Consider the following 144,179-nt stretch of genomic DNA (forward strand, 5'->3'; position numbering starts at 1 on the left):
GTTCTGAATTCTGGGGGCTCACACCCATCTACTACATTATCTGTACTCAGAGTTATCCCTGTGTTATCTGTGGTGTTACATAGGACTGCAGGTGACATCTACTACATTATCTGTACTCAGAGAGTTATCACTGTGTTATCTGTGGTGTTACATAGGACTGCAGGTGATATCTACTACATTATCTGTACTCAGAGAGCTATCACTGTGTTATCTGTGGTGTTACATAGGACTGCAGGTGACAACTACTACATTATCTGTACTTAGAGCTATCCCTGTGTTATCTGTGGTGTTACATAGGACTGCAGGTGACATCTACTACATTATCTGTACTCAGAGAGTTATCACTGTGTTATCTCTGGTATTACATAGGACTGCAGGTGACATCTACTACATTATCTGTACTCAGAGAGTTATCACTGTGTTATCTGTGGTGTTACATAGGACTGCAGGTGACATCTACTACATTATCTGTACTCAGAGAGTTATCACTGTGTTATCTGTGGTGTTACATAGGACTGCAGGTAACATCTACTACATTATCTGTACTCAGAGAGTTATCACTGTGTTATCTGTGGTGTTACATAGGACTGCAGGTGACAACTACTACATTATCTGTACTCAGAGAGTCATCACTGTGTTATCTGTGCTGTTACATAGGACTGCAAGTGACATCTACTACATTATCTGTACTCAGAGAGTCATCACTGTGTTATCTGTGGTGTTACATAGGACTGCAAGTGACATCTACTACATTATCTGTACTCAGAGAGTTATCACTGTGTTATCTGTGGTGTTACATAGGACTGCAGGTGACATCTACTACATTATCTGTACTCAGAGAGTCATCACTGTGTTATCTGTGCAGTTACATAGGACTGCAGGTGATATCTACTACATGATCTGTAAAAAGAGGCGTGGCCACAGGTTGGGGGGGGGGGGCTTAATACTTTGCTTGCCCCGGGTGCTGGTAACCCACGCTATGCCACTGTGTAGAGTCACTGTGTAGATGGTGGATCTTAATCTTGATTTAAAGGTAATATTTTTGTATTTGGATGCAAAGCAGCAGACATTCTAGCATGGTTGTTGCACTATTAGTATGTGCATAATGCAACTGTGCGGATTTCTCTTTGACTGAAATGAATTAAAAAATATTTGAGATGTTTTTTTTATTTTTTATTCAGGATGAATTGATCTTCTAATCTCTAGTTTGTATATATTGCCTTGTGCTTCATAGATCAATTTTCCCCTAGTTTTTCCCCAAGTTTTTGGTGGTAGCCTCAAACCTTTTTCATAATAAGATTTTCCCCTGGTGGTAGCCTCAAACTGTTCAGTCAATGCTTTTTCATAACAAGGTCTAAAGGCAAAAGATACAAATTCCTCGACACTTCTTTCAGTAAAATATCCAAATCCTTCATTTATAGATACATAGCAGCGCAAGACAAACTGTGCAGCACGCGGCCAAAGGCGGTTTCGTGTCCTCTGCCGCTTTCTCAGCGCTGCTTTGTTCTACTGAGCACCTCCCAGATATGTGGATCACCTGTGAAGCTGTGCACAATCCTGTAGTGATTCCTAGCCTTTCTTCTATTATATGCTTTTTCATATTAAGATTTGTATTTATTGCTGCGCTTGCGTCTCTACATAATGCAAGCTAGTCTCCTTTCCAAAATGAAAGGAGAACTGAGTGTCGCACACCAGGAACCCAGTTCTTTTAGGGTAACTACCCTTTAACAGAGCTGAGCAAAGAAAGGTGACGCGAGAAAGAAAGTGGACAAACAGTGAACCGAAACCAAATACAAAAGAAATAAATGAAATGGCTGAGGTTGCTAGATGTTAATATTATGCGCGGCTTACTTCTGCACATGTGTCACATGACGCCTAGATCACATGATCTGATCACATGATTGTACGAGGAGGGTGAGGCAGATGGTTTGAGTTTGCATCTACATATTACTTTGTGTCCACCTTACCCAACCTTGGATACAATTCTGTAATGTTATAAATATTGGATTTTCCGGCTTGCTTTGGCGCTCTCCTCGTACTTGTCTTTGTCTCGACCAATTGACTTACCTGTTTATTTAATTGTTTTTATCAACTTTAATAAAGATACATTTTTGGATATACTTTTGTGTCATTTTTCATACGTTGAGTGCCTGGGGGTTTTTCCCACTTAGGAGGAACTACCAGCAAGAGATGCGGACATTCAAAAATCTCAGAGTTCTGCTACCGCAGTGACGGTGGAGGCCATCAATCTGGGAGCCTACCTAAACTATGTCATGGACCCAGTCAGAAGATAGAGAGATGAACCTTTGTTCTGTAGATCATTGGGACCCTGGGAGATTTACTAAGTTGTTGAAAATGGCAGCCATAAGAGCATTTTCTGAGAAGTTTACAGCTTCGCCTCCAAATCAATAAGCACATTTGTATTTTTGCACTTGCAATCCAAGTATGCTATTATTTTAGTGAAAGGGCACTGAAGTGTAGTAAACCTTCATCATAATTTCACCAGCCTCGGCCCTTAGGTAACATTTCATTAAGTATAGTTAGTAGTCCTTGACATTTTGTCTCTTACAATGAGGTAAAAAGCCAAAGCACATGCTTTCCTGCAGGAGAAATGTGAGCGCCGGAGCCTATTAACACATAAAAAAGTCACTTAATGGGAAATTTTGCAGAAAATATGAATGCATTTGTAGCAGGAAGATGGGGCTAACATAACCTGATCACAAGAGGGTAATAAGGCACAAATAGGGATCAGCAAGGTGAGCGCACTGCCCGGGTGATGGATGGCGGTCACTGCGGCACTTCCCTCCGACAACCTTATAATTTAATTACAGCAAATAACTATGCATCTACCAGATTCACTAACCCTTTCACTGCCAGGCACAATTATGTTCTATTTGTTTGTTTAGTTTTCATCTAAACTGATCTGTTTTGTAATCTGAACAAATGCTAATATTCTGTACTGTAATGTTATATTAGTTAGATTTTGTTATATTACTTTTCATTACTATTTATTACTTTTCTTAATTGATTTTTATCTATTTGCCCATTTTTTAAACTTTACTTCAATATTAATTTATGGATTTCTCTATGTTTTGTTTTGTTTTTTATACTCGTGTCACCGATATCTGAGAGTTTATCATCTCCAGGGAAGAAAACATAATCAAATATCTATCTATCTATCTATCTATCTATCTATCTATCTATCTATCTATCTATCTATCTATTATCTATCTATCTATCTATCTATCTATTATCTATCTATCTATCTCCTATCTATCTATCTATCTATCTATCTATCTATCTATCTATCTATCTATCTATCTATTATCTATCTATCTATTATCTATCTATCTATTATCTATTATCTATCTATCAATAACCTATCTATTATCTATCTATTATCTCTCTCTCTCTCTATCATCTATCTATCTATCTATCTATTATCTATCTATCTATTATCTATCTATCTATTATCTATCTATCTATCTATCTATCTATCTATTATCTATCTATCTATCTATCTCATATCTATCTATCCATCAATATTCTATCAGTTGAATACCTTCAATGGGGTCAGACTATATGATTGCTTTGGGGCCCTGCACTGAACTCTTATTTTCTCTTCCCTATATATAAACACTGAATTTTCATGCAGCCACCACTAGGGGGAGCTCAGTGCAAACAGATTATTACAGCTTGTAATTTAGTCAATGGTAACTGTACAGCTTCCTATGCACTGAGCTCCCCCTAGTGGTGGCTGCATGACAATTCAGTGTTTATACAATGGTACCTCACTTGTGTCATTTGAAATTTATTCCCAGTTCTACAAGGAGTCATTATAATGCAGCAACTATTGGAACGAGAAGCCGAGATGTCAGAAGAGACAGCAGCGTGCTCTAAAGATGCTGTTATGGCATTATGGTCTGATCGGAGCATGCATCGCGGGGAGTGTGCATTCAAGGGTTAACATGTTGACGCCATTTAACCATTGAGCCTTGGGACCCTGCACTTACTAATACTTATATGATAAAGTGTCAGAGAGAAGAAAATTCATCTGTATCTTTTCCTACAAGACTTACTTCTTATTAGCTACTGCTTAAAGGGGCTCTCCCGACCTTGACTGAAATTAACCCTCCAGTGAGAAAATCGGAAATCCAGCATCATCGCAATAAATCACCAGTAATTTCTCGTCTCCTCTCTTTTTTTGTAACTAGATTTTTTCTTGTCTAAAATTAGTTTCCACTTGGAAACCATGAGCAAGTAGGCCATGTGTTCTTGCTGGATCTTACCATTCTGACCACTTTGACTCTTGCACACATCAGATCATTAACACAGGATCATCCGCATTATCTGCATGGAGCTGTGTGCTCCGCTTCAGATTATTCTTCCTGCACCAAACTTTGGAGAAATCATTTTAAAAGATGCAGAAGGTTGTCAGTATGATGTGCAGAGGGTTGTCAGTACGATGTGCAGAGGGTTGTCAGTATGATGTGCAGAGGGTTGTCAGTACGATGTGCAGAGGGTTGTCAGTACGATGTGCAGAGGGTTGTCAGTACGATGTGCAGAGGGTTGTCAGTAAGATGTGCAGAGGGTTGTCAGTACGATGTGCAGAGGGTTGTCAGTACGATGTGCAGAGGGTTGTCAGTATGATGTGCAGAGGGTTGTCAGTATGATGTGCAGAGGGTTGTCAGTATGATGTGCAGAGGGTTGTCAGTATGATGTGCAGGGGGTTGTCAGTATGATGTGCAGAGGGTTGTCAGTACGATGTGCAAAGGGTTGTCAGTATGATGTGCAGAGGGTTGTCAGTATGATGTGCAGAGGGTTGTCAGTATGATGTGCAGAGGGTTGTCAGTATGATGTGCAGAGGGTTGTCAGTATGATGTGCAGAGGGTTGTCAGTACGATGTGCAGGGGGTTGTCAGTATGATGTGCAGGGGGTTGTCAGTATGATGTGCAGAGGGTTGTCAGTATGATGTGCAGAGGGTTGTCAGTACAATGTGCAGAGGGTTGTCAGTATGATGTGCAGAGGGTTGTCAGTATGATGTGCAAAGGGTTGTCAGTACGATGTGCAGAGGGTTGTCAGTACGATGTGCAGAGGGTTGTCAGTACGATGTGCAGAGGTTTGTCAGTATGATGTGCAGAGGGTTGTCAGTACAATGTGCAAAGGGTTGTCAGTATGATGTGCAGAGGGTTGTCAGTACGATGTGCAGAGGGTTGTCAGTATGATGTGCAGGGGGTTGTCAGTATGATGTGCAGAGGGTTGTCAGTACGATGTGCAGAGGGTTGTCAGTATGATGTGCAGAGGGTTGTCAGTACGATGTGCAGAGGGTTGTCAGTATGATGTGCAGAGGGTTGTCAGTATGATGTGCAGAGGGTTGTCAGTATGATGTGCAGGGGGTTGTCAGTATGATGTGCAGAGGGTTGTCAGTATGATGTGCAGAGGATTGTCAGTACGATGTGCAGGGGGTTGTCAGTACGATGTGCAGAGGGTTGTCAGTATGATGTGCAGAGGGTTGTCAGTATGATGTGCAGGGGGTTGTCAGTATGATGTGCAGAGGGTTGTCAGTACGATGTGCAGAGGGTTGTCAGTATGATGTGCAGGGGGTTGTCAGTATGATGTGCAGAGGGTTGTCAGTATGATGTGCAGAGGATTGTCAGTACGATGTGCAGGGGGTTGTCAGTATGATGTGACGGGGCGGGCAGAACAGGAAGTCGTTGTGGTGCGGCCTCAGCCAATAGCTGCAGAGCAGGAAGTGATGTCAGAGAAGAGGTCTGGTTTTGACAGCTTCTCCGGTCAGTCCTGTACATTGCTGCTATTTTTTAATTCATCTTGTTATTATTGTCTGTTATTCTTGTTATGTATTTCATCTTATAATTATTACATGACTATTACTGTGTAGTTGTGTATTATGGTTAGTGTCACCCTTTAATAACTAATTCTGACTCTAGTAAGTCAATCTATGATCTTAGTGGAGTTCTCGTTTCCACTAGAGATCAGCCAAGTAGTTAAAAATTTGGATGCTCCACTGAATTGAAAAAAATAAATAAAATCCGCTTTTTGACGATTTACTTTGCCACGAAGCGCATTTCTTTGTAAGTAGCGAGTGCAATGACAGGGAGTGGTGATTGAGCTGCCCTTCGTCATTGTACCCATCAAATGCCGTGTTCATACATGATGGCGGCATCTGATATTAAGAACAGAGTGTAAAATAAAAAAATATAAAAAAAATAATACTTACCGGAGTCGTTTGCTCGCGAAGGGCCGGCCGCCGCCATCTTGCTTGAAAGTCTGGCATGAAATATCGCGCGGGCAAAGATGACGTCATCACGCCGGCCAGCATGATGAAGTCATACATCACCGACAATGGATTTCGGCTGATATCTTCAAACAAGATGGCGGCAGCCGGCCCTTTGCGAGCAAATGGATCAGGTAAGTGTCATTTACTTATTTAATTTTATTTTTTACACGATTTCAGGAAAAGTCGATTTGCTACCGCGAAGCATGAGGAAATTCGGCTTTGCGCAAATCTAATTTATCCGGAAATTCAGATTCGCTCAGCACTAGTTTACGTGTATGCATCTTAAAGGGGAACGTCAAAAACATTTGTAGAAGGCTGTGAATCTTCTGAATAAAAATAAATAAATAAATAAAATGAAGCCTTACTCTTCAATCCCCCTCCATTCCAGTGGTGGTCACAGCAGTTCCCATGACTGCGGTGATGACATCATGAACTACTCCATGTGATTGCTCCAGCCAATCGTGATACAGTGGTGATGTCACCAACTACCTCACATGACCTCCAGTCCAGTGATCGGCTGCAGCAGTCGTTGATGACATCATTGCTGTAGCGCTGAAACAAAGACCACCTGAACCACCGGAGAAGTGGCGTTAGAGTGCTGTGGAATTGGGCGGGGGGTAAGGCTTAGCTCTTTTTTTTTAGAGCCTTATGAACATTTTTTGGGGTCCTAGAAAACCCCTTAAACCCAAAAAGGGCTTTAGACATTTTGGATGGCGTTCTCCTTTAAGGTTTATCACAAATTCTTTGGTAGAACAGAAAAAAGAAAAGGAAGAGCGTTAATTACTCCACGTATCACAAGGTTGTTATAAGGGTATCCAAACTTCCCGATCCTTTGATTTGAGCTTCTTCCTTTGCAGATTTCACAGCCGAACATCCTTCAAATGCTGGAGAAGTTTCTGATCAAAGCAAACGACAATTAATATTATATTGGTGGAATGTTATAACATGACCTTAAATAATAGATGAATCTATTTCCAAGCTCCAGTGATTAAACTCCCTTCCTATGCGGGCGTGCGCTGCGGCCGGCGCTGATTGATGCCCTTGTACACATCAGGAAGGACAGAATCGCTCAGATGTTGATTTTGCACCCAGCAGTGATCCACAATGCACTTGGCAGGTTAGTGAAAAGCAATTTTTCCACGATCTCCTACTACCAGCTGAGCTAGGATGATTGAGGGTTAAGGGGTCACTCTTAGTGACCTCTGTGTGGTCAATCCTTTCAAGTTTAAGACTTCCCACCAAAGTTCCAAGCAAAGGGGCAGTCTCCACTATTTATAGTGAATTTTTGCAGATTCCAAATGTAACTTTAACTATTAATGCAATAATGATACTTTATAACTTACATCCTTGTGTCATTCTCAGTGGAGACTTTGTAATATTCTTGGTCTGGGTGACAACTACCAAAGACAGCCATTAAAGTGCCACATGTGGTTGCCACCCGGCTTTCCACAGACCTTGAATAGCATGTGAATTCTTTCCGCAATGCCAGTGTTACTTGTCTCTCTTCTATCTTCCCATGTATCTATAATTCTGTTATTCATAGCGTAATCAGGGATCCGCTACCTCTGGCGGTTTGGAAACTACAACTCCCAGAATCCTCCTTTCGCTTCTATGAGATAGATAAACCATAAAGCACTGAATGAACAGAGCCATAGTGCGTGGACGTTTGGGACAAAGTACTAAAGCATGTCTAAAGGATGTGTCTGGCATGGCAGCTCACCAGCGCACCCTCATTGAACTGACTTGGGCTGGGCTTCAATACCAGACACAACCCGTGGACGGTTCTGGTGCTGGATCCCACCAGCAGTCTAATGCCTATGAGGACTACTGTGGTAGAGACTTCGATGTGGTGAAAAGGATCCAACATGATGGACTTAAAGAGGTTGTGTCCTCTCACTAGGATATGCCACCTATGGGACCCATCGCTATCTCTAGAACAGAGTCTACAAAGTAAAAGAGACTAGCCGTGCCCTCCATTCATTTTTACAGGATGCGCTATGTGGGCTCTTCTTGCTGATTTTCGTAATTCCCATAGAAATGAATGGAGGGCAGCTACACATGCGCAGTCCGTTCTCCTTCACTTTGCTGGCTCCGTTTTAGAAGTATTGACTGGAACCTGCACCTATCACACATTGGTGGCATAACCTAGTGACAGGCCACCAATATGTGAGATGGGCCAACCCCTTTGGGTCAGAGTCTACAGTTTCCCATAAGATATTTGGTGCCAAGGTTTGTTTGTGTCCTCCCATGAAAATGTATATTTATAAGGGAGTCGATGATCTGCCTGATATAACATTTTCTATGGAGACATACACAAGGGGTACTCACCGCAATAATCCAGGGTTGACTAATCCCCCTACTAGTCCAAGTAGTGGAACCGAGTAGAATCTAGGCTTCTCCTTGGGCAAAAATTCTGTATCTAAACATATTGGCAAAGGTAGAATGGTTTGTTTGTCCCTGATTCTAGGGCGTGCCCTCCTCTAGTTAAGCCTCTGTGGTGGACAATATCTTTAAATTTTTTCCTGAAGCAAATAACTTTTTTCTTCATTGACATGAAGCTGGTTGTCAGTCTCACTTAATGTGATGTCAATCTGAGAGTGGTTGGACCCTGAGAAGGTGAAGGTCATGGGCACCTTACCATCCATCATGGTCATGCTTTACTTGAGCTGGGTTCATACATTGCTCCTGAGTAGGGATGAGCGAACCCGAACTGCAAAGTGTTCGTATCGAACTCTTGGAGTTCGGGTACCCGGGTTTGGTCTTTGGGTGATTTTTATTATTTTCCGTTATAACATGGTGATAGCGGAAAACAATAGCATTGTTAAGACAGAATGCAAAAGAATATGGCCATTTAAGGGTAAAGAAAAACAACTCACCTTATCCACCACATGGGAGAGCATGGTGACGTCATCGCAGGTCCTCTGGCAGGTCCTGCTGAAAGAAGGTAGAAGATACTGCGGCAGCACGATCAAGTGGATGAGGTGAGTTGTTTTTGTTTTACCCCTAAATGGTCATATTATTTTGCATCCTGTCTTAAGAATGCTATTATTCTCCGCTATCACCATGTTATAACGGAAAATAATAAAGTGAAGTTTGGGTCCCCATTGACCTAAAAGGGGTTCGGGGTCAAGTTCGAGTCCTGAACCCAAACTTTGACCTGAAGTTCGGCCAAACCCGGCGAACCCAAACTTACTCCTTAGTATTATCCTGTACTTTGAGTTTAGTAAGTGTTGTACCCGACTGAGGGGTAAGTGCAGGGTCCTATCAAAATGCTGCCCCCTCTGAAAAGTACAATGTGCTACCTGAAATAGATGGTGCACCCTTCACTAGGGGCCATGGCCCTTTGGCACAGTCTGAAAACCTGACTAGTCAGAAGACCCCTGAGAACGTTGCTAGTCCAAGCTCCAAGTCCACCTGCATCCAGCATTGTGAACGCTTTCTAATACTACGCATCATCATCTTTAAAAGCCAACACCAATCGGTCGGCAAGTAAATGATGTTCTATTTAAAGGATTAAACACACAGCAGCGGAGACCTTCTCACCTTTCCCGTCAGCAGTCCTGTCCTACTTAACCCATGTCACCAAACACAATTACAGTGACTAAGATTGTCAGGATTTAGCACTAATTCCTGCCGTCCTGGAAGTCCAGAACCAGGCGGCATCGCCCCGATGACAGCTCGGTGTGGTAATAGGTATCTTATCAAAATTGTTCTACAAGGCGACACAGAAAGAAACGCGTGAGCAATTAAACCTGCCAGTAAGTATATGTGATGGGCGGAAACTGGGCATTAGATAGTTAACAAGAGAAACACATAGAATGAGATGATTACTTCAAGATGTAGAATGTGTCCCCAGCGTGGAGCAAGTAGAAGAATAGGCGCCGGCTATGGGGGAGCTCCAGGAAATAATTGCTCTTGTGCTTTACATTGTGGTGAAGCCGTTGGAGCTGCGGAGGTAGAAATCACAATCGGACACCAACATCTTATGGCCCATTGTCCATGGAGCCGCCTAGGATAAGATGTACCCGCAAATACTACTATAATTACTTTTCTGTTTTCCCTTCAGAGTATCAAGTCTGGAGGAGAGCTTCTACTTAAAGGGGATGCCCCATGAAAAATATTCTACATATTTCAAACCAACATCTAGAACTGAATACTTTTGTAATTGCATTTAGCTAAAAATGTAGCAAAGCTATTGACTTATTCAATAAAATGTAGTATAGTGCCACCTACTGTTTCTCTTCTTTATTTCTCTGTCCACCTCAGTAATATTGCGGAGGTGGTCACACATGCTCAGTCCCATCCTTTATCTGCCACCAGCCCTGTCTACTGTGAGAAACTGTGACACTTATAGGGAATGAGCTGAAGCTGAATGGACACCCCCCCTGAGATGTGATAGGGAGAGAGATGCTTCAGAAAGGACACCCCCTGAGCTGTGATAGAAAAGCCACACCCTCTGAGCTGTGATAGGGAGAGAGATGCTGCGGAAAGGACACCCCTGAGCTGTGATAGGGAGAGAGATGCTGCAGAAAGGACACCCCTGAGCTGTGATAGAAAAGACACACCCTCTGAGCTGTGATAGGGAGAAAGATGCTGCAGAAAGGACACCCCCTGAGCTGTGATGGAAAAGACACACCTTCTGAGCTGTGATAGGGAGAGAGATGCTGCAGAAAGGACACCCCCTGAGCTGTGATAGAAAAGACACACCCTCTGAGCTGTGATAGGGAGAGAGATGCTGCAGAAAGAGCAACCCCCCGAGCTGTTATAAGGAGAGAACTACAGCAGAAAATACATACCCCCTGAGCTGTGATCGGGAAAAAAGCTACGACAGAAAGGACACTCCCCCTGAGCTGTGATTGGGAGAGAGATGCTGCAGAAATGACACCCCCTGAGCTGTGATAGGGTGAGAGATGCTGCAGAAATGACACCCCCTGAGCTGTGATGGAAAAGACACACTCTCTGAGCTGTGATAGGGAGAGAGATGCTGCAGAAAGAGAGCACCCCCCTGAGCTGTTATAAGGAGAGAACTGCAGCAGAAAATACATACCCCCTGAGCTGTGACAGGGAAAGAGCTACAACAGAAAGGACACTCTCCCTGAGCTGTGATAGGGAGAGCTGCAGGACATGTCCCCTATGCTGCCAGCCTGAAATATATTTACTGTAACAGAGCAGCTGAAGCAATGAATGGGGGGAGATCTCTGGATCTCTAAATAAATATTCTCTCAGATCCCCTGCCTCTGGCCCAACACTAACCAGGTCTCTGCTTCATATATTAACACAAAGGAAATGGCAGTAGATGCCTACTCAGCCAATCACTGGCTGAAGAGCGTCACCATTCTGACCAATAATTGGCCATTTCCTATGTACCAATCGAGAAATGGGAATGGGAGGTATCGATCAACACTGCAGGGTACTGGACTTTATACCAAATTTTAAAAAAAAGCATGAAATACCCCTTGTATATATACAGTACATATTATGTAATGAAGTTGGGCAACCACTGAGGTACAAGTAATAGGTAAAAGCTCCAAAGTCCACAGCTTTCTGCTTCTTCTAGAGGCTCCTTGGGAGTTAAATGTTTAACACTAACCTTTGAAGTCATCTACAGGTGCTTTGTATTCAGCACATTTAGCTCCTCAGTTTTTGTATTGACCTGATAGCTTCTTGAGAGGTTCTTCATATTCTGAACGAGAAGCTTGTATGATTCTACTCATGGAACCAGTCGAAAAGAAAAATGAAAGTCCAATAGAAACGTGCACCACCAGCCATGATATATTCACTCTCAGTAACTTGAAACATTTTTAAGTGAGAAAGAACCTATGTTACCACCTGATCTCTCTACCAATCTAGAATCTCTTCATTTGTGTCACCTTCCAAAGTGACATACACTGGGTATGTCATTCCACTAAAGTAAGTTCATCAAACACCAGAACTACTATTAAAAAGAGTTCGAAAAGGCGATGTCACTCTTGACAGTGACGAGAATGTCTCTGACATCTTCACTTGAAAGGCAAACAAGAAATAGAGAAGGCCGAGTCAGATCTCTGAGCGAGATAACAAGCTCTAATGTAATTCACCGATAGAGAACTTTTTACCACTGTCAGATTTGATAATTATGGTGACCTCATGTCTACATTCATTACGAAGGGTCAGAAACTCTTCCATCACTTAAATACGTTGAGCTTATCACTTCCCCTAAAACTGAGTCTTAACTGTTCCCACAGAGTAAATGATATTTTAATAGCATGTGCTTCATTCATCCTACGTTCCTCATGTCAGTAGAAGTCAAAAGCAGCAGATAAGGGACAGAACGCGTGAGAACATAAGAACGACTGTTTTATTGCCTTCCCTCTATGGATGTTACAGAAAATTAACCATCAATTTGATAATAAACTGGACACAGCTTGCTGGAGATAGAAATTGACATAATGACGGGCAGGTCAGGTATTCATTTAGGCTGAAGAGTTCTTCAAGGACATCTTGACCTTCCGCACTTTTATAATAACCTCAGTAAAATCAATGATCTATCAAGTTCTTCAAGGATTTAATGTAATTGTTCATTTTATATTCTGGGGCAGGATCTGCAACTTGTGTCAAAGAAATTAATCATATAATGGATTTAATTAAGAAAGTCTTGGCAAAACAGAGTCATATCAGGTGTTGGGTGGACGTAGGGTGGTCTAGGCTTCAACTTCAAGACTATTTTATGAATCCAGTACCTTACTTTTGGGTGGGTTCTTCATTCTTTGGTCCAGGCATGGCTTAGGTTTTCCACACATATGATTTTTGGGCAGTGTTTAGTACCAATTGAATAAAATCTTAAAACTGTTTTTATGGTTCCACCATTCTTGATTCAGTACTTGTCCAGAATTGCTCCTGAAAGGCTCCTGGAATGTGCATTTGGCTAGAAAGCTTGACGTGGAGAAAAAGGAATTTGTGAATGAGTCTGAATATTCAACCAATGTCCTCTATTTGACATAAGATGGCCGTTCACCTTCAGTGGTTGTTAGCCACACACTTATTGGGCAGCTTTTTCTCCTGACTTCCCAATCCACATGCATGCTCAGGTTGGCCGAGAGTACATGTGGTATAAACAGGGAGACGGGACTAAGCCACTACCAGATACTCCTGACGGTGGCTAATCTTCTTTAAGAATACTGGACCGAGCTTGTTGAAATTACTTTTCCCAAAATTAGCTCAACGAACATTGGCCGAACATCAAATCCACATTAGACTGTATTTTAACAGAACGTCCTAGACCTAGAGCCATTGAAATCCAGAAGAGTAGAGGTCTATAAGAGCTAATAATGACCATATCGCTATATGTCCTTCAGGCAGTGTTAACAATGGTGCATAGGATACTGGAACTACCGTGCGGTGCAATCTGCAAATATACCCTCCATTCAGAATCTCGTTATACAAATTATAAATATATGTAGGGAAATCCTGTCCAGGAAGTGTATATGTGGAGCTGTTATTTCAGCACTGTATGTCAGTATTAGTTGAGCACCACATGTTAGTTTTATGTTAGCGTTATTTCAGCAATGTACAGTACAGACCAAAAGTTTGGACACACCTTCTCATTCAAAGAGTTTTCTTTATTTTTATGACTATGAAGGCATCAAAACTATGAATTAACACATGTGGAATTATATACATAACAAACAAGTGTGAAACAATTGAGAATATGTCATATTCTAGGTTCTTCAAAGTAGCCACATTTTGCTTTGATTACTGCTTTGCACACTCTTGGCATTCTCTTGATGAGCTTCAAGAGGTAGTCCCCTGAAATGGTCTTCCAACAGTCTTGAAGGAGTTCCCAGAGATGCTTAGCACTTGTTGGCCCTTTTGCCTTCACTCTGCGGTCCAGCTCACCCCAAACCATCTCGATTGGGTTCAGGTCCGGTGACTGTGGAGGCCAGGTCATCTGGCGCAGCACCCCATCACTCTCCTTCATGGTCAAATAGCCCTTACTTTCAAAGTTTTCCCAATTTTTCGGATGACTGACTGACCTTCACTTCTAAAAGTAATGATGGCCACTCGTTTTTCTTTACTTAGCTGCTTTTTTCTTGCCATAATACAAATTCTAACAGTCTATTCAGTAGGACTATCAGCTGTGTATCCACCTGACTTCTCCTCAACGCCACTGATGGTCCCAACCCCATTTATAAGGCAAGAAATCCCACTTATTAAACCTGACAGGGCACACCTGTGAAGTGAAGACCATTTCAGGGGACTACCTCTTGAAGCTCATCAAGAGAATGGCAAGAGTGTGCAAAGCAGTAATCAAAGCAAAAGGTGGCTACTTTGAAGAACCTAGAATATGACCTATTTTCAGTTGTTTCACACTTGTTTGTTATGTATATAATTCCACATGTGTTAATTCATAGTTTTGATGCCTTCATAGTCATGAAAATAAAGAAAACTCTTTGAATGAGGTGTGTCCAAACTTTTGGTCTGTACTGTATGTATTACTTGAGCACTGTATATTAGTTTTACTTGAGCACTGTGTTAGTATTCCTTGAGTACTATATCTTAGTATTTATTGAGCACTGTATGTTAGTATTACTTGAGTACTATATCTTAGTATTCCTTGAGCACTGTATGTTAGTATTACTTGAGAACTGTGTGCTAGTATTATTTGAGCACTGTATGTATTACTTGAGCACTGTATCTTATTAATAACTTAGCACTGTATGTAAATATTACTTGAGCACCACATGTTAGTATTACTTGAAAACTGTACTGTATGTATTACTTGAGCACTGCATCTTATCATTACTTGACCACTGTATGTTAGTATTATTTGATCATTGTATGTTAGTATTACTTGCACACTGTATGGGCTCTTTCACATGAGCAGATGCCGTGCGGGTATTCCACTGCGTGAAAGAGAGCCAAGCCCCGCTCCGGAGAGCAGAGACACGGAGCAGTAACATGACTGATAATGCTCTTTGCCTCTCTGGGATCTTTTTACTACAAAATCATGGTGACAACTTTATCTCACTGTGATTTTGTAGTAAAAAGATCACAGAGAGGCGCAGAGCATCATCAGTCATGTTACTGCTCTGTGTCTCTGCTGTCCGGAGCGGGGCTTGGCTCTCTTTCATGCAGCGGATTAACCGCACGGCATCCGCTTAGGTGAAAGAGCCCTATGTTAGTATTATTTGAGCACTGTATGTTAGTGTTACTTGAGCACTGTATGTTATTATTACTTGAGCACTGCATGTTATTACTTGAGTACTGTATATTATTGTTACTTACGCACTGAATGTATTACTTGAGCACTGTATATTATTATTATTATTATTATTATTATTATTATTGAGCACCGTATGTTAGTATTACTTGAGCACTGTATGTTAGTATTACTTGAGCACTGTATATTATTATTATTGAACACTGTATGTTAGTATTACTTGAGCACTGTATGTTAGTATTTCTTGAGCACTGTATGTTATTATTACTTGAGTACTGTATGTTATTACTTGAGCACTGTATGCTATTATTACTTGAGCACTGTATGTTAGTATTTCTTGAGCACTGTATGTTAGTATTATTGGAGCACTGTATGTTAGTATTACTTGAGCACTGTATGTTATTATTACTCGAGTACTGTATATTATTACTTGCTCGCTGAATGTATTATTTGATCACTGTATGTTAGTATTACTTGAGCACTGTATATTATTATTATTGAACACTGTATGTTAGTATTACTTGAGCACTGTATGTTAGTATTATGAGCACTGTATGTTATTATTTAAGCACTGTATGTTATTATTACTCGAGTACTGTATATTATTACTTGCTCACTGAATGTATTATTTGATCACTGTATGTTAGTATTACTTGAGCACTGTATGTTAGTATTACTTGAGCACTGTATGTTATTATTACTCAAGTACTGTATATTATTACTTGCTCACTGAATGTATTATTTGATCACTGTATGTTAGTATTACTTGAGCACTGTATGTTATTATTTAAGCACTGTATGTTATTATTACTCGAGTACTGTATATTATTACTTGCTCACTGAATGTATTATTTTATCACTGTTATTATTACTTGAGCGCTGTCTGTTATTATTACTTGAGCACTGTATGCTAGTATTACTTGAGCACAGTATGTTAGTTGACGGTCAGTATTTAATTAGGCGTTCTGTGGCACTGTTACTTAGGCACTATATGGCATATTATTCTGCTGTATATGGCGGTGTCTTGTATACCTAGGTAACTGTATTGAAGGGTTATTTGACCAGTTTACGGCACTGTTATGTATGACACTGATATATGGGCACTGTATGGTAACGGTAGCTAAATGATAATATAACTGGAGGTCCAGGACAGGGCCATCATTCAATCTAATGATCTCTGACCTATGGCTCTGGGTCCTGCAGCTGCTGGGAGTAGTAGTTTCATGAGAGCTTAAGAGTCAGCACAACCCCAACCTAATCTACCCTGTAATTCTCCCCGGATCTGGTACAGTGCTCGTGTTGTAGCATTCCTCTAGTACAGTACACATTCTTACTGCCCCATGTTCCCTGCATTACTACGGGCTCCGGACTCAATCAGCAATTCATCCTTCACCTATGAACAGATTAAGAAATAACGGATCCCAGAAATGTGTGAAGAAAAAAATAAACAAAACAGAAATTCATCTCGCCCTCCTTGAGTAACAAGGATTCAGGACTACGGGGGATTACAAATGCCAAATCTAATTATCACAGCAACAGTTCCTGAAGCTAATTAAAAATAATATAGGAGTGCATCGATTACAGGAAGAGCTGACTCAGCAAAGCCCGGCCGCTGCCAGCCGATCGCCTATTGGGAATTTCCAAAGTTCAATAACTTTGTAAGTCAACGCGCTGCAAAATTATGAATAGGGCAGGCGGTCTATATCCCGCATGCTACTGCATAAGGCGCCGTTATCTGGTTAATAAGCAGCAAATCAATGCGTGTGTCTTAGCAAGTACCTGGACGGGTATTGACTGGCTGGATGACTGCTGGACCCTTTGCAGCTTTGCCGTCAAGGGACTCATTTAGATTCCTTCACAGAAGTTCACATCCTAGATAAAGTTGACGTTACCCCGGCAGAGGCTTTGCCTTGATTTACATTTAGTGGCTAAAGTTAAAATTGACTTTGGATTTTCGATAAAAGAAAATACTGTCAGTCCTTACTACATGGACCTCGGGGGATTAAAAAGATGTTCGCTCTGATGAACCCAAGTAGCCCACTGAATAGAGGTTGCATCTTCTGGAAATATATTGAATGGGAAATTAAAATGGCCCAAAAAAAGAAAAAGTCCTCTTCATGTGGAAGCGAGGATGGTCCCTCGGGGGCCGTCCCCCAGTTCTTTATAGATCTTTAATGACATGCAAATCGGCATCTCTTTCTTTCTATCTCTTACAGCTCTGCTAGTAAAGGTTTAATCTTCACTGCAGTATCGGCATTCTATTCACGAATCGACGAGCTCAGTCTGAGCAGACCCAGTCAGATAGCGCTGCAGAGCTGACAATTAGGAGAAGTAATACAGGAAAATAACGGAAATGGGCCCTACAGTAAGAAGTGCTTAGTAATACAGGACCCTCTGGGGTGGCATTTGAAGTCCTTATGGTCCATTTTATGTCCTCCTAGGGTCCTCGGGGTAGAGCAGGAGCATTTCTAAACTTAAGGTTACATGCACACGAACGTTAAAAATGGCAACTGTTTAACTCCTTACTGACCAAGCTTTTTTCTTCCTTTTTTCATTGTTGCCTTCCAAGAGCTATAACTTTTTATAATTTTCTAACTATGTGGCTGAATGAGGGCTTGTTGTAGTTTTTGATGGGAAAAAAAACAGCAATACTGCCACAGAGTTTTTACATTATAAATTTTGCGGTGTTCATTTTCTGGTATGAATAACACAATATCTTTATTCTCTGGGGAAGTTTTTTTTTAAGTTTTACTACTTTTTTGAAATAACCCCCCCCCCCTTTCTTTTTTTTATTTAAAAGGAAGAAAATCTCTTTGCATCGCCGCATCCCAAGACCCATAACTTTTAAATTTTTCTTTCAAAAAAGGCTTGATTTTTGCAGAATGACTTGTAGTTTTCATTGGTATCAATTGGGGAAAAATCCGCCTTTTTGAACACTTGGTATTAAGTTTTTTTTCTTTGGTGATTAAGAATAAATTAGCATTTCTGCCAATTTTTTTTTACGGCGTTCACCATAGGGGATAATTTACATGATATTTGTGTGGTGTGGGTCATTACGGACATGGTGATACCAAGCATGTGTGGGAGCTGACCAGCCTTTACACACATTGGCACCCCACGATCACATTTAAGGGGGTGCCGATGGGAGACCGAGGAAGTCCGCTCCCTCTGTCACTGCTTAAATGCAGCGAGCTCCATTGCCAGTGACATGTAAGGGGTTAAACAGCCCGGATCGGCATTCCCACTGGTCCGGGCTGTCAGAGCAGGAGCACAGCACTCATGTAAGAGCCTTAGACTGGGCCGCTGTAAAAAAATGGTGGCCCAGCCCAAAGCCCCTTAGTGACTGCCATAAAAAAGGCGTATGGGTGGTCACTAAGGGGTTAAATAGCAGCCAGTCACACAGCCATTTTTAGCACCAATTAAAGTCTATGGGGCTATTCACATGGCTATTTTTTAGCGGCCGTCAAAAAATAGGCCAGACGGACCCCATTGAAATCAATGGAATAATTTTTAATGGACGCTTAGACAGGAGTGAACCCATCTAATGGCCATTAAAAATGGGTATGCTAGTTCAATATGGCCTTTTAAGGGTTAAAAAAAAAAGTCACTCACCTCATCCACTTGCACGTGCAGAGGCAGTTGTTCCTTACTTGATTGTGAAGGACCTGCGCTCAGCGTGATGACATCATCACATGAGCATGCTAGGAGTGTGCAGTGACATCATCACGCTTGAGGGCCACTATGGGGGACATTATTACTGTTGGGGGCCATTATAGGGGACATTATGTATACTGCTGGGGGCCACTATGGGCCACATTATTACTGCAGGGGTTGGGATTTTAATTAAAAAAGCCAATGAAATTCATAGATTTTTAACGGCGATTTTTAATGGGTATGAAAAAACGGACAGACGGACAGGAAATGGAGGCCCAAATGGTTCAAAAAATGAAAAAAATGACAGTCGTGTGCATGTAGTGTGATGTCACATCACAAAAGCTATTGAAAGCCATTGCAAAAATCAATTAAAAGTGTCTTCCCATTGTTTACCTAACTTATTAAGAATCAGGATAAGGATTGCTACATCTGTAGCATATTGTCTTCCTAATGAGTAGAATACCGGTGTGATGTCACCCAAGGGGGCATGATGTCTGTAAGAAATTCTGCGACATTTTGTGACTGCGACGCGACAATGGTATAAAATGTAGCCCATATCATGCACGACTTACTCTATTGACTTCAATGTTAGTCACACGGGATCCTCCTAAGACATGGTGGTTATTTGGCTGTTTTCACAGCCAAGTCCCAGCTCTAAAGTCGTCTGCAACTGTTGCGCAACACTTGTCGCTGCGTAGCCCTGGTCTAAGCCGATTGAAAATTGAGACCTGCAGTAATTAGTAGTGTTGAGCGAATCGAAGTCCACAAAGTCCAGGGAAAATGTAATTTGCCACGAAGCCAAATTTTCTAGTTCTTCGTGGTAGGGAGTCGATTTTCCCTGAATGGTGGTAAAAAATAAAAAAAAATCATACTTACCTCATTTATTTGATCGCAACAAGCCAACCGCTGACATCTTGACTGAAGATCTCGTATGACATCACCCCGCCGGGTCGTCCGAGGCTTCGTGCTAGATCTTCAATCAAGATGGCAGTGGGCGGATGGATGAAGTAAGTATGATTTAATTAATTTATTATTTATTTTTCACTGTGTTATTGCTGTCAAATGCCGCAATCAGCTATGAACGCGGCATCTGAGGGGTACAGTGACGGGGAACTGCACAATCGACCCACTATTTGGGTAGTGAAATGCGCTTCGTGACAACAAACCAAAAGGTTTTTGCAAAATTTGGCAAAGCAGCTGAATCGAATTTTAAAATACTTTGCTCATTGCTAGTAATAAGCTGTAATCTGTGCTGAACACTTCAGTGTTCAGTTTTGCTGCAGCGCCACCACAGGTGAAAGAAAGCATTACACATTGTCCATTGCCATCAATGGGTTGTCTGTGTAGTGCAGGACAGGGCAAGTCCTCCAGAACAAGCCAAAAGCCGAGGACCCCCTCTATTATTTCCATAATCAGGTCAATTCAAATGGGGTTTCATTTGACAGTGCCTTTAAATTGGAGGCACACAGAGGTACATTATAGTCCCATAAAATGCAATGGTGGCCATATAACAGGTCTGTACCATATTGATCTGTAATAAAGCTGTCCTCATGAATCCTACTGACATTGGGATAGACGCATAACAATTTACAGTAGTACAGACATATCCCATAGCCGGTATCACTCAATACGTCACGCCTGGCTTATTGACTGGGTAATGTTAATGGAGGGGGGAAAGGGGGACTTCATAGATCTTAGTTGATGTCCTGGAAGATGAAAAATGTAAGACAATTTCCATGCATCCAACAATCTTGTCAGGATCATGCAGAAGAAAGCGAATCAAAGCCATCTGAAGGTTGTGAAGGCGCCGTCATGGAACTAATAGGAACATAAATGGCAACTGACCTTTACTTCATGGTTCACGTGACCTAATAAAGAAAATTACAAGCAAACAATGTCTCATTGTCGGGAGAAGGCCACCTATTCCATCTGACAAAAGGCCAAAACAGCCAACTTTGAGACCTATTCACAGAAGGATTCAACTGTCCGCATGCAGCAAATTTTCAATTTGTGTCATTTTTCAAGAAAATGGGCAAGAAAGGAGGTTGTTTCACTCCAGAGCATCTGCATCAAGATGATAAACGGCCATTGAGGATTCAGATCTCTGTGATACGGGCTGATGGGACCAGGGTGGAACGTTCGATGTACGTGTGCACTGTTCATCAATCCTTAGAGCAGGCGCTCTGGTTTTCTGAAGATGGCATTTAATTTGTAATTTTGGGCAGCATTATAAAAAAAATTAGATCAATAAAATACAAAACTAATAGATAAGACACAAAGTGCCCTGATATCCCCCATAACCAATGTGATAAAGCAATGACATAAACCATCTCTCTCAGTCTCTTGTGCGGAATGGGAGGGATCACTCTTTAATTTTGCAACATCGTTTAACAGACAGATATAGGTGGCAACAAGGTAAGAAATCTATCATATTATTACATTGTTGCCATCTTTATTTATCTATTCAATTCTGTAGCAAATTGAAAGATTAATTCTACACCTTCCGAAATGTGAGACATCTAGAGAGGCGCTTGGAATGTATATATTGCGTTTAATTTGGAATTTTGTTTCTAACATTGGAAATATGAATATTATTGATTATTCTGAATGACAATTATAAAAGTCCCATATTTGAGGTGACTACCAATCAGGTGTCCACCATGCTGCTTGTACCCATGACCTACCCATAGTGGGCGATTCCTCAAACCGGGAGGGAGCTGGAGCCATCAGAGCTAGGATGAGTGCTTCAGTTTTGGATAATGGGGGTCATTTATTAAACAGAAATACGTCTATATTCGGCGTATTTCTGCTGCAGATTGTGGCGCAGAGGTCCTTTGCGCCACAATCTGCGACTTTTCCACACTCATGCCAGGTCTTAAGAAGGGGGCGGGCTGGCATTTTCTATGCCTTGTGTCTTACATTTAGAAGCGCCGGTCGATCCGCTGAAGTTAGGTAGAGACCGGTGTCTCAAAAACGCCAGTCTTAAAAAATGTGCCCCAACAAGTCCAACACTTTTCTCTCGAGATGATTCTCCGCTTTCTACTCCACCTCATGCTGCAGTGAGACTGGGACAACTTGTGCAACTTTTTGAAAAAATCTGAGTTGATAAACCTGGCTTAAATCAGATTGACAGGCTAAGCTTGCCCACTTTCAACTTTTCAAAAATTTTGATTTTTTTATTTTTTTTTTCACAAGTAGGCCCAAAAATTTGTAGAGCTCTATTCTGCACCCATGTGAAGCCAGAATTCTGGAGTGCAGGGTTTTATGAATTTAGATTTCCTCTGAAGAATCACTTGTCACCTGGATTTTGGGTATAGAGCTGAGGACATGGGTTGCTAGATGGCCGCTAGCACACCCGCAATACCCAGTCCCCATAGCTCTGTGTGCTTTTATTGTATAAAAAAAAAAAAAAAAAACTATTTGATACATATGCAAATTAACCTGAGCTGAGTCCGGTCCCTGACTCATCTCATGGACAGGACTCATCTCAGGTTCATTTGCATATGTATCAAATCGTTTTTTTACACAATAAAAGCACACAGAGCTATGGGGACTGGGTATTGCGGATGTGCTAGCGCCCATCTAACAACCCATGTCCTCAGCTTTATACGCAAAATCCCGGTTACAGGTTCCCTTTAAGGGAAAAAATTAAAAATGATAAAAAATAGGATGGAAACCACCCCTACTCAAGTCTCCGAAAAAAAGCGTCTACTTGCTATGTTACACTTGTTTGGCATTGGTTACTTGTTAATTGCAGAGGTTCAGATTACGGATGGGGACAATTTCTCTTTCCCTTCATCCTTCTTCAGGTGATGTATTCTATAACATTCATGAAGCTGAAAGAGATGGGCCTTGCTGCAATGGTGTGAGGACAGGAGTGCACATCAGTATACATCTGCCACTGGCTCTGTGCCTAAGCCTCATCTGCTCCCTGCACTTCTCCTCTGTTCCCCTTTATGTCTCCCATCCTCATGGCTTTTATTATCTCCTTAATGCAGGTTTGCAATTGAAACAGAGGAGCTCAGAAATTTACAGCTTAGTCTGTAACTCATCATTACCTCCGCAAGAGTGCAGTTCAGATGCTCAAGTGTAAAAAACACCACAGAGAAGTAATAATAACAACAACAATACTAATTATTATTATTATCAACCCCTTCAGGACCCTGCCATTTTTCACCTTAAAGGGGTTTTCCCATCTCAGACAATAGGGGGAATATCGCTAGGATATGCCCTAATTGTCTGATAGGTGCGGGTCCCACCGTAGGGACCCGCACCTACAATGAGAACGGAGCAGGGAAATGAACGGAGGGCTCACCGCGCATGCGCAGCCACCCTCCATTCATTTCTTTGGGCCCGCCAAAGATAGCCGAGCGCTGGCTAACACATTGTACTTCATGAGAGTGGTAAATTTGAGTCAAAATATTTCATTTTTATTTTTAAAAAATCTACAAAATTTACCCAAAATTTGGAAATATTCTCAATTTTCAAAATGTAAATTTTTCTGCTTTTAAAACAGATAGTAATACCTCCTAAAATAGTTATTACTTTACATTCCTCATATGTCTACTTCATGTTTGGATCATTTTGTAAATTACATTTTCGTTTTTTGGGGATGTTAGAAGGTTTAAAACTTTAGAAGCAAATCTTGAAATTTTTCAGAAAATTTCCAAAACCCACTTTTTAAGGACCAGCTCAGGTCTGAAGTCACTTTGTAAAGGCTTACATAATAGAAACCACCCATAAATGGCCCCATTTTAGAAACTACACCCCTCAGGGTATTCAAAACTGATTATACAAACTTTCTTAACCCTTTAAGTGTTTCAGAAGAATTAAAGGAAAATGTAGATGAAATTTCAGAATTGCACTTTTTTGGCAGAGTTTTCATTTTAATCCATTTTGTTCCGCTAACAAAGCAAGGGTTAACAGCCAAACAAAACTCAATATTTATTAGCCTGATTCTGTAGTTTACAGAATCACCACATATGTGGTCTTAAAATGCTGTACGGGCACACGGCAGGGCGCAGAAGGAAAGGAACGCCATATGGTTTTTGGAGGGCAGATTACACTGGAATAATTTTAAGCTGCCATGTCACATTTGAAGATGAAGAAAAAGATGAAGAAAAAAATCCTACGGCGCAACAGGCCAGTCTTGGTTACAAACGGGAACTCTATTTATTAAAATAGCAGATGGTACAACGCGTTTCGGGGACATAGACCCCCCTTCATCAGGTACAGACTGCTGTTATATCTTCAAAGTTGTCGGCATGTTCTGTAAATTAAATGATGCAAATCCTCAAACAATCCATGTTAATTCCAGGTTGCGAGGCACCAAAACACGAAAAAAGTCAAGAGGGGGGTGAATATTTTTGCAAGGCACTCTAGATAGATATGAGATAGATAGATACTGTATATAATCTCCTGTTTTTACTCCACCCTCAGTACAGTATGTTCCTGGTTTCTCACACCATTATTCAGCCTCGCTCTGTAAATGTCCCATCATCTCCTGACTATACATAAACTTTAGTTATTAATGACTCCCTACATTTAATTGAGGAAGTTCAGCCTCCCGTCGGTTTTGATGTTCACCGATTCCCAACCTTTTAAATCAGATCTCCAGTTAATGATCATACAGCTCTTCCTTATACCTGGGTGACAGGATAACATGCGCAGCGGGTCATCAAAAAGGCTGACGCTCCTCAAAGAGGCGCGAGGCTGTATGCAGCCATTATATCCTTCCACCTCTATGTACGCTAATTAGATTAAAGGTATAAGATCAATCACACTGCTTGGCTCCAGGAAGATTAATGGTTTCTGAACTGACTGTATTAATTATTGCTACTCACACATAGAAATAAAAAGACTCAATTAGGTAAAAATAACCAAAATGGGAGGGGAAAGGACAAAGCCAGAGACCGAGCAAAGTCGTTATGCAGGATTGTAGCCATGAAATTAGAATCAAGGATCTGGAGTCAAAATAAAAGTTTTTATCATTGAACAAGACGATTGCAACCGATTGAGGGTCAGGATGGGCCACAGCATTACTCATAGCCTCCTTTAGGTGGCACCAGAGAGACAGTATTATTCCATTTGTAGGATGACTAGTTTGCATATATTTTTCTCAGAAAGCATTGCCACAAAGACTTCTGACCAGCTGAATCGAGTCAAGGAGAATCTGTGCTTTCCAAGAAACCATGTGGATGAGTCTGGAGGTGGTGGGATCAACATTGGCCTGGATCCGGCTGTTATAATGCCCAGTGCAGGTCAATGGCTTTTTTGGGTCATGACAAGTGGGGGGAGACATAAGCGGCACTACTGAAAATGCAGGAAAGTGAACCAAAGCACCAGGGGTGGATCGATCATAAACCCAACAGGGAAATTTCCTGGTGATCCGATTCCCAGGGGGCTGCCCAAGCCCTCCTCATGGTGGCCAGACAGGTACATAACGATCTGATGGTCTCAGCATTAATTAAGGTACTTAAGCACCGGCCTGGCGGCTGCAGGAGCCCTCCTCAACACAATTGTATCAGTGTCCTCAGGAGGGTGATACAGTTGAATACTGTGGTGAGGGCAGGAGTATATAGTCAATCACTGCTGCCCCCTACACACCTGGCACCATGCTGTGTATATACTTCATCCCTGCTGCCCCTACACACCTGGCACCATGCTATGAATATACTCCATCACTGCTGCCCCCTACACAACTAGCACCATGCTATTTATGTACTCCATCACTGCTGCCCCCTACACAACTAGCACCATGCTATTTATGTACTCCATCACTGCTGCCCCCTACACACCTGGCACCATGCTATGTATGTACTCCATCACTGCTGCCCCCTACACACCTGGCACCATGCTATGTATATACTCCATCACTGCTGCCCCCTACACACCTGGCACCATGCTATGTATATACTCCATCACTGCTGCCCCCTACACACCTGGCACCATGCTATGTATATACTCCATCACTGCTGCCCCTACACACCTGGCACCATGCTATGTATATACTCCATCACTGCTGCCCCCTACACACCTGGCACCATGCTATGTATATACTCCATCACTGCTGCCCACTACACACCTGGCACCATGCTATGTATATATACGCCATCACTGCTGCCCCCTACACACCTGGCACCATGCTATGTATATACTCCATTACTGCTGCCACCTACACACCTGGCACCATGCTATGTATATACTCCATCGCCCCTGCCATCTTCATGGCTGGCACCATACTATGTATATACTCCATCACTGCTGCCACCTACACACCTGGCACCATGCTATGTATATGTATCATCACTGCTGCCACCTACACACCTGGCACCATGCTATGTATGTACTCCATCACTGCTGCCCCCTACACACCTGGCACCATACTATGAATATACTCCATGACTGCTGCCCCCTACACACCTGGCACCATGCTATGTATATACTCCATCACTGCTGCCCCCTACACACCTGGCACCATGCTATGTATATACTCCATGACTGCTGCCCCCTACACACCTGGCATCATGCTATGCATATACTCCATCACTGCTGCCCCCTACACACCTGGCACCATACTATGTATATACTCCATCGCCCCTGCCCCCTACACACCTGGCACCATACTATGAATATACTCCATCACTGCTGCCCCCTACACACCTGGCACCATGCTATGTATATACTCCATGACTGCTGCCCCCTACACACCTGGCATCATGCTATGCATATACTCCATCACTGCTGCCCCCTACACACCTGGCACCATACTATGTATATACTCCATCGCCCCTGCCCCCTACACACCTGGCACCATACTATGAATATACTCCATGACTGCTGCCCCCTACACACCTGGCACCATGCTATGTATGTACTCCATCACTGCTGCCCCCTACACACCTATCACCATGCTATGTATATACTCCATGACTGCTGCCCCCTACACACCTGGCACCATACTATGAATATACTCCATGACTGCTGCCCCCTACACACCTGGCACCATGCTATGTATATACTCCATCACTGCTGCCCCCTACACACCTGGCACCATGCTATGCATATACTCCATCACTGCTGCCCCCTACACACCTGGCACCATACTATGTATATACTCCATCGCCCCTGCCCCCTACACACCTGGCACCATACTATGTATATACTCCATCGCCCCTGCCCCCTACACACCTGGCACCATACTATGTATATACTCCATCACTGCTGCCCCCTACACACCTGGCACCATGCTATGTATATACTCCATCGCCCCTGCCATCTTCATGGCTGGCACCATACTATGTATATACTCCATCACTGCTGCCCCCTACACACCTGGCACCATACTATGTATATACTCCATCACTGCTGCCCCCTACACACCTGGCACCATACTATGTATATACTCCATCGCCCCTGCCCCCTACACACCTGGCACCATGCTATGTATATACTCCATGACTGCTGCCCCCTACACACCTGGCACCATGCTGTGTATATACTCCATCACTGCTGCCCTACACACCTGGCACCATGCTATGTATATACTCCATCGCCCCTGCCATCTTCATGCCTGGCACCATGCTATGTATATACTCCCTCGCCCCTGCCATCTTCATGGCTGGCACCATACTATTTACATAAATCCTGGTGCTCGGTCTTCAGCCTCTGAATTAATCTCTGTCCTTTCGAGGCTGAGTCATTAAGATGTAACCCGTGTAATACATGGAGGCCACCTTGACAAACACGGAGTAATCTGCAGTCAGATGGAGAGTGCTCTGATTAATAACGGCCTTTATCTTAATGACTGCACAGTCATATTATATGCTTTTTGCCAGGACTGAAGTCATTTGTGTAAATTGGTGGCATCTATTATAGGGATACAGTACATGGCAGAAACAAATGCGCTGAAAGGTATTAATGACAGAATATTGCTCGGCTAATCCTCGCCATACGTTTTCATTATTCCTACTGAACCGCAGTGATTGATTTATCAGGTAAAGAGCCAAGAACTGCTCTTAAATGATGGTGTTTACAGCAGCGCGTGACGGACGGAGAAGATCAGATATGTACCCGGGTTCTTATAGAGGACATGAGACATGCTAGATGAAGGAGCAGTCTTCTGGGGGTAGGGTTAGCTTTTAGGAGCCCATCTATGCGCCCAGTATACCATCTATTAGAAAAGACCCTCATCTACTAGAACCAGACCCTTCTGTTGGAATCTATTAGCTCAGGCCTGCCTCTGATAGAAGAAGACCCTCCGCTGGCCCTGGATCCAGTCCATTAGAACAAGACCCTCCTCTATTAAAGCAAGGCTCCTCTCTATTAGCTCCGGAGCCCCTCTGTTTGCTATAGAGCCCCTCTTTTAGAACAAGATTTATCTTATTACAGTATCTATTAGATCAAAATACTAATCTATTTGAACAGGACTCCCATATATTAGCTCAGCATTCCCTCTTTATTAGCTCGGGACCCCTCTGTTGAAACAATCCCCCTCATCCATTAGAAAAATGTCCTCATCTATTAGCTCTGGGTCCCCTCTGTTTGAGCAATACTCTCCTCTTTTAGCTCAGGACCCCCTCTATCAACTAAAGAACCCCTCACCTATTGTCTTAGAACCCACCGTATTGGAATAAAACCAACCCTAGTAACGCCGGACCCTTCCCGAAATCTAGGATCTCCCTCCACTGCATTACAGCATCCTATAGGAATACAGAAGCCAATATCAGACCCACGTGTGAGTGTACAAACCTGTATGTGACTTACAATCATCCATCCCATAAAAGAACCTCGCAGTCAGCTTCTCGTCGGCCTACACCGGCTGATAACAGACACATATAATACATTGTATAATCTGCAGACGTTTCTAAAATAGATTTAAAACATACTGCCCCTTTAAGACGCACATGTATCTGTTTCTAAAGATGTATCTGGTACCTGCATACTGTAGGTATCTTGTAACCATGTAGTAACCATTACTATACATTGTAATAACAGACCCTAAATATTGGATATAGCGGCTCAGCTCCTTCTAGATATGGATATGGGGCTCTGTCAAATTAACTCACTGCGTCAAAAATAAAGGATTGGATATCGCAAGGACAGGCACTCCTCAACTGAAAATAAAGAAAATGTATCCTGCATACAAATATTTATTGCACAGTGATTTTGACAATTTACATAAAGTTTCTTTAAAACTTTAAAAACAACAAAAATAACAAAAATTAAAAAATAACAAAAAATGAAAACTAATTTCCCCAAACAGTGAAGTGGAGAATCTGTGACATTCATGTCAATTTGATGTGGATATTGTATGTGTATTAGATCCACTGTAGGTTTATTGGACCCACTGCACACACAATCCACTTACAGGTTCATATCATATATAGTATACGCACAGTAGTGTACAGCATGCAGTTACAATGTGCCCGTGCACTAGAACCACTTATTGCTTGTAAGGCAATATGGGATTATACAAAGTTGTATGTACAATAATCAGTAGATTATATGATTGGTGTCTACTACACTCATGTTTATAATTCCACCACTTGTTTATGCAATCAAATTATAATATTGGTTTGGTATATTCAGATGGAAAGTATACAATGTCCGCCGTTCACATGGTGAGTATACAGTGTCCGCCGTTCAGGGGCATAGCTATAGGGGGTGCAGAGGTAGCAGTCGCTACTGGGCCCAGCAGCCTGAGGGGGCCCAAAGACCCTTGCGCCCCATAGGAAGACACCAGTATTATAGAAAGTGCATGCTGGTCAAGTCATAGCTCTGGCTGGAGGGAAGGGCTTGGGTCAAGAATTTGGCATGGGGGGTGGGGTTGGGGGGGCGGTCTACTGTTAAAATTTTTGCCGCAGGCAGCATGAAGGCTATGTGCTTCCCTAGCCACAAAACACTGAGGGAAGGGTGTGTGGATGTGGGGGGGGGGGGTGCAAGCTGAACCTTTAGACCAGGGCCCATGAGCCTTTAGCTACGCCCCTATCGCCGTTTACATACAGTGTCCGCCGTTAGTTGTGGTATAGTACATTCACATGGTGAGTATACAGTGTCCGCAGTACGTGGGTACTGGATTCTGTAAACATGCCTATAAGTCCCAGACGCGTTTCGGAGTCAACCTAACTCCTTCCGCAGCGGCCATGTTTACTTAGATATCCTACCCACTTATATATCCATGATCCCAGCGTTCCCCACAAAAGCCCGATCTGGATTCTTTCTTCCCATCATTAATGGTTTTCTTTTCCCCAATAGAAATATACAACTTTTTCTCCACTAAATATATGAATGTTTGAATTATCCGCTTATTCATCTTCTTTATCCTTCTTTATTCATGCGGTTTTTTAAATCTTTTATTGGTTTTCATTTATTATGTTTTATGTATTATTTTCTTTTTTTTATTTCTTTTTATATTTTCTGGTTATTCTCTCTCAATTGATTCCCTATAATTCTTCTTCTTTTTTATTCTTCATTGAAGAAGTGGCTGTAGGTGAACAGGTGAATGGGATGTTCAATGGAGAATAAGAAAGAAACCTATTTAGAGGGAATCAATTGAGAGAGAATAACCAGAAAATATAAAAAGAAAATAATACATAAAACATAATAAATGAAAACCGATAGGCACCGCTAAGTTATATATATCAGCGGTGAATATAGGATTTAGATACATAAATTGAAAGAGCAGAATTAACCCTAGAAGATTCAGTATTCTGCTAGAAAGAAATAATTATGTATATATAAATATGGACTGCTACTACTAAAGATCAAATGCAACTATATATATAAAAAAAAGCATGAATAAAGAAAAAACGCATGGAAAACGTTTTGTGATCGCAAGATGAATAAGCGGATAATTCAAACATTCATATATTTAGTGGAGAAAAAGTTGTATATTTCTATTGGGGAAAAGAAAACCATTAATGATGGGAAGAAAGAATTCAGATCGGGCTTTCGTGGAGAACGCTGGGACGGATATAAGTGGGTAGGATATCTAAGTAAACATGGCTGCTGCGGAAGGAGTTACGTTGACTCCCCAACGCGTCTGGGACTTACAGGCATGTTTACAGAATCCAGTACCCACGTAATGAAGAAATCGTTTATCTAAAGTAGTGCGGAGCGCTCCATAGACACTGCACACTCGCATCTTGTGAAAACCTGGACAGATTGAAATCAGCGCGCTTGATCACATGGGACGCCAAGATCAGAGGATAGTTCGGAGGTGAGACTGTGCGATCTATACTGTGAGAGAGGTGATATCACCCGCTCCAAATACAGATATGCGGTGAGTCTGCCAACCACCACGTGGGACGCCACGGCAGACGAACAATATCTACTAACAGTGAGTACGTGACAACAACCACTACTCGTAGGAATACAAACAAAAGGAGAGATTAACCTAATGACAGTAAGATCTAACGGCGGACACTGTATACTTACCATGTGAACGGCGGACACTGTATACTTACCATGTGAACGGCGGACACTGTATACTTACCATGTGAACGGCGGACACTGTATACTTACCATGTGAACGGCGGACACTGTATACTTACCATGTGAACGGCGGACACTGTATACTTACCATGTGAATATACCAAATCACTATTATAATTCGATTGCATGAACAAATGGTGGAATTATAAACATGAGAAGTGTGAACTATGGATATGGCGAATAGATGTTTCATCAACTAAGCAAGAGATCACTAACGAGAAAACACAGTTGTGACTCATAGCATCACAATTACTGTGGGCTGTATGTGTAATAGACACCAATCATATAATCTATAGTGATGAGCGGCAGGGGTCATATTCGAATTTGCGATATTTTGCGAATATTTAGTAGAATATTCGGCAAAAATTTGCAAATTCGAAAATTCGTGATTTTTATTTTACTCAAAAAATCGGAAAGGTAATGATCCTGTAATATGCGAATTTTTGGAATTCGAATTTTCGGATTCGAATTTTTTATTGCGAATTTTTCAATTTACAACTATTAAAGATTATAGCACTATATTAGCTAAATTGCTCTATTCGATTTTTTTCGAATATTCTCTGTATTGCCATAACTTAGTTTTTTTCGAATATTCGTAATATTCTAAAACAAGAATATATAGCAATATAGCGAATATAAAAAAAAAAAACGAATATAGAGCAAAATTCGCAAACACTACTACTCCTAAAGTCAAGTATATTGCAGCCTTCTTATTGGCCCACAAGCTAGAAGCAGGGAGGGATCATGTGTACTGATAAAAAAAATATATATATCAAAAAAAAAAAAAAATAATCCCAAAAAAAATCGAAAAAAATTAACAAAAATAAATTTGAATATTCGAAATTACGAATATATATAACTATATTTGAAATATTCGCGAATTTTCGAAGTACCTATATTCGCGATAAAAATTCGAAATTCGAATATTCGTGATCAACACTAATAATCTACTGATTATTGGTACATACAACTTTGTAACTATAATCCAATATTGCCTTACAAGCAATAAGTGGTTCTAGTGCACGGACACATTGTAACTGCATGCTGTACACTACTGTGCGTATACTATATATGATATGTTTCTGAATGAACCTGTAAGTGGATTGTGTGTGCAGTGGGTCCAATAAACCTACAGTGGATCTAATACACATACAATATCCACATCAAATTGACATATATGTCACAAATGCTCCACTTCACTGTTTGGGGAAATTTGTTTTAATTTTTTGTTATTTTTAAATTTTTGTTATTTTTGTTGTTTTTAAAGTTTTAAAGAAGCTTTATGTAAATTGTCGAAAATCACTGTGCAATAAATATTTGTATGCAGGATACATTTTCTTTGGATGGTTTCAATTGAGGAGTGCCTGTCCCAGCTATATATATAAAACTCTAAATATTGAGTATAAAAGAATAACATTGATTATAACGATGTCTAATTCAAAGTATTATAGACCTAATCCCATGGTCTAAATGGAGTGTAATCAGCCTGTGGTACTAGAAGACCCAGCATACCCAGGAAGTCTTTCAATGTAACCCTGTACAGCAGGGATGCCCAACCTGCACCCCTCCAGCCATTCCAAAACTACAACTCCCAGCATGCCCTGATAGCTGTAGGCTGTCCAGACATGATGGGACTTGTGGTTTTGTAACAGCTGGAGGGCCTGCTGTATAGTAATATTTCCTGGTCAGTCTGGCATTTATAGTTCCTGTTAGGCCCCTTTCACACGGGCGTTGCGGGAAAATGTGCAGGTCCGTTACGGGAACACCCCCGATTTTTCCGCACAAGTGCAAAACATTGTAATGCGTTTTGCACTCGCGTGAGAAAAATCGCACGTGTTTGGTACCCAAACCCGAACTTCTTCACAGAAGTTCGGGCTTGGGATCGGTGTTCTGTAGATTGTATTATTCTCCCTTATAACATGGTTATAAGGGAAAATAATAGCATTCTGAATACAGAATGCATAGTAAAATAGTGATGGAGGGGTTAAAAAAATAATAATTATAATTTAACTCACCTCAGTCCACTTGATCGCTGCCCGGCATCTCCTTCTGGCTTCATCTGATTTCTGTGCAACAACAGGACCTTTGGTGACGTCAGTCCGGTCATCACATGGTCCATCACATGATCCATCACCATGGTAAAAGATCATGTGATGGACCATGTGATGACCGGAGTGACGTCACCACAGGTCCTATTGCTGCACAGAGATCAGATAAAGACAGAAGAGATGCCAGCTGCGCGATCAAGTGGACTAAGGTGAGTTAAAATATTTTTATTTTTTTTTAACCCCTCCAGCGCTGTTTTACTATGCATTCTGTATTCAGAATGCTATTATTTTCCCTTATATCCTTGTTATAAGGGGAAATAATAATGATCAGGTCCCCATCCCGATCGTCACCTAGCAACCGTGCGTGAAAATCGCACCGTATCCGCACTTGCTTGCGGATGCTTGCGATTTTCACGCAACCCCATTAATTTCTATGGGGCCTGCGTTACATGAAAAACGCACAAAGAGGAGCATGCTGCGATTTTCACGCAACGCACAAGTGATGCGTGAAAATCACCGCTCGTGTGCACAGCCCCATAGAAATGAATGGGTCGGGATTCAGTGCGGGTGCAATGCGTTCAACTCACGCATCGCATCCGCGCGGAATACTCGCCCGTGTGAAAGGGGCCTTAGTAATTGATTTACCCCCCAATCAGATCTAATTCCCGAAGTAGCGGACATCTTCTGCCATAGAAAATAACTCTGTCTGTAGCAGAAATTGTCATCATTGGATATTGGCATTAACCCCAAATATCAGAATCCTGGACATTTTGGTGGTGACACACGTGAGTTACACAGAAGGACCCACTTGATTCTGGATCTGAGTTCCCGTCGCCCTCTGTTCTGCTATTGGTGGATGATTGCTCATAATACTCCTCCTGGGCGAAGCCGAGGGGCAGAGGTTGGGAGGCGTTGGAGCCACTGCTGGGTTCATGGTCCCCCAATCCGCTATCGCTGCAGCTTTCCTGGGAGCCGTCAGGGAGATGGAAAGTGACCCGACGCTGAACCTGAAATAAATTGGAGAAAAGGGCACAGATAAGAAACACTGATTCAGAAAGCGAAGAAAATATATTAGTGCAGTAAGGATACAGTAAAGGGGTCTCCAGCTTAGAAAACCCATATGCCCAGGTCTAAGGTAATAGAAGGGTGGGGTCCTCTGATCAGGATCCTCAACCCTTGGTCAGGCTAGAGAGCTGTAATAGAGGGGGTCTCTTGCTCTGGAGGACCAGTCATCTCCTGTATACACAGAAAGCTGATGGATGGACATTATGTGATGCTTCATCTCTCCTGTTGGGGCGCTGCAGGGAAATTGAACACTTACTGCCCTGATCTCTCCACAGATCATAGCTGATTGCTGGATGTCCCAGCATGGTTGGGGGCACTTTGCCACCAGGTTATTTTCAAGGAACCCCTCTAACAAGTAAGGATTGTCCGAAGCAGAGGAATATTTGTCTTAAAGGGGTATTCCGGTTGTTAGAACTGGTTGTTAACTCTTTGGAAAGTGACTATTAGATCGGTGGGGTCCTACTGCTGGGACCCCTACCGATCATGATAATGGGGGCCCTGTACTCCCCGCAGCCCTCCTAAACCAGAGTGGCCAGTCGGGCATGAATGCAGTATGGGAATTCTGGAGATAGGTGAGTACAGCGCTTTCCCTTAGAAATCAATGGAGCAGCTGCACGCATGACCGACCGGCCACTCCATTAATTTCATGGGGGGTGCAGAGGGTACGGGGCCTACTTCTACCAGTATATACGGTATATACACTTGTCTATTAGGTTGGTTTTACATGATTTGTTTGGGAAACACAATCGGTGTGGGAGCAGTACATCCCGGAATGAACACTGCTCCTCCGAAGTGAACTCGCAGCATCATAATAATTTCAGTTCAGTTCAGAAGACTCATGGGGAGATGAGAACTCACAGCAGCATCAATCATTACGATGCTGTGAGTTCACTTCGGAGGAGCAGTGCTCATTACGGGAAATTCTACTCACACACAGTATGTTTCCCAGACTGAATACGCTTTTGTGAAATCAGCCTTACAAAAATAAACACAATTATCAGCTTTTATTCCCATTTCAGCCTATACACTGCCTGTCCCCCCAAAAAAAGTTGCCACCTGGATTTAACTAAGCGAATAGTTCTGAGCCTCCTATTGGATAATTACTGCATGGGGGCGATTATCTTTCAGCAACAAGTTATTTAACCCCAACTGGTGCAATGAGTTGCTTCTCATTTCTTAAACAACCATGTGGAAAGACACATCTCATGGTCGTGGAAAAGATGTTAGTCTGTTTGAGAAGGGTCAAATCATTGGCATCATCAAGCAGAGAAACATCTAAGGAGATTGCAGAAACTAGTAAAATTGGGTTAAGAACTGTTCAACGCATTATTATAAACTGGAAGGATAGTGGGGACCCATCGTATTCGAGGAAGAAATGTAGCGGGGAAAAAATCCTGAATAATCGTGTTCGGTGATCTCTTAAACGTTTGGTGAAATCAAATCGAAGAAAAACAACAGTAGAACTCAGGGCTATGTTTAATAGTGAAAGTAAGAGCATTTTCACACACACAATGTGAAGGGAACTCAAGGGATTGGACTGAACAGCTGTGTGTATCCGTAAGAAAACCACTAATCAGTGAGGAAAACCAGAAAAAAGGCTTAAATTTGCTCGGGAGCATAAAGATTGGACTCTGGAGCAATGGAAGAAGGTGATGTGGTCTGATGAGTCCAGATTTACCCTGTTCCAGAGTGATGGGTGCATCAGGGTAAGAAGAGAGGCAGATGAGGTGATGCACCCATCATGCCTAGTGCCTCCTGTACAAGCCTGTGGGGGCAGTGCTATGATCTGGGGTTGCTGCAGTTGGTCAGGTCTAGGTTCAGCAACAGTATGTGCTCCAAGAATGAGGTCAGCGACTACCTGAACATACTGAATGACCAGGTTATTCCATCAATGGATTTGTTCTTCCCTGATGGCACGGGCATATTCCAAGATGACAATGCCAGGATTCATCGGGCTCAAATTGTGAAAGAGTGGTTCAGGGAGCATGAGACATCATTGTCACACATGGATTGGCCACCACAGAGTCCAGACCTTAACCCCATTGGGAATCTTCTTTATTTATTTTTTTGTGGCGACTTTTTTTTTGGATAGGCAGTGTATATACTTTATTATGCACATGCTGTTCTGATCTGTCTAGGTAACACATTTAGTCCATAGAAGATAATGGGTCAAATTAATCTTTGTTCAACATTTGAATAATTTATGTGAACACAGTTGTGCCGTTTTTATTTTTTTGTAAAATAACTAAACAGCCAAATAAATACTTCTACTATTATTAATAATAATAATAATAATAATAATAATAATCATTTAACAAAAGAAAAAGAAAAATGTAACAAACACAGGTAATAGACGGACAATTTGTAGAAAAATACACTACAAAACAAGAAAAGATAGAATATGGAAAGAAAAAACAGGAACAAATTGTAAAAAGAAGAGTTCCAGGTATGACCCATATTTTCATACACAAGTGTGAATGAGCTCTAAGAATGTAGCCACATTTAAGGGAATACCCAGAACATGACTATCCTCATTGTAATATCTTCTATATAGATATGTAGACAGCTACAGTACAGACCAAAAGTTTGGACACACCTTCTCATTCAAAGAGTTTTCTTTATTTTCATGACTATGAAGGCATCAAAACTATGAATTAACACATGTGGAATTATATACATAAAAAACAAGTGTGAAACAACTGAAAATATGTCATATTCTAGGTTCTTCAAAGTAGCCACCTTTTGCTTTGATTACTGCTTTGCACACTCTTGGCATTCTCTTGATGAGCTTCAAGAGGTAGTCCCCTGAAATGGTCTTCCAACAGTCTTGAAGGAGTTCACAGAGATGCTTAGCACTTGTTGGCCCTTTTGCCTTCACTCTGCGGTCCAGCTCACCCCAAACCATCTCGATTGGGTTCAGGTCCGGTGACTGTGGAGGCCAGGTCATCTGGCGCAGCACCCCATCACTCTCCTTCATGGTCAAATAGCCCTTACTTTCAAAGTTTTCCCAATTTTTCGGCTGACTGACTGACCTTCATTTCTTAAAGTAATGATGGCCACTCATTTTTCTTTACTTAGCTGCTTTTTTCTTGCCATAATACAAATTCTAACAGTCTATTCAGTAGGACTATCAGCTGTGTATCCACCTGACTTCTCCTCAACTCAACTGATGGTCCCAACCCCATTTATAAGGCAAGAAATCCCACTTATTAAACCTGACAGGGCACACCTGTGAAGTGAAAACCATTTCAGGGGACTACCTCTTGAAGCTCATCAAGAGAATGCCAAGAGTGTGCAAAGCAGTAATCAAAGCAAAAGGTGGCTACTTTGAAGAACCTAGAATATGACATATTTTCAGTTGTTTCACACTTGTTTGTTATGTATATAATTCCACATGTGATAATTCATAGTTTTGATGCCTTCATAGTCATGAAAATAAAGAAAACTCTTTGAATGAGAAGGTGTGTCCAAACTTTTGGTCTGTACTGTATATCTAGATGTATCCAAGGGGTGCTTGATAGTTTCTTTGCTACATTGTTATATTGCATATAAGGAAGCTACATATTACTTCCTCTAGGGGGCACTTTGCCTGAGTCGTAAGTCGCAGGACATCCTTCTACTTCAGACACAAAAGGGAAAATGAAATATCTGAATACCCCAGCAAGTAATGGGTGAGGAGGCCTATCTTTTAGGCTATGTCCAGAACATGGTCACCATCTTTAAAGCCACCATATTGGATCAAGGGCAAAGTTTTCCAATGGGAAGGGGTCATGTAGCAGAATTTTCTTAGAAATCGATAGCCGCAATAAGATTTGCAATATCTTTTGTGGTTCAAAAGTTATCAAAACAGAAAGTTCAACACTTCAAAGTTCTGAGTTCAGCACCAGGGAAAACACAATAAACACATGAAATAGTTGTGCTTCACAGGGAATGTTCCTGATTGTTGTTGTTGCAAATTTCTGTGTTAATAACTTTTGAACCACAGTAGATATTAAAAATCTGATTGCGGCAATCGATTTCTAAGAAAATTCTGTTTGATATGCTACATGACCCCCTTCCCATTGGAAAAATTTGCCTTTGATTCAGTATGGTGGTTGTCAATATGGATGACATGTTCCAGACATAGCCTAAAAGACAGGCCTCCTCCCCCATTACTTGCTGGGGTAATTAAATATTTAATTTTCCCTTTTGTTTCTGAAATAAAGGGTGTCCTGAGACTTTTGACTCACCCTGTACAGTTGTATATTTCCCTTGACTTGTATGAATGTCTTCCATGTTGCTTCTTTCTTCTCTATGTTGCTATGACTGTATTTATATCTATATATTCCTGACACCTTGTAGTCAGTGGACCTTATTGTAATACATCTCCTGTCCAGAATAAACTCTTGAGTGAAGTCTAAGATTAACAGAATGTTGGTAAGAGCTGTGCCAAAATTATAACTGAGGATTGGTCGTTGTGTGGGGCCCAATCAACACTGCGCTTGACATGTAATAAGGACAATTGTGCAATGATGGGTGTTATCCTGATTCCACTGTTATCCTCTTACCCCAAAAGCAAGGTAGAAATGACATATGAGCCACCACATGATTTACATGGTGTAGTCAGAGGACCACCATTGATCCGAGCCTGGAGATTGACTCCCAGCTGGTGGAGAAGCTTTGTCACAGACTCATATTCAGTTTGGGACTACTTAAGAGTCACTCCGAATACAAATATTGTTCACTCTCATTGAGCAGAAAAAAGCAGATTAAAAATTCCGGCAATCTTCCATCTACAGTATCAGGAACATAACACTGATGAATAATCTCCTCGTCCCGCTATCTTCCTTTCAGTTTTTTCATTAACTAAGTCTAGTGTATATTGTGTAGCTTAATTGAATTAACATATGGCGTCATTGATTAACTCTACAGCAATGAGGCTCATTCATAAGGTTGTGTTATCAACAAGCAATATGAAAAATACAAACATATGCAGCAGAGCTCAGACCGCCACAATGAGCCATAAACCACAGCAAAGCAAGAAAGAGGCTGAGACTCAATTTATTTATAAATGTTACTGATACAAAGTGGATATTTAATTTTTTTTTACAGAATTTAAAGATCGCCCCCAAGAAACCTGCATTATAGCCTGTATACAGAGTTACTTTACATAAAATGTTATGGTTTACTGATGCATTTTACTCCAGAGCTACAGCAGAATAGTGAGTGCAGCTCTGGAGTATAATACAGGATGTAACTCAGGATCAGTACAAGATAAGTAATGTATGTACACAGTGACTGCACCAGCAGAATAGTGAGTGCAGCTCTGGAGTATAATACAGGATGTAACTCAGGATCAGTACAGGATAAGTAATGTATGTACACAGTGACTGCACCAGCAGAATAGTGAGTGCAGCTTTGGAGTATAATACAGGATGTAACTCAGGATCAGTACAGGATAACTAATGTATGTACACAGTGACGGCACCAGCAGAATAGTGAGTGCAGCTCTGGAGTATAATACAGGATGTAACTCAGGATCAGTACAGGATAAGTAATGTAATGTACACAGTGATTGCACCAGCAGAATAGTGAGTGCTGCTCTGGAGTATAATACAGGATGTAACTCAGGATCAGTACAGGATAAGTAATGTATGTACACAGTGACTGCACCAGCAGAATAGTGAGTGCAGCTCTGGAGTATAATACAGGATGTAACTCAGGATCAGTACAGGATAAGTAATGTATGTACACAGTGACTGCACCAGCAGAATAGTGAGTGCAGCTCTGGAGTATAATACAGGATGTAGCTCAGGATCAGTATAGGATAAGTAATGTAATGTATGTACACAGTGACTGCACCAGCAGAATAGTGAGCCCAGCTCTGGAGTATAATACAGGATGTAACTCATGATCAATACAGGATAAGTAATGCAATGTATGTACACAGTGACCCCACCAGCAGAATAGTGAGTGCAGCTCTGGAGTATAATACAGGATGTCACTCAGGATCAGTACAGGATAAGTAATGTATGTACACAGTGACTGCACCAGCAGAATAGTGAGTGGAGCTCTGGAGTATAATACAGGATGTGAATAAATATGTGTAGTGGCTCACCTATCGTGATTTTTGAAGTGAGGTGTCCTGTTAAAAAGGCTTACCCTAAAAGCCTCTCAAAAAGAGGTATACAAAGATTTATTATATTAACACGCACTCTGTCATTCAGAATCGTATTAAAATCTAGTGCTTTAATTGAATATAAAGAAATATATAGATAGAACGGGTAGAGACTGGTTACTATACGTAATAGGCAATATAAATACAATTGCCAAAATATTTCATCAACCCTTATCCATATAACACAGCAGTAAAAAAATTGTAAAAATTTATTTAAAAAAGAAAAAATGAAAAATATAAATATGAAAAATATAGTCCAAAAAAGCTCAGTTCCCAAATCAATTATTGATAATTAGTGTTCTTTTTGTTGCTCCATAATTGTATCCAATTAAAATATCTTCTTGATTGAGGCAAAAAGTTCTTATTTAACATGATTGATCAAGGGAATAATATTTATCGAACCCAGTGTTTGTGAAAGAATGTAAAATTGTAAAAATAAAAATTAGTTTCAATTAATCATAGTGACCTGTAATTTCTTCGATTGCTATTTCTTGATTTGTTGAAAATATAATATCATTTAATATATTCTATTTCATTAAATGTCCTTTAATATACGGTATTCTATTTGTATATAGTCTCTCTTGTAAAAATAAAATAAAAGTGATATATCCCTTAGATCATTCGCTTAGACTACCCACAATAAAAGACCACTCTGAAATGTGCAGTTTGATCACACAGCACAATGCCACAGATGTCGCAACGTTTGAGGGAGCGTGCAATTGGCATGCTGACTGCAGGAGTGTCTACCAGAGCCGTTGCCCGTGCAATAAATGTTCATTTCTCTACTATAAGCCGTCTCCAAAGGCATTTCAGAGAATTTGGCAGTACATCCAACTGGCCTCACAACCGCAGACCACGTGTAACCACACCAGCCCAGGACCTTCACATCCAGCATGTTCACCTCCATGATCGTCAGACCAGCCACCGGGACGGCTGCAGCAACAATCAGTTTGCATAACCAAAGAATTTCTGCACAAACTGTCAGAAACCGTCTCAGGGAAGCTCATCTCCATCCTCGTCGTCCTCATCGAGGTCTGGACCTGACTGCAGTTCGTCGTCGTAACCGACTTGAGTGGACAAATGCTCCCATTCGATGGCATCTGGCACTCCAGAAAGGAGTTCTGTTCATGGATGAGTCCTGGTTTTCACTGTTCAGGGCAGATGGCAGACAGCGTGTGTGGCGTCGTGTGGGTGAGCGGTTTTCTGACGTCATCGTTGTGGATAGAGTGGCCCATGGTGGCGGTGGGGTTATGGTATGGGCAGGCGTATGTTATGGACAACGAACACAGGTGCATTTTATTGATGGCATTTTGAATGCACAGAGATACCGTGACGAGATCCTGAGGCCCATAGTTGTGCCATTCATCCACGACCATCACCTTATGTTGCAGCATGATAATGCACGGCCCCATATTGCAAGGATCTGTACACAATTCCTGGAAGCTGAAAACATCCCAGTTCTTGCATGGCCAGCATACTCACCGGACATGTCACCCATTGAGCATGTTTGGGATGCTCTGGATCGCTGTATACGACAGCGTGTTCCAGTTCCTTCCAATATTCTGCAACTTCGCACAGCTATTGAAGAGGAGTGGACCAACATTCCACAGGCCACAATCAACAACCTGATCAACTCTATGTGATGGAGATGTGTTGCACTGCGTGCGGCAAATGGTGCCCACACCAGATACTGACTGGTTTTCTGACCCCCCCAGTAAAGCAAAACTGTGCTCATTTCAGAGTGGCATTTTATTGAGGAAGTCTAAGACACACCTGTGCAATATTCATGCTGGGTCTTTTGTGTATGTAGAAAATGTTTCAGATCTTTGAGTTCAGCTTATGCAAAATGGGAGCAAAACCGAAAGTGTTGCGTTTATATTTTTTTTCAGTGTATATTGAGAAAAGAGGTTTTCAGTGCTTAGAAAGCTAATACATATTGCTGGCGTCTTTATGATCATATATTGTGCCTGTGAAGAAACCAGTGATATGTATTAGCTTTCTAAGCATAGAAAACCACTCTTTCCAACATGGTAAGGCTATAGTAAGTAGTGTATATTATATGTACATGCTAGTATATAGCTCTGCCTTCAGGATGCTGATGTCTAACCCTGTCAAATAAGGGGAGAGGGGAGTGCGCAGAGCACAGGGGGTGTTACAAAAGCAGTGCTCCAAGGATTCAGCCCCGCCCCTCGGTGCTCCAATATGCTAATTTTCATATGAATAAAACAGATATCTCTGCAGCTGTTTAGTAAGCAGACAAAAGAAAGATATCATTTTAATCAGCATGATCAACCCTACCAGGCAGTATGGCTGGCCTAATAGGGTCGATCATGTTGACAGAGGCTCTTTACAGCTATGTATTGCAAAAGCTGAAATCAACATTAGAAATCTGCAGCATGAATTGACATACTAGGGATGTAAAATCAACACCACAGGTCAACTTCCACATCGCCTCCGTGCAGATTTGGTGCACAGCGTGTGGGTGAGGTCTCTATAAAGAAAACAGATTGCCCCTCCTGACATTTTCATTTTAATGAGTAACGGTATTCCACATGACCATTCTGCAGCATCTATTCTAGTACATCTATGGTATACCATTCCTCTGGTATTCCTACTAGAAGTTACCATGTTGTTAATAAATTGACAACTGGATGTTACCAGTTGGGTTGTATCCGTGCATAGTCTGACACTGTCCAACCAGTGCTGACATCACCGTTACTGATTTATTGTATTTCACATACTTTGGATGTAATCTTAATGTATGACATGCTATGTATCAGGTTTACCAGCAGGTGGAGTATGGCTGGCAGTGCTCTGCACCAGGAATGGAACTTACCACTCCATTCTGACCCCCTGTGGTAGAAGTGCGTTAGTACGAGGGCGCGGGCTGAGAGTGTTAGGGTACTTTCACACTAGCATTAAAGTTTTCCGGTGTTGCGTTTTTTTCTGGTATTGAGTCCCTACGACGGAACTGATCAGTTTTGTTCTAATGCATTCTGAATGGAAAGCAATCCGTTCAGTATGCATCAGGATGTCTTCAGTTCCATCCCTTTTACGGTATTTGGCCAGAGAAAACACCGCAGCATGCTGTGGTTTTTTCTCTGGCCGAAATTCCCAAACACTTGCTAGATTATTTTCCATTTAAAAGTGTGAACAAAATAAATACTGGAACAATTTTTCCGGATGACACTGGAGAGACGGATCCAGTATTTCAATGCATTTCTCAGACGGATCCGCATCCGGATCCGGAAACAAATGATATCCGTTTGCATACGGATTTCTGGATCCAGCAGGCAGTTCCGGTAGTGTGAAAGTACCCTTAGTCAGTTGAGAGGAGAATGTAGTATTGATTGAATCGAAGTCACAAAGTGGACTTTGATCCGAATTTCAGGGAAAATTTGATTTGGCGCAAATCCAAATTTCCACATGCTGTGTGGTATCTAATAGATTTTTCCTGAATGGCGGTAAAAAAACGAAAAAACCATACTTACCTTAGATGCCGCGTTCACTGCTGATTGAGGCATCTGACATTAATAGTACAGTGTAAAATAAACAAAAAAAAATAAAATTAAACCATACTTACCTCCTTCATTTGATCGCGACGAGCCGGCCATCTTGATTGAAGATCTTGCGCGAAATCCCGACCGTGGTGACATATGACGTCACCATACCAGTCGATGTGATGATGTCATCATGGGCCGTGGGAGATTTCATTCTAGATCATCAATCAAGATGGCCGGCTCGTCGCGATCAAATGGAGGAGGCAAGTATGGTTTAATTTAAAAAGAAAAATTATTTGACACTGTAATATTAATGTCAGATGCCGCAATCAGCAATGAACGCGGCATCTGAGGGGCACAATGAGGGGGGGGGCTATCGCAGCTCCCTGTCATTGCGCCCACTACTTACAGAGAAATGCGCTTCGTGACAAAGTAATTTTTTGCAAAGCAAATTTTTTGGTCGAATTTGGCGAAGCAGCTGAATCGAATTTTGCAATACTTCATCACTAGTATTACTCATTGAGCACCTGTGTTAACCCCTAAACCACTGCATCAGGGGAGCTGGGACACATTTCTATAATTAGCAGCATAAAATATTCCTTTTCTGCAGATTTTCATTTTCTAAAGGGTCCTGAAGACAAATGATATTATTTTGATAAATTATGGATATTTCCCAAATTGTGGTCATGGAGTAACGGAGAGCAGGAGGCAGCGCTGTGTTCTGGCTGGTGAGGTCCCTACAGAAAAGGATAAAGAACCCCCGAGAAAAGACAAAAAGGTGACAAAAAGTTTACATTTGTGGCGCTTACTCTATAACCCGCACACAGGTTATCATGGACCCTTAAAAAGTAAAAACAACAAGCAACGAGCTGCAGGCGGCGGCGCGGAGCGCAGGATTTGTATTCAGGACACTCACCGTGTAACCATATTGCAAATGTTGCCGTGTCATAAACTCCTTTGATTAAAGCGTCTCCATATCTTACGCTCACACAAAGATAGACGCGGGTCCCGGCAACATTTTAGGGCGACGCGCGATCTGTTCATAATCAGATTTTTTTTTCTTGCCTGACAACAACAACCAATTAAAATTTCATCTTTCATACTAATCATAAAAGACACAACATTAGAAAAGAGTAAAGAGGGATTTTAATACGGAAGCCGTTAAGCAGCCGCAACCATTTCATTAGACTTCAGAAAGACGTTACCTTATGCTAAATACGTGTCAAATTGGCAGTTAAAAGAGCGTCTTTAAAGTAAAACACACATAAAAGAGGCCGAGATGGGATGAGAATATATTATCAAGCTCAGAAAGACACGCTGCACCACCGCTTAGGCTCTGATAGATAACGCCGCCATCTGGAGGGATGTGACAGGTGACAATGAATAACATCGTCATTACTTTATTCCAATATGCCCTATATACTGGAGCGTTCACAGCGGTGGAGAAGAGGAGCCGTGCCTCGTCACAGTCCACCCTTTACACAGTGACACCTCTCACCCCCGCCATATTCAAAAACAACTGTCCATCAGTGAGACTTGTTCTACAGCCTATGTATAGCAGTATTCTACATATAAGATGGAGTCACAGTGTACATGCCGTGCATATCCTGTACTGATCCTGTTACATCCTGTATTATACTCCAGAGCTGCACTCACTATTCTGCTGGTGCTGTCACTGTGTACATACATTACTTATCCTGTACTGATCCTGAGTTACATCCTGTATTATACTCCAGAGCTGCACTCACTATTCTGCTGGTGAAGTCACTATGTACATACATTGCTTATCCTGTACTGATCCTGTTACATCCTGTACTATACTCCAGAGCTGCACTCACTATTCTGCTGGTGAAGTCACAGTGTACATACATTACTTATCCTGTACTGATCCTGAGTGACATCCTGTATTATACTCCAGAGCTGCACTCACTAGTCTGCTGGTGCAGTCACTGTGTACATACATTACTTATCCTGTACTGATCCTGAGTGACATCCTGTATTATACTCCAGAGCTGCACTCACTATTCTGCTGGTGCAGTCACTGTGTACATACATTACTTATCCTGTACTTATCCTGAGTTCCATCCTGTATTATACTCCAGAGCTGCACTCACTATTCTGCTGGTGGAGTCACTGTGTACATATATTACTTATCTTGTACTGATCCTGAATTACATCCTGTATTATACTCCAGAGCTGCACTCACTATTCTGCTGGTGCAGTCACTGTGTACATACATTACTTATCCTGTACTGATCCTGAATTACATCCTGTATTATACTCCAGAGCTGCACTCACTATTCTGCTGGTGCAGTCACTGTGTACATACATTACTTATCCTGTACTGATCCTGAGTTACATCCTGTACTATACTCCAGAGCTGCACTCACTATTCTGCTGGTGCAGTCATTGTGTACATACATTACATTACTTATCCTGTACTGATCCTGAGTTACATCCTGTATTATACTCCAGAGCTGCACTCACTATTCTGCTGGTGGAGTCACTGTGTACATATATTACTTATCTTGAACTGATCCTCAGTTACTTCCTGTATTATACTCCAGAGCTGCACTCACTATTCTGCTGGTGCATTCACTGTGTACATACATTACTTATCCTGTACTGATCCTGAGTTACATCCTATACTATACTCCAGAGCTGCACTCACTATTCTGCTGGTGGAGTCACTGTGTACATACATTACTTATCCTGTACTGATCCTGGGTTACTTCCTGTATTATACTCCAGAGCTGCACTCACTATTCTGCTGGTGCAGTCACTGTGTACATACATTACTTATCCTGTACTGATCCTGAGTTACATCCTGTATTATACTCCAGAGCTGCACTCACTATTCTGCTGGTGCAGTCACTGTGTACATACATTACATTACTTATCCTGTACTGATCCTGAGTTTCATCCTGTATTATACTCCAGAGCTGCACTCACTATTCTGCTGGTGCAGTCACTGTGTACATACATTACTTATCCTGTACTGATCCTGAGTTACATCCTGTATTATACTCCAGAGCAGCACTCACTATTCTGCTGGTGCAGTCACTGTGTACATACATTACTTATCCTGAACTGATCCTGAGTTACATCCTGTATTATACTCCAGAGCTGCACTCACTATTCTGCTGGTGCAGTCACTGTGTACATACATTACTTATCCTGTACAGATCCCGAGTTACATCCTGTATTATAATCCAGAGCTGCACTCACTATTCTGCTGGTGGAGTCACTGTGTACATACATTACTTATCCTGTACTGTTCCTGAGTTTCATCCTGTATTATACTCCAGAGCAGCACTCACTATTCTGCTGGTGCAGTCACTGTGTACATACATTACTTATCCTGTACTGATCCTGAGTTACATCCTGTATTATACTCCAGAGCTGCACTCACTATTCTGCTGGTGCAGTCACTGTGTACATACATTACTTATCCTGAACTGATCCTGAGTTACATCCTGTATTATACTCCAGAGCTGCACTCACTATTCTGCTGGTGCAGTCACTGTGTACATACATTACTTATCCTGTACAGATCCTGAGTTACATCCTGTATTATAATCCAGAGCTGCACTCACTATTCTGCTGGTGGAGTCACTGTGTACATACATTACTTATCCTGTACTGTTCCTGAGTTTCATCCTGTATTATACTCCAGAGCTGTACTCTCCACTCTTCTGTTTAATTGTCTTTGTATTTAGATGTCTCTAAGCTTGTAAGATCTCTGCTTGCTGGCATTAGATGATGACTTCTCACAGTTGATGATTTTTTGTTTACAGTTTTATTTATAGTAGTCTAAAAACAGCACAACTCTTTTGTTCGTTTCAGTGTATCAGTGCAGGTCAGTTCACCTCACAGAGCAGGTTATCAGATAGATATATGTGGGGGCTCCCGCCTGGTTCTGGTTGGGATATCACCCAGCTTTCCCCGAGGTTGTACAGCGAGGACGCTCCCATACTTCTTCTCATTGGGTAGTCCTGCCAATTTGGGCTCTTTTTCACCCATCTTTCCTAGAACTATCGTACCAGGGTGAGGTTAGTGACAGGCGCTCAGGTTTCTATCTTGGGGCTTTATTTTTTTATAACGACTCAAGGTTCTTTTAATATTTAAAGGGGACCTGCCTGTTAATATTTCATCAAGGTCTCCGGCTCATCCTGATGTCATTTATCCAAGGCCACAAAGACCCAAGAAGGAAATCCTCCCCAGAACTGCCTGGTGGGGTGAATGCACTTAACCCTTGTGTCAGCTCCACAGCATCGTCAGATATTTATAGCCTCAGGCCCCATTATCACCAATTAATGAGCCGAATAGGGCGACTGTGACCCAGAAGCAGCACAAAGCTGCGAACCTCTGCTCCGAGTCTGCGCTGCACAGATAAATCATCAGAGGCTTTATACTTTACACCCAGGAATGTGCAGGACCAAAGCGGGGCAGAAGGACGCAAGACCCAGCGCTGAACTAGCAGATTCCGGATTAAGGGACGGTTTCTGTAAGAAATCCTAAATGCTCAGTGTATATGATAAAGGGACGCTCCGACAATAGTTTTTTTCTCATTAGGGGGCCAGTAATGACCGATGAGACTCACCGCCGCGCCTTGCATCTTTGTGAATCGGCAGATGTCAGCTTGAAGATCGCATGACCAAAGAGGCGAGCCGGACGGGGCTGCATTCACAAAGAGGAGGCGCTGGGGGAGCACACTCACTGCACTGCAGGGCGCATGATGCCCCCTTCTAATGGGCAGAAGGATAAAACATTGTGTTGGAGTGTCACCTTAAAAAAGAGTTTATCAGCAGGAAGTCCCCGGTTACACCCGGCACACTGCCTTGTAGGGCGAGCTCGGCTGAATGTAATGACGCATTTCAATTAGTGATCGACTGCTTCTTTCTGGAGAAAAAAAGCCATTTTAATACATATGCAAATGAGCAGTCAAGTGCACTGAGGGCGGAACAAATGCACCATGTGCACCGTTTGCTGCTCCTCCTGCTTCCCCTGCCAGTATTTCCCTCTATTTATAGTTCTATTTATCTCATATATCTATTTATTATCTATGTATCTATTTATCCATCATCCTCAAATTCAAATGAGCTATATTGGCAGACCTAAATGCATATTAGCATTGCCAAAGAAAGTGGGAAACAATGTGGTAGGGATGGAGACACCTCCAGGGTGGGAGTACAGGAGTCCATGGTATATCAGGCTCCTCTCAGTCTATGGCAGGAAGTAATATATTGTGCTGCTGTGGCCGTTGTGTTCTCCTCATCCCCCAGCAGTATGGAGAGTCCCTCTTCCACCTCTATACAGGAGAAGTCTGAGCAGAGATCAGTCAGTCTCCTGAAGTCAGTGTCCCTCTATCTATCTATCTATCTATCTATCTATCTATCTATCTATCTATCTCATATATATCTATCTCACTCACTCATATCTATCTATCTATCTATCTATCTATCTATCTATCTATCTATCTATATATCTATTATCTATCTATCTATCTATCTATCTATCTATCAATTAATCAAATCAATCAATCAATCAAAAAAGCTTGATTGGCAGGTCTAAATTATACATTAGTATTGCCAACCCATGTGGTAAATAGAGGGTTGAGAAATGGGAACACACCCGGGGTCGGTGTATAGGAGTCTGTGGCGTATCAGGCTCCTCTCAGTCTGTGGCAGGCACTAATATTTTGTGCTGCTATCTCCACAGTGTTCTCTTCCTCTCCCAGCAGGATGGGCAGTTTCTCATCCTCCTCCATGAAGCTGAAGTCTGGGCAGAGATCAGACAGTCTCCTATATCTATCTATCTATCTATCTATCTATCTATAAACTTTGATTGATTTATGCCTTATTTCCTGATACTGTGAGCATGCATCTCTCCACTCTCAGGCAGGACTGGGTTACTGATGAATGTACTGTATACTGCATATAGATACTAATGACCTTTCTTCTACTGCCATAATAAACCCCCAGACTCTATCGCGTCCATACAACTAGGGACATTAAAGCCCCTAAATGCGCATAATAGAGAAACATTTATAATTTCAAAAACCACTTTCCCCATCATCCACCGAAGTGCAAATTACAAAGTCCATTTGTTTTCCAGTTGCTTTTGATAAGCTCTTTCTTTAGGTCATATGAATGTTCCACCGGCATCTTGGAGCACAGCGAGAGACCTCTGACTGCATATGGCCACATTCAAGCCTCTACTTCCCACTGATCCCTTCAAGACGTTTAGAGACCATAGTCAGCAATTAATTTTGTTCCAACGACACAAGCAAAGCAAAGCTTGCCATTCAATCCTTCCTCCACCTGCTGCTATGACTTGGTCAGCAAAGAGAGAAAAAAGGCAAAAGAAATACAAAGTTGCAAGTAGAACTATAGAAAAAGGTACTGACATATGTATTGTCCTCAAAATCATCACCCCTCGCCCGGTATGGGGGGACCGGCAGTCTTTTCATGCAGCCCACATACCCTCTGCTAAACGAATCCCTCCAGAACATGCAGCAGTAACATTCCATCTGCTACATAAATTCTTACAAAATTACTCTTACTAATTAGCCAGATTTTATGCCAAATAGCAGATTTAATTGATTTCCACGGATGTTAACACATCAGAATTGCAACAAAACAAAGGGCGCTTTATTACCTTTAGCACTATAGTATTATTAGCAGTATTTGTTTTTGCTTTTGCTCTTTTCGGAAGTCGGGGAATGCGTCGATTAGAAATGGAAAATAAAACCTTATGGAGATTGCACTTGTTTAATTACTGTAATTGCAGAGGCTTCAAAGTACACATCCTCTCAAAAGGAGGGAGCATTCAGAGGATCTGTGCAAAACCTGAAGAGGAATAGTCTGTGAAACCTGGAATTCATGATGAAGCAGTCACCACCAACTCCGACACATGTGTCTTACCACAACTAGTGCTTCGTATATGAAGGACATGCATTATTATAGGGGTGAGATTTGTATTTCTAATTGCAGTACCACTCCGGACCACACGGACTGCTGTGAAATAGAAATCTTCTTTCTCATATCTAAAAACAGAAATCTTCACCACGGGGGAGTGGAGGGGCAAAGTCACTAAGGTTCACATCTGTTTCCAGGCATAAATGACAACTGAAAATCTACTCCAGTCAGGGACTGGAGTCGTTTTCGGTCTAGGCGCAACAACTGCCAGAGGATGTGACTAATGTACTCATCAGGCGCATCCTCCAGCATAAGACCGACATAAGACATTGGTCTTTGATAAATGACCCCCACTGTGTTTTATATGGGATCATATCTCTTTATATTGGATCATATCTCTATAATGCGTCCCCAGATGTTAAAGGGATAGTCCATGATTTTACAAGTGATGTCCTATCCTCAGCATGGACCATCAATGTTTGATTGGAGGAGGTTCACCCAGCCGTTCTGCAGCAGCTCCAGTGCCTGAAGCCAGAACTACACAGCTCTGTCCATTGTGTAGTGGAAGGAGGTGGTTACCACTGACTTCACTGGTGGCAGCGCTGCAGTACCCATCTCTGTCCACTACACAAAGGAAGGTGCTGTGGAGTTCTGGAGCTGACTTCTGGCATTGGAGCGAATGAAAACAGCTAATCTAGAGATCTGTGGGGTGTGGGAGCCCTGCCAAGCAGACACTAATGGCCTGTCCTGAAGATTGGCCTTCACTGGTAAAATTCTGGAGAACCCCCTTAATTCATTGCCAATTTAGATGACGACATAAAGGTTAGGTTAATAATAGCACACATGACACCTGCATTCTTAAATGGATTTTCCCATCTTAGACAATGGAGGCATTTCACTAGGATATGACCCCATTGTCTGATAGGTGCGGGTCCCAGCGGTCTCTACACTTAGAACGGAGGCCTGAAAATTGTGGAGGGCACACTGTGCATGCGCAGGCGCCCTCCATTCATTTCTATGGGACGGCCATTTCACTAGGATATGACCCCATTGTCTGATAGGTGCGGGTCCCAGCGGTCTCTACACTGAGAACGGAGGCCTGAAAATTGTGGAGGGCGCACTGTGCATGCGCAGGCGCCCTCCATTCATTTCTATGGGACGGCCATTTCACTAGGATATGACCCCATTGTCTGATAGGTGCGGGTCCCAGCGGTCTCTACACTGAGAACGGAGGCCTGAAAATTGTGGAGGGCGCACTGTGCATGCGCAGGCGCCCTCCATTCATTTCTATGGGACGGCCGAAAGTAGCCAAGCGCTGGCTTGGCTATTTCCATCGGCCCCATAGAAATGAATGGGAACGATGGCCGCGCGGTGCGCTCCCATTCAGTACTGTGGAGAGAGCGCTTGGTGGTGGCCGGACCCAGCGAAACCCGGAGTGCTCCGGCCACCACCTTCCCCGCTCAGTTCTCGGTGTAGGTGCAGGTCCCAGAGGTGGGACCTGCACCTATTAGACAATGGGGGTATATCCTAGTGATATGCCCCCATTGTCTGTGATGGGAAAACCCCTTTAAATTTATACTTTGATGGGAACCATATTCTAAAATGTGCAATAATTCTGCTGACGTTTGTAAGTGACAAATAAGGGTGACAACTGCGCACCGACCTAGCCCTTTGCTATATGCTCTTGTCACTTACTTACCTTCACGCTGCTCCCTGTTCCCTGCACATGATGTAAAGCTATTGCCATCCAGCGTTCTCGGCGCCTCCTGCTGCGGGCTGTGACATGCTGCGCGCTGCTGCACCGAGCACAGCCTCTAGCTTCTCCTATGCCTTGGACTTGCATCTTTGTCTCTCCAACTTTTTGCTCAAAATTGGAATTATTATACTGTATATAATTACTATTTGATGCCTGGACAGGGCATCCTGGGACATGTAGTAACTAGGAACTCAACCTTCAATCAGGGGTTTTTACAATCAAGATGCTGGATGGGAGCTGAGCAAGTGAGAGGGGGAATAGGACAACCCTGTTATGATGGGAACTGAACTAGAAGATGATGGGAACATATATTTTTTGGGTGCAGATCCCAGCAAATATAGTAGCAGCAGCGTAGCTATAGTGGAAGTGGCTGCTACGCGACCCGAACTCGGAAAGGGCCCGCCTGGGAGGAGGACTAAAAGACTTCATTGTCAGGGCCCCCACAACAGTATTATACAATGACACTATATACAGAGAAGCAGATACAGTATATACATGTAGGAAATCGATAGAGCGGCTGAGAGAGCCATCTTGACACGGGAGGAGGGGGTAGCTAGGGGGCCCATTCAAAAATTTGCTGTGGGGCTCGGTCAGTTTTAGTTATGCCACTTCTTTCAGGATCCATCCCAATAGGGACATGAAACATTCTCAGCCTCATCCATAAGCTGAAATTTTACTGTAAAAGAGGGGAGTCCATACTTTATATGAATGCACTCATGTACGTGGATACAATGTATTGCCTCAGTGTTTGTTACAAAATTTCTATTATAGATGTTGCTAGAAACTGTAGCAGCTGAAAGTAAACATCCCCTTTAAACCCCGGCCCTTTGCTCCACTGCTATAGACTTTAAGCTGCTGCATACCTTTATTTTGTGCACAACGCAGAGTTTGTGATACTTATGGAATCTTCATCTTTGCTTCTTCCCCACCTTGTTTTGGCTTTTCACCATAAATTGCACAATAATTGATTACTCCATGGTGACAAGAGGCACAAATCATTCCTATTCCATCTATTAAGGCTGAGAAAACTGCTATCTACAGAGGATTCAAGCTGGCAACAACAGCTTCAGGAGCAGCGCTCACACAGCAGCTCATTAACAAACCTATTTACATCTCCTCCATTAGGAAAGTGGTGTCTTTAAGGTTCACTTCAGTAAAGTTGACAGAAGAGTGATGGGAAGATGAAAAACTAGAGAGAACGGAGCAGGAGAAGTAGAAGATCTGCATCTATCTGGCCTGGACATCGCTGGGCACACAGGAGAGAAGAAAGTCAAAAACTTCTGACAACTTGATTTCCTGTAAATATTTGTCAGACTCGGCTCCCTATGCACAGGCTTCAGTTGTCAGGAGCATACCACCCTATGACAACTGCGCTATTATTCTGTATTTCTTTTATTTTCTGTTGTCTACTCTAACATATGTTTTATTACAATGTTTCATTTTTTCAAGATATCTGCTTTTTTCAGTGAATGGAAACATTTAGGCCCCTTTTCACACAAGCAAGTTTTCCACGCGGGTGCGATGCGGGACGTGAACGCATAGCACCCACACTGAATCCGGACCCAACCATTTCAATGTTTTTTTTTTTTTTCACGCATGAGTTCTGCATTGCGTGAAAAACAAAGACTGTTCTATATTCTGTGTTTTTCACGCAGCCCTGGCCCCGTAGAAGCGAATGGGGCTTCAGTGAACAATGCATTGCATTCGCAAGCAGGTGCAGATGTGATGCGTTTTTCACTGATAGTTGCTAAGAGATGTTGTTTGCAAATAGTGTTGAGCGAACTTGTGTTTTAAGTTCGGCGTCTAAAGTTCGGGTTCGGGTTATCGAAGAATCGCGTTATGGATTCTAAATTCCGTTATGGTCCGTAGTAGAGGAATCCATAACGCAATTCTTCGATAATCCGAACCCGAACTTTAGACGCCGAACTTAAAACACAAGTTCGCTCAACACTATTTGCAAACCTTCCGTTTTTTATCACACACGTGAAAAACGCACCAAAACGCATCGCACCCACGCAGAAAAAACTGAACAACTGAACGCAATCACAGACAAAACTGACTGAACTTGCTTGCAAAATGGTGCGAGTTTCACTGAACGCATCCGTCACGCTGGTGTGAAAGAGGCCTTACTGGTTACTTCAAGGGGATGCCCTGACCTGGTCCTGGTTTTGCATTCATTAGCAAGACTGACTTCACACACTGCATCTGAAACCTTGCTGACATGCAAAACTGATTGCAGCTAAAAGCAGTTTGATTGTCAGTGGACGCACAATTTTGTAGATAAATCAGGTTCCTTTCAGCTGCAATTTGTTTGAAAACTGCTCCAACCCGTATAACGGTGCGGTTCACGGGCACAAAGTGTTAACCCAGCCATACAGGGAAGGAAAGGAAGAAACAGATATTAGCTGTGGTTTGCATTTACCCTACACAGCAGGATGGCCTAAATAGATACATGGTAACAAACCCTCAGCTATAAAAACTCAAGATGAGGGCACCTCTTCAATGTTTACCCATCACCCATTCCCCTGAATGGAGAGCATTGAGTGCCCCTTAGACCAGTCTCCACTTGGCATGTATGGTAACCAAGAGGCATATGATTTGTAGATTGCTATGGGGGTCCTGATGGGTGCGGATCTGCCCCTTTATTTTAATGGTTAGTGAGAAACCACATACCATACAACATCAGCAAACAAGGAAAGGGTGAATTACCCCAAGGAACCTGTCACTGGCCGGTGGATGCACCCTACAAGCCCCACAATAGTAGGCAGACGCACTCTCCTGGTGATGCATTCTCCAGGTGACTGGCCTTCTTGGCCAGAGGGGGCGTGCTCTGCTTGTTGCAGCCCACCGGAATCTCTGCCCCCCTGTGTTATGCTCCATTATGGGCTGCTGGACTCCACTATTGGAGCACCGACCAATCAGGGGGAGGTTAGGATACAGCTTCATGACATCACAGGTCATCATGGGCGGACGCCCCATGTGATCTATGGATCTATGGCCACAGTTGCCTGTGATTAAGGAGTCTTTTCCTTTTATCTTCTATAAATATGTTTGACCTCTGGAATTTTTACCTTGGCATGATCTGACCTTTTCCTCTTTGCCTGATGATTTGGATCTGAAGAAACTTCCTGGTGTGACCCTCTAGCCTGATACGTTTCTGATTCCTGGTTTCTGATTTGGCATTTGATTTGACTTTCCTGGTTCTGACCTTGGCCTGTACAACTCATTTGTTTTGGTTTGGCTCTGGTTCTGTTCTGGTTCTGTTTGTCCAACCCACATATTAGTATCAGGTCAGTGTATCTGTCACTACAGATACACTGAACAGATCTGTTCATTATTTTGTTCCTCACATTTCTCCCTGTAGGTCCCTGCAAAAGTTAGGAAGGGACCACCGTCCAGTTGTGGCCATCATTTAGGGAAGATTGTGCAATCCGGTAGAGACAGCGGTGCTGGTGCTTTTCGTGGCCTCACTGATCCTGTACGTGACAGAACCTGGAAAGAAAATGATGGTTCAAATAACCAGCAGGATTATTAAAGTCCAGTACAAGATGGGACCAATTGTAATCATTGTTATGGTAACCCCTGAAGTAGAGGGGCTCCTGGCCCAATGTTGATGGAGACAAGCTGACCTGGAGAACCCTTGACTCTCGTATGATCCCACTGATTGCCTCTATAGTACCTCCACCCTTTGTTTCCACCAGTGTGGGATCATCTCCAGGAGATAATCAATTCAATGAGACGAGCACATTGTAGACAGAATATCTCAACGGAGCAAAACATATTGTGCAGAGTGTTGCATTTTTTTCAGCATTAATTGAATTTATAACACATACTATAAGCCACAGACCTAATAAAGATGGTTGCCGTCTACCTGCAGAGAGCATACAAACAGCTCTGATCAATACTCCATAGCGGAGAAAGCCTGGGAGATATCCTGCACGGACATTAATACATTCGCCTTTGGCTCTTCTTTATCTGCCTGAGTCCTATCTAATTTCTATTTCCTCATTGAATTTTTAATTTACAATAGCAGTGGAATTCTAAATGTTGTTTACCGAGTGTATGAAGAGATCTAAATCTCAACTCCCAGCTCTCGGAAAGAACAGCCTTTTTTTTTTCTTTTCTTATTAGCTCTTTGCATTTGAAATAAAGGACATAATCACAAAGTTTCAATTTGTTTTCCTGTTGGAATGCAACAAGGTTTCTTAAGAAAAATAACAAAGTTTCCAATGTAACTCTTCGGGCAAGGAGAGGAAATCTCAGTGAGGAGAAGGTGGTTGGACGGGATGTTGATAGAGTTAAATGACTGGTGGTTTCGGGCCAGCACACATGCAAGCAATTACGCTAAAGCGACTATGGCAATTGGCGTGCGAGCTGATTGCCATGAAGCAAGGGCCAACTTCTTAATTGGGATGGAAAAGCGAGCAGCTCAATGATACGTTGTCCGCCGGATTAAGGTCGCGGCATCTTTATGGGTCGTTACTTTTACATGTTTTTTTATTTTCGTGGGACAGCGAGAAGTAACTTTATTATAATATCTTCAAGAAAACACAAAGTAATAAATAGGATTGATATTCCTGTGGAGGCTGCGGCGCCGCTGCTCCCTGACCTCCTCTTATCTGGTAAAGAATCAAAATGTATTCCACCATCCCCAAGATAGATTCCACCATTCTGAATTCACTGACCTTGAATTAAGACTTGGCCCTTTTCCTTCTGCTCAAGTGTAAGCTGGAAATAAAGGAAGAAGCATGCCGATGTAGCAGAGATGATGTTGTCAGATGCAACAAAGTGGGCTTTGTCATGGGAATCTGCTCCTGAGTTCTGTAATGTCACAGGACTGTCTACTAGCTTATCTCTACCAAGGATACGATGGAAATACATGGCTATGCAAGTTATATTCAAGTCTATGCATATGTGTAGATGTAGCAGAGCTCGATTTACCCTTCTAAGGTTTTCTATGTATACCATGATAACTCTGTACGCAGTTGACAAAGCCAACTCTGCTGTGTCTATATTTCTACAGTATGTGAGACACATAGAGGGGGTGGAGGTGCAGTGCTATTATAAGTCTACGCCAAGTGTCGATCCAGCTGAAAGTAAATCTATTCTGCAATAAGATTTATGTGAAGGCATTGGGGGTCATTGTGATTTGTGATGTGCGACATGGGTGTTTTTTGACCAAGTACAACAGAGGGGCGGCATGTGGACAGGGCACGGGTATGTTAGGTACTCAGGCACCAGTAAGTCTACTACTGGTGTAACTTTGTAGACAGGCGCACACTTCGCCAAAAATTATCCGTATACTATGGTAGCGGGGAAGGGGGGGGGGGGGGAGCTAAGACCGCAGTCTCTGTGTCCCATGCAGTCACAGTGTGCAGTCTCTACCTCCTGTGCAGTCTCTACCTCCTGTGCAGTCACTGTGTGCAGTCTCTTCCTCCTGTGCAGTCACTGTGTGCAGTCTCTTCCTCCTGTGCAGTCACAGTGTGCAGTCTCTACCTCCTGTGCAGTCACTGTGTGCAGTCTCTTCGTCCTGTGCGGTCACTGTGGGCAGTCTCTTCCTCCCGTGCAGTCACAGTGTGCAGTCTCTCTGCACTGAGGGGTGTGAGGACTTTCCGGATGCGCTGTATCAGTATGTCATAGACCAGGCATGGCCAACCTGCGGCTCTCCAGCTGTTGTAAAACTACAACTCCCACCATGCCCTGCTGTAGGCTGCTAGCTGTAGGAAGTCTGGGCATGCTGGGATTTGTAGTTTTGCAACAGCTGGAGAGCCTCGGGTTGGCCATCCCTGTCATAGACCTTCCGTTACAGCTGGCACGCTGCAAACGCTGGAGATACGGGCCTTGGTGACCTCAGTGAGGGTGGACGTAGTCGCCTCTCCTCCTGTCTACGGACACCAGTAAGGCCTCTTTAACACGAGCGATACCAATTGTGTCCGGATCTGTTCAGGAAAAAACTGGTGGTTTTTCAGAGAGTTCAATCAGTTTTGTCTGCAATTGCGTTCAGTGTTTGTAACGGTCACGTGCACACACACACAGGGGGAAGGGTAGTGACCACTGTGCTCCACCCTCACCCCTGGCCCTGCCTACTTGCCTCACGAGTCCTGATGACAGGGGACAACTGGGCGGCAGTCCCTAACTTAGGATACGTGCGGGAAGGACAGAAAAGACAACGGACCGGGTCAAAACCAAGAGGACAACGCAGTACAGAGGGATAAGCAAAGAAAGGTCAGGAGAAGCTGGGGTCATAAATACCAGGAGAGTCGAGAAGTACCAAAGGAGTCCACAAAGAATAGTCAGGTGGAAGCCGAGGTCAATATACCAGGAAGGATGCGCAGTACAGGAGGAGCAGGCAAAGGATCGTCAGAGAACAGGATCAGGTAAGTACACAGGTATCCAACAACTGCCAGGAACCTAAATTAACAGGCAACCTGTGGCCCTCAGGCTGCCTGTATTTATAGTGGGGAGTGAGGGTCATGTGACGTTGCCAGCGTCACATGACCGACAGACCGACCAGTCGAGCACCGAGTGATCAGCTCGGTGCTCAAGGCAGACCTAGGAGCAGGGAGCCTCCCAGCTAGCAAAGCCGCCCTGGGAACGAGGTCAAACACAGATCATCACTCCCGAAGCTAAGCAGCAGGTCTGCGGCTAATGGGAGACCGAGTGCGCCTTCGGCAGCTCGTTACAGTGTTTCAGTTTTTTTTGTGAATTTTTCATGCGCCAGGAAAAAAAAAAACTGAAATATTACAAAATACATCTCCGAGCAACCATCAATGAAAAACGCATTGCATCTGGACTACGTCCGTTTTTTATGCAAGCCGCATTCACTTCTGTGGAGCCAGGGCTGCGTGAAAAACACAGAATATAGAACGTGCTGTGATTTTTCCTGAACGCAGAAATGATGCGTGAAAACTCAGACCGGACGCTTTGTGCTTGCTTCATGCATCGCACCCAGACGGAAAAGTCGCACATGTGAAAGAGCCTTAAATTAACCTGTTAATAACCAGTCGGAGGCTCCTCCTCCATCTTGCAGCCGCTGTACAATTCCTTATTGTATTTTCAGCCATATGTAAGTGCCAGGATACGGCGGGATGTGGTCTGCGATCGGCGATAGATCATCCTCTGTCACCTGTGTTTATGGAGAGGGATGAAGCTTCCTCCTTGTAGATCTCAGTCCTCCTGATATTCAGGACTTTATTAAGGGACCAGGTAAAGAAAGGCAGCGAGAGAGACATTCAATGTACTGCGCTCAGATAATGATCCCCAGGATGGTGCAGGATGAGCGGCGCCCGGTCCGTTCTCCGCACCGTCGCCAGTAATTCAGATTCGCTACACGGGGTGGGCTCTGCTCTCAGCCAATTCATACCCATTGAATCTGTCCAAAGCTGCAAATAATTAGACTAATTACATCTGATTGCCATTCCGCTCCTCGAATTACCCAAAAGGATATTAGCTAATTAGTATCATTCGATCGTTACACGTGGGGTGTGCGGTCTCTTTAAGAACCTCTAGAGATTCGATCACCCTCTCAGGTCCTTTGAAAGAGGAGCCGTCACCTCATCTGACGTGTTTTATTAAATATTTGCCTTCCCCATGTAAATACAATTTTGGAGCATTTATACTTCTCACTCCTATGACTTATTCCTCTATTATTCCTATTAGAAGTTTATGAATAAAGGTGCAGCTAGGTGTTAGGAGGGGATGTCCTGACTGTGACGGACTGAACCGTCACTGGGGCTGCTGGAGAAGCCTGAGCGCCAGCCTCCTTCCTACAGACTATGGACCGAGAACTATGGAGACCCCCTCAGACCTTTTGGGGTTACAAGGAACTATGAACCCTGATTTATGTGTGTAATTTATATGCCACATATTTCCTATTGCCCATTAAAAAGGCATGGTGTGGATTCAGCAACACAAAAAGGGTTAACTCTGCACTGAGACTCCCACTGATTGTGTTAATGATGGGATTAAGATAGTTGATTATAATAGCAGCCGACTCCTATGATACACTCAGGAGATAATCCCATCACATGTGTCTCCTCTTCCCATTCATTCATTATGGAGGGGGTGAAGATATCTGTTTGCATGTTCATTGTTGATTGCGTCAAAGACAATGCCAGTGTGTTTGTTAATTGCGTCACAGACAATGCCATTATGTTTGTTGAATAGCATTAGTTTTGTGTTTAAACTGTACAGGATTGGCTGCTAAGTCAATGCTGTGTGTTCAATAAAGAGTTCCTGTTTTACCCTTCATCATGTTGAGGCTGGTGTTTGGGTAACTGATCGACACTGGGGATTGCTATACGCTGAATATTTGCTATACTCCCCTGGCTATAACTACTAGCTCTTGTAAGAGCTGTTCCTGTTTCTGGTTCCTGTGGTGGTTTTGGTGTAGAGTGGAGTACTTGGAGTTCTCGGGAAGCACTAGGAGCATTCATCAACGGAGGTACCCGGTCGGGGTGCTAGGAGATCCGTTACATGGACACTATCCTATCAGTGCTGCCAGTGTCGGACTGAGCAGGGACACCCCACCAACTGCTAACACCCAGTTGCCAATTTATTAATTTCTAGTAGGAATAATACAAGAACAGCACAATATAGAGTAATAAGAATAGATGCCCCAGAACTGTTAAGGAATGCAAGTAGTTACTAAAACTGACATTTGTCAACACTTTCTGAAATTTATGCTGGAAGGGTGTGTGCACTTTTGCAACAAAGTTCAATTTCTTTCTTGCCATTCGGACGCCTTCTAAGACTCTCACACACAGGACCTGTCCGCTCGCTTGATGTTTGAGACATGCTTTCTTAGACCTCTTTTTCTTGCTCCTCTTTTATTCCTCCTTGAACTGTCACTTGATTGTTACCATTCCTCTTGTCAATAGGGCATGTCTCTACCCAGCCTGATGCTGTTGGCTCTCCTCCAACCTCCTGCGCGATCGGCCAACCATCTAATGTGTAGGGTGGCCTAACGACTCTCCCAGGAATAAGGATAGGGCCGTAGGATTTCAACTGCTGGAACCTGTCATCCTAGAGCAGGGATTGCTAACCTGCGGCCCTCCAGCTGTTGCAAAACGACGACTCCCAACATGCCCTGCTGTAGGCTGATAGCTGTAGGTTGTCCGTGCATGCTGGGAGTTGTAGTTTTGCAACAGCTGGAGGGCCGCAGGTTGGGCATCCCTGTTCTAGAGGAGATAAGCCTCCACAGGAGATGCTCAGCCAAGGGGGCACGCGTACGAGGACGTTAAACAACAGCTATCTAAATGGGTATGGTTAGCCGTAGACTCTGCAAGAACCCACCTTATTGGCAAGTAAAATGGTAGCACTCTTTAAGTGTGCATGAGTCTTTGGGGTTGCCTTGCCCATGGTATGGATTTTAAGAGGGGGCCATACTCCATGGGAGGGAGTAGGCACGTGAGCTGATGGCCCTGGTTTGGCGGCTTGGAGCACTATGCACACTGGTATGGAATATTGAAGGCGGCTCGGGGGACCGGGAAAGTAGAGTAGAAACCAAAAAGAGTCATGTTGCGCCAACTTCAGTAACACTGAATGTCCCATTCCCATGGATGGAGACTGTTCACAGCTGAGGTTTCGTCGCTGCAGACATCACCGGTCACAGAACATAAAGAACGCTTATCGGGCAGAACCGCCATTCTCAAAGCCAGAAACCAAAAGTGCATTTTGCAATCCGCAGCTCGGCCGTAAAATGATCATTAGGCCTAATAAAGGGAGATATGAGCTTTTAATCAATAGTGCATCTAACAGCTTTGTAAAAATCCTATAAGGGACGTGTCGGAACTAACGAGCTGGTGCCGGAGCGAAGCAGAAAACAAAGCGCCCATTAACATGAAGACATAATCATCTGCCGCAGGATTCATGACCCCCCGGGTGAAGAAGAGGCCCGAAAAACCACTGCGAAGAGCAAACGCTCAGGACGTAGAGGAAGGCGAATTATAAAAAGCCTGTTTACGACCGTCTGACTCTTAAAGTCTCATTTGATTTTGCGCCTGTTTTGAGTTTTAAGACTGAATCAGAAGTTTTCTAACTTTTGTGCCTATTTATGTAGGTGCGCCTTATATGGCATCTGATTTAGTCATAAAAACGGTCTAATTTCTAGCCAGCTCTGGAGCGGACGTACTTTTCTGCATCTGTTTTGAGCGTTGAGTTGCGCCACAGTCTTAGTGAATACGAACCTGTCTTACAAGAAAGCGACCACTAGAGGTCAGACTTCCAAAGAAAAACCTGACTTATCAAAGGATAATAAATGAGGTGCAAATTGAAGACTGGCGAGCTTGATAAATGTCCCCCACGGTGTTCATGGAGGTTTATTTCATTTCTCTAGGGTCAAGGTCAATATGTTACTGTGTTGGACATTGGATTTGCGTTCAGCCCGATGCATGTTTTTCATTCACTGACAGCAAGCAGAGATCTTAAAATCGATGAAGACTTAACACAAAACAAGTTATGTGTGGGGCTTAAAGGCACTTTTTCTTTAAGGCGGGTGAATTTTATTAAGGCCTCATGCACATAAGCGTATTTTCTTTCCGTGTCCGTTCCGTTTTTTTTGCGGACCGTATACGGAACTATTCATTTCAATGGGTCCGCAAAAAAAAAAAACGGAATTTACTCTGTGTGCATTCCGTTTCCGTATGTCAGTATTTCTATTCCCCCCCCCAAAAAACGGAAGTTACTCCGTGTGCATTCCGTTTCCGTATGTCCGTATTTCCGTTCCGCAAAAAAACAGAACACGTCCTATTATTGTCCGCATTACGGACAAGGATAGGACTGTTCTATTAGGGGCCAGCTGTTCCGTTCTGCAAAATACTGAATGCACACGGACGTCATCCGTATTTTTTGCGGATGCGTTTTTTGCGGACCGCAAAATACATACGGTCTATGCATGAGGCCTAAAGGGGTTATCTGGGAATTTGATATTCATGGCCTCTCCAGGTCATCAATATCAGATCGTTGGGGTCCGGCTGACCACACCCCCGCCGATCAGCTGTGAGCTCCGTGAGCCCTTCAGTCTTTTTCTAGGTCAGTGACGTCATCGTACATCGGTAACGTGGCCTGGGTGCAGCTCAGTTCCATTTAAGCATATGGTGCTGACCTGCAATACCAAGCACTGCCACTATACAATGTACGACGCTGTGCTTGTCGTAAGGCTCTAGTAGGCGCACGCAGTGGTCCCTTCATATAGCCGATTGCCGGGGGTGTCAGGAGTCAGACCCCCGCTGATCTGATATTGATGAGGATAAACCATCAATATCAAATTTCTGGCCAATCCCTTTAATGGCTTCGCCAGTTCAGGCTAGGAGGGGGATATAAGCTATCGTTCCCTGTTATCAGCCACGTGGCAGGAGGTGATAAAGCCTCCCCCATGATCACTCCTTGGTGTCACCGACCTTCAGAGCGGAGAACCTCCAGGGACATTTACGTCTGTATGTGCGGCTGATATCACCTGCTCAGCTCTGCATTTCAGCGTTAGTGGCCCTTTAAATAGCGTATTATTTTATATTATAATGGATACTGTGTTTCTCGTGTTGTCTTATCATCACAAAGAATAAGAATAAAAAGCAAACAAGCTCCGCTCGCCGAAGGCATGAACCAACACTTCCTCATAATGTGTCATTTCCAATTTCGAGGGCAGGCTCGCGCGGTCTGCGCTGCCTCCAGATGACTTCCCTTCACACAAATCAAATCTGAAAGACAAAGCGAGTTTATCTGAATAAGTAGCAACACAAATGCATGAACCTTATTAACGCCGGCGCTCGCCCTTCTCCTGCTAAGAACCCAATTATTGCAAGAAAGGCATCAGACCTGCATTGTGGGGGTGGCTGGTCGGAGTCCTCCTGGGGCTACTGGTGGCCAGGCTGCACGGAGCTGTGTGATAATGGATCTGATGGCCTTTATATCGGTGAGGTAGTGAGGCACAAAAAGGGAGGCATCGGGGGGAACTAGGCCGCTCAGGGCTTATACCCATGTACATGGCAGGTCCCTTTGTGTGGACAGCATAAGTCTAGAGCAGTGATGGCTAACCTCCGGCACTACAGCTGTGGTGAAACTACCACTCCCAGCATGCTCCATTCATTTCTATGGAGCGCTCATCGAAGAGAATCAGTGGTGCGCCTATGCTCAGGCAATGCCCTGCGGGGGGAAAAAATATCCAGAGACCGCAATCTACGACTGCAACATAATGGTGAATCACTGTCAATAATTTCCGACTTTCACGTCTTGTTACTTAGAATATTTGGGAAAAACTAGAGACAACTGGGTGGCAGTCCCTAGCAATAAAAGCCCCTGGAAACTGTCCCTTTTTCCCCCCGCTCTCCTGTTCTTCTGACCAAGTACCAGAAAGGGTGCGAGGTGATGGACACCAGCAACTTCTAATTCTTGGCTTGTAGAGTATATGTACGTGTGCATGTATCGATACATATACACATGGATATAAAAAGTCTTCACACCCCTGTTAAAATGTCAGGTTTCTGTGATGTCAAAAAAATGAGACAAAGATAAATCATTTCAGAACTTTTTCCACCTTTAATGTGACCTATAAACTGTACAACTCAATTGAAAAACAAACTGAAATCTTTTAGGTAGAGGGAAGAAAAAAATCTAAAAATAAAATAATATGGTTGTATAAGTGTGCACACCCTTAAACTAATACTTTGTTGAAGCACCTTTTGATTTTATTCCAGGACTCAGTCTTTTTGGGTCTGAGTCTATCAGCATGGCACATTTTGACTCTTGTTTGCAAAAACACTCCAAATCTGTCAGATGGCGAGGGCATCTCCTGGGCACAGCCCTCTTGAGATCACCCTACAGATTGCGAGGGCATCTCCTGGGCACGGCCCTCTTCAGATCACCCCACAGATTGTGAGGGCATCTCCTGGGCACAGCCCTCTTTAGATCACCCCACAGATTGTCAATCGGATTCAGGTCTGGGCTCTGGCTGGGCCATTCCAAAACTTGTATCTTCTTCTGGTGAAGCCATTCCTTTGTTGATTTGGATGTATGCTTTGGGTCGTTGTCCTGCTGAAAGATGAAGTCCCTCTTCATGTTCAGCTTTCTAGCAGAAGCCTGAAGGTTTTGGGCCAATATTGACCGGTATTTGGAACTGTTCCTAATTCCCTCCAGCTTAACTAAGGCCCCAGTTCCAGCTGAAGAAGAACAGCCGCTTGGCATGATGCTGCCACCACCATGCTTCACTGTGGGTATGGGGTTCTTCTGGTGATGTGCAGTGTTGTTTGTGGGCCAAACATATCTTTTGGAATTATGGCCAAAAAGTTCAACCTTGGTTTCCTCAGACCATAACACCTTTTCCCACATGCTTTTGGGAGACTTCAGATGTGTTTTTGCAAAATGTAGCCTGGCTTGGATGTTTTTCTTGGTAAGAAAAGGCTTTCGTCTTGCCACTCTACCCCATAGCCCAGACATATGAAGAATATGGGAGATTGTTGTCACATGGACCACACGGCCAGGACTGGCCAGATATTCCTGCAGCTCCTTTAATGTTGATGTAGGCCTCTTGGTAGCCTCCCAGACCAGTTTTCTTCTCGTCCTTTCATCAATTTTGGAGAGACGTCCAGTTCTTGGTAATGTCACTGTTTCCTCCACTTGATGATGACGGTCTCCACTGTGTTCCATGGTATATCTAATGCCTTGGAAATTCTTTTGTCCCCTTCTCCTGACTGATACCTTCTAACAATGAGATCCCTCTGATGCTTTGGAAGCTCTCTGTGGACCACGACTTCTGCTGTGGGATGCGACTAAGAACATTTCAGGAAAGACCAACTAGAGCAGCTGAAGTTTATTTGGGGTTAATCAGAGGCCCTTTACATGATGGCCGGTGTATGCTGACTCCTATGTAACAGGATTGTGGATGTGATTGCTTAATTCTGAACACAGCTACATCCCCAGTTATAAGAGGGTGTGCACACTTATGCAACCACATTATTTTATTTTTATATTCTTTCTTCCCTCTACCTAAAAGATTTTAGTTTGTTTTTCTATTGAGTTGTACAGTTTATAAGTCACATTAAAGGTGGAAAAAGTTCTGAAATGATTTATCTTTGTCTCATTTTTTAACATCACAGAAACCTGACATTAACAGGGGTGTGTAGACTTTTTATATCCACTGTATGTGTATATGTTCCTGTGAGTCAGAGTCTGTATCATGTATGTTTGTCTATGTACATGTACATGCATGTTAGTGTGAATCACTTTGTATTTTGTCTGTTTGTTTATGTATGTACATGTATGTTAGTGTGTGTATTATGTGTTTGTCTATGGTTATGTATGTACTGGTATGCACGTGTGTATGCCTGTATGTTAGGCTACATGCACACGACCGTAAGTGTTTTGCGGTCCGCAAATTGTGGATCTGCAAAAGAAAATGGATGACATCCGTATGCCATCCATTTTTTTTTTGCGGATCCGCTGTAACAGTGCCTAAAACGGACAAAAATAGGACATGTTCAATTTTTTATTGCGGGGCTACGGAACGAACATACTGATGCGGACAGCTCACGGTGTGCAGTCCACATGTTTTGCGGACCCATTGAAATGAATGGGTCCGCATCCTATCCGCAAAGAAAAACTGAACGGACACGAAACAAACAATGCATGAGGCCTGAACACTACTATTGCACACCAATAGTAAAAAAAAATTGCAACTATAAATTATAACAAAAAATTTAATAAAATCTATTTTGCCGACTTTGCATAAAAATAAACACGTCCCCTTCACAAAAGTCTTCAGTAGATGCTGACAAGGCCCTGTGGATAACGTGACCCGTGGCTTCTGTGATGAGTTTCGGCCACGAGACCTTTGTGTCTTTATTGTCCACGTCTCCAGTTGTCGATAATCTATTTCCTCGGTTTCCTGATCTCTTCCTGCGTTGCACCTTCCCCCGGTAATGCATTTCCACAGAGTATTAGGCATTTCTCAGACTCCTCCGCCAGCTTTATGTCTCTGCCGCCGGGCATGACAATCCGCTATCAAACCCTCTTCAGCTGATGGTGTTGACAATGACTTTGGCGCGTTCCATGTCACTTAAGCTGTTACAAATGCTGTTTGTACAGACTATAGGAGGCTTACTAGTGCTTTGCATCAGTGACTCCGAGCAGCAAACCGCGCCGGCTCCTGACTTCTTACTGCCATAAAACCACACCGGGATGTTGATTTTTTTCTGAATCATCCACATTTTTTTTTTATCCTTCTAAATTTGTTATGGATCTAAAGTCTGACTCTGAAATACGGCCACAAAAATGTCAACGGCCCAAAGGTCCCTGGGTATTTAACGATGCAGCGATAGGAAATATCGCTACATGATGGTACTGTCGATACAGCCTACAGAAAATGCAGTTTTTTTCTTAGCGCCCCTTCCCCCCCCCCCCCTGGTTGGAGGGGGTGTCCTATCAGCATCTGACACTGGTAACACTGATTGAACAGAGTCAGACTGTGCAGAGACCCTCCCCCCAACTGGTAACAATCAGCTAGATCTTCTTGAAGGAATTACAGAGGAATGGTTCATAAGAATAGATGCTCCAACATTTCTATAATATAGTGAACACAAGGAGCCGCTTGCACAAACAGGTCAGGAGAGGTGATTCTACCAAGTTGCTACAAAGTCCACTCTTTTATTGTTAATTCAATGTATACAATGTATGCTGTGGGCTCCTGAGCTCCCCCTGCTGGTGGCTGCAGACAGAATTCCATCATATAGCTTTACGTCTGCATCAGAACGACAAGGCTTCAGCTGCTATAACAATATATTAGGAAATTAAACAGTGTAAAATTTTGCACTTAAAAACAACAAATTAAAGTGTGGAGGGTGGCTATAAGAGTCGCCCCACTGGTAGCTGTCCCTACAAGACTGGTGCTCCTCGTACTTAATGGTTGTCCACTTAATCTCCCTTTGTTGCTCCTGAATGGAAGTCTTATTTACTAATCAATGTACTTGATGTCCTACAGCCAAACAGCGTTTCACCAATCAATATTAATTATTAATAGCCAAAATTCCCGGCCTAAATTACTGTTATGAATGACACGTGGAGCAGCGATCAATACTCCCGCCTCCATTACTATGGATTAACTCACATTAAGTAGAGCGAACAACGAGGTTCAGTGACGTCCCTTGAATAGAGCGTCAGCGTATATTTACTGCTAGAATTACACATATCCTCAACTAACAGAAATGTAATCTAAATGTAATATCTAATTGATTAGATAATCTATCTCATATCTATCTATCTAATATCTGTCTATTTATTTCATATCTATCTCTTATATCTATATCTATCTCTCATATCTGTCTATCTCACAAATCAAATCAAATCAGCTTTATTGGCAGGACTAAATACATTTTAGCATTGCCAAAGCAAGTAGGAAATAATTGGGTATGGTTGGGGGATTGGGACACATCCAGGGTTGGGATAAAGGAGTCCATGGTATATCAGGCTCCTCTCAGTCTATGACAGGCAGTAATATATTGTGCCGCTGTGGCCGCTGTGTTCTCCTCTTCCCCCAGCAGTATGGAGAGTCTCTCTTCCTCCTCCATGGAGATGAAGTCTGGGCAGAGATCAGACAGTCTCCTGAAGTGAGTCTCCCTCACTGCTGAGTATTTGGGGCACCGCAGCAGGAAATGAGCCTGATCCTCCACGGCCTCCTGGTCGCACTGCTGGCACAGTCTGCTCTCCCTGGGCATGTACCTCTGTCGGTGACGCCCGGATTCAATGAGCAGGCGGTGGGCGCTCAGTCTGTACCGGCTCAGGATCTGTACTCCCTCTGCAGGCTCTGGTATTCTGTCAGCTTCTGGGATGTCCGTATGTCGTTCCTCCAGACGCTAATATACTCCTCTTTACCCTTGTGTATCATCCTCTGGATTTCGCCCTTTGTCAGGCTATATTGGTTGGTGGCTTGGGCAGGCTGGGATTGCTCTATATCTATGTATCTATTATCTATCTATCTCATATCAATCTATGTATCTATCTCATATCTATCTATCTATCTATCTATCTATCTATCTCAAATCAAATAAGCTTTATTGGCAAGACTAAATACATTTTAGCATTGCCAAAGCAAGTAGGAAATAATGCCAGGCTGTATTGTTTGGTGGCTTGGGCAGGCTGGGATTGCTATATACAGTTGCAAGAAAAAGTATGTGAACCCTTTGGAATGATATGGATTTCCGCACAAATTGGTCATAAAATGTGATCTGATCTTCATCTAAGTCACAACAATAGACAATCACAGTCTGCTTAGACTAATAACACACAAAGAATTAAATGTTACCATGTTTTTATTGAACACACCCTGTAAACATTCACAGTGCAGGTGGAAAAAGTATGTGAACCATTGGATTTAATAACTGGTTGAACCTCCTTTGGCAGCAATAACTTCAACCAAACGTTTCCTGTAGTTGCAGATCAGACGTGCACAGCGGTCAGGAGTAATTCTTGACCATTCCTCTTTACAGAACTGTTTCAGTTCAGCAATATTCTTGGGATGTCTGGTGTGAATCGCTTTCTTGAGGTCATGCCACAGCATCTCAATCGGGTTGAGGTCAGGACTCTGACTGGGCCACTCCAGAAGGCGTATTTTCTTCTGTTTAAGCCATTCTGTTGTTGATTTACTTCTATGCTTTGGGTTGTTGTCCTGTTGCAACACCCATCTTCTGTTGAGCTTCAGCTGGTAGAGAGATGGCCTTAAGTTCTCCTGCAAAATGTCATGATAAACTTGGGAATTCCTTTTTCCTTCGATGATAGCAATCCGTCCAGGCCCTTACACAGCAAAGCAGCCCCAAACCATGATGCCCCCACCACCATACTTCACAGTTGGGATGAGGTTTTGATGTTGGTGTGCTGTGCCTCTTTTTCTCCACACATAGTGCTGTGTGTTTCTTCCAAACAACTCAACTTTGGTTTCATCTGTCCACAGAATATTTTGCCAGTACTGCTGTGGAACATCCAGGTGCTCTTGCGCAAACTGTAAACGTGCAGCAATGGTTTTTTTGGACAGCAGTGGCTTCCTCTGTGGTATCCTCCCATGAAACCCATTCTTGTTTAGTGTTTTACGTATCGTAGATTCGCTAACAGAGATGTTAGCATATGCCAGAGACTTTTGTAAGTCTTTAGCTGACACTCTAGGATTCTTCTTTTCCTTATTGAGCAGTCTGAGCTGTGCTCTTGCAGTCATCTTTACAGGACGGCCACTCCTAGGGAGAGTAGCAGCAGTGCTGAACTTTCTCCATTAATAGACAATTTGTCTTACCGTGGACTGATGAACAGCAAGGCTTTTGGAGATACTTTTATAACCCTTTCCAGCTTTATGCAAGTCAACAATTCTTAATCGTAGGTCTTCTGAGAGCTCTTTTGTGCGAGGCATCATTCACATCAGGCAATGCTTCTTGTGAAAACAAAACCCAGAACTGGTGTGTGTTTTTTATAGGGCAGGGCAGCTGTAACCAACACCTCCAATCTCATCTCATTGATTGGACTCCAGTTGGCTGACACCTCACTCCATTTCGCTCTTGGAGATGTCATTAGTCTAGGGGTTCACATACTTTTTCCACCTGCACTGTGAATGTTTACATGGTGTGTTCAATAAAAACATGGTAACATTTAACTCTTTGTGTGTTATTAGGTTAAGCAGACTGTGATTGTCTATTGTTGTGACTTAGGTGAAGATCAGATCACAATTTGTGCAGAAATCCATATCATTCCAAAGGGTTCACATACTTTTTCTTGCAACTGTATCTATGTATCTAATATCTATCTATCTATCTATCTCATATATATATATCTATTATCTCTCTCTCTCAAATGTATCTATTATCTATCTATCTAGTTCCAAAAAACGAGGCAGCACACCGACATCAAATGAAACAGGTGGTGACCCAATTTATTCCCAGGCAACGTTTCAGCCCACTCAATGAGGCCTTTGTCAAGCAAAATAATAGTGTCACACGTGAGTATATATATATACCCATGATTACAAGTGGAAAATTAATCACATGTTACAAACTAAGTGGATAATTGAACACACATCAAATAAGCAAATGATCACATGATGCAGACAATCGCTGCAGACAATAAAGTTTACACAACTGGTGCCAAAATATCATATAAAAACATAAAAACCATTCAAATCATGACACTTAAATGGCTTCTGTCACCCCCCAAAAGTCATTTTTCATTTTTGGGCTTATTAAAATCCTTATAGTGCGATTATTCAATATATAGGGCTCTTACCCTTTTCTGTTGTCTAGTTTCTTTAAAAACCGCACTTTTATAATATGTTAATTACCTCGCTACCAGCAAGTTGGGCGGTTGCTTGCTGGTAGCCGCCGCATCCTCCTTTCAAAAAAATGCCCCCTCCTCCTGTTGATTGACAGGGCCAGCGAGCGCTCTCCTCCTCCGGCTGGCCCTGTCTGCGTTCCAAATCTCGCGCCTGTGCCGTACCGGTCTTCAGTCGGCGCAGGCGCACTGAGAGAGGAGGCCGCTCGCTTGGCCGCTCCTTCCTCAGTGCGCCTGCGCCGGGTGTAGATGTGACGTCATCGGCGCAGGCGCACTGAGGAAGGAGCTGCCGAGCGAGCGCCCTCCTCTCAGTGCGCCTGCGCCGACTGAAGACCGGTACGGCGCAGGCGCGAGATTTAGAACGCAGACAGGGCCAGCCAGAGGAGGAGAGCGCTCGCTGGCCCTGTCAATCAACAGGCGGAGGGGGCGTTTTTTTTAAAGGAGGATGCAGCGGCTACCAGCAAGTAACTTGCTGGTAGCGAGGTAATTTACATATTATAAAAGTGCGGTTTTTAAAGAAACTAGACTACAGAAAAGTGTAAGAGCCCTATATATTGAAAAATCGCACTATAAGGGTTTTAATTAGCCTAAAAATGAAAAAATGACTTTTGGGGGGTGACAGAAGCCCTTTAACCCCCATAATTGTAATAAATTCATATTGTATAGGACACACAATCAAAACATCGATATGTGAACTTGTGCCTGGGTGTTAAAGTGCAAGTGCAAGGTGCTGTGAAGGGTTAAAAATAGTTTAGTCAGTTTGACATAAACTCAGCTGTACTATATTTTACAATCTTCAAAACCTAAAACCAGCTTACCATTGGTGGTTCGGTGTGTCCGCTTGTGATCAGCGTCCCTGTGTGCGCTTCGCGCAGTCGCGAAGCCCGACAACCCGCTCCACCCTCCCAGACCCGAGCAGCGCTCCCCCCAAACCATGTCCATGTAATCGGAGATGTAATGACGGAGATCGCTTCTCCCGTAGCATCAAGAGTAGGGTTGAGCGAACCCGAACTGTTAAGTTCGGGTTCGTACCGAATTTTTGGATTTTTGGACCCCGGACCCGAACATTTCAGTAAAAGTTCGAGTTCGGTGTTCGGCGATTTCTTGGCGCTTTTTGAAAGGCTGCAGAGCAGCCAATCAACAAGCGTTTAACTCTGCGCCCTTCGAAGCCATCACAGCCATGCCTACTAATGGCATGGCTGTGATTGGCCAGTGCAGCATGTGACCGAGGCTCTATATAAGCTGGGTCACGTAGCGCTGCACGTCACTCTGCTGTGCTTAGTGTAGGGAGAGGTTGCTGCTGGTGATTTCAGGGAGAGAATAGGAGAGAATCTTAGTTCAAAACGTGAATCTAACTCAGCGATCGACATACATTTTGTTGTGTGGGTGCAGGGCACAATTTTTTTATCCTGCCCAGTGCCCAGTGACAGAGAAAAAAAATAACTTTTATAAGTCAGTTAGGTGGGCGGCGGCGGCGGCCATTTTATGCAAGCTCAGTGCACCAGCACTGCATCTGAGCTTTTGTGACATTCAAATCCAAGCTTGAAATACTACACAAATAATCTGTTTGTAAAAAATCACCCTTTTAAACAATTTACAACATCTGGATTAGTCAGTGTGCGATTTAAGCTAGAAATACAGCCATAACTTTCTGGGTTTTTAAAAACACACTTTTTTGCCAAAATACACAATTTTTCAGTCCTTGCAGCATCAAGACGTTTGAAATTCCAGGGTTAGTGTGGGTCAGGGCGTGTGAGATACACCCTATAAATACAGGGGTTCTATTCAGGTATTTGAAATACAGCCATTTTCGGCACAAATCTTTAATTGCAGCCTAGTGTGGATCAGGGCGTGTGAGATACACCCTTTATATACTGGGGTTATATTGTTCTATTAATAAAACACCCTTTTTTGGGCAAAATACCCAATTGTTGAGTCCTTGCAGCATCAAGACGTTTGAGATTTCTAGGGTTATATACTGCTGTTATATTCAGTTATTAAACAAACACCCGTTTGGGCAAAAAAATAATATTTGGCAGCCTTTGCTGCAGATGTCATTGTGAAAAACACACTTTAAATACAGGGGTTCTATTCAGGTATTTGAAATACAGCCATTTTGGGCAAACAAATTTAATTGAGTCCTAGTCTGGTTCAGGGCATGTTAGATACACCCTTTACATACTGAAATATGAGGAGAGCGTCAAATAAGGGACGTGGCCCAGGTCGTGGTGCTGCTGGTGGAGCTCCTGTTGCAGGGAGAGGACGTGGTCAATCTGTGCCAGCTACAAGCAAAAGCCCCTTCCTCAGGTGCGAGTAGGCGACAGAACCTGCAGCGGTATTTGGTCGGGCCTAATGCTGCTCTACGAATGGTGAGGCCTGAACAAGTACAGGCGATAGTAGACTGGGTGGCTGACAGTGGATCCAGTTCCTTCACATTGTCTCCCACCCAGTCTCCTGCTGAAAGACCACAGTTGGCACCTGCAGCCGATGTCCATCAGTCTTTCACCTCACCCCCTTGCAAATCAGCCAAGCAGTCTGAGCCCCAAGTCATGCAGCAGTCTCTTCTGCTTCTGGATGACTCTGTTAGCAGGGTTTCCCAGGGCCATCCACCTAGCCCTGCCCCAGAAGTGGAAGAGATTGAGTGCACCGATGCCCAACCACTTATTTTTCAAGATGAGTACATGGAAGGACCATCGCAGCACGTCTCGGATGATGACGAAACACAGGTGCCAACTGCTGGGGCTTTCGAAAGTGTGCAGACCGACAAGGAGGGCAGGGGTAAAGACTGGGTGGAAGATGATGTGGAGGACGATGAGGTCCTTGACCCCACATGGAATCAAGGTCATGCGAGTGACCTATGTAGTTCGGAGGAAGAAGCGGTGGTCGCACAGAGCCACCAGCACAGCAGAAGAGGGAGCAGGGTGCAAAAGCGGAGCGGCCATCCCCTAGACAGTACGCCTGCTACTGCCCACCGCAGCAAGGGACCGAGCACACCAAAGCCAGCTCCAAGGAGTTCCCTGGCGTGGCAGTTCTTCAGACAATGTGCTGACGACAAGACACGACTGGTTTGCACGCTGTGCAATCAGAGCCTGAAGCGAGGCAAAAACCTTCTCAACCTGAGCACAACCTGCATGACCAGGCATTTAAGTGCATGAGCTGCAGTGGAGTAGACACCTCAAAAACCAAGAAAGGTCTATGGCTCCCCCTGCTTTCTCTTGTGCTGCAGTCGCGGCCTCTTCATCCACCTCTGGAGTGACAGTGCCACCTGCCACCCCGCAAACAGAGGATCTTTCAGCAACACCACCATCTGGGTCACCAAGCATCTCCACAATGTCCCACGGAAGCGTTCAGCTCTCCATATCCCAAACACTGGAGAGGAAGAGGAAGTACCCCCCTACCCACCCGCGATCCCTGGCCCTGAATGCCAGCATTTCTAAATTACTTGCCTTTGAAATGCTGTCATTCCGTCTGGTGGAGACGGAGAGTTTTAAAGGCCTTATGGCGGTGGCTGTCCCACAGTACGTCGTGCCCAGCCGCCACTACTTTTCCAGGAGAGCCATCCCTTCCCTGCACAACCAAGTGGGGGACAAAATCAGGTGTGCACTGCGCAACGCCATCTGTGGCAAGGTGCACCTGACTACGGATACGTGGACCAGAAAGCACGGTCAGGGCCGTTATATCTCCATAACAGCACACTGGGTAAATGCAGTGGCGGATGGGCCTGAGGCGGATAGCAGTTTGGCGCATGTCCTTCCACCACCGAGGATTGCAGGGCGCTTCAGTTTGCCTCCTGTTGCTTCCTCCTCCTACTCCGCTTCCTCATCCTCTACCAGCTCCTCATCCGGTCAGCGTAACACCTTCACCACCAACTTCAGCACAGCCAGGGGTAAACATCAGCAGGCAGTTTTCAAATGTATCTGTTTGGGGGACAAACCCCACACCGCGCAGGAGCTGTGGACGGGCCTTGAACAACAGACCGATGAGTGGTTGGTGCCAGTCAGCCTCAAGCCCGGCCTGGTGGTGTGCGATAATGGGCAAAATCTCGTAGCAGCTCTGGGACTAGCCGGTTTGACGCACATCCCTTGCCTGGCGCATGTGCTGAATTTGGTGGTGCAGAGATTCCAAAAAGATACCCTGATATGTCAGAGCTGCAGCATAAAGTGCGGGCCGTCTGTGCGCGCTTTCGGCGTTCTCACCCTGCTGCTGCTCGCCTGTCAGTGCTGCAGCATAACTTCGGCCTTCCCGCTCACCGCCTCATATGCGACGTGCCCACAAGGTGGAACTTCACCTTGCACATGCTGGACAGACTGTGCGAGCAGCAGCAGGCCATAGTGGAGATTCAGCTGCAGAACGCACGGGTGAGTCGCTCTGCGGAACAGCACCACTTCACCACCAATGACTGGGCCTCCATGCGAGACCTGTGTTCCTTGTTGCGCTGTTTCGAGTATTCCACCAACATGGCCAGTGCCGATAACGCCGTTCTCAGCGTTACTATCCCACTTCTATGTCTACTTGAAAAAACGCTGCTGGCGATGAGGGAAGAGGATGTGGCCCAGGAGGAGGAGGAGGAGGAGGAAGAAGGATCACTTCGTAGAGTTTCATTCACAAGTGGCTCCGAGGGTGGGTTCCTGCACCCACAAATCTAAGGTACACAATTGTCCAGCCAGGACACAGTTCTGGAGGATGACGAGGTGGAGGATGAGGAGGAGGATGGAGGAGGAGGAACCATGTTCACAGCAGGGTGGCACCCAGACCAGCTCATGGCCATCACTGGTGCATGGATGGGGGGATACAGAGGACACAGATGATACACCTCCCACAGAGGACAGCTTTTCGTTGCCTCTGGGCAGCCTTGCACACATGAGCGATTACATGCTGCAGTGTCTCCGCAACGACCGCCGAGTCGCCCACATTCTAACTTGTGCTGATTACTGGGTGGCCACGCTGCTGGATCCCCGTTACAAGGACAACGTACTGTCCTTAATTCCGTCACTTGTGCTTGATCGTAAAATGCACGAGTATAAGTGCACGCTGGTAGACGCGCTGCTGGTGGCATTCCCACCTGACAGCGGGGGCACAGTGGAAGCACAAGGCGAAGGCAGAGGACGAGGAAGAGGTCGCCAACGCAGCTGGGGCACCGCCAGCTGCTCATAAGGCAGGGTTAGCATGGCCGAAATGTGGAAAAGCTTTGTCAGCACGCCACAACAACCAGCACCACCAGCTGATATGGAACGACTTAGCAGGAGGCAGCATTTCACCAACATGGTGGAGCAGTATGTGTGCACACGCCTACACGTACTGAATGATGCTCTGCCCCCTTCAACTTCTGGGTCTCCAAATTGGGCACATGGCCTGAGCTTGCCCTTTACGCCTTTGAGGTGCTGGCCTGCCCTGCAGCCAGTGTATTATCTGAATGTGGGTTTAGCACGGCAGGAGGCGTTGTGACACAAATATTTGCATGCGGCGTGCCACTCAACTGGTCAGTGTCAGAATACCTGCCGCAAGATGTCGTGACACCCACTATCACATAGTGAAACAAACTGTTACAACTGTACATACAGTGTAAATGGTGCAGCCTGGGGCGAGGGCCACTGCAATGGACCCCTCGCCCCCCGCCTTTATGTCAGCCGGAAAGCAGGCACGTCTGTGTCCCCCTCCGGATGGCAAATTTACACCAACACTGTGTGACTAGAGACAGTTACCTAAACTGCGGACGAATCAAATATATATCAGATAGAAAAACACTAAATTGTTAACAGAAGGTGAGACCACTGATGTCATGTAGTTCCTCAAAAAAAATTGATGAATAACAAGCAACATGTTCAGCGGGAACAGAGAACCACTTCTGGCCTCGCTGGACTGATAACACAAAGGACTTCCAATCTACAAAAATTATATACAAAAAGAAACAAGTGAGTAGAAAATATATAACTGACACTATTACATTATCCTATATCCAGGCTGGACATACAAAGAAAACACCACAATTATGGGGAGGGCAGCATCTATGTATCAAGGAGATCCCATTTAAATACTGTGTTCAGACCATCAGTTTTTAATGTGCGTACGCGGTGTATCCATACGAATTCACACCTGTTGAGTGCCACTTCTCTATTACCACCTCTCTTGAGAGGGGGAATGTGGTCTAGGATTCTTAACTTGAGATCTTTTTCTTAAAGTGTTTGGACACAGGGAGATCCTTCCTTTTTTGACGAATAGTGTACCTGTGTTGGTTGAGACGCGTTTTTAGATCTAAAGTGGTCTCTCCTACATACAGGAGGCCGCAGGGACACTTTTGGTAAAGGAGCAGGCACTGTGGAGGTCACTGCTAAAGGGGAAGGCACTGTGGAGGTCACTATTTAACAGGCGGGCACTGTGGAAGTCACTTTTAAAGGGGAGGGTACTGTGGAGGTCACTGTTAAATAGTAGACACTATGAAGATCACTGTTAAAGGTGTGGTCAATGATAAAGGGGCGGGCACTGTGAGGTCACTGTTAAAGGGGCGGGCACTGTGGAAGTCACTGTACTATCCAAAAGTACTATCACAAGTGAGATGATGACGGATGTCATACTGTGTGTTCAGAATAGGATGGACAAACTTGTCTCCTTTCAGCATATAACTACAGTTCACACAGCATAGTCAAGGGAAACACCAACTTCTTTTAGTGCCAATATACCTCTGGCTAATTACCTTGCTCCCTACATCAGCTTTCACAAGCTTATCACGCAGATTAGGAGACCTTCTGTATGACATGAGAGGAGGAACATGAAATTCTTTTATTAGACACATATTACTCTTCAGAATAGGCCAATGTTTCTTAATTGCCTCAGCTATCTTATAGCTACCTTCAGTAAAGGTGGAGATAAAGGGAACCCTTGGTGGTGACACTTGTTTAGTTGACCCAGGGACATCTGAAGCCAATTTGTTGAGAGGTCCCTGGATCAACCGTTTTGGCTACCCTCTCTGGGCGAATTTGTTTGACATCTCCTGCAATCTCTGAATGCGCAAAACTGGGTCTCTGACAATCCGTTGCACCTGGAGAAACTGACTCCGGGGAAGGGACTTCATCATGGAGCGTGGATGACAACTCTCATAATGTACAAGTTTGTTGCAATCCGTGGGTTTAGTATATAGAACGGTTATTAATGCATCTCCCTGAACCTTAACCATAGTGTCCAGGAGCAGAACCTGCTCGGTAGAGTACGTGAGTGTAAATTTTATATCAGGATCTATCTTGTTGAGAAAACCATGAAACTCCACCAGTTCACCTTCTGTGCCGTTCCAGATGACAAACACATCATCAATGTATCTCCAAACCTGGCTAAAGTGGTGGGAGATATAGATGTGCCTGGTCCCCAGGTCTGACATGAAGATGTTCGCATAGGTTGGCGCCATATTCGAACCCATAGCGGTTCCCCGCGATTGCAAATAGTATCCATCTTTAAATTTGAAGTAGTTATACCTCTGGACCACACTAAGGAGATCAACGATTAATTCCTTGCATCCCTCAGTGTAGTCCATTTGAGTCAGGCATCTTCGAATAGCCTCCCCATCTCTATCATGATTGATAGAGGTATAGAGGCTAATCACATCGAAGGATGCCAGTATGGTATTTGAAGTGACTGGAACACTAGAGATTTTGTCAAGAAAATCCCCTGTGTCCCACACAAAGGATCTGGAAGAGACGGCAAAGTGGAGCAGAACCTTATCCAGAAAGATAGAAACATTAGAAAAAGCAGAATCCCTACCCGATACTTTAATGGGATCTTTTTGATACATAGATGCTGCCCTCCCCATAATTGTGGTTTTCTTTGTATGTCCAGCCTGGATATAGGATAATGTAATAGTGTCAGTTATATATTTTCTACTAACTTGTTTCTTTTTGTATATAATTTTTGTAGATTGATTCGAAGTCCTTTGTGTTATCAGTCCAGCCAAGCCAGAAGTGGTTCTCTGTTCCCGCTGAACATGTTGCTTGTTATTCATTGTATTTGTTTGAGGAACTACAGGACATCAGTGGTCTCACCTTCTGTTAACGATTTTGTGTTTTTCTATCTGATATATATTTGATTCTTCCGCGGTTTAGGTAACTGTCTCTCATCACACAGTGTTGGTGTAAATTTGACATCCGGAGGGGGACACAGACGTGCCCGCTTTCTGGATGACATAAAGGCGGGGGGTCCATTGCAGTGGCCCTCGCGCCAGGCTGCACCATTTACACTGTATGTACAGTTGTAACAGTTTGTTTCACTATGTGATAGTGGGTGTCACGACACCTTGCGGCGGGCCTCCCGACACTGACCAGTTGAGTGGCACGCCGCATAAAAAAATGTGTGTCACAACGTCACCGTAGGGGGATGCTGTCGCAACACCTGAGGTGACATCCATGTTATCACAATATCGCACGTAGCATTTACAATCTAGGGCCCTTAATAGATTCCACTGAGGCCCTGTTGTGACATATAGATTAGTCTTTTTTAGTGCGCTAGTAAACATGTCTGGTCACCATGGAGACCAGACAAGACCCTGTGGTGGATTGGCCTGTGTGGGGTCGCATGGTCCGCTCCTGATGCTACGGGAATCGCGATCTCCATCATCACGTCTTTGATCACGTGGACGTGGTTTTGGGGGCACGCCGATCGGGTTTGGGAGGGTGGCGCGGGTTGTCAGGCTCTTCGTGATGCGCACACAGGGATGCTGATTACACGCGGACACACCGAACCACCAATGGTAAGATGGTTTTAGGTTTTGAAGATTATAAAATACTAGCAGAAGGACCCGCTTCGCACGGGTATAGTTCATCTATTTCATTTTATGTTTCCATGTGTCCTAAAAAGATATCAACAGTTTCCCCATAACAGTGTCCTCTACAGTACCCGCCCCTTTAACAGTGACTTCCACAGTGCCCGTCCCTTTAACAGTGACCTCATAGTGCCCACCCCTTTAACATTGACCACACCTTTAACGGTGATCTTCATAGTGTCTACCCTTTAACAGTGACCTCCACAGTACCCTCCCCTTTAATAGTGACTTCCATAGTGTCCGCCTGTTAAAAAGTGACCTCCGCACTGCCTGACCCTTTACAGTGACCTCCACAGTGCCCACCTCTTTAACAGTGACTTCCACAGTGCCCTCACAGTGCCCACCCCTTTAACATTGACCACACCTTTAACAGTGATCCTCATAGTGTCTACCCTTTAACAGTGACCTCCACAGTACCCTCCCCTTTAACAGTGACCTCCACAGTGCCCGCACCTTTAACAGTGACCTCCACAGTGCCTGCTCCTTTACCAGTGACCTCCACAGTACCCGCCCCTTTAACATTGACCACCCCTTTAACAGTGACCTTAATAGTGGCCGCCCCTTTAACAGTGACCTTCACATTGCCCGCCCCTTTAACAGTGACTTCCACAGTGCCCGCCCCTTTAATAATGACCACCACAGTGTCCGCCCCTTTAACAGTGACCTCCACAATGCCCGCTCCTTTAACAGTGACTTCCACAGTGCCCGCCCCTTTAACAGTGACCTCCACAGTGCCCGCCCCTTTAACATTGACCAGCCCTTTAACAGTGACCTTCATTGTGTCCCCCCCTTTAACAGTGACCTTCATTGTGTCCGCCCCTTTAACAGTGACCTTCACAGTGCCCGCTCCTTTAACAGTGACTTCCACAGTGCCCGCCCCTTTAACAGTGACCTCCACAGTGCCCTCCCTTTTAACATTGACCTCCACAACGTTGCCTGGGAATAAATTGGGTCACCACCTGTTTCACTTGATGTTGGTGTGCTGCCTCGTTTTTTGGTACTATTGAGAAGTAAAAGATTCACTTATCTTCCCTGAGGAATTGCACCCTATCTACGTCCGTCTAACTGTGCTGCTGCCCTATTTGTTTTTGTATCTATCTCATATCTATCTATCTATCTATCTATCTCATATAAAATCAAATAAGCTTTATTGGCAAGACTAAATACATTTTAGCATTGCCAAAGCAAGTAGGAAATAATTGGGTAGGGTTGGGGGATTGGGACACATCCAGGGTTGGGATAAAGGAGTCCATGGTATATCAGGCTCCTCTCAGTCTATGGCAGGCAGTAATATATTGTGCTGCTGTGGCCGCTGTCTTCTCCTCTTCCCCCAGCAGTATGGAGAGTCTCTCTTCCTCCTCCATGGATATGAAGTCTGGGCAGAGATCAGACAGTCTCCTGAAGTGAGTCTCCCTCACTGCTGGGTATTTGGGGCACGCAGCAGGAAATTGTAACGGTCGCGTACACACACACACAGGGGGAAGGGAAGTGACCACTGCGCTCCACCCTTACCCCTGGCCCTGCCTACTTGCCTCGCGAGTCCTAATGACAGGGGACAACTGGACGGCAATCCCTAACTTGGAGTAAGTGCAGGGATGACAGACAGACAAACAACAGGACGTGAACGGACTGAGTCAATACCAGGAAAGCTGCAAAGTACAAATGGAGCAAGCAGAGAATTGTCAGGAGAAGCCGGGGTCATAAATACCAGGAGAGCAGAGAAGTACAAGAGGAGTCCTAAGAGAGTAGTCAGGTGGGAGCCGAGGTCACAATACCAGGACGGATGCGCAGTACAGGAGGATCAGGCAAAAGGATGGTCAAGGAACAGGATCAGGTAAGTATTCAGCAGTCCAACAAATACCAGGAACCTAGAAATTAACAGGCAACCTGTAGCCAGCAGGCTGCCTGTATTTATAGTGGGGAGTGAGGGTCATGTGACGTGGCCAGCGTCACATGACCGACAGACCAACCAGTCGAGCACCGAGTGATCAGCTCGGCGCTCAAGGCAGACTTAGGAGCAAGGAGCCACCCAGCTAGTAAAGCCGCCCTGGGAATGAGGTCAAACACAGAACCTCATTCCAAAAGCTAAGCAACAGTTCTGCGGGCAATGGGGGACCGAGTGCACCTTCGGAACCCCGTGACAGAAATGAGCCTCATCCTCCACGGCCTCCTGGTCGCACTGCTGGCACAGTCTGCTCTCCCTGGGCATGTACCTCTGTCGGTGACGCCCGGATTCAATGAGCAGGCTGTGGGTGCTCAGTCTGTACCGGCTCAGGATCTGTCGGTCTCTCGGATTGGGGAGTTTCTCCAGATACCAAAAATAAGTTTGTATGCATGAGTCATTAAAATGTACAGTTGTGGCCAAAAGTTTTGAGAATGACAAAAATATTAGTTTTCACAAAGTTTGCTGCTAAACTGCTTTTAGATCTTTGTTTCAGTTGTTTCTGTGATGTAGTGAAATATAATTACACGCAGTTCATATGTTTCAAAGGCTTTTTTCGACAATTACATGACATTTATGCAGAGTCAGTATTTGCAGTGTTGGCCCTTCTTTTTCAGGACCTCTGCAATTTGACTGGGCATGCTCTCAATCAACTTCTGGGCCAATTCCTGACTGATAGCAACCCATTCTTTCATAATCACTTCTTGGAGTTTGTCAGAATTAGTGGGTTTTTGTTTGTCCACCCGCCTCTCGAGGATTGACCACAAGTTCTCAATGGGATTAAGATCTTGGGAGTTTCCAGGCCATGGACCCAAAATTTCAATGTTTTGGTCCCCGAGCCACTTGGTTATCACTTTTGCCTTATGGCACGGTGCTCCATCGTGCTGAAAAATGCATTGTTCTTCACCAAACTGTTGTTGGATTGTTGGAAGAAGTTGCTGTTGGAGGGTGTTTTGGTACCATTCTTTATTCATGGCTGTGTTTTTGGGGAAAATTGTGAGTGAGCCCACTCCCTTGGATGAGAAGCAACCCCACACATGAATGGACCTCAGGATGCTTTACTGTTGGCATGACACAGGACGGATGGTAGCGCTCACCTTTTCTTCTCCGGACAAGCCTTTTTCCAGATGCCCCAAACAATCGGAAAGAGGCTTCATCGGAGAATATGACTTTGCCCCAGTCCTCTGCAGTCCATTCACAATACTTTCTGCAGAAGATCAATCTGTCCCTGATGGGTTTTTTTTGGAGAGAAGTGGCTTCTTTGCTGCCCTTCTTGACACCAGGCCATCTTCCAAAAGTCTTCGCCTCACTGTGCGTGCAGATGCGCTCACACCTGCCTGCTGCCATTCCTGATCAAGCTCTGCACTGGTGGCACTCCGATCCTGCAGCGGAATCCTCTTTAGGAGACGATCCTGGCGCTTGCTGGACTTTCTTGGACGCCCTGAAGCCTTCTTAACAAGAATTGAACCTCTTTCCTTGAAGTTCTTGATGATCCTATAAATTGTTGATTGAGGTGCAATCTTAGTAGCCACAATATCCTTGCCTGTGAAGCCATTTTTATGCAACGCAATGATGGCTGCACGCGTTTCTTTGCAGGTCACCATGGTTAACAATGGAAGAACAATGATTTCAAGCATCACCCTCCTTTTAACAAGTCAAGTCTGCCATTTTACCCAATCAGCCTAACATAATGATCTCCAGCCTTGTGCTCGTCAACAATTTCACCTGAGTTAACAAGACGATTACTGAAATGATCTCAGCAGGTCCTTTAATGACAGCAATGAAATGCAGTGGAAAGGTTTTTTTTGGGATCAAGTTAATTTTCATGGCAAAGAAGGACTATGCAATTCATCTGATCACTCTTCATAACATTCTGGAGTATATGCAAATTGCTATTATAAAAACTTAAGCAGCAACTTTTCCAATTTCCAATATTTATGTAATTCTCAAAACTTTTGGCCACGACTGTACATTAACCACTTCAGCTCCAGGCAATTTTCCATTTTTGCATATTACTTTTTCAGCCCCTGACTTTCTGGAGCTGTACCTTTTTTATTTTGCCATTTTTTTTTAAATCAATCACAACAAAAACTATATAAATGTGGTATTGTCGTAATTGTACTCACGAGGAGAATGAAGGTAATGGGTCATTTTTAAAAGATAGGGAACGCTGTAAAAACAAAACCTATAAAACTGTGGTGGAACTGCATTTTTTTTCCCCAATTCCAACCTATTTGGATTTTTTTTCCACCTTCCTAATACTTTGTTTGCAATAGTAAATTGTGCCAGTAAAAAGTAAAATTTGTCCCACAAAAAGAAGCAATTTTTCAATTGCTTCTTTTTGTGGGACAAATTTTACTTTTTACTGGCACAATTTACTATTGCAAACAAAGTATTAGGAAGGTGGAAAAAAAATCCAAATAGGTTGGAATTGGGGGGAAAAAAATGCAGTTCCACCACAGTTTTATAGGTTTTGTTTTTACAGCGTTCCCTATCTTTTAAAAATGACCCATTACCTTCATTCTCCTCGTGAGTACAATTACGACAATACCACATTTATATAGTTTTTGTTGTGATTGATTTAAAAAAATAAAAAATAATAAATTTGGAAAGAAAGAAATTTTATTTTCATCGCCATATTCTGAGCGCCATAACTTTTTGATGGTTATGTGTACAGAGCTGGGTGAGGGATGATTTTTTTGTGGGATGATATTTAGTTTTTATAGATACTATTTTGGAGCGTGTGTGACGTTTTGATAACTTTTTATAAAATTTTTAAGGGGAGGTGAAGTGAAAGAAAATGGTAAATCATCCATTTAAATTTAATTTTTTTTTTCATATTATGCCATTCACCGTATGGGATAAATATTTTTATATATTTTTTTTTTAAACATTGATTTTTTATTGAATTTTTAAACAAGAATACAGTCGTCAGTAATGACAAACAAACTAAAAGCCTCTTTATATTTTAATAGTACAGGCGTTTTCACATGCGGCAATGACCATGACATTTATTTTTTTATTATTTATGTTTTTCTTATTCCACGAAAGGGGGATGATTTGAATTTTTATATATTTTTTTATATTTTTTTAAAACTATGTAAAAAAAAATTCTTTAACTTTTTATATCACCCTAGCTAACTATAAAAAAATTTGATTGCATCTTGCATTCTATAATTCATATTTATGGATTACAGAATACTGAATTCAGTACATTCTAATGCTCAGTGCTGCCACCTACAGACCTGCAGAGAAATATACTAGTAATCAGCCTGTAAGCCTCCTACAGGCTTAAGCCTATTACTATTACAGGCTTCCATCCAAGATCTTAGCCAGGGTAAGGCGACCCGGGCTGGGAAGCGTGCAACCAATGAATCTAAAAGAATTGTGTCCGCCTTCTTTAAAAAACAGCACCACCCATGTCTACAGGTTGTGTGTGGTATTGCAGTTCAGTCATGTTTTTCAGTTGGTGGAGAACACTTTCATTGTGCCTTCTGGTTTGATACTATGTGACATAGAAGGCACCAATCTGAGAAGACCAGAAGTCTTGGACCTCCACAGGAGGAGCCTCACACCGTCAGGATCTCAGCCTACTGTGAATATTTTTGACTTATTTCTATTGAATTCTTTGATTTGATTTTTCGGGAGATGATGAAAAAATAAATGTCTGCAGCAATTATAACAAGTTCCTCAGGAGAAGTTCATCCGTGAAAGCCCCCCTGTAAACATCAACGCATCTTTTTTTTCTGGTTTTTCCCTTGAAATGAAGCAAATAAGATCCCCAGATATTGGTCTGTGCGTTACTGACACGGAGGCGTGCGCCGCCCGCGTAATAAATCTATCCATTCACATGACAGATTCCAGATTACATTCTTACAGCGGCCATGACATTTTGAAGTCGATCATCTTTGTTGTGGGGAAGAGAGGAAAGAAAAGGTCAGCGCTTCCTTATCAGACAGTCATATTTTGCTGTAAAATAGAAATGTCTGTTTAATGTCACTGAACAGCATGAATGAGTATTTATGGGTGATTGCTCTGGAACCGGGGCCGACATCATCCTCAGATCTCCCTGCCCATCACTCCCATTCATCTCAATTAAAAGCAGGTAAAGCTAAGTAGAAACAGCGCCACATCTGTCCACAGGCCGTGTGTGGTATTGCCCCATTCACCTGAAAGAATACTTCCATCTCATAAAGTGACACCAGCACCAGCCACTTCATGATCAGTGGAACCCCCAGGAACCTAAGTATGAACGGGTCACAATACTGCTCTCGCATTACACTCATTTAGCTGATTACAAAACCAGCTCCTCAGAAATGTTGGGGTCCCTCAGAAGTCAGAACTTCACCAGAGCCTCCTGCCCAAAAACACATAGGTCAAGACTTAATTACCACTTAATGATTTATATATCAATTATATACTGAATTCATCAACAGAATAGTGAGTACAGCTCTGGAGTATAATACACGATGTAACTCAGGATCAGTACAGGATAAGTAATGTATGTACACAGTGACTGCACCAGCAGAATAGTGAGTACAGCTCTGGAGTATAATACAGAATGTAACTCAGGATCAGTACAGGATAAGTAATGTATGTACAGAGTGACTCCACCAGCAGAATAGTGAGTGCAGCTCTGGGGTATAATACAGGATGTAACTCAGGATCAGTACAGGATAAGTAATGTATGTACACAGTGACTCCACCAGCAGAATAGTGAGTGCAGCTCTGGAGTATAATACAGGATGTAACTCAGGATCAGTAAAGGATAAGTAATGTATGTACAGATTGACTCCACCAGCAGAATAGTGAGTGCAGCTCTGGAGTATAATACAGGATGTAACTCAGGATCAGTACAGGATAAGTAATGTAATGCATGTACACAGTGACTGCACCAGCAGAATAGTGAGTACAGCTCTAGAGTATAATACAGGATGTAACTCAGGATCAGTACAGGATAAGTAATGTATGTACACAGTGACTGCACCAGCAGAATAGTGAGTGCAGCTCTGGAGTATAATACAGGATGTAACTCAGGATCAGTACAGGATAAGTATTGTATGTACACAGTGACTCCACCAGCAGAATAGTGAGTGCAGCTCTGGAGTATAATACAGGATGTAACTCAGGATCAGTACAGGATAAGTAATGTATGTACACAGTGACTGCACCAGCAGAATAGTGAGTGCAGCTCTAGAGTATAATACAGGATGTAACTCAGGATCAGTACAGGATAAGTAATGTATGTACAGAGTGACTGCACCAGCAGAATAGTGAGTACAGCTCTGGGGTATAATACAGGATGTCACTCAGGATCAGTACAGGATAAGTAATGTATGTACACAGTGACTGAACCAGCAGAATAGTGAGTGCAGCTCTGGAGTATAATACAGGATGTAACTCAGGATCAGTACAGGATAAGTAATGTATGTACACAGTGACTCCACCAGCAGAATAGTGAGTGCAGCTCTGGAGTATAATACAGGATGTAACTCAGGATCAGTACAGGATAAGTAATGTATGTACACAGTGACTGCACCAGCAGAATAGTGAGTGCAGCTCTGGAGTATAATACAGGATGTAACTCAGGATCAGTAAAGGATAAGTAATGTATGTACACAGTGACTGCACCAGCAGAATAGTGAATGCAGCTCTGGAGTATTGTACTCTGTGTTCTTTGTATTTTATAGATTATGAGGATTGTAGGTTGGACACATGGAGCAGTCATTAGAACATTTATCCTAAATTGAATTCCAAACATAATTGACTACATGATAATTGTAGATATCGGTCTTCACTTTTAAGTTTTAAAGGATCAATATTTATACCTTATGGCCGCAGTCTGGGGCTCGGCTCTTACTATGTACAATTTCATCTAGAAATAGAATAACCTTATGAGACATCGATTCAACAACGCTTGCAGTACAACACAAAGAAGCAATCAGTCCAGTGACTGCCACCGATCAATGGCCACTAGGCTGGACAGGTCACATCCATGTGCAAATATGTGATTTATCTCCTCGCTATGCAGAGAAATCAACGAGGGGATTATGGATCCGAAGGTTTGGCCACAGACTACGTCAGACATTGCTGATATCACTTGTTGTGCTCGGTGTGATAAATAGCAGAGTAAATCTGAAGTCACAATGTCTGACCGAGCTAATTCATTATAATATAACAAGACATAGGGAGCTGATCAATAATCAATCAATGCCTTTAATCAAGACGTCGATGCTGGAGACCTTTCACTTACAGCAAGCAGTTCCCGGGTTTTAGAGGATGCTTTGGAGTGTGGTGCGGCCTCGACAATTACTCATCGATACGTCAGGTTAGAAGTGACATTCTGTAACACTAAAAGTCCTGGAACAAATCCAAAGTAAAATAACAACCAGCTCAGCAAACAAGCACCAGTCCGGGAAGCGGCAAAACAAACGCAGCGCGACGGGAAATGGCGACCGCTAAGAGCTAAGCAAAGGTTAACGCTGTGAAACGGTGTTTATGGGATTATATGTAAGGTACAGAAAATAAAAAAAAGAACTCTATATATATATAGTATAAGTCTACACAATGTCAGATTGCAATAGAAGAAAACTAAACAAAAAACACAGGATGAGTTACCGTAGATAGATAATAGACAGATAGATAGATAGATAGATAGATAGATAATAGATAGGAGATAGATAATAGATAGATAGATAGATAGATAGATAGATAGATAGATAGATAGATAGATAGATAGATAGATAATAGAAGATAGATAGATAGATAGATAGATAGATAGATAGATAGATAGATAGATAGATAATATATAGATAGATAGATAGATAGATAGATAATAGATAGATAGATATGAGATAGATAGATAGATAGATAGATAGATAGATAGATAGATAGATAGATAATAGATAGATATGAGATAGATAGATAGATAGATAGATATATAATAGATAGACAGATAATAGATAGATAGTGTAACGGACTGTTTCCGCAGACAAGGGGTTAAAATCCGTTTAGGCGATATGCCCCTTTTCTGAGAGACAGGCACAGCTACTGCAGGATACACCAAACTCCCGAACTGGATACAAAATAGCACTCCAAACTGGAAAGTCACGAATAGCTGCTAGCAGACGAACAGGGATCAGCTTACACTTCTGGCAATCGGTCTTCTAACAGCATACAGCGGATCCCCCCAATAACGAGACAAGGCTCCGTGTTGAGGGTCAAACAGTGGTCTGACTGTACTTCAAGTACAGCCTCTTTTATTCATAAACCACAAACATAGTACTGCCCACAGGGGTTTGAAATACAACCAATCAGTAATTTACAACACATACAATGTAACTACAGCAACCAATCATTCACGCCCCCAGAGGACCAGAATGAAGACTGTGACATAGGACAGATACAACATATCCCCACAATGCATCATGGTCTCCTCCTCTCTGTCCCGGAGACAACCTGAGGAGCAATCCAATTATCTCTCAGGACAAAGAGAAATCACCAATACACATGTGAGGACAACAGAACAGACATCACCATTTAAACACACAATGGGACAATGGCACAATAGAAACACACCCAGCATTTTCCTCCCAAGCTGACAAGTTACACTTATTATAAATTGTTACAACTTTGTGAGTTTACATTGGCCATACATATAACTTACATCAATTTAAACAGTATAAATTGGGGACAAACCTATCCAAAATTCACTTGAATAGGTTCAGGGGTTTAAAATTTAGTATGGGCCATAATCCTGAGGCAAGAGGCAGATAAACAGGCCTCTCCAAAACCAAAACACCGTGGCGAGGTTGGTTTCGCCACACATCTCCCCCCCAGGGAAGACTAACCAGATACCTGACCTCACGCCGGTCGGTACCTGAGTTAGTCTGGCAGCCCACCCACAACCCAATACTGGACCTGTTGCATTTGGTAGCCTGTCTCTGTTCAGTGAGTCCACCAAGGTTATGCTGGAAGCTGGCACTCCCGGTCTCTGTGTTACTCCCTGGCTTAGAGTCTGGTTGTTGGAGGGGGAGACCGACTGTCTCTACCCCCTGTGCTGTAAGTGCAGAGACCACGGTCCCATCTGCACTGTTGTGGGGCTTACTGTCTCCCCCTGGTGCGTTAAGCTGCCGCTGGGGAGAGGGGGTAATGAGCTCCTCTCCCATACATACTTCCAGCCGCTGGGGAGGGCGACCGACCGTTTCCGCTCCCAATACAGTGTCCTGCTGCTGGGGAAAGGAGACTGGGATCTCTATTCCCTGCTGGACACTCTGCCGCTGGGGAATGGAGACTGGGCTCCCAATTCCCAAAAAATCACTCTGCTGCTGGGGGGCAGGAACAACTACCTCTGCCCCCTGTAACTCAGCCTGCCGCTGGGGAGGGAGGACGCTGCTCTCCCTGCACTTCACACTGCCGCTGGGGAATGGAGACTGGGCTCCCAATTCCCTGCAGGACCGGTGGAGAGACCTTGGTCCCATCTCTACCGGCCACCTGGGGTCCTTCCTAGTAACACTCTACAATATCTGCACAGCTGAATGGGTCTGGATCTGGGTCTGTCACCTTACTGTCCTGCTGAGCCTTCCCAATGGAGTGGAAGAGATCTCGGTAGTCCTGCTCCAGTTCCCACTCCAGGGTTGCTAAGTGAGCCAGGTCTTGCTCTACCTCATGGGGGTCATCCCACTCATGCCTAGCCTCCCTCTCATAGAAAATGTCCTAAAGTCTGGACTGTGCAGGGCTCCCGATGACAGGCTCTGCAAAGGACTCCCATAACAAGCCAGGACCATCAAACGCCTCTCCCCTGGCTTGTCATGTTCGGCTGTCCAGGGTATATACTGTGCCATATACCACCAAAGCGCCTGGTAGGCATCCTCCAGCCATAGCTCCTGCCATACCCGGTGCTCTAGATCCTTCACCCATTCCTTCAGGGGCTGCTCTCCCAGGAAGGGCATCCGCAGGGCCACTTGCTTCTGCAACCGCTGCTCTTCACTGGGGAGACTCTCACCCCGCTGGTATTGTACACTATCCAGGGCCTGGTACCAGATGCCTTTCCTTAATGCATCCCGGCCATCCAGGTCCTCCTCCTCGTATAACACTGCTGGTTCCATCCTGTTGCTTTTAGGGTCGCTGTACTGGGACATGCGTTGCCTTTAAATTGTAGAATCCAAAGAAATGGTGTCTCCTGTAGCTGTCCTTCTGGCTGTAGGAACGATCCCGCTGCTTGCCACCAATGTAACGGACCGTTTCCGCAGACAAGGGGTTAAAATACGTTTAGGCGATATGCCCCTTTTCTGAGAGACAGGCACAGCTACTGCAGGATACACCAAACTCCCGAACTGGATACAAAATAGCACTCCAAACTGGAACCTCACGAATAGCTGCTAGCAGACGAACAGGGATCAGCTTACACTTCTGGCAATCGGTCTTCTAACAGCATACAGTGAATCCCCCCCAATAACGAGACAAGGCTCCGTGTTGAGGGTCAAGCAGTGGTCTGACTGTACTTCACGTACAGCCTCTTTTATTCATAAACCACAAACATAGTACTGCCCACAGGGGTTTGAAATACAACCAATCAGTAATTTACAACACATACAATGTAACTACAGCAACCAATCGTTCACGCCCCCAGAGGACCAGAAAGAAGACTGTGACATAGGACAGATACAACATATCCCCACAATGCATCATGGTCTCCTCCTCTCTGTCCCAGAGACAACCTGAGGAGCAATCCAATTATCTCTCAGGACAAAGAGAAATCACCAATACACATGTGAGGACAACAGACCAGACATCACCATTTAAACACACAATGGGACAATGGCACAATAGAAACACACCCAGCATTTTCCTCCCAAGCTGACAAGTTACACTTATTATAAATTGTTACAACTTTGTGAGTTTACATTGGCCATACATATAACTTACATCAATTTAAACAGTATAACTTGGGGACAAACCTATCCAAAATTCACTTGAATAGGTTCAGGCGTTTAAAAGTTAGTATATGGCCCATAATCCAGGGGCAAGAGGCCAGCAGCCAGTCCTCTCCAAAACCCAGTGGCGAGGTTGGTTTCGCCACAGATAGATAGATAGATAATAGATAGATAGATAGATATAGAGATAGATAGATAGATAGATAGATAGATAGATATAGAGAGAGATAGATAGATAGATAGATAGATAGATATGAGATAGATAGATTATAGATAAATAGATAGATAGATAGATAGATAGATAGATAGATAGATAGATAGATAGATAGATGATACATATTATATAGATAGATAGATAGATAGATAAATAGATAGATAGATAGATAGATATAGATAATAGATAGATGTAAGAGAGATAGATAACAGATAGATGATAGATAGATAGATAATAGATCGATAGATAATAGATAGATAGATAGATAGATAGATAGATAGATAATAGATAGATAGATATGAGATAGATATAAGATAGATAGATAGATAGATATGAGATAGATAGATAGATAGATAAATATGAGATAGATAGATAGATAGATAGATAGATAGATAGATAATAGATAGATAGATAGATGATAGATAGATAGATAGATAGATAGATAGATAATAGATAGATAGATAGATAGATAATAGAGAGATAGATAAAAGATAGATAGATAATAGATAGATAATAGATAGATAGATAGATAGATAGATAGATAGATAGATAGATAGATAGATAGATAGATATGAGATAGATATAAGATAGATAGATAGATAGATATGAGATAGATAGATAGATAGATAGATAGATAGATAGATAGATATGAGATAGATAGATAGATAGATAGATAGATAATAGATACATAGATAATAGATAGATAATAGATAGATAGATAGATAGATAGATAGATAGATAATAGATAGATAGATAGATAATAGATAGATATATAGATAGATAGATAATAGATAGATAATAGATAGATAGATAGATAGATAGATAGATAATAGATAGATAGATAGATAGATAATAGATAGATAGATAGATAATAGATAGATAGATAGATAGATAGATAGATAGATAGATAGATAGATAGATAAATAACTATAGATAGATTGATGCCAAACCACGGCTCCATGGACCACATCTACACCTTGCACAACCTCATGAATAGTGTAGAGCGCTAATTTTCGTAATTTTTTTACTTGGAAAAATGCTTGACAAGCCACCTAAGCAGGGAGGAATCAGGACTTCAGATAGAAAAAAAAAAAGAGACAAATATTCAAAAAATATATATATAGCACTATATCGAATATAGTGCTATATATTCCTTTTTGACCCATGCTTATATTGATCACGTAATATTCGCATATTACGTGATCATAGCATTGCCAATTTTTCGAGTAATTTTTTTTTTGAATATAACGAATATTCTAATTTTCTACAAAATATTTGCTTAATATCGCGAATTCTAATATGACCCCTGCGGCTCATCGCTACTCATGAATAGCTGCGTCCACAATATGAAGGGGATAGTCGAGGAGTCAGACAGGGCTGCAGCCTCCGTCCAATGCTCTTTAGTTTGCTGGTGGTGGATCTAAACCTCCTCAGCTCCAGGTCTCACTCTCCATGACTCTACTGTATGAAGATGACCTCCTGCTACTATCACCAACTAAGAACGGCTCATCAATCCAAAGAAAACCTACATCATGGTGTCCAGAAGAGAAATCCAAAACCAGTTGCACGTCTTCCCTTCCTGCTAAACAACTGATCATTTACAGAAACCGATAGGAACGCTTACCTGGGACTATAAATCAGCTGCTCAGGGAGCTTTAAGCAAGCCATAGAGATACTGGAAGTCAAGGCATGCAAAATCTTCTATTCCATCAGAAGGCGGCTGTACCATCTCAAAGTACCAGTGTCTGTTTGGCTTAAAATCTTTGATAGGATCATCGCCCCCAGTCCTCCTGTATGGCAGCAGAGGCTGGGATCCAGATACATAACCAGACTGGTCAAAGTGGGATTCTGGGCCCGCAGAAATATTTGACTTGGAATTTTGCAAGCATCTTCTCCAAGCCCACCAGAGCACCTCTATCAGTGCTTGCTGAACAGAGATGGGCAGATTCCCACTATACTTTGCTGTCCAGAAGAGGCGCTATAATTATAGGTCCATTTACATAGCAGCTGTCCAAGCTCCTACTATCACAAAGCTTTGCTGCACCAAGAATTCCCAGGAAAACAACGCATTTCAGAACAAGTCACCAAAACCAGTACAGCCTGACCAGGCCACCAACCAGTACAGCCTGACCAGGCCACCAACCAGTACAGTCTGACCAGGCCACCAACCAGTACAGCCTGACCAGGCCACCAACAAGTACAGCCTGACCAGGTCACCAACAAGTACAGCCTGACAAGGCCACCTACCAGTACAGCCTGACAAAAAGGGAAATTCGGAAGATGACAAAAGGTCAAAGAGGAGTATATCAGCATCTGGAGGAATGAGATAAGAACATCACAGAAGTTGATGATATACCAGAGCCCCAACTACCTAACCCCAGAGATCAGAGACAGATCCTGAGCCGGTACAGACTGAGCGCCCACAGCCTGCTCATCAAATCCGGGTGGCACCAATGGAGGTACAAGCCCAGAGAGAGCAGACTGTGCCAGCAGTGCGACCAGGAGACCGTGGAGGATGAGGCTCATTTCCTGCTGCGGGGCCCCAAATACTCAGCATTGAGGGAGACTCACTTCAGGAGACTGTCTGATCTCTGCCCTGACTTCACCTCCATGGAGGAGGAAGAGAGACTCTCCATACTGCTGGGGGAAGAGGAGAACACAGCGGCCACAGCGGCACAATATACACTGCTCAAAAAAATAAAGGGAACACAAAAATAACACATCCTAGATCTGAATTAATTAAATATTCTTCTGAAATGCTTTGTTCTTTACATAGTTTAATGTGCTGACAACAAAATCACACAAAAAAAAAAAAAATGGAAATCAAATTTTTCAACCCATGGAGGTCTGGATTTGGAGTCACACTCAAAATTAAAGTGGAAAAACACACTACAGGCTGATCCAAATTTGATGTAATGTCCTTATGAGGCTCAGTAGTGTGTGTGGCCTCCACGTGCCTGTATGACCTCCCTACAACGCCTGTGCATGCTCCTGATGAGGTGGCGGACGGTCTCCTGAGGGATCTCCTCCCAGACCTGGACTAAAGCATCTACCAACTCCTGGACAGTCTGTGGTGCAACGTGACGTTGGTGGATAGAGCGAGACATGATGTCCCAGATGTGCTCAATTGGATTCAGGTCTGGGGAACGGGAGGGCCGGTCAATAGCATCAATGCCTTCGTCTTGCAGGAACTGCTAACACACTTCAGCCACATGAGGTCTAGCATTGTCTTGCATTAGGAGGAACACAGGCCCAACCGCACCAGCATATGGTCTCACAAGGGGTCTGACGATCTCATCTCGGTACCTAATGGCAGTCAGGCTACCTCTGGCGAGCACATGGAGGGCTGTGCGGCCCTCCAAAGAAATGCCACCCCACACCATTACTGACCCAATGCCAAACCTGTCATGCTGGAGGATGTTGCAGGCAGCAGAACGTTCTCCACGGCGTCTCAAGACTCTGTCACGTCTGTCACATGTGCTCAGTGTGACCCTGATTTCATCTGTGTGAAGCACAGGGTGCCAGTGGCGAATTTGCCAATCTTGGTGTTCTCTGGCAAATGCCAAACGTCCTGCACGGTGTTGGGCTGTAAGCACAACCCCCACCTGTGGACGTCGGGCCCTCATATCACCCTCATGGAGTCTGTTTCTGACCGTTTGAGCAGACACATGCACATTTGTGGCCTGCTGGAGGTCATTTTGCAGGGCTCTGGCAGTGCTCCTCCTGTTCCTCCTTGCACAAAGGCGGAGGTAGCGGTCCTGCTGCTGGGTTGTTGCCCTCCTACGGCCTCCTCCACGTCTCCTGATGTACTGGCCTGTCTCCTGGTAGCGCCTCCATGCTCTGGACACTATAGAAACATAGAAACATAGAATGTGTCGGCAGATAAGAACCATTTGGCCCATCTAGTCTGCCCAATATACTGAATACTATGGATAGCCCCCGGCCCTATCTTATATGAAGGATGGCCTTGTGCCTATCCCATGCATGCTTAAACCCCTTCACTGTATTTGCAGCTACCACTTCTGCAGGAAGGCTATTCCATGCATCCACTACTCTCTCAGTAAAGTAATAATTCCTTATATTACTTTTAAACCTTTGCCCCTCTAATTTAAAACTGTGTCCTCTTGTGGTAGTTTTTCTTCTTTTAAATATTCTCTCTTCCTTTACCGAGTTGATTCCATTTATGTATTTAAAAGTTTCTATCATATCCCCTCTGTCTCTTCTTTCTTCCAAGCTATACATATTAAGGTCCTTTAACCTTTCCTGGTAAGTTTTATCCTGCAATCCATGTACTAGTTTAGTAGCTCTTCTCTGAACTCTCTCTAGAGTATCTATATCCTTCTGGAGATATGGCCTCCAGTACTGCGCACAATACTCCAAGTGAGGTCTCACCAGTGTTCTGTACAGCGGCATAAGCACTTCACTCTTTCTACTGCTTATACCTCTCCCTATACATCCAAGCATTCTGCTGGCATTTCGTGCTGCTCTATTACATTGTCTTCCCACCTTTAAGTCTTCTGAAATAATTACTCCTAAATCCCTTTCCTCAGATACTGAGGTCATGACTGTGTCAAATATTCTATATTCTGCCCTTGGGTTTTTACGCCCCAGGTGCATTATCTTGCACTTATCCACATTAAATTTCAGTTTCCAGAGTTCTGACCATTCTTCTAGTTTTCCTAAATCCTTTTCCATTTGGCGTTTCCCTCCAGGAACATCAACCCTGTTACCTATCTTTGTGTCATCAGCAAAAAGACAAACCTTACCAGCGAGGCCTTTTGCAATATCACTTATGAAGATATTAAACAAAATCGGTCCCAGTACAGATCCCTGTGGAACCCCACTGGTAACATGACCTTGTTTTGAATGTTCTCCATTGACTACCACCCTCTGTTGTCTGTCACTCAGCCACTGCCTAATCCACTCAACAATATGGGAGTCCATGCTCAATGACTGCAGTTTATTGATAAGTCTTCTATGTGGGACAGTGTCAAAAGCCTTACTAAAATCTAGATATGCGATGTCTACTGCACCTCCACCGTCTATTATTTTATTCACCCAGTCAAAAAAATCTATAAGATTTGTTTGACATGATCTCCCTGAAGTAAACCCATGTTGTTTTTCATCTTGCAATCCATGGGATTTTAGATGTTCCACAATCCTATCCTTTAATAGGGTTTCCATTAATTTGCCTACTATTGATGTCAGACTCACTGGTCTATAGTTGCTCGATTCCTCCCTACTACCTTTCTTGTGAATGGGCACGACATTAGCCAATTTCCAATCTTCCGGGACGACTCCTGTTACTAATGATTGGTTAAATAAATCTGTTAACGGTTTTGCCAGCTCACCACTAAGCTCTTTTAATAATTTTGGGTGTATCTCATCAGGCCCCTGTGACTTATTTGTCTTCACCTTAGACAGCAAACTTAGAACATCTTCCTCTGTAAAGATACATGCATCAAACGATTTAATAGTCATTCTTTCTAGTGGAGGTCCTTCTCCTTTTTCTTTTGTAAAAACTGAACAGAAGTATTCATTAAGGAAGTCGGCTAGCCATTTATTCTCTTCTACATACCTTCCGTCCTTTGTTTTTAATTTAGTTATTCCTTGTTTTAATTTCCTTTTTTCATTTATATATCTGAAGAATGTCTTATCCCCTTTTTTCATAGACTGAGCTAGTTTTTCTTCTGCCTGCGCTTTAGAAGTTCTTATAACTTGCTTGGCCTCTCTCTGCCTAATCTTGTAGATTTCCTTATCTTCATTGCTCTGGGTTTTTTTATAATTACAAAATGCTAGCTTTTTATTTTTAATGATTTGGGCCACTTCTGCTGAGTACCACAGTGGTCTCCTCCTTTTTTTGCTTTTACTGACAAGTCTAATGCAATTTTCTGTTGCCTTCAATAATGCACCTTTTAAGTAGTCCCATTTCTCCTGGACTCCATGTAATCCGTTCCAGTCTGATAAGGACTCATTTATGACTAATTTCATTTTTGAAAAGTCTGTTTTTCTAAAATCTAAAACTTTTGTTTTTGTGTGGTGGGACTCTTTCACAGTTCTTATATTAAACCACGCTGACTGGTGATCACTAGTTCCCAAGGTTTCGCCTACAATGACATCATATACCGAATCCCCGTTTGAGAATACCAAATCCAAAATGGCCTCCCTCCGGGTTGGCTCCTCAACCACTTGTTGTAGAGATAACCCCAGTAGGGAATTTAGAATATCTGTACTCCTGGTAGAACTTGCTATTTTGGTTTTCCAGTTTATATCTGGGAGATTGAAATCTCCCATAATGATAACTTCTCCTTTCATTGTCATTTTAGCTATTTCTTCAACTAGTAGATCATCTAGTTCTTTAACTTGACCAGGTGGTCTATATATCACACCTACACGAGTTACTGCATGGTTAGCAAACTGCAACGTAACCCAAACCGACTCTATGTTGGCCTCACCAACTTGTATTAGGTTAGATTTAATGCTATCTTTCACATACAGGGCCACTCCTCCTCCTTTCTTGCCTTCTCTGTCTCTTATGTATAAAGAGTACCCTGGTATGGTTATGTCCCAGTCATTTCTTTCATTACTATGCTGACAGACACAGCAAACCTTCTTGCCACAGCTCGCATTGATGTGCCATCCTGGATAAGCTGCACTACCTGAGCCACTTGTGTGGGTTGTAGACTCCGTCTCATGCTACCACTAGAGTGAAAGCATTCAAAAGTGACCAAAACATCAGCCAGGAAGCATAGGAACTGAGAAGTGGTCTGTGGTCACCACCTGCAGAACCACTCCTTTATTGGGGGTGTCTTGCTAATTGCCTATAATTTCCACCTGTTGTCTATCCCATTTGCACAACAGCATGTGAAATTGATTGTCACTCAGTGTTGCTTCCTAAGTGGACAGTTTGATTTCACAGAAGTGTGATTGACTTGGAGTTACATTGTGTTGTTTAAGTGTTCCCTTTATTTTTTTGAGCAGTGTATTACCGCCTGCCATAGACTGAGAGGAGCCTGATATACCATGGACTCCTATATCCCCACCCTGGATGTGTTCCTACCCCATCTCAATTATTTCCCACTTGATCTGGCAATTCTTATATGTATTTAGCCTTACCAATAAAGCTTATTTGAATTTGATGGACAGATGATTAAAAGTCCTGGAACAAATCCAAAGTAAAATAACAACCAGCTCAGCAAACAAGCACCATTCCGGGAAGCGGCAAAACAAACGCAGCGCGATGGGAAATGGCGACCGCTAAGAGCTAAGCAAAGTTTAACACTATGAAATGGTGTTTATGGGGTTATCTGTAAGGTACAGAAAATAAAAAGAACAATATATATATAGTATATGTCTACACAGTGTCAGGTTATAAATAAACTAAATAAACACAGGATGAGATACCGTAGATAGATAGATAGATAGATAGATAGATAGATAATAGATAGATAGATAGATAGATAGATAGATATGAGATAGATAATAGATGATAGATAGATAGATAGATAGATAGATAGATAGATAGATAGATAGATAGATAGATAGATGATAGATAATAGATAGATAGATAGATAATAGATAGATAGATATGAGATAGATAGATAGATAGATAGATAGATAGATAGGAGATAGATAGATAATAGATAGATAATAGATAATAGATAATAGATGATAGATATGAGATAGATAGATAGATGATAGATAATAGATAATAGATAATAAATAATAGATGATAGATAGATAATTGATAGATAATTGATAGATGTGGCTCTGTTCAATGATTTGTTGGCATTTTTGCCTTTTATGGCACCTACATCAATACGGAGGGCTGACATTTTGCACCGTCCGCGCTCTTACGCCCAGCACGCAATCATTTATGTAAAACCTCCTTCTGACGCCTTTTAATATCACGCAGTAAAGTTGTTGCGGTAACGGAGCTGCCGCGACGCCTCTGAAAACTAAAGGTAATCTGCTGAGCCACTACAAAAGATAAAAGGTGAATCCTCTAAATCTGCCATTTAATGTTGTCTGAAACTCTACTCGCTACAAATGCTGAAAGCAAAAGCTTTGAACTGAACTTTCGCAGATTTGCCCACCTCTGATAGCGAGCAGGAGACGAACCAAAGAGAGGGGAAAAAAGTAAAAAAATCTCTCTGTCTGTTCTCGGAATTAAACGTATCAATCCGGCGACCAAACCCAGATCAGCGATGACGCCGAGGATGACTCCTGTACATCAGATAAGAGGGAAGGGGGAGGGGAGTTGGTAGTCTATCTGAAGAATCACAATAAAGTAACTGAAATTTAAAATCATCCAATATCAACAGAATTTCCACAAAAATATCACTAGGTAGCGCTGGACATAATATAGCATAATCATACTCATATAGAACGATTTATCATTCAGTTTAGGTCTTCATTCACATTGACAGGATGATCTGTAGTTATAGTAGATTTCAAACCCTTTCTGTATTCTCTTTTGCCTATGTCTTAGCGCCCCTAGGGCGGCTCATCACATTTGCTCTTTTTGTATTCTGTCACCGTTTTCTGCCTTGTCCCAGAACGTTTCCCTGTCATTCATTCCAGGGCGGTTCTTCGGCAGACTTCTGGCGGAGAAGATGAAGTGTATAGTGGATGAATTAAAGCAGGCATGTCCAAACTGCGGCCCTCCAGCTGTTTCAAAACTACAACTCCCAGCATGCCCTAATAGCTGTAAGCTATCCAGGCATGCTGGGAGTTGTAGTTTTGCAACACCTGGAGGGCTGCAGTTTGGACATGCCTGAATTAAAAGGGATTTTTCAGGGATACATTTATTTATTTTCAAAATGGACCAGGCAATGTTACAAAAAAAAGCAGCATCCCTCACCTCCTCTGCTGCAGCCGTTCCCACACTGCTGTCCTGGGTCGATGTTCTGGAGTGTCTCACTCAGCTAATCACTGGTCATAGCAGTTACCCGGCTCACCTCAGTCAGTAGGGATGTCCAGCATTCGAGCCAAGACAGTAGGGCGCTGTGCAGACTGAAGCAGCATGGGAACGGCAGCAGCAGAGGAGGTGAATTATGCTTTTTTTATTTTGAACATCGTTTGGCAATTTATTTATTTTTCACTTTTTTTTTATTGTCTCCCTGGAATATCCCTTTAACCTTTCTGAATCAATGCTAACCTAATTTGTGGCATAGATAATCATCTCCAGCAGGACTCTCTGGAACAAGTAACAGAGAGATGCACCCAGAAAAGAGGGAGCAAGGTTGTAAAATATAATAGGGGCAGCCCTGTAGGGTGGTGTCACATGAGTGGCTCCTCACTACAGAATATCACAACTTAAAGAAAGTAGAGGAATGGACAGTGTTTGATTCTCCTTCTTGGCTCTGGTTTTCTCCACAGTAGTCTCTCCCCAAAGGACTGTGTTACTTGACATATCACAACCTCTCTTAACTCCTCAGCGTCAACCATCCCCTAAAATAGGCTTGAAAATTGCCCTTGTGTGAGGTGTTTTGATTTTGTGCCCCCTCTTTTTGGGTTTTCAACTACACATGTAACATGGCTGGCTTACGAGATGCATTTCTACATAGCAATGACCTTAAGGTGGAGAAGAAATGGCGGGAAACCATATAAGTTTTGGTGGTCTGGAGGCAAATGTGGGTCGCGAATGGGTCTTGTGGTGGCAGTTGAGTACAAATCTGGTAAACAAGACCCCAAAACAGAACCCAGTTATATTTACCATTATACAATTTGGTTCTGTAAATTACAATTCTCCTCTTCTCTTCTTAGACCGAAGAAAACGGGAATAAGGACACACAAATGGTCGTCTCAATAGAGCACTGTCCTGTAATTGCAGATTCGTCTTCCTGGAAAATTGGTTTGAGTTCAAGAATGTTAACATTGCTCAAATTGTGTGACCCTGGTCGGAGGGATTTATTCTGCAAATTGTGAAAGACAAACTAATCAGATAAACCACTCGCGTACTCATACACACATACTCATCGACTCCAAATGAAAACATGAAAGACGAAGGCTTGGAGGTCTGAGCTTAGAAGAAACCGGGGACTGGGCAAACCCAAATTTAAACAGACAAGCACTTACTCCCATGATACTCAGGTATAGTCTATCCGCTAGATATACCAAAAAGTCTTCTCTAAGGGGTGAAACCTCTGCACCCCCAATAATTCCTAGAAAAGGGATGCACATTGTATGAATAGAGGAGCCCAATCTTGAAGGTTAGTTTTTGTTACAGTCAACAGAATAGAGCCAAATATCTTCACTATTGAGACTGTTGAGGTTTTCTGTAGATGAAGCCATCCTGGTCCCATTTTTTAGGACAGACCTAACTTTTAGGACATATAACGGTCAAGCTTCAATAGTACTCTGTAGTAGAAAAATGTTGTGTTACATTTTTCAAAGTTGCAATTGCATGAATTCTTGTGCAAGAAGGTCACAATGTACACTTGGAGACAGGAGGCACTACAAGTGAAAGTCTCATGTTTCAGTAAAAACTAGAAATTAATTAGGAATTTGGATGCTTCCAACTCTAGAATTGTTGCAAAGTGGTGGGGGCCTTTGGAAGCCAACAAACAGTAAGTTCAAACTGATGGGAATAATAGCCACAGTCATGTGCCTCATACAAAAAAGGTCAGGGGGATTGCCATGTGGTTGAGGTTCCCATCCTTGATATAGGGCTACCTGAAATTGGACTACCAGTGCACTACAAACTCTGTCCTCCTCATTCTCATCTATTCTGTTCTTCAAATGGTCACCTCTTATCTGTGTTGTAGACCAAGAAACCCAATCCCTGATGGTAATATGTATAGAAGCATTTCACCAGATTTGATAATACACTGCTCAAAAAAATAAAGGGAACACAAAAATAACACATCCTAGATCGGAATTAATTAAATATTTTTCTGAAATACTTTGTTCTTTACATAGTTGAATGTGCTGACAACAAAATCACACAAAAATAAAAAAATGGAAATCAAATTTTTTAACCCATGGAGGTCTGGATTTGGAGTCACACTCAAAATTAAAGTGGAAATACACACTACAGGCTGATCCAACTTTGATGTAATGTCCTTAAAACAAGTCAAAATGAGGCTCAGTAGTGTGTGTGGCCTCCACGTGCCTGTATGACCTCCCTACAACGCCTGTGCATGCTCCTGATGAGGTGGCGGACGGTCTCCTGAGGGATCTCCTCCCAGACCTGGACTAAAGCATCTGCCAACTCCTGGACAGTCTGTGGTACAACGTGACGTTGGTGGATAGAGCGAGACATGATGTCCCAGATGTGCTCAATTGGATTCAGGTCTGGGGAACGGGCGGGCCAGTCCATAGCATCAATGCCTTCGTCTTGCAGGAACTGCTGACACACTCCAGCCACATGAGGTCTAGCATTGTCTTGCATTAGGAGGAACCCAGGGCCAACCGCACCAGCATATGGTCTCACAAGGGGTCTGAGGATCTCATCTCGGTACCTAATGGCAGTCAGGCTTCCTCTGGCGAGCACATGGTGGGCTGTGCGGCCCTCCAAAGAAATGCCACCCCACACCATTACTGACCCAATGCCAAACCGGTCATGCTGGAGGATGTTGCAGGCAGCAGAACATTCTCTACGGCGTCTCCAGACTCTGTCACGTCTGTCACATGTGCTCAGTGTGAACCTGCTCTCATCTGTGAAGAGTACAGGGCGCCAGTGGCGAATTTGCCAATCTTGGTGTTCTCTGGCAAATGCCAAACGTCCTGCACGGTGTTGGGCTGTAAGCACAACCCCCACCTGTGGACGTCGGGCCCTCATATCACCCTTATGGAGTCTGTTTCTGACCGTTTGAGTAGACACATGCACATTTGTGGCCTGCTGGAGGTCATTTTGCAGGGCTCTGGCAGTGCTCCTCCTGTTCCTCCTTGCACAAAGGCGGACGTAGCGGTCCTGCTGCTGGGTTGTTGCCCTCCTACGGCCTCCTCCATGTCTCCTGATGTACTGGCCTGTCACCTGGTAGCGCCTCCATGCTCTGGACACTACGCTGACAGACACAGCAAACCTTCTTGCCACAGCTCGCATTGATGTGCCATCCTGGATAAGCTGCACTACCTGAGCCACTTGTGTGGGTTGTAGACTCCGTCTCATGCTACCACTAGAGTGAAAGCACCGGCAGCATTCAAAAGTGACCAAAACATCAGCCAGGAAGCATAGGAACTGAGAAATGGTCTGTGGTCAACACCTGCAGAACCACTCCTTTATTGGGGGTGTCTTGCTAATTGCCTATAATTTCCACCTGTTGTCTATCCCATTTGCACAGCAGCATGTGAAATTGATTGTCACTCAGTGTTGCTTCCTAAGTGGACAGTTTGATTTCACAGAAGTGTGATTGACTTGGAGTTACATTGTGTTGTTTAAGTGTTCCCTTTATTTTTTTGAGCAGTGTATAAAAAAGCGATGGTGACAAGTAAGGCATGATGTTTCCTAGTCTCAAATTTCCAGGCATTATCTCTGGCCAGTGCTGAACTGGCTGTATCGACAACGCTTGGTGTAAGATGCTTCTTCCGTCTTGTTACAAAACATCATGGAGTGTGATATCACTGTCATATCCCGCCACCAGCAGCACATCTTCAAGGGAAACTGAATATCCAACCATATTGCTTCTTATCACACGTCACAGATGAAAAAATAAAACTACCGATACCGACCTACAAAACAAAGAAGGGAGAAGACAAAGCAACAACCGGGATCCACTCAACTCTACCTAATTTTGGAAGACTTTGATCAAGCGTACTTCTAAGTTCTGTCTTAGTGCCTGAAAAAGACACAGCTGTAAGAAGTTCTTAGACAGAAGCCGATCAGCAGCATGTTAATGAATGTGCCCGCGCTCCGTGCATGGCACACAGTAAGCTCATAATAGGATTATTGTTTAGAAAATGCAAAAGAAATAAAAAAAGGAAGAAATGGAGTCTGCAATGCATGCTTGGGGGAAATTAATGAATTCACAGCTGTTCACCTTCGCCAACAACAGATTGGGAATATAATATTAAATTCAAAAGGAAAACTTTGCATATGGTGTCAGAAATGAGGGTTTGATCTTTACAAGTGTTGTGATGATGTGAATAATCAATTAATAATTGATTAAAAGCCTTTCCACATTTATCGTGTCGGTACAATCTCATCCCAGTGTTGAAAGCTCCAATGATTGGTGGATCTCTTGTGGGAAATCATTAATAACTGTTTAGTAATTAATTTATATTAATGAGAACTTTTTTTTAAAGAGAAATTCTGGATTTGGTCAAGTAAACTCAGATTGTTGTGTTACATAAGAGCAGAGCTTTTAGGGTTGTGTGCATTTGGGGGGGTTGTGCGAGCTGAAGGAGCTTCTGTTATTCTGAAAATCAGAGAACAACTTATGAAATTGGCAACAATGTGGATAAAAAGTAGAAAGACGGGAAAAGTAGCCAGGTAGATCAGACATGTCTGAAAACAAGGCAACTAAGACCCAAAGGATCACATAGGATCCACGTTTCATCTCATACATCCTGAGTCTGTGGATCCTCTACCCAAACCACAATGTAATCATCTATCGTGGTACTATATGTGATAACTGAAAATATAATGTGAATTCTTAGGTTCCTCTATCCATCACCTGTAGCCTACCTACTGTCCTCTGTTGTCTCAGAAGGACCATTGGACCTTCAAAGACAAGGACCATGAAGTAAGCAAATCCTTTGCACCCTTTATAATTAAACGCCTGGTGATAACTTAAACAAAAACACTCTAAAAATCAAGTATTACACATCCAACCACACACACATCAGATCAGGGGTGCACAACCTATGGCTAGGGGCCACATGCCGCCAGCGATGGTATTCTATGTGGCCTTCACTCTTCTGGTTACACGTTTGTCCCTTTCTGCAGGCTTCTCACATGTATTTTGCATGTCAAAGAAAAGAAGAGTGGCATATATTGTCGGAGCAGAGACAGGTAAGTACTAAGGGTGCACAGGTGGGGGTGGCCATCTCTGGGACCCCCATATATTGGCCAAATGGATATTTTCCTAATTTCTGTGTGACACTCCAGAAAACTCATTGTAGTTGAACTCCTACACTACAAGGCAGGGAGTCACATGCATGCTGGTAGACCCTATCTCCCAATAACTGGTGGTCTTTGAAGTCCAACTGGCAGCCATGAAATATTTACGGCATATACTCTTGATATACCATAGATGTCTGACATGATAATACCCCTTTACGTTTTATTGTGGTCCTTGTCTTTGGTTCAGTCTTACAATGAGGCCCTTGGACCAGAAAAGTTTGTAAATCCCTGCATTACATGAATGTTGGCTGAACCCACCAATGTTAGCAGCACCAGGAGACCATCTAGTATGCATGGCGTTGTCTCAAATCTCCTCTGTTGACAGATATCAGGGGACAGAAGGGTTGGGCATGTCCGGTTGCAATAGGCCTGATTCTTTTGTCCTCACTGGAGATCAGTTAACTCCAGGCAGAGGAACTACCGCTACTAAATGTCCTGTGACCGCACCGTTGTGCATATAACATATTCTCCAATTTCATGTAACGAAAGCTTAATAATTGAGAATGCACCGTTCAAACATAGATTGTATTTAACTTCCTCACTATTTTTAAGATCGCTGCTTTCCATTAGTTAATAGAAATGTTTTTTGTTGACATCCAGATGCTGAAACTCTGTCCTGATCATCTCAAACTGACCCAGCTACAATGTTCATTAGGAAACAGCTTTGATACATTTGACAAGTCCAGCTCTTGAGCGTGATGGATGTTTGAGGGAAGTGACTACGAAGGTTCCCATTCACTGACAGAGTGTAGAGATCTTGAGAATGGAGAGGAAATGAAACAAAATCTATTGTGAAGTTGGAGAACTTCATCAGTGATTAAACTTCATTTACTTAAGTTGGAAAAGCCTCCCACCGTTTGCTAGAATGAGTGAGACAGACGGGCTCATCTGAGCAATGAGCATTTTCGATTATGTTCAGTTCTGCTTGGCTTTCCCGGGATAGGGAAGTGGGCTTTCTAAGAATCTGTACACTTCCGTCAAGGACAGCCAGGTCAAACCAGACAAAGGGGAACAGAGATCAGCTGTGTTTTCGCCCCCTCATTTTAGTAATTGACCCCCACCAATCTGTCAGAAGTTTAAGAAAATGATGGGTACCCTTTAAGGATAGAAGACCATGGTGGGTCAAACCGTGGGTGTGACAACAAAGTCAGCCAATGCCATATGGGCACACTCTACATCAGAAGTCAAAACTACATCTCCCAGCATACCCTGACAGTCATCAGAGGGATTGTGCTCTTCTCAATAACCCCTGAGATTAGACTCAAAACCACATTTTGATCCAGAGTAGAGGACAGCCAGCAAGCCTGACCCTCACAGACCTATTCCGTCCATACATGAGCAGTCATTCATTTTGATGGCCACGTGTCATACTCCACTTCCACTGTAGAGGCCACTCCAGAGGTAATGAGGGAGCAGGAGCCGCGCCAATCAGGTGATCAGAGCAGCTGCTTTCATATTAAAGGGGCTGTCTGTGAAAATTCCTTTAATTAGCTGAAATAACTAATTGAAGAGGAGGATGATGATGGATATTTTGATTCTTTTTGTCAGCATTTGTATCCAGCGCATGTTCTCAGCTTCCATATATCGCGTTGTTCTCTCCGCTATGAATCTTTGCAAAAATCGGTGACTCCAGCTGCAGCTCTTCATCAAAACCAAGAGTCTGAAGTCGTGTTTGAAATCCCGAGATATCAGTTATACAAAGAGGCAATAAAACTTTCCTCTTATACGTATTGCATTTGTGATGTCCCCCCTGGGAACAGCTCGTCCCATATTTGTCACATTAGATATATATTGGCGCACGTTCTCCTGAGTGCAGCCTATAATGAGCGCAGTAATGTGCTGCATGCGGTTTAATGACAATCTGCAATCAATGGCAACGAAAGAAAAATGGCCCCGAACATTCTTGTGTTTGTTATCATGCAAACCCTGTGGCATTTACATTATTGATCCATCATGAAAGCTGACATTATAATGTGTTAGCGCTCAGAAGGATACAGCGACTAAATATATGGTGAGAGCAGCCCCCGACTGCGCCGCTTTCTGTATGTTTTATATTCAAATATTTATTATTTCACTCTTTTTGTGTCAATACGTATATATATATAGATACAATTGTATTACATGTAACACTGTAGGATTATGGGCAGGACTTGACGGATTTCTGTCTTTTTCCAGTCTTACCCACCATGTAAAAATAGTACAATTCTCCTGGAGTCCGGGAATCAGCAAGAAAATAATTAACAAAAGACAACAAGGTCACTACAAATAATCTTCAGCAAACTGTATTGCAAATGTCAGAACGTTTTCCACATTCTTCTTTTAACATAAGCAACCCTTAGTTAGTGAACCCCCCCCCTTTTCGAAAATCAGAACATTCCTCTCTGATAAATACTCTGTGCTGCTGGTAGAACCCAATGCCTTCTACTAGTGATGAGTGAGCATGCTCGGCTGAATAATTTGGGTGCTCAAATACAATTTAATACAATGAAAGTCAATGGGAGAACACCAGGCACCCCCTGCTCGGAAGAGGAGAGGGTGTCTGGTTCATAAAAAAAGGTAAGAAATTGATGGAAACCCCATCAAAATGGTTTGGCAACAGGATTTAGAGGATGGCTGGATGCGTCTTAGACTCCTAATATGTACGACATACAATAGACAACCACACAAAGGCTATATGCCAAAAGCCAGGTATATGCAAGCCAACAATCTATCCATGAGACAGATACAGTCAGCATACCTTACAATGACAGCCTTGTGCACTATGAGATATTACTAACCAGCTCTCATCTGACTGAGAACCAGTAAACCTCAAAGTTGCTTCACATCTGTTGGATGGCTTGGGTGGACCTGCACACCTAGATCAATATCATTAGGGTGATTGTCCTAACATAATATTCAATAACCTTTCTATACAGTTTTGTCATGTAAAAACACATTTGCGTAAACATGGGCGTATGGGAAAGACATGCAAATGAGCAGAATCTCTCATAAACAGCGCCCTCTATTAGTTGCATAGTGTTATGACAAGACTATTCGCTGAGATCATATTCGCTATATCTAATATTTAAAGCTGAGTGTATGTGTGTGTGTGTATGTCCGCTAAAGGAATCTGCACCGTTGCATTTAGAATTACGAAATTTGGCACACAGGTACATCAGGTGTCCGGGAAGGTTTTAGACCACTTCTCAGCTCTCTAGGACGTACCATTCCTGAGATATATAAAAAAAAATGCATTAGCCAATAGAAGCTTGGTCACATGACCCTTATCAGCCAATAGAAGCTCTCAGGTCCTCCAGCCTCCACATACAGTTTTACTTCAGGTTTCCATAAAAACCCAGCCATTTATCTTCACTGCTGTAGGAGAGCTTTAAAGGAAATCTGTCACCAGGATAATCGCTATTGCAGTAAAGCCGTGGCCTAATAGCTCTTAGTACCTTATTTCTAGATGTGCCTTTGTTCCAGCAATAGATGTTTAATCCAGTTTACTTGAAATGCAAAAGAGCCAGTAAGGTGCCCAGAGGGGCGTCACTCTTGCAGGAAGGAGCCCAGACACGACCCCTGCCACAATGTGTCCACCCTCAAAAGACTTAAAACCCCACCCAAGGACCTGCTAAGCCACGCCGCTGATCTGGTTAGGCCACGCCCCCTCCCACTCCTGAGCCAACAGGGATTGAAAAAAATCAAGGTAAAAATCAACTTCTGTCAGCTGCAGGGGTGGGAGGGAGGGAGGGTGACTTTCCATCTGCAGCTTACACTCAGAATGCACAGTGCTGCTGTCTTAGAGTGAGCTGTTCAAAAGGACACGCCCCTGAGTCGGTTAGGCCACGGCCCCTCCCACTCCTCAGCTGACAGATTGAAAAAATGAAGTTAAAAATCAACTTCTAGGTCCCGCTAAGCCACGCCCAGATCTGGTTAGGCCACGCCCCATCCCACTCCTGAGCCGACGCGGATTGAAAAAATGAAGGTCTCCCTGCAGATCACACTCAGACAGAACAGTGCTGCTGTCATAGAGTGAGCTGTTCAAAAGGACACGCCCCCAATCCAGTAAAGGCCACTGTTAAGGGGGCGGGCCCCTGTGGAGGTCACTGTCAAGGGGGTGGTATGCTCTGAAAGTCACTGTTAAAGGGGAAGGCTGCTGTAAAGGCCAAAGTTAAGGGGGTGGGCTGCTGTGGAGGTCCAATTTTAAGGGACGGGGCACTGTGGGGCGATCAGTGTTAAGGGGTGGGGGGCTGTGAAGGTCTCTGTTAAGGGGGCAGGGTGCTGTAGATGTCACTGTTATAGTGGATAGTGTTGATATCTTTTAACGACACACACAAACATTAAATGAAATAGATTAAATATACCCGAGCGAAGCCGGCTCCTTCTGCTAGTTGCTGTATATTCATTTTTTTAAATATTCGTAATATTCAAAAAAATGAATATATAGCAATATAGCGAATATTATGTAATAATTATGTAGTAAATCAGTGATAATATCTGACACTGGAAAAGCCGGGTAATAACTCAGTGTAGATCGCAAGTTATTACCCAGCTTTCCCAGTGTCAGATTTTTATCACTTAGTTATTACCCAGCTTTCCCAGTGTCAGATATCATCCTAGTGTAGATCGCGAATATTATAATTGCAAATTTTTATTGCAAATTTTCCATGCAAAAGGCTACACTAATAAGCTTGTCATAAGACTCAGTATAATATTCTTGTCAGTAGACTATGAAACCAATAGATGGCGCTATTGAGTTATGAACAGCGCTATCTATTAGTTTCATAGTCTTCTGACAAAACTATTAGTCTGTTGTCATAAGACTGTAAAACCAATAGATGGCGCTGTTCATAACTCAATAGCGCCATCTATTGGTTTTCATAGTCTTATGACAGGTGAAAAACAAGGCAGATTCTGATCATTTGCATGTCTTTCCCATATGCCCATGTTTATGTAAATGAGTTGCAGGGTGGTCTGTAACCATGGAAACGAGCAGTGTATAATGTGATGGAAAAATGAATCCAGCCAGCAAAGGAAGCAAAATGGATAATAACAATATATTAGTAAGTGGCTTGTATTACCGTAACTTTCTCTACATGATAAATGCCACTTACTGAAGTGAGACAACCCCTTTAATGATTTTCAGGTGCAAGGCAGGGTCCCTTGGTGCAGCTGAGGATGTCGGTGCAGTGTAGCAGCACAGGAAATAATTATTTACTGAACAATTCTTTACTGAAGATTCAAGTTTGAGTGCATTAATCACAGGTTCAGCAAGCATGGACTGGCAGATGTTTTACAAGTGCAGTTTCCACAGATGCTACAGGTTGCAAGGCTATGATTGAGGTAACAGGCACATTAGTCTCTTGGGAGCACTTACCCTACTGTAATTTTCTAGCTGACTAAGCGTCCAGGCGCAGGGGTGCAACACTTTGCTTTCTCTTTCTATACACTGCAACCACAGGGCGAACCCAACATCAGAATACACTCTGCACCTTCTTTACAGTTTGCTGTACTGACAAGGTACAAGTCCACAGTATCCTCAGTGGGATGTGGATCTTTTTTCATGAACATAACCATATTTTCAGTCTGCATCTGATGCACATTTTTTGTGGATCAGATGCCGACCTATTAACCACCTCAGCCCCCAGTGCTTAAACACCCTGAAAGACCAGGCCACTTTTTACACTTCTGACCTACACTACTTTCACCGTTTATTGCTCGGTCATGCAACTTACCACCCAAATGAATTTTACCTCCTTTTCTTCTCACTAATAGAGCTTTCATTTGGTGGTATTTCATTGCTGCTGACATTTTTACTTTTTTTGTTATTAATCGAAATTTAACGATTTTTTTGCAAAAAAATGACATTTTTCACTTTCAGTTGTAAAATTTTGCAAAAAAAACGATATCCATATAGAAATTTTGCTCTAAATTTATAGTTCTACATGTCTTTGATAAAAAAAAAATGTTTGGGTAGAAAAAAAATGGTTTGGGTAAAAGTTATAGCGTTTACAAACTATGGTACAAAAATGTGAATTTCCGCTTTTTGAAGCAGCTCTGACTTTCTGAGCACCTGTCATGTTTCCTGAGGTTCTACAATGCCCAGACAGTACAAACACCCCACAAATGACCCCATTTCTGAAAGTACACACCCTAAGGTATTCGCTGATGGGCATAGTGAGTTCATAGAACTTTTTATTTTTTGTCACAAGTTAGCGGAAAATGATGATTTTTTTTTTTTTTTTTTTTTTCTTACAAAGTCTCATATTCCACTAACTTGTGACAAAAAATAAAAATTTCTATGAACTCACTATGCCCATCAGCGAATACCTTGGGGTCTCTTCTTTCCAAAATGGGGTCACTTGTGGGGTAGTTATACTGCCCTGGCATTCTAGGGGCCCAAATGTGTGGTAAGGAGTTTGAAATCAAATTCAGTAAAAAATGACCTGTGAAATCCGAAAGGTGCTCTTTGGAATATGGGCCCCTTTGCCCACCTAGGCTGCAAAAAAGTGTCACACATCTGGTATCCCCGTACTCAGGAGAAGTTGAGGAATGTGTTTTGGGGTGTCTTTTTACATATACCCATGCTGGGTGAGATAAATATCTTGGTCAAATGACAACTTTGTATAAAAAAATGGGAAAAGTTGTCTTTTGCCAAGATATTTCTCTCACCCAGCATGGGTATATATAAAATGACACCCCAAAACACATTCCCCACCTTCTCCTGAGTACGGAGATACCAGATGTGTGACACTTTTTTGCAGCCTAGGTGGGCAAAGGGGCCCATATTCCAAAGAGCACCTTTCGGATTTCACTCGTCATTTTTTACTGAATTTGATTTCAAACTCCTTACCACACATTCGGGCCCCTAGAATGCCAGGGCAGTATAACTACCCCACAAGTGACCCCATTTTGGAAAGAAGAGACCCCAAGGTATTCCGTGAGGGGCATGGCGAGTTCCTAGAATTTTTTATTTTTTGTCACAAGTTAGTGGAAAATGATGATTTTTTTTTTTTTTTTTTTTTTCATACAAAGTCTCATATTCCACTAACTTGTGACAAAAAATAAAAACTTCCATGAACTCACTATGCCCATCAGCGAATACCTTGGGGTCTCTTCTTTCCAAAATGGGGTCACTTGTGGGGTAGTTATACTGCCCTGGTATTCTAGGGGCCCAAATGTGTGGTAAGGAGTTTGAAATCAAATTCAGTAAAAATTGACCTGTGAAATCCGAAAGGTGCTCTTTGGAATATGGGCCCCTTTGCCCACCTAGGCTGCAAAAAAGTGTCACACATCTGGTATCCCCGTACTCAGGAGAAGTTGAGGAATGTGTTTTGGGGTGTCTTTTTACATATACCCATGCTGGGTGAGATAAATATCTTGGTCAAATGACAACTTTGTATAAAAAAATGGGAAAAGTTGTCTTTTGCCAAGATATTTCTCTCACCCAGCATGGGTATATATAAAATGACACCCCAAAACACATTCCCCACCTTCTCCTGAGTACGGAGATACCAGATGTGTGACACTTTTTTGCAGCCTAGGTGGGCAAAGGGGCCCATATTCCAAAGAGCACCTTTCGGATTTCACTCGTCATTTTTTACTGAATTTGATTTCAAACTCCTTACCACACATTTGGGCCCCTAGAATGCCAGGGCAGTATAACTACCCCACAAGTGACCCCATTTTGGAAAGAAGAGACCCCAAGGTATTCGCTGATGGGCATAGTGAGTTCATGGAAGTTTTTATTTTTTGTCACAAGTTAGTGGAATATGAGACTTTGTATGAAAAAAAAAAAAAAAAAAAAATCATCATTTTCCACTAACTTGTGACAAAAAATAAAAAATTCTAGGAACTCGCCATGCCCCTCACAGAATACCTTGGGGTGTCTTCTTTCCAAAATGGGGTCACTTGTGGGGTAGTTATACTGCCCTGGCATTTTAGGGGCCCAAATGTGTGGTAAGGAGTTTGAAATCAAATTCAGTAAAAAATGACGAGTGAAATCCGAAAGGTGCTCTTTGGAATATGGGCCCCTTTGCCCACCTAGGCTGCAAAAAAGTGTCACACATCTGGTATCTCCGTACTCAGGAGAAGGTGGGGAATGTGTTTTGGGGTGTCATTTTATATATACCCATGCTGGGTGAGAGAAATATCTTGGCAAAAGACAACTTTTCCCATTTTTTTATACAAAGTTGTCATTTGACCAAGATATTTATCTCACCCAGCATGGGTATATGTAAAAAGACACCCCAAAACACATTCCTCAACTTCTCCTGAGTACGGGGATACCAGATGTGTGACACTTTTTTGCAGCCTAGGTGGGCAAAGGGGCCCATATTCCAAAGAGCACCTTTCGGATTTCACAGGTCAATTTTTACTGAATTTGATTTCAAACTCCTTACCACACATTTGGGCCCCTAGAATGCCAGAGCAGTATAACTACCCCACAAGTGACCCCATTTTGGAAAGAAGAGACCCCAAGGTATTCGCTGATGGGCATAGTGAGTTCATGGAAGTTTTTATTTTTTGTCACAAGTTAGTGGAATATGAGACTTTGTAAGAAAAAAAAAAAAAAAAAAAAAAATCATCATTTTCCACTAACTTGTGACAAAAAATAAAAAATTCTAGGAACTTGCCATGCCCCTCACGGAATACCTTGGGGTGTCTTCTTTCCAAAATGGGGTCACTTGTGGGGTAGTTATACTGCCCTGGCATTTTCCAGGGGCCCTAATGTCTGGTAAGTAGGTAAATGACCTGTGAAATCTGAAAGGTGCTCTTTGGAATGTGGGCCCCTTTGCCCACCTAGGCTGCAAAAAAGTGTCACACATCTGGTATCTCCGTACTCAGGAGAAGGTGGGGAATGTGTTTTGCGGTGTCATTTTACATATACCCATGCTGGGTGAGATAAATATCTTGGCAAAAGACAACTTTTCCCATTTTTTTTATACAAAGTTGGCATTTGACCAAGATATTTATCTCACCCAGCATGGGTATATGTAAAATGACACCCCAAAACATATTCCCCAACTTCTGCTGAATACGGAGATACCACATGTGTGACACTTTTTTGCAGCCTAGGTGGGCAAAGGGGCCCAAATTCCTTTTAGGAGGGCATTTTTAGACATTTGGATACCAGACTTCTTCTCACGCTTTGGGGCCCCTAAAATGCCAGGGCAGTATAAATACCCCACATGTGACCCCATTTTGGAAAGAAGACACCCCAAGGTATTCAATGAGGGGCATGGCGAGTTCATAGAAAAAAAATAATTTTGGCACAAGTTAGCGGAAATTGATTTTTTTGATTTTGTTCTCACAAAGTCTCCCTTTCCGCTAACTTGGGACAAAAATTTCAATCTTTCATGGACTCAATATGCCCCTCAGCGAATACCTTGGGGTGTCTTCTTTCCAAAATGGTGTTATTTGTGGGGTGTTTGTACTGCCCTGGCATTTGAGGGTCTCCGCAATCATTACATGTATGCCCAGCATTAGGAGTTTCTGCTATTCTCCTTATATTGAGCATACGGGTAATGAGATTTTTTTTTTCCGTTCAGCCTCTGGGCTGAAAGAAAAAAATGAACGGCACAGATTTCTTCATTCGCATCGATCAATGTGGATGAAAAAATCTCTGCCAAAAAAAAAAAAAGGAGGGGAAAGGCGTCTGCCAGGACATAGGAGCTCCGCCCAACATCCATACCCACTTCAGCTCGTATGCCCTGGCAAACCAGATTTCTCCATTCACATCAATCGATGTGGATGAATAAATCATTGCCGGGATTTTTTTTTTTATATATACAAAGTGTTTGCCAAAGTATATGAACACCGCCACCTCCTCAGCTCATATGCCTCGGCAAACATATCTTTTACTGCAGAGGAGAAATCCCGTCTTGCAGCGCCGCATACACCGACTTGCGTGTAATCTGACAGCAGCGCAATGCTTCTGTCAGAATGCACATCAGTGCTGCAGCTAGTCGATCGGTTGGTCCACCTGAAAGGTAAAAAAAACAAAACAAAAAAGAAAAAACCAGGCCGCAACGCAATAAATTTATTAACTGTTGAACAGAACATAGAAACTTTTTTTTAACTTTTTTAACTGAACGTTTAACTTTTTTACTTACCGGTAATTTTTTTTTTGTTTAGTTTTTTTTACCTTTATAGAACAAACCTCTCCTTCCCCATGGGACAATGTGCAAAGCGCAAATTGCCCAAAGATGTGGCGAAGTACATTATGCACTTTATCCCAGGTGAAAGGAGAGGTTTGCAGCAGCTGTGAGTAAAAGGGCCCTAATAGCCCTGTGTGCCTGTCCTGTGAGATGCAATCCCTATGCTAGGTGTACCTGTGTGTGGTACTTCCGGAAACACTCACCAAAGCATAGGGCAGGGTGGTCAGGACAGTCAGGACAGAAATAGCGGGTGTCACGCCTTATTCCACTCCTGCTACAGACACGACATTTTTTTCGGGGTGGCGGTTGGGTTGAGGTACCAGCAACGACACTGGGGAAATGTCGCTCGTGTAGACGGCTAACTACACTGGTGGATGGGGCCACGGAACCTCCTGGGTAAAGGAGGTTCTCGATGATCTCTTCCTGGAATTTGAGGAAAGATCGTGTTCTCCCAGCCTTACTGTAGAGAACAAAACTATTGTACAGCGCCAATTGAATTAAATATACAGACACCTTCTTATACCAGCGTCTGGTTCTGCGGGAAACTAAATAGGGAGCCAACATCTGGTCATTGAAGTCCACCCCTCCCATGAGCGCATTATAGTCGTGGACTGAGAGGGGCTTTTCAATGACACGGGTTGCCCTTTCAATTTGGATTGTCGTGTCTGCGTGAATGGAGGAGAGCATGTAAACGTCACGCTTGTCTCTCCATTTCACCGCGAGCAGTTCTTCGTTACACAAGGCAGCCCTCTCCCCCCTTGCAAGACGGGTGGTTACAAGCCGTTGGGGGAAGCCCACGCGACTAGTTCGCGCGGTGCCACAGGCGCAAATCCGTTCTAGAAACAAATGCCTAAAGAGGGCCACACTTGTGTAGAAATTGTCCACATAAAGATGGTACCCCTTGCCGAATAAGGGTGACACCAAGTCCCAGACTGTCTTCCCACTGCTCCCCAGGTAGTCAGGGCAACCGACCGGCTCCAGGGTCTGATCTTTTCCCTCATAGATCCGAAATTTGTGGGTATAGCCTGTGGCCCTTTCACAGAGCTTATACAATTTGACCCCATACCGGGCACGCTTGCTTGGGATGTATTGTTTGAAGCCAAGGCGCCCGGTAAAATGTATTAGGGACTCGTCTACGCAGATGTTTTGCTCAGGGGTATACAAATCTGCAAATTTCTGGTTGAAATGGTCTATGAGGGGCCGAATTTTGTGGAGCCGGTCAAAAGCTGGGTGGCCTCTGGGACGGGAGGTGGTGTTGTCGCTAAAATGCAGAAAACGTAGGATGGTCTCAAATCGTGTCCTGGACATAGCAGCAGAGAACATGGGCATGTGATGAATTGGGTTCGTGGACCAATATGACCGCAATTCATGCTTTTTAGTTAGACCCATGTTGAGGAGAAGGCCCAAAAAAATTTTAATTTCGGAAACTTGGACTGGTTTCCACCGGAAAGACTGGGCATAAGAGCTTCCCGGGTTGGCGGATATAAATTGTGTGGCATACCGATTTGTTTCTGCCACGACTAAGTCCAAGAGCTCCGCAGTCAAGAACAGCTCAAAAAATCCCAGGGCCGAACCGATTTGAGCCGTCTCAACCCGAACTCCAGACTGGGCGGTGAAAGGGGGAACTACAGGTGCGGCTGAAGTTGGTGACTGCCAATCAGGGTTTGCCAGCACCTCAGGGATTCTAGGGGCTCTACGGGCCTGTCTGCGCGGTGGCTGCGACGGGGTAACTAGTGCACGTGCCACCGTACCAGCTTCAACTGCCCTTCTGGTGCTCGCCACGTCACCATGTTGTACGGCAGTGCTGGTACTAGGTCCAGGAAGGGCTGCGCTGCTGGTGTATGCCTCACCACGTGATCCGGCAGCGACAGCCCCACTCTGCTGCTCTTGAAACGGATCCTGCGTAACCTGTGGTCTAGCGACACGGGGCCGGGTACGCCTGGTGCTGCCAGGGACCTCCACCTCCTCGTCCGAACTTTGGGTCAGAGAGCCACTGCTTTCCACAGGTTCATATTCTGACCCGCTAGATTCATCAGATGAGGGTTCCCACTCCTCATCCGACTGGGTCAGAATCCTGTAGGCCTCTTCAGAAGAATACCCCCTGTTTGACATTTGGACTACTAAATTTAGGGGTATTCCCTGAGACTACCCAAGAAAAAAAGCAAACCTGTCTTACAAAGGGGAGGCTAGCGAAGTACCGGAGGCTGCTGCGGTTGATAAAAAATATCAAAACTGATTTTTTTATCGCCGCAGTGCTTGTAAAGTGAATGTGCAGTGATCAAAAAACAAAATTTTTTTTGTCACTGCGGTGGGGCGGGCGTGGGTGAACGCACGTGTGGGCGACCGATCAGGCCTGATCGGGCAAACACTGCGTTTTGGGTGGAGGGCGAACTAAAGTGACACTAATACTATTATAGATCTGACCGTGATCAGTTTTGATCACTTACAGATACTATAAAAGTACAAATGCTGATTAGCGATACGCTAATCAGCGAATAAAAGTGACTGCGGTGCGGTGGGCTGGGCGCTAACTGACGCTAACTACCTAACCAAGGGGCCTAAACTATCCCTAAAACCTAACAGCCAATACTAGTGAAAAAAAAAAAGTGACAGTTTACACTGATCACTTTTTTTCCTTTCAATAGTGATTGACAGGGGCGATCAAAGGGGTGATCAAAGGGTTAATTGGGGTGCAGGGGGGTGATCTGGGGCTAAAGTGTGGTGTTGGTGCTACTCACTGTGAAGTCTGCTCCTGTGCTGGATCCAACCGACGAAAAGGACCAGCACAGGAGCAGAGAAGCCATATAACAGATCATATTTACTAATATGATCTGTTATCTGGCTTCTGATTCGATTTTTTGAAAATCGCCAGCCTGCCAGCCAATGATCGTTGCTGGCAGGCTGGTGACGAAATACTTCTTTAACTTTTGCCGGCCCGCGATGCGCATGCGCGGGCCGGCAATGCACGAAATCTCGCGTCTCGCGAGAGGACGCACCGGCGCGTCCACCCAGAACAACAGGACCGCCGCAAAGACGCAATCCTGCGTACGGCGGTCCTGAGGTGGTTAATTTCAATGGAGCCACAAAAGAAGCAAACAGCATATCGCGTGCTTTTCTCATCCGTATGTCCATTTCAAGGCCCCATTAAAAAGACAGAGCATGTCCTATTCTTGTCCATTTCGTGGAAAACTGTGGAATCTGTTTAGCTAGAATCCATGTTTTTCAGATCCATGATTCTCAAACTGCAGAACACATGTGGCTGTGTGCATGAGGCCTTATGCAGGTGGCCAATCTGCTCTTTAGTTGTGCACAGGCACCAAAAGAAAACTTTTGAAAACGTAGCTATGGAGGCTGGTGGTCCTTATCAGTCAGAAATTCTCCACAGGCTTCTATACTGTACCTCCTCTTTACATCTGGCCTGCTCCTCAAGTATAACTTTGCTCTTTTCTTTTGTCTTTCCCTTATGTCTGATGCAGAACTGGTTTCAGCTAGCTCTTAGCTCCACCTAGTGGCTGGCGGATATGGCCTGTTTTCTCAAATCAGCAATTACAGAAATGTACAGCAAATGACAGCTTAGAATGTAGAAAATGCACAGTAAGCAGCCTTTTTTGCAGTGGAGCACGGCTCTGCATATGTGACTCTGAGTCTGCAACCTCCCACAAGATCAGCATACTCGTCTCTGCTGGTAGACTCTATTCCTCCCAGTAATTTTCAGTCTATGAGATCTCCTAACAAAAAATACTCTGTGCTGCTGAAAGTACTCAGCAACTTCTACAAGTAATGCTCAGTCTGCAAACTCTCCAAAGATCAACACATCACTATACTGAAATGCTCTGCACAGCTGTGCTGTTCTTACTAAGTAATTCTCAGTCCCACAACATCAGCCTTTACCTGAAATACTCTGTGTTACTGGGGGAACCTGCTCTTTCTATTCTGGCACATTTTGGTGCACTTTATTCCAAAATCTAGGTCCCCTCACCTTAGTAAATGTGGGTAAATATTTGTAGATTTCCCTCACATATTAATTTTCATCTTCAGGTTTGTCACCACATTGTTTAATTCCTCCCAACCTAATCTGGCCGCTCCCGTCCCCCTTATGTCCTCCACTGTGGCTCAGGGTGTGACTTTCATGAAGCATGGATGGTTTAATGGCCGTGAGTCAGTCTATTAGCGGCCTAAGTGTGCAACATTATTACGGCTCAGAAGCCTTCACATCCGCTCTCAGGTGCAGGGAGACTTCATTAGGGGTTACATAAAAAGAATCGATCATTAGCATATCGCTGGTGTTTCAGACGGGGACGTAAAAAAGGAAAACAGAGGGAAGAATCAGTCACCTTGGGATGTACGTCCATGAATACAGGGGTCTGATGACTCCAGTCCTGTCACTTCTGTAAACGTACTCAGTTTATCACATAAATTTATGTTTTTTACAATCCAAAGCACCACAGAGATCCCCAATCTTGGAACTCTGCTCATCCTGAGCTGTCTGGTTCATGAATATAACGCTGACAGATCAGCACAATAATGCCTATCGGCTCTGATATATCAGTCAATAATGGTTGTCACTAGGGTTGAGCGAATCGACTTCAGATGAAACATCCAAAGTCGATTCCCATAAAACTTGGTTAGAATCCTGTACGGAGCGAGCGCTCCATACAGTATTAGAATCTATTGGCTCCTATGAGCCGAAGTTATTACTTTGAGAAGTCTCGCGGGACTTCAGGTAATAATTTCAGAAATTAATTTCTACTGTAAAAAACTTTTTACCGAACTCGGGTTCGGATCCAAGGCACCACTAGTAACCTAACCCGAGTTCGGTAAAAGTTTTTTTAGAGTGGAAATAAATTTCTGAAATTATTACCTGAAGTCCCGCGAGACTTCTCAAAGTAATAACTTCGGCTCATAGGAGCCAATACATTCTAATACTGTACGAAGCAGAAATAGTTGAGTGCTGCAACTTATACAGAGAAGAGCTGCAGCGCATGGAATTATAGGAGATCACAACAACGGAGAAGATGTTATAGGATATGTAGGAAGAAACAAGGGGTCGTCATTGATGGGCGGTAAGTGTGTCACGGCGGATGTGCACTCAGTATAAACGATAACACACCAACCAGGCTCTGGACGAGAGACAGGGGAAGGGTCACCTCCTAGTAAATCCCTGACCTCTTTCCCTGCACTGCTCAGCCCACAGGCAGACCTTAAAGGTAGGTGTGCTGTGTCCACCAGCCTGGACTAACAAAACCCTGAACTCCCTGAGATGGTGAAGTGGGGAGAAAGGAGCAGCCTGCTCGCACAGAACGTGGATGGGCTAGATGACACAAACAACCAAACTAGAAATGCCACTTATCTCTGAGAGCAGGAACTGACAGCCAACCTTTCCTCCAAACTTCCCAGACCAAAATGATCAGTATAATCCGCTCAGAGCACTTAGCTGGAGGCCATTTAAACTAATGACTCCACCCAGTGCACCTGATGAGAGGCGGATCCAGCACGACACCAAAACAAATACTAAACTCGTGCTGCTATCCTGGCCGACCTCCGCACATCGTCAGAGTGGGGCATGACAAAGTGTCACCGAGGTTCCTGGCCTTGGTGAGGTAAGAGCCGTTTTTTTTTCATGAAGTGTCAGTATTGCAGATTGCAGTCTGACACTTCAGCTGTTTAGTATGGCTGTAAAGCTGATCCGGGACGGCTCTTACTGGGAATAGCCAAAGTGCTGGGTGGGTGGCTACTCCCCACGTTCCAGGCCGGGTCTTGGGAGGATTGTCCTCCATCTCACAGTGAAGCTGTGGAGTCTCTGTGGTGTGGGATCTCAAGACGTGTGCTCTATAACTGCTAACAATGGCTGCAGTAAATACTGGAACCGACTCGGAGGCTGAGAACAAGTAGTCAGACAGCAGCAGGCGTCATCTTAGACTCGTGTCTATTCTCTCTAATCAAATCCTTAATGCTGCCTACGAGTAAATTATCATCTGGAGCAGGACGAGGAGCTTCTCCACATTGTTGTATAATCAGAAACCTTCCTCCTGGCATAAATTCAAGCTTTTAATTGATTAGCCGCTGGGTCACAGTAACTTTTGATATGACCCTAATCAGACGCCGCCGTCCTCGCTGCTCCTCGCCTGGTCCTGGCTCACAGCTGGCGGCCTCTTCTTTAAGATTTGTTGTAGACTTTTTCTTAAAAAGCTTGAACGTCTCAATGGGAATCATTAACACAGCTCATGGCGTTAATCTAGCTCGTCCTGTCCGTCGCCTGCCGCGCCATTCTCACCATCCTGCACCGAGCTACAATGGAAAACGCAACGTCTCCAGATAATACTCATCACAGTCACTGTAGCACTTGCTCATTTCCCTTTGATAGCTTATTGCGTGAGAAATAATCTTAGATACTCTCATCCCCCCCAGCCGTGCCTGTCATGTCTGCAGTTCTCTACAGGACTACCAGTCTCATCATCTCCGGGGGTCATTATCTGTATTTATCCCCTCATATATGAATCTAGAAAATGTTTTTCACAAAAAAGTTATCAAAGTTACCGGGCTCCATTAGTAGAGACTTCGCGCCTGCGACAACACTTCCTGCTTCCGTGCTTTGGCACAGGCACGTATACCATCCAAATAAAAAAAATTAAAAAATCAGATTTTGATTGGCTGCTGTGACCAGATCACAGGGATAGGAAGTGTTGTCATGGAGCACATCATCACATTTATGACTAAATGGTAACAATATGAACAGAAGTTGACTTTTGATGAAACAAAGCTGAACATACTATTAAAAAAGCTTGAAAGAAACAGTGCCACTCCTGTCCATAGTTTGAGGTTGGTATTGCAGCTCAGATGAAGTGAAGTTGGACTCAATGGCAGTACCATCTAGACCTTGTGGACCGATGTGGCCCTGTTCTTGGAAGAAAGCAGCCATGTTTTTCTAATTCTGGACAACTCCTTTAAGGGAGATCTATACGTGGGAGCTAGCTGGTAACGATGTAATATAGGAATAACGAAACATTGTAGTCACAGGGAAATCACCTTCACTAATATTACCCATTGTCTCCATTCTTCAGTCTATTTATGACACATGGCTACCAAATAATATGCTTGTCCCAGGGGTGCACCTAGCCTTTCTGCTGCCTGAGGCAAAAACTGAAATGGCGCCCCCCCTCTCCCAATGCTAAACCTTAACCTAACCCCTTTGCCACAATGAAAGCGCTCACTGCCCATGGCCCTTCTGCTGCCCCCCTCTTGCCTCTACCTGGTGCTGCCTAAGGTGATCGCCTCACCTGGCCTCATTAGTGGTGCACACCTGGCTTGTCCCTTCAATAGTTAACATTTACAATAATAAGAATATCCGATCCGTTACCAGAAGCCTGCTGGACAGAACATGGATGCATTGTAACCAGACAATATAAACTGGAAGAAGTGAGTAACAAACACAAAACTTACTCAATTTCATTATCAAAAATGTTCCATCTGATGACTATAGAGTCAAGGTTAGAGGTTTTTTTGATATTGATGGCTGATTCTCAGGATAGGTCATCAATAGTATTGAATAGTGGAATTCAGTCCGAAGTTTAGGAAAACTTTGATTTGCAAAGAATCTGAATTTACTTGCACCTCGTGGTAACGAATCCGTTTTTTTTTGCACATGTTACAAAGTAAAATTAAGTGTAGAGGAGACAAGCCTGGGAACGCGATATCACCCATAATCCCATGAAGCCAGCCAAACCTCAGATCACCCTGTGTGATGTCACAGCCCTATAAAACCCTCATCCTGCACGGTCTCCGCCATTGCCCTGTGAGCTGAGTGCAGGGAGAGACGTGGCAAGTGCTCATTCACTAGGGACAGTGTTGCTGAAAATGATAAATTTAAGAATATTGGAAGGAGAGAGTGCAACGAGAGTACAGGGACAGTGCAGGGAAACTGCAGGGAGAGTACAGGGACAGTGCAGGGAGACTGCAAGGAGAGTACAGGGACATAGCAGGGAGAATACAGGGACAGTGCAGGGAGACTGCAGGGAGAGTACAGGGACAGTGCAGGGAGACTGCAAGGAGAGTACAGGGACATAGCAGGGAGAGTACAGGGACAGTGCAGGGAGACTGCAGGGAGAGAATAGGGAGATAGCAGGGAGACTACAGGTTGAGTGCAGGGAGAGAACAGGGACATAGCAGGGAGACTGCAAGGAGAGTACAGGGAGACTACAGGGAGAGTGCAGGGAGAGTACAGGGACATAGCAGGGAGACTGCAAGGAGAGTACAGGGAGAGTGCAGGGAGAGTGCAGGGAGAGTGCAGGGAGATTGTAGGGAGAGTACAGGGACATAGCAGGGAGAGTACAGGGACAGTGCAGGGAGACTGCAAGGAGAGTACAGGGACATAGCAGGGAGAGTACAGGGACAGTGCAGGGAGACTGCTAGGAGAGTACAGGGACAGTGCAGGGAGACTGCAGGGAGAGTACAGGGACATAGCAGGGAGACTGCAAGGAGAGTACAGGGACATAGCAGGGAGAGTACAGGGACAGTGCAGGGAGACTGCTAGGAGAGTACAGGGACAGTGCAGGGAGACTGCAGGGAGAGTACAGGGACATAGCAGGGAGGCTGCAAGTAGAGTACAGGGAGAGTGCAGGGAGACTGTAGGGAGAGTGCAGGGAGACTGTAGGGAGAGTACAGGGAGACTACAGGGAGAGTGCAGGGAGTGTACAGGGACATAGCAGGGAGACTTATTCTGCATCAGTTTTATTTATTTATTTCTACATCAGCTGTAAAATAAGATTCAATACCAATAAGATGAAGCCTTTATTAGTCCAGTGCCAGCGTGCCAACCAATACCATCTAGTCTGCACCCCTTTGGGGGGCCAGGTCTTAATGATGACCATCCTCATCTTTTGCTGGCTTTACTTCTTTCAAATCATCCTTCTTGGTCTCCATGAAAAGTCAGCAAGATTCAGAGAGAGGAGGAGCTGGATGTTCCTGATGACATATCCTCATCGATATTAGATGATGTGGAAAAGGAGAAAAAGCAGATGGCAGAAGAAGGGCTCTCACCTGTAGGGCAGGAGAGCCATGGGGTTGGAGAAGTGGGTATGCCAGAGCTGATTAATATTCTGCGTTTACTGTCAAATAACCTGCAGGAGATTGCAGGAAAGAGCAGCAATAATCTGCATATTGTCCCATCACCTGACCAGCCAAACCCCAGACCAGTAACAGCCCCTGTTTAAAGGTGTATTAAAAGTGTCATGTGACCATTAACAACGAATAAGTACTATACAGTGCGGTCTTAATTATTTCCATTTTACTGATTTTCATTATTTTCATTTTATGGACAGCAATGGTACCTGATGGAACTCCTTGGTTTATAATGGGTCTGTCAGGCTTCCATCACAGTGACCATCATTAGACCTAGAAGCATAGGACATCGTGCTGCGCTATATCTCTGGTCAATTATGTCGGAATTTCCAACTAATGTTCCTAATAAAACCTCCGATGCAAATGTGAACAGAGCCTGAATCTGTGTCAGCAGTGGATTTCCCGGCAGATTTTCTGCGATGTTTCCACTTTCTTCTTTCATTACAAATTGTTTCTATTTGTAAATGATTGAAACAACAGAGCGGCTCCCCCTTCACGGTGAATGGAAAGAGTCTCTTTTTACCGCGCTCTCGTACAGTAGGGTCTCCTGTAGCAACGGATCCAATGTAATACCAAATAATAGGCGACTCACACAGGCATCCTCATCAAATACGAGAAAATCCCGCAGAGCCTCACAGAACACTAATAATAACACTCAAAATTGAATTTGTACTTAAAAGTGGAAGCACGCAAGAAAACTCTAGCGCTCCGCTGAGGATACATGCGACGGCTTGGAGGGTTCAGCATCAGGATTAATCACAAGGTAGTTCTTGTGCCGAAGGATCTCATGGGAAAAGTCCATTTTTTCTTTCCATTGTCTTACAGGGTTGTTTCTACAGAATTTTTCTTTATCATTTCTATAAATTTTGTAAATAAGTAAATTTTATTTAAATGGGTTTTCTCACAACTGACATTTACCCACCATCCTTATAACTATATATATATATATATATATATATATATATATATATAGTCCCTATAGTCCCCTGCTATGAAGAGTAGGGACTCGTTGACCACTGTATAGTTACCCTTATATGATGGAGGTATTATCCCCTTAATAAGCACTTGTCGGCAGGATCAACCCTATTATACCTTACACACTGCAGGATAGGATTGACCCTATTGATTAAAATGATATGTGAGTTGTGAAAACCTGTTGCTGTGTTCCTCGAAGAAAAAAAAACGAAACAAAAAACTTTTGTTCTTCGGTGCACTGAGAGGTGCTGCCTATCCCGTTAGTGCACTGAAGCTCCTCAGCTTTCCAGTTAAGCCCCGCCCCACAGTGCACTGAAGCCCTCATTTGCATAAACAATAAAAGTCTTCTTTCTCGGGAACGCTACAACCACAAGGCAGGTATCATTTTGATCAGCAGGATCAACCCTACCAGGCAGTATGCCTGGTTTAACTGGGTTGACCCTGCTGACAGATGCTATTTAAAGCAGTGCATACCTCCACATCAATAATGCTCTGCCAGATCCTATAGGAATCAGAAAGCAACACATCAGTGTATCCTTCTACATGAAATCAAAGTTTTTGAAAACATTTTTTCTCATACTTTTTAAATAAATAGAAAAACCTAGAAACTATATTGCCATACAGTGCAAAGTAGTATCGCCATGCAATGCCCACAGAGTCCTGACCTGCAGTGCATAAATAATAAGGCCACACAATAACCTCTAGGCCAGGGATCAGCAACCTCCGGCACTCCAGCTGTTGTGAAACTACAATTCCCAGCATGCTCCATTCATTTCTATGAGAGTTCTGAGAAGAGCAGAGCAAGTATGCATGCTGGGAGTTGTAGTTTCACAACACCTGTAGTGCCGGAGGTTGCCTACCCCTGCTCTAGGCAGTACTACCATATAGTGCCCTCAAAACACCTCCATACATTTTGCCCACTATATTGCCCTGTAATGACTAAATAGAAGCTGCCATTACAGGTCCAAATAAAATACCGCCATACAAAGCCTTAATAGCCAAGGTTTTAATGGTAAAGTCTCACGTTGCCCCCCGAAAACAGGACCCCTTACGTTCCTGCTTCTACAAGCGCCATATTACTGCTCTGCACAATTAGGGGCTTGTACAGCTATAAAATGTCCTGGTACATGAGGCCTGAGTCCAAATATCTGACATAGAGGCAGTTTACAGATGTAGCAAATATAACTTGACACTTAACCCGTTAAATACACAGTTGCAGCAAAGTTTAACTTAACTTTTCAATGTTTTTTGTCGTTTTATCTCAATTTAAAGTTTGCAGAAACGGTGTCTTAAAGTGTCACGTTCATGTTTGCTATGTCTGTACATTTCTATCAGGAGCCATGTCATGAAAGGCACACAATAACCCTAAGCTGGACAAGGAACCAATAGGACAATGACATTTTGCTGCGATGTACGATCTCCTCACAGTAATATTCAGAGACTTTCTTTCCGCTCTATAAATATGAATACATCTGTACTACTTAACATCCTTGGCCTCAGATACATAATTCAGTGGGTTCGTTCTCGGAGCAGATTTCCAGTTACTATGCAAGTGTAAGAATCACTTTGTCAAAACACAACTGAAATTTCAACAAAACAATTTGCTACAAAATTTGCTTCTTACTGAGAAGCCGGGACGATGATAAAAGAAGATTTTTTAGACGTCGCAGTCTGAGGCGAAAATGATACAAAGTCACCAGTTGGCCCAAGAGATGATTTACAGTTTAATTAGTAACTAGAAAAAAGGGGAAAAAAAAAGATTTTTTCAATGATCCATCTTGTGCCTAACTTTACCAGACACTTCTATTGGATCTAAAGGGCAACGCCAGTAAAACTTGTAGTATTTGGATTGTGGTGTGGATACTTATAAATAATTTAACTCACCTTAATCCACTTGCTCGCGCAGCCCGGCATCGCTTCTGTCTTCTTTCTTTGCTGTGTGCAGGAAAAGGACCTGTGGTGACGTCACTCCGGTCATCACATGATCCATCACATGATCTTTAACCATGGTGATGGATCACGTGATGGACCATGTGATGAGCACAGTGACGTCACCACAGGTCCTGTTCCTGCACACAGCAAAGAAAGAAGACAGAAGAGATGCCGGCCGCGCGATCAAGTGGATTAAGGTGAGTTAAATTATTATTATTTTTAACCCCTCCAGCGCTATTGTACTATGCATTCTGTATTCAGAATGCTATTATTTTCCCTTATAACCATGTTATAAGGGAAAATAATACAATCTACAGAACACTGATCCCAAGCCCGAACTTCTGTGAAGAAGTTCGGGTTTGGGTACCAAACATGCATGATTTTTCTCACGCGAGTACAAAACGCATTACAATGTTTTGCACTTGCGCGGAAAAATTGCGCATGTTCCCGCAACGCACCCGCACATTTTCCCGCAACGCCCGTCTGAAAGAGGCCTTACAGTCTGATTAAATTTTTTTCCATGCTAGAGGCAGAGATAACGTCAAGAATGAGCACCATCATGGCGGCCATATGTGGTTGTCACTCCGCATGCTTCTAAGACACCAAAAGAAGTCCACAAAGAGTTCCACAAGAGGTAATGTTATGTAAGAAGTAAGGTCTCCCTTCCACCTTCTTCCACATGACTAGGGGTCGATACCAAGCAGATTCTTCTTTACCCTGAGCTCCCTTATGTTCCTATGGTCTCTTGATCTCATGGCAGCATTTAATGATCAGACTCATTTCCGTAATTAGGAGCCAACAGTTTATGGCGCTCGCCCATATACACAAGTGCAGTATTACAGGACCGCGCACACCACATCACACTCTACGGTATGTGTCAAGGACAATTAAAAAGAAGCTGGCTCAGTGGTTTTTCCCGACAAATGAACGCAAGTCTAATATATTCATCCTCATCCAAGCAAGAACCCGAAATGAACTAATGTATGGTAATGACTTGCTGACAAGACGGAAACCTTCGTATTTTATCTCTTTTCGGCTCAACATTAATTGTTTATTACCTTCAGCCGCCACATTCTAGGACAACTGGCTCCACGATGAAGTCTACAATGGAAGCCTCGTGAAACGCCTGAGCAACAGATTCACTACTCTACTTTTTACTGGATGGCTCCTCTATAAAACAGATGGTCACAGATTAGACATATTTATAATCTGATACTGCAGTCACATCAAGAGCTGCATTCAGAATTCTGCTGGATGTGGATCATCATCTTGCTACCCCCTGCTTGTTCACTCTCTGTACAGAATATAAAGGGTTTCTGGAAAAATGCCATTTTTTATATATGGGGCAGGATGGGTTAAGAAATAAGCATCACTGACCTCCCCTGCTGTGGCTGAGTAGGCACTTCCTTTGTGTGAGGCTGGAACCAGGAAGTGGAGACCACCAGGGACCCAATAAGTGTCGGAACGGCACCATATATGCTTGCAGATATATACTTGCACCATATGTGCTTGCACCATATATAAAACAATACGACTACTTTTATAACCAAAAATGTAATGGAAATCAATGCACTGACCTATAAATAGCAGCTCATGAGAGCAAGCAGAGCTGCAGTGTAAAGCACGAGGGGGAGACAGTAAGACAGACCAAGTCTATAATTATAATTAAGCATTAGGTGGATATTAGACAGTGCAGCTGAAATGGAGTCAGCGGTCATCACTGTGTCCTAATGAGAAGAGCTATAGAGCTGAAGAGAATAAACAGCAGGGCGGCATCACTGGAAGGGTTAATTGTAATCGCTTATTTGTTGTAATCTCTGCAATAAATTATTAGAGGTAGGACTTTTTGGCACTGTGGAGGCAGACAGCAGAACTGTGAGTGCAGCTCTGGATGTGACTGGAGTATAAGACCAGTACTAGATCTGTGCAGTGCGCTAGGACATAAATGCACAAAATGTAAAAGGGAAGTGAAAATTTTCTTTCAATTTATTAACTGTAAATATGGTGAACATAAAAAGTAAGTGTCCCCATCCTGATAATCATGACGCCATCATAAAGTCTCAGCACTTTATCACGTCCGGTCCATTTGTGCTAAGGGTCCGGTTATTTGTTTCAGTGACGGCTTTATACTATTTAATTGCTCCGGGTCCAGAAGTCGACAACAAATCAAAGCGATTTGTAATGGTGCAGAAACCAGCGGCAGGGCGTCCGTCAGCAGACTTTATTACCGCCTAGAAATCATCAGATCTTCATTTCTATGAATCATGGAGTTTTGCATCTTGTACTTATCGAAAACCTATTTGGAAGCTGCTTTGGGGGGGATTGCTGCAGGAAACTTTTACACTTGTTATAACTTTCCTTTTCTGAATATAATTACCTGTTGCTGCAAAGTAGAGCAAAAAAGTTATTACATTACACTGAACACCACAGAAAAATAGGGAAAAAATCACCTGTAAAATATAAGACCTTAAGAAGCTCTTTGTGCTGTTCTGTTAGATATATATATATATACTACGGTATGTACAAAGGGTAGTCCTATGTATAGACACCCAGACAGCATACAGATGGGGCAGACATCAACCCAACATGCTAAACACCCAGCTGAAAACTTTACTTTGATGTTTAGCACAACAAAAGCCATTAAAAATGGCAAGTTGATGTTTGCTGTAACTGTACATTTAACGTTTGCTACATCTGCATTTTCTCACCCTCCTTACACATCCAAAACCAATATTTTGCATTGTTTCTTATCTGTACTGATGGCTGGATGAATAAAGAAGACTTTGCTGGGCAGGACAAGTGCTGCTTCTACATGTAGTCCGTCCAGCTAGTGGTATACAGCGGTGGATCAAACCTCTGCCATGGGGCCCATGGTGAGACGGCCCGGTGCTGAACTGTCTCTCCTATCTCTCTTCATGTAGCGATCAATGCAAATGATACATTTCTAGCTACCTGGAGCCACCACTAGGTGGAGCTCACAATATAAAAGATATATAAATGCTGGCTAAACATTAGGCTCCAAAATGTAGTTTCCTTTTTGATATTATTGAAAAAATGAAAATAAAAATGATAAAATTAATGAAAATGATAAAATGAGTGAAAAAATCGAAATGGTGATACCTTCCCTTTAACATTTTTATTTTGATATTTGATATTTAATATTTACAACATTTTATGTAATTATTTGCATTTATTCTGTGGCACTGAATCATTTTATCGTTTCTACAACATTCCGTACAGAATTGTAACAATGTTTTCTCCATCACTAGGATTGTCTCTGATATAACAACCCCTCCCCCACCCCCCCAATAAAGAGGGAAGGGTCCAGAAAGGTGACTGTAATGACGTCCCCGTGATCCGGGAAGGAGCGATTTTCTCTATTCTAGGAGCCGAGTTATTTGCAGAAATAGTTTAATCTCCTCCAGATCGTCTTATCTAATAAAAGGAACCAGTAAAAGTATTTTCATCACCGTAATCTTCCTCCAATAAAAATAATCATACGTTCGAAAGGATGACGGCAGAAAATTCCTCCTGGTTCTTACTTATACCTGACAAATTGAAGAGAAAAAAGAGAATCCATCGAGTATTGTTTGGATTACATAAATTTTATAAAGAAGAGGAAAATAACACAAGCTGACTTATTGGCGTGAAAATCTGCAAACCGAAGAAACCCGTGCTCGATGGGATCTGTACAAGCGGGGACATTCACAATGTCACTTCCCTTCCTGCACATTGGAAAGGGTTTGGCCTCCTTGCAATGGTTTCCACACTGTAGCAGATTTCTCCAGATATCCCAATGATACATGTTTTCCCATGTTACAAAATGTGTCCTCTTCTTAAAGGGACGGTCCCTTCTGAAACATTAATGGCACCAATGTAAAATTAGATTCCTGGCTTAGACTATGTGTAACACCTCCCGATACTAGCTAGTTTGCTACTTGTCAATGATGTCGCCACATCATAATGACATCACAAGTAAAGTAATTAAATAATGTGTCCATTTGCACAGTGTCAACCCATTCATTCACGTTATTACAATTTCATGAGCTATACAGGGAGGAGCTGAGTTTGTCATATGACAAAATATTCTTATGACATCATTATCTTTTCTTGAAGTGAGTTCTGAGTGAACAGAGGGGGTCCGGCATAAGACAGAATAGCTACAGAGAATGTCCCTCACCTTGGAGGAGTCAGCAGCTCAGTGCATCAAACAAGCCACTGATTTCAATAGGAAGTATGTAATGCCTTACTTCCCCTGTGGGGGAGCTGCAGGATAATTCAACTACAGATTACAGGCGACCAGTGGAGGCACGCCTATTAGGACACTATCATTAGCTGAATTTTAGTACACCCTTTTAATAAGACATCTTCTGCCCTGCTACATCCATATTGTTTTTCTTGGCCAGCTGCAACTAAAACCCTAGCAGCCATATTGCTGCATTCCCACATGTCCTTTAGAATTCTCATTTATACTTTTCTTTCCTCCATGGACCGGTTAAAACTGAGAAACAACATTTTAATTATGGAGAGAAGTATCTGCATGTCCTACCGTCTCTAACCTGAGGTCGAGGGTTCTTCACACTGGCAGAGTTAACTCAATTTACCCTCTTCAGGTCACCGTCTTTCGGTACCCAGTTGCTTGGTCACTATGGGAACTGTTTATTGGCACAGCGAGGTCTGAATAGAAAAGAAGTCTGAGGTGTCACACCATGGTCACACGTAACTCTGCGCGGATAATGCATCGTGAGGATAATGGGATGTTCAAATTTTACTCCTTTATTCATAGGATAGGAGATGAGAGGATAAACAGAGATTGAGTTCTAGGTTTCACTTCCTCTCTGATCTCTCTAGACTTTCAAAAACAACAGCTTAAGGGTCCATTCACATGTCCGAATGTGTTTTGCAAAACACGGACACCGGCAATGTGCGTTCCGCATTTTGCAGACCGCACATCGCCAGCACTCTCGTAGAAAATGCCATTTCTAGTCCGCAATTGCGGACAAGAATAGGACATGTTCTATTTTTTTGCGGAACGGAAATGTGGATGCGGACAGCACATTTCGGCCCCATTGAAAAGGAATGGGTCGGCACCTGTTCTGCAAAATTGCAGAACGGATGCGGACCCATTTTGTGGACGTGTGAATGAACCATAATCAGGGGCCACTGGTGAGATTTCAATAGAAAACCGCTAGAGAACCTTAAAGGAGACTGGTATGCTCCTCTGGGTTTCTGGGGAAAATACATGTGTTGTCTGGTGGTGACTACTCTCTCTCATTAGAGAGCTGTCACGGATCAGAGTGGGGGTAACTCTAATCCGTGTGATGTTAAACGTATGGAAGCTGCTCGGCCAGGACAACAGAATAGGGAGCAGGTCACCTCCTAACACATCCCTAAATCTGACCCTGACTCCTAGCTGTATGAGCCAACCCTGATGGTAGGAAGGCTTATACTCAGGAACCTCGGGTCACTACTAACCCTCAAGGGATCCCTGAACTAGGAGCTGGGTAAGACAACCTGTTCCTCCTAGACACGGACGAACAGGAGTCTAAACTGGCCAAGCTGCAAGGAAGGGGAAACATAAACAGCCTATGGATATGGCAGGTGAGTGAAAGCACTTGCACACCTACCTGCCACAGACACACTGACTGGATCCCGTGCTCACAAGCTGATGTCCACACCAAACATAAATGGACACAGCACACACACAAACACACAGGAACCCAGATCCATAGCTGCAGTAAGAATAAACACCAACATAAAGCATAACATCACCACATGTTTTTTATGACTACAAGGGTGGCCCTCACTGGAAGATGGTATAAGGATACCAGGAGGATGACTCCAGCATAACATGCCTGGAGTACCCCTCAGCTACAGGCTTCCAGCAGAGGCTAAATAGCCCAAGTAGCCACACCCACACAGACACACACTGGGAAGGGAGTTAACCCTTCCAACACAAGACAAGGTAAGGTAACCACTTAAAGGGGAAGTGAACATACAACTAAATCCCGTGCACACCAAACAAACAAAGTGCACACATAAAACTACACATTGCCAAGTGCAACCGCATGCACTTGACAGCAAGCTGCCTAGCAACCAGCTCAGGCTGCTATACTGCCAAATAACATCATGTTGCCAGCGGCAACCACACGTGAGGCAAGATACTAGCAGCCCTCACCATGTGGTTGACAAGAAAACCAAACCGCGGGCAACTGCCTGCGGGTCCAGGAGTCACGGCCATGACCATGGTCGTGACAAGAGCTCACCCAGTATGGCAAGTATGCACGATGAGTATTGTAGTCAGTCAATGCTGCTCTGCATTTCTGGAGAAAAATCTATGTACATTAGCATATTTTAGTATTGGCATCAGGCAGGCTTAGCGTTCTTTTCTTTTTGGAAGAAAAGCTAATTTGAATATCTTTCCCAGAAACCCCAAGTTATGCAAATTAGCTTTGTGTCTAGCGTCGTCCAGTGCGGCAGCGCATATTCTTTGTGGTCCATGTGTCCCGGCAACAGTGGCTTGTATTGTGAATAGTGTCTGTTTCTAGTTTTGTCAAGTCCTGGTTGGGTGAAGTTCCCCAGTCTGGCTTCCAGTATGTCTCTGTATATGCCTGAGTCTGCAGGGTTAATTCTCCAGTCTGAATCTGTTGCTGTCTTAGTCTCCTGTTGCACCACCTGTCTGTCATTGGCTCGTCTGCTTCTCTCCTCTATTCTCTGGGTTGTCTGTGGTCCTAAAGCCTGGTCTTGTGTCTGTCAGTTCTAACCTGCCTGTTGTTCGATATGTTAAGATTCCTGTTTCTCTGCTCGTCTGCCTGTGATCCATATTTTGCAATATGCCTGGACCTCTGGTGTACCAGCATCTCTATACCCTTATAGGTCAGCTGTCAAGTGTATTGGGACCATCCCAGGAGGTAGCAGTCCGGTTACTCCCCTGCAGCGAAGACCAGGTCCCTATATAGGGGTTAAAGGGTAAAGACCAGGGGAGCACCAGATTAACACCCTTAGGCCTCTGTCACACGGGTGTCACGTTTTGGCTCAGGATGCGTCCCGGGTGCAATGCGGCAAACCCGCGCGAGTAGATACGCAATTTCAGTCAGTTTTGACTGCGATTGCGTTCTGTTGTTGAGTTTTTATGGCGCGGGTCCAATGCGTTTTGCACGCGCGTGACAAAAAACTTAATGTGGTACCCAGACCCGAATTTCTTCACTAAAGTTCAGGTTTGGGTTCAAGGTTTTGTAGATGTAATTTTTTTCCCTTATAACATGGTTATAAGGGAAAATAATAGCATTCTTAATACAGAATGCTTACTAAAATAGGGCTTGAAGGGTTAAAAAAAAAATTATAATTTAACTCACCTTAATCCACTTGTTCGCACAGCCCGGCTTCCCTTCTTTCTTCAGGACCTGAGTAAAGGACCTTTGATGACATCACAGCGCTCATCACATGGTCCATCACATGATCCACCATGTGACGGACCATGTGATGAGCGCAGTGACGTCACCACAGGTCCTTTTCCTCCTGCACAACAAAGAAGAAGACAGAAGAGAAGCCGGCTGCGCGAACAAGTGGATTAAGGTGAGTTAAATTATATATATATATATTTTTTTTTTAACCACCCCAGCCCTATTGTACTATGCATTCTGTATTAAGAATGCTATTATTTTCCCTTATAACCATGTTATAAGGGAAAATAATAATGTTCGGGTCCCCATCCCGATCATCTCCTAGCAACCGTGCGTGAAAATCGCACCGCATACGCACTTGCTTGCAATTTTTTACGCAGCCCCATTCACTTCTATGGGGCCTGCGTTGCGTGAAAAACGCACAATATAGAGCATGCTGCGATTTTCACACAACGCAAAAGTGATACGTGAAAATCACCGCTCATGTGCACAGCCCCATAGAAATGAATGGGTCCGGATTCAGTGCGGGTGCAATGCGTTCACGCGGGTGCAATGCGTGAGGTGGAAATCGCGCCCGTGTGAAAGAGGCCTTAGGGTTTGGCCCAAAGTCAAACTGGTCACTTGTCACAGTGGTTCCACATTACCGCTGATCCTCCTGATCCATAGCAGCTCCATGAAAATATTGCTGTTGTTGGATTCAAAGCCATAGCTTGTGGCCACTATAACTCATGATGACCTCCAAACACCAGACCAACATATATACCTACATAAAAAGCCAAAATATAAGATGACGGAGCTCGAAATGTGTCAGACCCTGATTACATGGATCCGTTATATTGCAGGATCCACTGATTACTTCACCATAATACACTGGAGAAGAAGCCTTTGTTTCCTCCTTTTCCCGACTCAAGCCGCTGACAATAGACGTATAAATTCCATATCAGAAAAATGGAAACAGAATAAAGAAGTAAAATTTTCACTTTGGAAGACCTGTGATGGGAGTCAGACAGGGGGAAATTGTCTATGTAATCTGGTAGTCCTAATTAGAAAGACTATCAGTCCTCCCTCCCATTATTCAGAATGCAGGGTACGACTTGCTTCATGAACCTGTAATTGTAACCTATAATTATAAATATGAAATTAAACTGTGATAAGCCGGCTTCTTGTCACATGGCATTACCTGCTCCGCTAATTTGTAAAACCTGGTGCACACGTTATTAAAGAGAGTACAGAGTGTCCTGGTTTCTACACAATCCTGCTGTATTATTTTCTATGCAAAATGTCATTAACTCACATAGAAGCTCCAGTAATATATTCCCGTGTGTTATAATGCAGCCCATAATGTGCATTTTTAATGACCGGGTCGGCTGTATGGCAACGGCTCATGTAACAGTAAAGTGGCCGCACTCTCTGGGGTGGACTTATTACAACACATGCTTTGTACCACATTTATTGTTTTAGACAGGGTCACACTTTTTTTTTTTTTATACCTTGTCAGAGTAGTTTTCGGTTTGCACGTGCACATCCCCTTGAAGCTGTGTCTCCCTGCTGTGTGGTGTGAGTGGGGTTAATATCCGGACTTGGTTAGATCAGGGTGTGGTCTCTTCTTGCTATTTAGCCTTTGCTTGTAGCTTGGAGGTGAGTTGTGTTCTAGCCTTGCTTTGGGCTGGAAGCTATGCTCCATTCTGTGGCTATTCCATCTGCCCAGAACTGTGGCACTCTGTGAGTGCTTAGACTTTTTCCTTGGCCACGTGACGTCACAATCATCTGTTACATGGCCTAGGCGCAGCTCAACTCCATTCAAGTCAATGAGACTGAGTTACAATACCAAGCACAGCTGCTATCAAACTGATGGCGCTGTTTGGAGGGCGCCGCACTCAACGGAGCTCCGTGGCATCCTCAAACAGCTGACCGGCGGGGGTCCCAGGAGTCAGGCCCCTGACGATCTTATTGTTGACCTATCCTGAGGATCTGTCATGCCCTGCTCAGGCTATGTGCGGAGGTATGTCAGGTTAGCAGCACGTGTGTAGCCTTTTGTTTTGGAGTTGAGCTATATCCGCCTCCCTTCAGGTGCACTGGGTGGGGTCGTTGGTTTGAGTTTAAATTACACCCACTCCCAGTGTCCTATGCGGGTTATAGCTTCTGTCTGGTTCTGAGGAAGGAAGGAAGGATTTGCTGTTCCTGCTCAGAAAAGATAAGTTGGTTTTTGTTTTCTTGTGGTTGTCTGTCTAGGCTGTTAGAGAGACGCCTGCCCCCTCCAGGTCCTGAGGGAGCAGGCTGCCTCTATCCCCCTTTCACCATCTTAGGGATTTTAGGGAATATTCAGCCTAGGCACGGGGACACGTTATTCCCACCTTCAGGGTCTGAACGTGGGCATAGAAGTCTAAGGAGAGCTGGTAGGGATTTATACCCAGTTTCTTGCCTAGACACTTGTTTGTTTATTTTCTGTGTATCTGGTATCCTGTCCGTCGTGACAGGATCCTTATCTATATGGAAATCTCAGAGAACCCTTTTTACTACGCTTTCAGCTCTGCTACATCTCTAATTTTATATCCTTTAGTTAGGTCATAGGGTAAAAATAAAACATGCCAAGTGGGTACAAACTAGTAAACCAGCACCTGCAGTAATAGGGTGAGACTGTATGCCCAGTACACACCATTTAGGTGGTTGATAAGACTCTGCACAGGGATATTTTTGAGATAGAAGAGGGGGCTAAATTCAGAAGATGGCTTTGTTGCCCATTTCAGGGGTAAATCTCAAAGCCTGGGAGGAAGTGAGAAATTCATATAGTTTACACATGCAGAAAGACCTTGTGCAGAATATTAAATACCTGCAATGTGTGGGGAGCTTGTGCACAATGTGGATTATATATTTAGATCCTCTGCTTTCCAGTTTTTAACAGCTGAATAGGTCACAGATCAGCAATCCTGTGAACTGACTTATCTGCAAGATGATTCAGCGAGCTAAATGAGTCCTGCTGAATTACCTGCTTCATTTGCATCCATTAACATAATTTAAATTATATGTTGACGACAAACTCGTAAACAGCAAAACTCGCTGTAGGAAATGAGACCAAAAACATTTTACTGACGAAAGATATTAATAAATATTTAAGAAATACTGAAATAAATAATTATTATTATTATCATCCAAGAGGAGATGGGAGGGTGCACCTATTCAGTGCAGTAGGAGACCCATAATTCTGCCCTATTGTTGTCCTCAACGTATCTTGAGATGTTCCGCGTGAGATGACCAACTTTTATGATACTCTGCCACCAGATGTCTATCCTATATGTATCTACATTGTCTATATATGGCCACCCAGTGGTTATTATGTGAATTGCAGTCTGACAAAGGTTTTGCTACTATGTCACATTAGTGTTTTTCATTTGCTACATGATAAATTACACTCCCAAACCAAATCAGTAAGAGTGGACACATCTGTATAAGGCAATTACCCTAATAATGACAACGCTACATTGGGACATTACTTTCCAAAGTCCCTGCATTACGTCAATCTCCAAATGTGCTTTACTGAATTTGGCATGGGGAAAACACCTAAACCACAGGTCCCCACTATTTTTTCTTGCCCTAGTGTTAATTTTGGGTAATATAACATTGACCCTGATGCCAAGGTTCAAGGACACTGTGTCATCATTAGTATCACAAGAGCACAACACCATGTAGTAACCACCCGGGGAGCAACATACTGCCTGAAAGTCTGTGTGTCCTCCCAGTAATAAAGGCCGGATCTGTGTGTCCTCCCAGTAATACAAGTTGGATCTGTGTGTCCTCCCAGTAATACAGGCCGGATCTGTGTGTCCTCCCAGTAATACAGGCCGGATCTGTGTGTCCTCCCAGTAATACAGGCCGGATCTGTGTGTCCTCCCAGTAATACAGGCCGGAACTGTGTGTCCTCCCAGTAATACAGGCCGGATCTGTGTGTCCTCCCAGTAATACAGGCCGGATCTGTGTGTCCTCCCAGTAATACAGGCCGGATCTGTGTGTCCTCCCAGTAATACAGGCCGGATCTGTGTGTCCTCCCAGTAATACAGGCCGGATCTGTGTGTCCTCCCAGTAATATAGGCCGAATCGGTGTGTCCTCCCAGTAACACAGGCCGGATCGGTGTGTCCTCCCAGTAATACAGGCCGTATCTGTGTGTCCTCCCAGTAATACAGGCCGGATCTGTGCGTCCTCCCAGTAATAAAGGCCGGATCTGTGCGTCCTCCCAGTAATACAGGCCGGATCTGTGCGTCCTCCCAGTAATACAGGCCGGATCTGTGCGTCCTCCCAGTAATACAGGCCGGATCTGTGTGTCCTCCCAGTAATACAGGCCGGATCTGTGTGTCCTCCCAGTAATACAGGCCGGATCTGTGTGTCCTCCCAGTAATACAGGCCGGATCTGTGTGTCCTCCCAGTAATATAGGCCGGATCGGTGTGTCCTCCCAGTAACACAGGCCGGATCGGTGTGTCCTCCCAGTAATACAGGCCGTATCTGTGCGTCCTCCCAGTAATACAGGCCGGATCTGTGCGTCCTCCCAGTAATAAAGGCCGGATCTGTGCGTCCTCCCAGTAATACAGGCCGGATCTGTGCGTCCTCCCAGTAATACAGGCCGGATCTGTGGGTCCTCCCAGTAATACAGGCCGGATCTGTGCGTCCTCCCAGTAATACAGGCCGGATCTGTGCGTCCTCCCAGTAATACAGGCCGGATCTGTGCGTCCTCCCAGTAATACAGGCCGGATCTGTGCGTCCTCCCAGTAATACAGGCCGGATCTGTGCGTCCTCCCAGTAATACAGGCCGGATCTGTGCGTCCTCCCAGTAATACAGGCCGGATCTGTGCATCCTCCCAGTAATACAGGCCGGATCTGTGTGTCCTCCCAGTAATACAGGCCCGATCTGTGCGTCCTCCCAGTAACACATGATTAATCAGTTTGTTCTCAGTAACACAGGCTAAATCAATATGTCCCCCCAGTGATACATACTCCCTGTCTTCAGTCTGTATGCCCTGCCCTTTGATCATCTCCACCTCTCCACACAGATCTGCCATGTACAACCTCCTCCCCCTCCCTGCTGCTATCTCCAACACTGAGAGAAGCCATCAGAAACAGGGGCAGAGCTCTCGTGGACTATGTCAGCGGCATCAGCTAGGTGAATGACTTCACTCCACCAAACGGTAGGAGAATTTTAATGATAACGGTCTAGAAGCTTGCTTCATTCTGAATCAAAGAATCAAATAAAAAATATATATATTTATGTCCAATTTTTTTTTACCTTTTGCTATTTTATTTAGTGAAGAAGATCGATGAAACCGGACAAGTTTTACTCTCAACAATAACACACAAAGATGTTTTATTTCTAGCTTCGCTGCACTTTAAGGCAAACGCCACTTTTTGATGTCACCATAACTTTTCTGTTCAAAGAAAGAGGTTGTTTGGGGCCTGATTTTATGTTATTTTTACATCAAGTGAATTAGGCTGCTCTGTGATGTGCAATTTGCTTGAATCTCGCCGACCATCTCTGTCATTTCATCATTAACAATAAGCCTACTCCACTTATTCACATACCTGCCGAACTCCAACAGCGAAATTGAAAAAAAATTACACAGATTGTAGTATTTTCGTTTTACTCAGTTTAGAGAGAAATATAATCAAATCTGACTCAGCGAGGCAGATCATTAAAGGGAGAAAGGCACCTCTGAAATAATTTGGTGTCTATGTAATAAATAGGGCATTCTGCATGTGTCACCTTAGATGGCCTAAAATTAATGTCTGTTCTTGTGTACCAGTTTTTAGTTTTTTTCTGCTTAATTTGATCGTATATCTTTATAGCCGTTGTAGTTCCATTTTCTGATACAGAGGTCTATATCCCCTACTTAAACATATGAACTATATGAATAGCTTCTCTACCTGTAGCCACCACTAGGGGGAGCTCAATAAAACTATAATAACTCACTTATACAGTAAGCTCGTAAGCTCCCTCTAGTGGTACTGCTGTCAGGGGCTCGGTGTAAATGCTCAAGAAGGTGGGGGCAGATTTAATCACCACTTAATTTGGGACATTGTACATCTTATAAGGCAGTTTAAAATTTTGCAGACCACAGCATTGCCCTTGGAGACAGACAGAATTTTATCATATCACTATGCCTATGCAGAGGATTAGGAGCTCTGTATCAGAAAATAGAAGTAATGAATTAAAGGGGTATTCCCATCTTAGACAATGGGGGCATATCGCTAGGATATGCCCGCATTATATTATAGGTGCGGGTCCAAGCGGAGCGGGGAGCGCTGTGGCTGGAGGACCCCAGATTTCCCGGGGTCCGTCCACCAAGCGCTAATCCCCGGCTCTTCCATAGAAGTGAATGGGAGTGTGCCGCGCATGCGCGGCTCATGGTCCTATTCATTTCTATAGGGCAGACGGCAATAGCCGAGCCAGCGCTCGCCTATTTTCGGTGGCCCCATAGAAATGAATAGAGGGCGGCTGCGCATGCGCAGTGCACTCTCCTTCAGTTTCGGGGCTCCGTTCTCGATATAGGTGCGGGTCCCAGCGGTGGGACCTGCACCTATAAGACAATGGGGGCATATCCTAGTGATATGCCCCCATTGTCTGAGATGAGAAAACCCCTTTAATCAGCACCAAATAACAGATCTATAAATGAAACAGTGTCAAAATAGGGTCAGATACAGATAGTGACTTCTAACACTTACTAGTAAGTGGCAAGAGCAGTCCAAAAATGTCCCATGTCCTCCAAAGGTCTTGTTTGAAACAAAGAAAAGTAAAAAAAAAAAAAAATATATATATATATATATATATATATATATATATAAATAAAACACCACCAAAATTATATAAATAAAAAATAAAAGAAAGAAATAATAAAATTCATTAAAACGCCACCACAGCCATGCAACCCATGTATCAAAATGAAAGGAGACATGAAATATATTTGTGGTCGGGGCTATCTAGGAAAGACGAGCCCCTGGACAACCCCCCCACCCCACCTACCGAACTGGACTAAGCGGCTTGATTTGTGCCATAACCGCTGCGTAGGAGGGACACCTGAAAGAGGGCATACCCTGGAGAATGTAACCAGTATAAGGGCGGGTTGGGAGGGAACGCCGCTCTGATGCAGAACGTGGGGGAGGACGCCTGGTCTGTTAATGAAGGCTCCAGCGCCCCACAAACACAGGCCAATTAATCGGCCTTAACACTTGTGGTCGGGGCTATCTAGGAAAGATGAGCCCCTGGACACCCCCCCCCCCCCCC

This window comes from Bufo bufo, chromosome 8 (genome assembly GCF_905171765.1).
Source record: "Bufo bufo chromosome 8, aBufBuf1.1, whole genome shotgun sequence".
Taxonomy (NCBI): Eukaryota; Metazoa; Chordata; class Amphibia; order Anura; family Bufonidae; genus Bufo; species Bufo bufo.